Source organism: Mauremys mutica, chromosome 2, assembly GCF_020497125.1.
Source record: "Mauremys mutica isolate MM-2020 ecotype Southern chromosome 2, ASM2049712v1, whole genome shotgun sequence".
Lineage (NCBI taxonomy): Eukaryota > Metazoa > Chordata > Testudines > Geoemydidae > Mauremys > Mauremys mutica.
In genome coordinates this window covers 138,329,280-138,473,458 of record NC_059073.1, presented here as the reverse complement: position 1 = coordinate 138,473,458, position 144,179 = coordinate 138,329,280, and the positions used below count along the sequence as shown (strand labels likewise).

The 144,179-nt window shown below is 46.3% G+C and overlaps 1 long non-coding RNA gene across 1 annotated transcript; it reads left to right on the top strand.

Annotated features, from left to right (window-relative positions):
* Nucleotides 1-43,968: 43,968 nt before the first annotated feature.
* Nucleotides 43,969-135,695, top strand: LOC123365106. The gene is made up of 3 exons (XR_006577432.1): nucleotides 43,969-44,063; nucleotides 76,834-76,948; nucleotides 135,491-135,695. It is a non-coding gene; the product is annotated as an uncharacterized LOC123365106 (long non-coding RNA).
* Nucleotides 135,696-144,179: the final 8,484 nt, after the last annotated feature.

Sequence of the window (144,179 nt, the reverse complement as noted above, 5' to 3'; positions counted from 1 at the left end):
AGGAGTTTAGAATGTATCTTATTTCACTACAGACAGTTATGTTCAATGATTGCCACTGTGGATGGGATCAAGGAGTTAGGATGGGAGGTATGATTGAATTGGGAGTTGTGGTTTCAATACTGCTGTAATTTGAAGAGTGCCCCAACTCAAAATCCATCTAACTACACTCAGGAGCAAAGTTACCCTCATGCTTAAGCAGGATCAGGTCCTAAATGAGTAGAGTCTTTCTTTGTAGCAGTTTCATTGAAATCTTTTCTTACTTACCACATGTATTTTAATCTTTTTACCATGGTAAATCATCTGACCTGCCAGACTTTAGTATTCTTCCTCTGCTCATGTAAACTTTAATCTGGTAATAAGAATTAACTATTCTCTTTTATATGTACAATTTAATAATCCCATTCATTTTTTTAAGGATCACGTGTGCATGATTGCCAAGAGACATGCTACATTACTGTCGGGATGTTGTATGAATTGCCATGTTACAGAGTATAAGCCACATAAATGGTGAAGGCAATACAAATAGGCTGCAAGGTTGTGTCATCTTGAGTCTGGTGCAACTCCTTTTGAAATTAGAGGTAGACTTTCCACTGACTTGATTGGAAGTTGGATCATACCCACAGTACATGTGATGTACGTGGTATTAGCATACGGATACATTATGAGGGGCACTACCAGCCTCCAGGGTTTCCAATTGTTATCCTATTGAGAGTAAAGAGCTTATACTCAAAGAAACGGAATAAAGCAGTGTACAGAAAAGTGCAAATACACTTCCACTAACATGAATAATTTGATCCACACTTTAGAGTCAGTGTCCATCTCCCTGCTCTCCACCCAGTGGACAGAAAATTCACAAGACCTTTTAATTTGTGTCTGTATTTTGCAGGCTTCACAGCTGAGAGGAACATCTTGGTAGTCACATTTATATAGAAAATGGATTTGATGTTTTGTGATTATAAAGAGTTCAGAGTGAGCTTGTGCTAGGGCTCACAATAAAACAACCTTGATTCTCTGAGTATGAAGGCTGGGTCAGGGACACCCTGAACGGTGTAGAAAATAATTGTTTAGTCTGCATGTAAATTGCTTGTGCAATCTGATGGGAAAGGCTGCTGCTCCGTCTAAGTGGCTGTTCACCTTCCTGTGAGCAGTGGTAAGATCATGAGGTCAAACTGCAACTGTGCACCATGTTTTTCTTGTAAAGACAGAAGACATGCAAGACCGAGTTTGAGTCAGGCCTTTGACCTCCCTGCTATTGCAGGGAAAGGATGAATGGTGTGGGATCTTAGCACACGCAATGCAAGCTTCCCTCTTGTGCCCTGTGATGGGGTCTGCTTACCCTGCACTAGTCCAGACAGGGTTAAACCCATATTGTTGACAGAGGAAGTCCCGCCTCCCAGGCAGGACTGGGCATGCTCTAAATGCTCTAGCAGTATAAAAGGAGGAAGCCCAGCTCATTCTGGGCTGGAGGCTGTAGGGGAAGGACCTCTCTGGGAAATGCCCATGGAGGACCAGCCTCCTGACTATTCTGGGAACCAGAGCCTCACTGGGCGTGCTTGAACTCCTGCGACTGGAGGAGCCAAAGGGGGCAACTGGTACAACAGACCATGGAGAATTCAAAGCCTCATAGATTTCTAGATTCTAGGACTGGAAGGGACCTCGAGAGGTCATCAAGTCCAGTCCCCTGCCCTCATGGCAGGACCAACTACTATCTAGACCATCCCGGATAGACATTTATCTAACCTACTCTTAAATATCTCCAGAGATGGAGATTCCACAACCTCCCTAGGCATGGGAGACCCCAACACAGATACTGGTAGGAAGTGACCCAGGGAGGGTGACGGAGTGGTACCTCCCATCTGGGAAACTTCAGTGTGTTTTGGTAGGACCCCCCCTGCTGAGTCAGTGGCAAATTGTTCTGCCACTGTTAGGCCCTGGGTTGGGGCCTGGTAGAGCTGGGTGGGCCTGGGCCCCCCTACTGGGGTTGCCACACCCCTTGGTGGGAGCCCCCCCCACCAAGGCTGCTAGGCCATGCTGCCCTGCATCCCAAGGGTGGCTCTATTGAACTCTGGCAGCTAGGCCACACTGCCCCGATCCTAGGGGCCATTGCCTGTGTTTTGGACCCTAGACCCTGACCCGGTCATCTAGAAAGCCTCAGAGAAGACTCATAGGCGATGCTCTTCTGCCCTTGACACCCTGTTTGTGTGATTGGGACGGGGGAATAGACTGCCACATGCCCCTACACCATCCCAGCAGATGACAGTGAAGTTCATCTTCTATGCCAATCCAATAGCAATGCTTCATGAACTACAGTAGAAACCCTCTTTTACTAACTAATTGGGGGTTAAAGAGTTCATAAAATCATAAAATGGAACATCTCAAAATGACAGTAGGGATGGTGCTTAAGTTGCAGTACGGTGCACTGTGTCATTTTCTTCTTGTACTTCAAACCACTGCGAAGAGATTTCCAAGGCCCTGAACGCATCAGAATGTGAAGGGATGTCAACTTGTTCTTCATCAAGATCACTTTTATGTGATTTTTGTTGTTGTTCTTGCTGCTGTTGGGAATGATAGTTTGTTCATAAGATTAGTATTCCTAAAACCAAGGTGCTACTGTATACACATTCAGTGCCACTGGAATGCAGCCATCTCTGGGGTGGAGAGGCATACGCAGCCCAAACCATGCTGCACAAAAGCTGGAGGTGGGAAATGTTGGTCATGGCTGAATGGATGGAGGTCCGATATGGTGGAGATGGGACCTCATTTTTCAAAGGTCTAATCCACTAAACCCAACAGGCCTAAAGCTTTGAAGAGCTACCGTAGAATGTGTCTGTGTTGGAAGGACTGAGCTGACCTTGGTGGTGATTGAAGCTGGGGTCAGATCCTCAGCTGGTATAAATTGGCATAGCTCCATTGAAATCAATGGCCCTGTGTTTCCAGGATCTATCTGTTCTACAGAGCTGGGGGCTGATTCCCCACATTTCTCTGGCTCATTGCTGAGCAGGACTAGAGGGTGTTCAGCACCCTCAGACTGAGCAATGTTTGCTTAGATATATAAGCCCTCCTACCCTCCAGCAGCTCCTACTTATTAGTTAGGAAGGGAAATTGAGTTCAGTGGGAGCTGAGGACCCGTAGCACTTTGTAGGATCAAGTCCCATAACAGTGAATCCTTTTTAAAAGTGTGTACAGTAAAAAGGATTATTATTTCTGGTCTGACTAGGGGTTAAGTTCTGCACCAAGGAAGTCAGTGGAATCAGCTTCTCTCCCTAGGGACCACTGAATCCAATGAGATACCCAATGACGCAGACCTAGGTTTCCAAAACCTTTGCTGCATCATTATCCTGCATGGGGGTGGGGGGGATGTGTCTTAAAATGTAGCTGTCAAAACAAAAGTAAAAAGAGGTTACAGCCAAGGCTGTTACTAGTTCTCTGGTAATTACATGTCTTTTGACAGCTCTGCAAGAGCAAAAGTAAATGTTATATTTAATAAAAGTTCTAAAATCAATTGATCATCTTAGACACACTGAAAAGGTAGAGCATGGCCTGGCCTCTATTTCTGGTCCTTGTATTAACCTGCATTTTCAAACACAGATATATTTAAGTTAGGCACCTAAAGCCATATTTGGACACCTGCCAAAAATTGGTGTATGGTCATTACTGACTCAGAAGTAGAAGTTTAGGCCAGTAGTATAGCACAAGAAGATGGAAGATCTAGGGTCTAATTCACAACCCTGCCACTGAATTGCTGTGTGACCTTGGGCAAGTCTCTTTAACCCAGTGGTTCTCAAACTGGGGTTGCTGCTTGTGTAGGGAAAGCTGCTGGCAGGCCGGGCTGGTTTGTTTACCTGCCGGGTTCGCAGGTTTGGCTGATCGCGGCTCCCACTGGCAGCGATTCGCCTGGCCTGGAGCAGCGAACCACGGCCAGTGGGAGCTGCGATCGGATGAACCTGAGGACCTGGCAGGTAAACAAACCGGCCCGGCCCACCAGGGGCTTTCCCTACACAAGCGGCAGCCCCAGTTTGAGAACCACTGCTTTAACCTCAAAGTGCCTCAGTTTCCCTACCTCCAAAATGAAGATAGCAATGTTTAACTACATTTGTAAAGCACAGGAGGTGAACAACCAGTATCAACTATAAATGCTAAGTTTTATGATTTGATCCAGTGGTCAGGGGACAAAAGGCTGGGGTAAGGATTTGGTGAGAAGCTACACAATCAGTCCCCAACTGTGTTTTTGTTTTTTTTCTAGCACTGGTGGAATTCAACTTCAGAAACTGGCTTTGCAAATGAGGTGACCTTGGGTGGAATTAGAGTTTTAATCGACAGATTGATTTTTTTAAGCAAGCCATTTGTTTTGTTTTCTGTGCTGTTAGGCGAACCTCAGAAATTAGACATTTCTTCCTTGACATTTTAGTAGTTATAAGGTGGAGAGAAATATTAGCTTTTGAGAAGACTGGCCCTCTGAAGCCATTACACTGATGACTAATAGAGCATCGGCTTCGCTTTTCTACAGATGCTTGATGGGGCCATGCAGCAATTTATTGTCTTTGTGAAATTAAGGTGAAGGTAAAAATGTTACAGCTTTCCAGTAACAAGAATGTTTCAGCAGTTTTCCCCCTGGGGCTGATTCCCATTTGACATGTTGGCTTCAGAATAATGGAGACAAATAAAAACAGTTTAAAGTTTCCAGGTGCCTTGCAATAGGTTTTGGAGACTGAGTCATAAATAGAGCTCTCATGGGCAATACACTGAGGTCTCAATCCAGACCAGGAGAGGAAAGACCTCCTTAAAACTCTCCTCTGCTGAGAAGCTTACAAAAAACTTGATAATGATAGGACGGCTGCTGTGCTGAGACTGCTGCCTGTAATGCTGACCAGTACGGCCTCATTATTTCTTTTTACTTTCCCTGTCAGTGTATAACGCCCCCCCCACCCCCTTGTCTCTTGTCTTGTACTAGATAATAAGCTCTTTTGGGCAGGGTGGACTAGACCCAGAGGCCCCCTGCTGGAGGCCTTAGGGTCCTGCCACACTTGTCCCAGGTAAGGAGTAGTGGAGAGGTCCTCCAAGCAGGCTAGAGTGGCATCAGGGATGCAGCCAATCAGGGCCCAGGAGGACCCTATAAAAAGGAGGTGCAGGTCCTGAAATAAGCATTGCCTTGTTGGAGCTAGAGTGTAGAGGGGCTCCTGGTTGGCAGAGGAAACTGCAGAACAACAGACAGCTCAGTGCTAGTAGGGGCTGGGCGAGCAATGGGAAGAGTTCTTGACTGGCTACTGGGCCTGAGCTTAGAAAAGCCCTGACCTAAAGGTAAGGAATTGGTGAGGGCTGGGGGGAAGTGGCCTATGGAACTGAAAACAGTTTCACTAAAGGGACATGGTGGTGTGTGGCTGCTATTCTTAGGGTTCCTGGGCTGGGAGCTGGAGTAGTGGGTGGACCTGGGTTGGGCCCCCCCCCCCCCCAATAGGCCACTGGGAAAGGGCCTACAATTGGACATAAGTAAACCCCCAGAAAGGGACTGAACTGTCAGGAGGCCCAACTGAAAACTGGGGCAAAACCATTGCTTCCAGGGAGGAAGCCCTGGGGGTATAGGCTGAAGGCAGAGCTGAGACTGCTTTAAAGACTGGACATCCATAACCATGGAGGGTGCTCATGAGAGGTGGGTGCTGACCCTGTTACAGGCAGGACCTATAATTTTGTTCTGTTTGTATAGAGCCTAGCATAATGGGGTCCTGTGTCCATGACTGGGGCTGATAGGCACTATGGTAATACAAATAAATACTAATAATAATCTCAGCTGACTTTGGTGTCAGGCAAGCTGATTTCAGGTGGCTTGGGAAGTAAGGTCTCTTTCTGACCTGCATCAGGCCTGGGAAGTATTGGAGTGTATATGAGAGCAGAGGTACCCTTTATCCAGTAAGATTTTTTTTCCAAGGCATAAAGGGCAGTGAGGCACCCAATTTGCCTTGACTTCCCATGGGAATTGGATGCCTCAATGCTCTTTATGCCTTTTGAAAGTCCCCCTAAAAGCTTCAGCTTTTGCAAAAGGGGAGAGATGTAGGGTGTAATCCTAACAGGTGCTGAAACTGCTTCCACCGGTGTATTGGCTCTGCGGTGCTTAGAGGAGTAAAACACTTGCATTTGTTCGTGTAGTGAGTAGATACGGCTCAAAGGAAATTAGGGCCCATGATGATGACAAACAGTGCTGATAACCCACAGCGCATGAAGAAATCAATGGGAGTCAAAAGGCTGTTCAGCAATGTGTTGGAGGTACTCAGCACCTGGAAGGATTAAGCCTATGGTACAATAACTTTGTCAAGTTCTTAGTCACATGATCTAGACCAGAGTCACAAATGTCTCATGTAATGATAGGTGTCAGTAGCCACTGGAGTCAGTGGATACTTGTTTAAGAGTGAAATTCATCCCTGTCCAGCATACTGCTTACGCACCATGTAATTCCCAAATTGTTTAGTCTGCAGGCGTTTGAGTAGCATACGTGGGCCTTGATTCTCATCTGACTCTCACCTGCTTTATGTGGATTTGACGCCATTGTGTTCAGTGGAGTTTACAGTGGCCGGAGAGGAAAATTGGGGCCCTGTGGGATGTACATTCTCCTCCCACTTTCCTTTCATTTCATGTTTGCCTTGTGGGTTTCCCTGTAGTAGGCTGGGCCAGCCTGACAATTTTCAGCACCCCTTATTGCGGTGAAGTGGGGAGATGAAAGCTTAATAGAGGAGGAGACTTTTTTTTCAAACCACAAAGGGCAGTTATACACTCAACTCCCATTGACTTGGGCATCTTCCTGCTCTTTGTGCCTCTGAAAAATCTAACCATGGTTGTGCCTCATGGACAGACCTGTGCAAGGGGCAGGCTCACAGCTGTCCTGTCCACAGCCAACCCCTCAGAAAGAGTCTAAAGAGAGCTGTCACAATTCTTTCCTTCCTTCCCCCACTGGAATGTTCTGCTATTAGCCTCCAGTGTCTGGCACACAGGGGCCCATTCCCTGTCCTTCTCTGCCTACTCTGTCCAGCTGCTGCTCCTCCACACCTACTGCTGAGAAGTGGGGAGGTGTTGGAGAGCAGTGTGCCCCTGTGGAGCTACTGGTTCTTAGCCTGTTTGTGGCCCACTGCTGGAGGATCAGTAATCTGCTCCTAGCCCATTTGGCAGCTTGTCTGAATCAGCCCTGGTGCTCAACGTCATTTTACTCCTGAAGTTCACTTTAGTTATATCCTACTGCTGTAAAACTTCCAAATCTTGGCAATTTTAATTTGGCATAGAATATATTCCAAGACCAGTTAGCTCTGTTACCTCTGCATTCAGCTGGAAAATCTAACTTAAAGCCGTTTGGTTTGGGTGTTATGAAAATGCAGATCTGTCCTCCCTCATCCACATTGTCCCCTTGTCCAACTGACAGTGGGCCAAAGCCTTTCATTTTAATGTTGGCCTGATCTTGAATGCCTGCCAAGATTCACTTCTGAGTGAACTTGTTTGTTTCAGCCAAGATATAAATCCATCAGAAAGAGGGATTATAATGGTAGAACTGACAAACTCAAACTATATAGCCCTGATAGTGAGTGCTGATATGAACAGAAAGTTGCATGCTTTGGATTTTAGTTTTTCTAATGTAGTCTGGGTTAAATACAACTCAAAATAGACAGCCACCTGATATGTTGTCAGCTTATAAATCAGTGTGAATTTCACATCCATGATGTATATTTTTCCTTTCCTGTTTGTTCTGCCTTTAAACACACTATCTCAGGGGTTGGCAACCTTTCAGAAGTGGTGTGCCGAATCTTCATTTATTCACTCTAATTTAAGGTTTCATGTGCCAGTCATACATTTTAACGTTTTTAGAAGGTCTCTTTCTATATAAGTCTATAATATATAATTAAGGTTTTTAAAATATTTAAGAAGCTTCATTTAAAATTAAATTAAAATAGAGAGCCTCCCAGACCCGGGCAGTGTGAGTGCCACTGAAAATCAGCTCATGTGCCGCCTTTGGCACGTGTGCCATAGGTTGCCTACCCCTGCACTATCTTAACAGGACAATCAACCCTGAAAGCAAGTTTGATTAGAGATGAGGCCTAGAACAATACTACATTTTGAGGATGTTTAGATTAATAAATGAAATTGTGTCCTGGAACCAAAATAATTTGAGCTATTTGAGAACTAGGATTTAAACTTCCACACCAAATAACCAATAATCAAGGATATATATATATATATATATATATATTTTTTTTTTCAAAGTAGTTTAAAGTCATGCTAACATACTGTCCTTGATATTCTTAGTGTCCATTTTCTTAATCTTTTTAGTATGAAAATATAAATCTTGCCTCTAACTGAGCCCCACCTACATACACCAGGTGGAGGATCTAGCCCTAACCTAGTAATTGGGGTCAAGGTTTTCCAGAGTGATTTGTGACTTTGTATCAATTTTCTGTGGTCAGCTTGTAAGGGGACTGAATTTCAGACAGTGCTGGGCATCCCACTCTGAAAATCAGGCCTTCCCTAGGCACCCAAACTTTGGAAAAATTCAGTTTGAAAAAACTTTGGCCTATAACTTTAAGAAATTAAAAGGAAGGCTAAATTTGAGTCCTAAAACTTGTAAACTTTTTTTAAAAAAAAACTTTTAGTCTTAAATTAAGTTGCATTGGCCTCAGTAAATACACTGACAATATTTCAGTTTGTTTACAAGAGTGACCTGGATGGTGGTGTTAGTGGACACCAATACCAATTTCAGATGTAGTAATCAATGTGATACCCCTTGCAGGAGAAAACAAACTCAACCAAGTATTAGGCCTGAGAGGTATTTCCAGGTCAGCAATTAAAACTTCTTCTAAGAATATAAGCACGGCCATACTGGGCCAGACCAATGGTCCATCTAGCCCATTGTCTCTGACAGTGGCCCTTGCCAAATGCATCTGAGGGAATGAACAGAACAGGGCAATTTTGAGTGAACCAGTCCCCGCTTCTTGCAGTTGGCAATTTTGGGACACTCAGGACATGGTATTGCATCCCTGACCATCTTGGCTAATAGCCACTAATGGACCTATCATCCATGAACTCATCTAATTTTTTAACCCAATTATACTTTTGGTCTTCCACATCCCTGGCGACAAGTTCCACAGTTTGACTATGTTGTGTGAAGAAGTACTTCCTTCTGTTTGTTTTTAAAGCTGCTGCCTTTAATTTCATTGGGTGACCTCTAGTTCTTGTTGTTTACCCTTTCACGTAACACAATTCTTTATTCAATTTCTCTCCACCGTTCATGATTTTATAGACCTCCATCATATCCCCTTATTCATCTCTTTTCCAAGATGAACAGTCCCAGTCTTTATCTCCTCATATGGAAGCTGTTCCATAACTTTAATTTTTTTGTTCCCCTTCTCTGCACATTTTCCAGTTCTAATATCTTTTTTGAGATTCGGTGGGGTGTGTGTGTGACCAGAACTGCATGCATTATTCAAGGTGTGGGCATACGATGGATTTATATAGTGACATTATATTTTGTTTTATCTAACCCTTTCCTAATGGTTCTAAAATTTCTGTTGGCTTTTCTAACTGCCACTGCACATCGAGTGGATATTTTCTAACAATGATCAAAAATGACTCAGATCTTTCTTGAGCAGTAACAGCTATTTTAGATCCCATTTTGTATGTATGGTTAGGATTATTTTTCAGTGTGCATTACTTTGCCTTTATCAACATTGTGCAACAAAATGGCAGATGAAATTCGATCACCTAGTTCTGTCACAGGTCAGTAAGAAACATTTACCCTGGTAGTGAAGACAAGCCCTAAGTCAACCTAAACTATGTAGCTGGAGCAGTGTAACTTAGGTCAACTTACCCCGGGGTCTTCATTGCATTGAGTCAACAGGAACTGCTCTACGGTCGACTTGCAGGGGTGGTGTACTGGGGTCAACTGGAGAGTGTTTTGTCATCGATTTAGTGGCTCTTCACTAGACCTGGTAAATTGACACCTGCTGCATCTATTGCAGCAACATTGATCTCCCCTGTAGTGAAAACAGATCCATGCTAAGGGCTTGTCGTAACCCAGTCTTCTGTCTTTATTAAAACATTGGTCGAGCACTAAGCTATTAAGAGATGTTCTTGCCAAAGTATGGTAGTCAATCAAATCTATTCAGGTTCCTAAATTAATGGCTTTACAGGACACATTGAGAAAACAGACCTGATTTCAACTCCAGATGCCTTTAATCTAAATTTTGCATAAATACTAAAAGCCTCTTGCCATTCATTTGTAGAACAAATGAAGCTTTTCTTTTTTTCCTAAGTCTCTTCAGTCCCTATCACCTTCACAAGATCAGAATTCCTGCCCTCTTCTAGTCTCCCTATTTCAAACAGAGATCCACAACAAGCACTACTACCCCTAATCTCACCCCAGACTGAGAAGCAGGAGGCTCCCATTGAAATCAATGGGAGTTGGTACTTAAAGATCTTTGAGGATCTGATCCTTAGACTTATTGACAATAAGCTTACGAGGCAGCTACAGCAGTGCAAAACCCTAAGGTAGATTTGGTGCAAATCTGGATACGCTGGAATGCAGTTCATGGCTTATACCAGTGCAGGGCAACTCCACTAGGGTTTGGGATTGGTACAGTTACATTGATATAGATACAGTGGGAGCTAAAATCCCCAATGTAGACAGGGCTTAGCTTTAAGCAGTAATGAGTGAATATCAGAAGATATAAATAAGCATCCAAAGAGAAGCCTGACCCTACAAAGTTTGGATTTGAAACTAGGTCCAATTGTTCTTTATCTAATATGTAAGTGGGAAAGAGTCTATTTCAAATTGGTTTTTTTTCTTTGGTTCCTTACAAACCAAAAAGGGGGACCAGCTCTGAAATTCAGATCTAAAGCTTTGGAAGACCTCAGAACTAGGGGGCTTTGGATCTGGGGTTTTGTTTCAGGCCAGTTTGTATATCCAAAAGTCTAAGGGCCTGAGTCTTTTCCCACTTGCACCAGTGTAATTGCATAACACTGCAATGGGAGCTCCACATTGCAGGGAAGGCTTCTGGGATTGGGCCCCTAAACTTGGAAGATGTTCAGATCCAAAGCAAAACCTTTTAGACCTGCCTATTTTTATGTGAGATGATCTTCTTGTTTTACCTTACAAGAGAGCTTAACCCCAATCCGATTAGAAAACATGAGCTGTCATCACTGACAGCTGATACAGCACCCAAATAAGTCTCATGCAAACATAATTTTGTCTTCTACTGAACAGAAACAGACCCTTGTTTCCTAGATACTGGAAGATATTTTATACTCTTGGCTCCTGGTGCTCATGTTAGCTGAGACACTTTGAAGGTCAGATCAAATTCCTTTAATTTATCAGAAAACATTTTTTTACCTGTTCTGATCGCTTTAGAATAATGTATTGCTAAAGTGAGTGCCAAAGCTTTCTGTTTAATGTCCTGGTGAGATATTAACAGTAACCAGGGGAGATAAAGGAAGGTTATCAAAGACAGACTAAGATGTATCCTACACAAGATTGGCACAGTTATTTAAAAATAAATGATTCCTAAACTGATAGGTAGCACACACAAGCAATAGGTCCACAGATTCATTTCATAGGAGCACAGTTGAAGATGCAAAGCTGTGAAGGGGTGTGAAGGGAGTGGTTTTTTAACTCCTAATCATGAGACAGTTTTAGCTGAATTGCTTTCAACCTCTTCTCATCCAAATAGGAAGTCAGGAGCCCAAGAAAAATGGCATTGGTCAGTCCTTTCATTGCCCATAGAAGTTGCACTGTTTTTTTTTCTGGACTTCAACTTTGTGGGACAGATCCTCAGCAGGTGTAAAATCAATGGCAATGCACTGATTTACAACATCTAAGATGCTGATAGTTAATGTAATTCTTCTACTTGTGGCCCTGATTTCTCCTCCTATTTACACATTTTACTTTGATAACTCTGACTCCAGTTATTCCTGATTTACAAGTATCAGTGAGGTGAAAAGGCCTAAGTATTTTGGGGGCTGTTCTGTCAAAGGCACTTATATGGCTCCCATCCCTGTTGTATTTGAGGCTATATCTACACTGCAGCTGGGAGAGAGCAGCCCAGCCCAATAGACTTGCACTAACAGGGCTCAAGTTAGCTTGCTAAAAATAGCAGCATGGCTCAGGACCTCAGGTCAAGGGAGTCAGGTGGTCTTGCAAACCAAACTGCAATGTCAACACTGTCTTTTAGCATGCTAGCTTGTACCCTTATTAGTGCATGTCTGTCTACCTGGGTTGGGAGGCTTGCTCCCAGCTGCATTGTAGATATACCCTGAGTGCCTCACAGTATTTAATGCATTTATCCTTAAAATAACCTTTGAGATCAGCAAAATTCTATTCTCTACCCAGTACAGATGGGGAACTAAGGCACAGGGAGGCTAAGTTCACATGGGAGGCCTATAGAGGAGCAGGGAATTTAACATAAGTCTCCTAACGTAGTGCCCAAACCACAGGACCATCCTTCCCCTCTAACGCTCCACTGTGAATATTTTAATTTTTCTTTACATTTCCTCCTTTAATTACAAGATCCATGAAAATGGAGTCCTCAGCCATTACTCTAGGTGCAACTTGATAATTCCTTAAATTTACAATGATAAAGGTGGGGATTTTCAAAGCAGTCTGAGGGTTAGGTGCCATACTCACTGGAACTGTGGAAGTTTGGCACCTAATTCCCTTTCACAACTTTGAAAATCTCAGACAAAATACACCTGAAGAACAATTATCAAACAGCAAAAACATGTTCCTCCCACCCACCAAAACTTTCCATTGAAATCAGTAGAATTACCTTCTAAAGTACCATAGTGGGCACCCCAAGAATAGTATTGGTCCTAAATACATATTGTCCTTTAGGCTCAGATCATCAAGAGTAATTAGCCACTTAACTCATGAAAATCACTTTGAGGTGGGTGCCTAAATACCTTTGAGAATCTGGGCTTCTGTCTTCAAGTTGTTAGTAGTGGGGGATCTCAAAGCACTCATGTGCATTCCCAACACAAAGGAAGAATAGGGATCAAGGCCAAAATTTTCAAACATAAGTGGCTAAAGTTACACTCCTAAATCCATAGTTGGGTCCCAGCCCAATTTTCAGAGCTTCTGAGGACCCAAAAACTTCATACCAATACCCTTTGACTATCCTACACAAGTGTTTTCAATGGGAACCACTGCTTGGTGCCTTTGAAAATCAGGTAGGTGCCCCAATATGGATTTAGGAGCCTTCCTTTAAGGTCCCCTGTGTGGAAAATCAAAACAGCAATCTAACTCAAAGCTCACTGACTCATGTGCACTCATATAAGTGCTGGTTGGAGCATTATTTGCAACAGTTATTGGCTTTGGTCTGTTTCCAGGCCCTCTTGGCCTGTTATGACCAGAATAACCCAATGATTCCAGAGTTTAGCCCATGTGCAAACATAATTAACCCTTCAGTTACTATGACAACAGTGAAAGAACACACCGCTAACACACCAATGAATTCCTGTGCAAGGCAAGTTAGTGAGCTTTTTAAAATTGGGGCTTCCTGATATCTGCACCCAGATTGAATTTCATACCAGTGTGCCTGGAAAGGTCAGCCCTCTTAGGGCTAGTCTACACTTACCTGCCGGGTCGACGCGGTGAGTTCGACTTCTCGGAGTTCGAACGATTGCGTCTAATCTGGATGCGATAGTTCGAACTCCCCGCGCGCTCCGGTCGACTCCGGTACTCCTCCACTGCAAACGGCAGTGGCGGAGTCGACCTTGGAGCCGCGGACTTCGATTCCGCGGCGTCTGGACGGGTGAGTAGTTCGAACTAGGGTACTTCGAATTCAGCTACGCTATTCACGTAGCTGAATTTGTGTACCCTAGTTCGCCCCCCCCTTCTTAGTGTCAACCTACCCTTAGAATTTCAACAACTCTCTTGCAGTTCCTGTAGATCCTGTTGTCTAAGCAATTTGATGAAAAGCTTCTGTCAAGTAGGATTGGTTGCTAGAGAAGAGGCTGAAAAGCTTGGGCTCAAGCAGGGGCAAGCAGATAGTGATATTTTTGTTTCATTCCTGAATCATCTGTCACTTGGTTCTCCTGATTGCATGGATGCTGTAGATGGATGAGTTTGCATCTACGCAGTTTAAATTGTATCAGATATCACAAAATGAATTTTGTTTTCAGGTGTTTGTAGCTCAGGAATTAAACAGGGCCCCTATCTGTCCAGGCAGAAAAGGGGATCTTACAGTTCAAAGTAAATTATCACCCATTTCAAATAGCAACTCCATCTGGCCAAATATTTCAGGGTGCTTTTTTCCTATGCTTTGCTAACTCACAAAGACCTATGTGCTTGTTATATAACTACCCACAGATATTAGCATTAACGTAAGAGGGGCCCTACTGGGTCAGACCAAAGGTCCATCTAGCCCAGTAGCCTGTCTTTCAACAGTGGCCAATCCCAGGTGCCCCAGAGGGTATGAACAGAACAGGTCATCATCAAGTGATCCATCCCCCTGTTGCCCATTCCCAGCTTCTGGCAAACAGAGGCTAGGGTCACCATCCCTGCCCATCCTGTCTAATAGCCATTGAGGTTTAATAGCCATTACACAAAGACAGTAGTGCAAGGGACTAGAGCCTTAGTTAAGCAAGATGCTTAAGCATTGGTTTCAGCTGGACTGCTCATATGCTTAATGAGACAATGTGGGTGAGGTAATATCCTTTAATGGTCCAATGCTTCTTAAGCTTTCAAGCTACAGAGTTGAAGAGCTCTGTAGCTCAAAAGCTTGTATCTTCCACCAACATAAGCTGGACCATTAAACGATATTAGCTCACCCTCCTTGACTCTGTCAGATCCTGGGACCAACATCGCTAAGTACATGCTGTTTGCAGTGTTGTGGTAAAGTTAGGCACTTGCTTAAATATCCTGTTGAATAGGGCATATGAGTTGCAGCTCTATTCCTAACTTTCTCATTGGATGTGTGAAGATGGCAGTCATTTAGGACCTCTTTTGTTCAAGATCAGGTTAATATTCAAAGAACTTGGTTAAATTCTGGTTTGCCAGCTGGGGAGCCATCCTCTGAGTACACTAGAAAGGGAGAGCACATTTTTAAATACCTATCCTTCTTTTGGTGCTTCTCTTGTGTATGTACTTTGTGTAAAAGCTTTTTCATTTTAAGGATCAGATCCTCAGCTGGTGTAAATTGGTTGAGCAGCTTTTACTTCAATGCCAATGTACCCCATTTGAGGATCTGACCCTAAACTTGGGTACATAAAATGCCCTGATCAATAGTTAGACACCTAAATAACAGACCTAAATTGCCAGAGGTGTTTGATGGGACTCAGTTGATGTTACAGGTGCTCTGCACCTCTGAATATCAAGCTGCTTTTATTTAAGTTCCTAAGTATGGGTATAGCAGCCTGACTTTAGGCACCCTGATTTGAAAATCACTGACTTCAATGGGAGTTTCACACACTGAGGGCTTGTGGGATCAGTCCTCTGTTTAGTTTATTAACCTGTAATTGATTTCCTTACACAAAATAAACCTCCCCAGCAAATCCTCCAAACCCAATAACTGAATGGTGCAATCTCACTGGTGGTTTCCTGTGGAAACAAGTGCAGGGGTTAGCTACTGTAGCATATACTCACTTTGAACAATGACAGTAATGCTCTCTGCCCTGCATATGTTTAATTCAGAACCTGTGGCAGCTGACTCTCAGTTGATGTCTTTATTTGACATGACCTGAAGGAAGGATTTCTTTAATTCACTCAGACCTTGACGTGTAAGATTGATCTTCTCAGGCTGCTTTTATTATTTCTCTGCAACCAAAAATAAATCCGTCACTTGCTCCAAAGGAGGTTTTTATATGGAGTTTTTTAAGGTTAATGTTACCTAAAATAATGAAAGCCTTTCAATCAGACATTTTAAAGCCTAGGACTTGGATCTCAAGTCTGCTCTGTGATTTGTTATTAAATCAGGAACCTGTATCTACTAAATTACCCTCAGGCAACCATGATCTTCATCTCTTGAGTAAAGTCGTTTATCAGAACACTGTTAGGTCATCTGGATAGCCATGCTTCTGTCTTCTTGGGCAAACCAAGAGGTTGTATACAGTTTATGGGGACAAAAATGATGCAATTAATTCTTTTGGTGCACTGACATAAGAGACCCAGCCCCAAAGGATACTTAACACCTCTTGAACCTTCTCAGAATCAGGCTCTTGCTGCCCAGTTGGACCCAAATCATGTGGGGCCTAATCCAACTCTGACTAATCAGCAGGAGTCTTTCCACTGATGTCCATGGGAATGGAATCTAGCTCTTGTAGTCCCAGCCGCAAAGCTTTGTGTGCCATTGCCTTGCCCTGGCATTTTGAAATCTGAAACCGCTACATAGTGGGATATGTTTCATAATACAGGTACATCAATTAGTGTGGTGTACTGCATTTACACTGTCATTATAACACTGTTCTAATTCTGAAGTGCATCTAAAGAATATAATCCTCAAATCATCGCAAGATACAAATGAAGAGCTCAGTCCCAGAATTTAATAACCATTTCCTGCTCCCATTACCTTTGCAGGCATGGTTTGAATCTGCAGTGCAATGTACAGTCCTGTTCATCAAACTTCAGATCTGATCTGCCTGTCCTATAGGACTTAGGAAAAGCTTGCAGTAGGGTCTCAGGTGGGTTTGAATGTTGAATCTAGATCATTTCACAGAACAAATCCACTGTCAGAAAGCATCCTCTCCCCTTGCTAAGGACTGCGTGTGAGTGGCATATATCAGCAAAGTAGAATTCTATTGGGGGGCGGGGAAAGGAGTCAAGGGTAGGCTGACCTTTTTTAATGTATTTTAATAGCAATTCCAAAAGGTGCTTCACAGCAGTAAGGTGGGAAAAGGGGTGAGTAATGACATCACAGCTAGTTTCCTTCTGTTTATAATTTCACCCTTACTGATTAACAGAAATTGGTCTAGAAAATATCAAAATAGACATCTGCATGGGCATTTATGCTGCAGTCATCCAGAAAGGTTTCACCAAGGAAAACAAAATAGAATCAGAAACAGGCACTGTAGATGAGAGAATTCAGTTCAGTCCTATTGTATGAGGTAGTTTTGTATGTTTATCATAGCACTTGGAGCTCTGAGTCTAAAAACTAGAGAGAGGCCCAAGCTGCAGTGTTTGGATACAGGTTCAAATCTGGTTCTGAGCTTCCACTTGCTTTCAGTTGTAGCCATTGACAGAACTAAGGGCTAGCTATAAAAAGCTAGATTGTGATTTTTTTTTTTAGACTGCACAAAAGAATAACCCACTTATGCTCTTCTATAAGCTACCTGGACATTGGGTCTGGAGTCCTGGACACTTCTAAAAGTAAACAAGGCTACTTGCCTGTTTACTCTCTCCATGGGAGTAGGTGGAACCTTGGCTCTCCATTCCCCCTCAGCCCATTGGCTGGATACCTGAGCTAGTGTTGATTGTACCAGTGGTAAATTTCTGCCTCCCCCTGAAAGTGATAAGTGGGGAGAAACCACTCAGAAGGATGTCTCTGCAACACAGTGTATCCTTGAGGTACAGCACCTGGGTGGTACAGCTTATACCTAGCTCCTTGCCCTAAAGTCATAAACAAGTCCAGGGTTTGGATGTGCATCAGGATCAAAACTTCCCTAATGTCCACAGATGGAGGCAAGCCAAACTCCAGACCCCAACATCTCTGGAATGAACCTGAGCTAATGTAAGATTGTTCAATTAAGTGGGGAAGTTGGCACCCAAAATTCATTAAAGCCTCTTTATGAGCAAAAACTTAGAATATCTTCATGAAAGAAAAATGCACAAGCAATATTGGCCTCTGAAATTACTCAAGTGGAAAATAAGGCAGAATGTCACTGCCTTTGGAAATGTTGTGTATAATTGTGCAAAGTTGCTCTTGAAAATTCTTTACAATGTCTGAAATTCAGTATGGTACTTAAAGTCCTTCAGAATATCTGCTTTCAATACTGGATTGAAGCCTGTCATGTGTCTATTCCAAGGGGCCAAATATTCAAAAGAGCTCCTCATCTGACATGGTGGGAACTCTGAATCTAGACCCACTTAGTGTGTGAGTGGTGAATATTGAACATTTTTCAACAATACCTATCTGATAAATATTTGCCACCCCACCCTGTAATGTAAAAAGTCCATAGGGGTTAAATGACTTGACAAGGCTGCACACCAAGTCAATAACCTCATGAAAAATGAGGAAGTGGTGATTCCCAGTCCCCTTTATTTATTGTCGCACTTAAGAGCCCCCCTCATGGACCAGAACCTCACTGCTAGATGTTAACATTCCTGTGTTTGTACAACAGGACTCACTTGGACTGTCTCAAATACACCCTTTCACCCCCAGCCCTTCTCTCCAGGTACTTGCCTAGCCTCCATCATAGCAGTGTCTGGGCCTCCCCTCTCCTGCCAACTGTTTCCACTGTGGCCTGGCCTCTCTGGACCCAGAAGATGAGCCATAGCCAGGCATAGAGCCAGGCTCACTCTGGTCCTTCAGAACAGTTCTTTCCCTCATTACCTTCCCCTCCACCCTCACTGAGGGGCTTGTTCCAGACAGGCCGCTTGGCTGGGCTTCCAGCAAGTGGTTCCTCTGGTTACATCGTCCTCAGACCTTTTTCTCAACCCCACTGTTTCTCTGCCAGAGGCCTCCTATGCAGCCCCTGTGGTGCCTGCACTATGCATTCTAGGAGAAACATTGGTTGGTTGGGCCTATTAGTCGTGTCTAAGGACCAGCCAAGCATTGGGGGGGGGGACATTGTGCTCAGTGTGGTACAAAACACAGATCAGATGGTCCCTGCCCCAAAAAGCCTGCAATCTAACACCTGGGTTACTTTCCATCACTCATAGTCTTAAGTTGCAGAAGTTTACCCCATTACCTGTTGGTAGGTGGTTTGGGGAGGCATCCTCCAACAGTATTTCCACAGCCATTTGTTCACCCTTTGGGTTTCAGCTTTCATTGAGGAGAATCACTTATATGAAGTGATTCCTGACAGTATCTCTTAAGAATGCAGAATTAGTATTGACTCTTTTCCCCTTGGCCATCTCAGATGGTTGGGGCAGGGCAATTCCAATTGCACTTAAATTCCAGCATATGCCCTCTGTCATGATGTATTTACTTAGCCAGTTGTAGCATTTGAATAGGCTATCTCAGATGTCTGTCAAGCATATAACACATACAGTTCTGTATCTGCTTAGCTATTGGCAAGATGTTGACCTTTGACAAACCAGTTGAAATTTTTTAAAAAATGTCTGAAGTGGATCTTGAACTGGTCTTACTTGGATTAACAGCAGAGATGTGCTGCCTAGTCAGAGGATGATCTGTTTTTAAGCAGAACTCCTTGGAAAATCATAATGAAGAATTTTGCTTCAGAATGAATGGGCTGATGTGGACCAATGAATTTACAGCTATAAAAGTATACAGTCAGATTCTCACTGAAGGAAAATCAGTGGTGCACTAGTGAAGTCCACAGAACTATGTAGATTTACACCATCTGAGGAGCTGGGATAAAATTTTAAGGATGCCCATGACTTAGGAGCCTAACTCACATTTTCAAAAAATGGCTTTTTTTAAAAGATCTTTAGGTGACTAAAGATCCACACCTCATGGACAAATGTGCAACTCCCATTGCAATCATTGTGAATAAGCATAAACAAATATGGTTGTACCCATTTTATTTTTTTTGAACAAATAAAATGTAGCCTAGATTTTTTTTTTTTTTCCAAAGTGACTAGTGATTTTTGGGTGGGGACCATGGGAGACTAATTTTCAGAGGGCAGGTGTTCAGCACTTTCTGAAAAACCATGCCTATTAAGGCATCTCAAGTTGAGGAACCAGACTCTCTAGTGACTTAAGAATCTTGGCCAACATGTGCATGTAAATTAGACATGGTCCTTGGGTCTCTGGGAAGTTGCTAATACAGTTCATAACTTCAACAGGTGCCCAAGTTTTATAGCAATGAGTCTGCTCAGTTGAGTAAAGATAAGTATGTGCACAACTGTGTGGGATTTGGTTAATTTACAACAAATCCTAACTGAGCGCACAAGGGAAGCACAAACACAATTCTGATTGTAGATCATGAACTCCAGCTCATGGAAATGTAGAGCAGGGAAGGACCTTGAGAGGTCATCTAGTCTAGCCCCCTGCGCTGAGGCTTGTGTAAATTGGGAAACTTCAAGAGACAAATGTAATTGTAGATTGCAGCAAAAAACCCTGCTCTACCAATAAGGCAGAGAAAGGGACACTACTAAAAATAGCATATGCTTTGCCTTCTATAACCACTGTAGAAATGTTCAGACTGTGGAACCATAAAACAAAATTCATTTCATGTACCCTGCAAAGAAATATGATTAGATGTCAAGCTTATGATCGACAGATTGAGGGGATAATGAAGAAATTGGCATAGTCTGTGGGGTGTATTTTGTTAAATCTCAATCAAAGAAGCAACAGTGAGTATAAATGATAAATCTAGTCAGACCAAAATGTCCATTCCTTTTTAAAAGGAGGCATTTCTGAAAGTCAAAAGACTGAGCTCTGGAGATTAGTAGAACAAGCTTCAAGGAGATGGAAAGCATATATAGCAAAATCCTGTTTAGGGGAGGGTAACCTGTAGTTAAGATTAGCCTGCCCTTGGGTCCAATGCTTTGAGGGGCTGATGCTGAATACCCTCAACTTCCAGCACCACCTTGCAGATTTGAGACCTTTGGGCCAGATTGAAGGCTTGTGTGCACACAAGTTGTACTGCTGTAGTTAGCAATACAGCTCCCCACCAGGGCTGGCTTTAGGCCAATTTAACCATGTGGGCGTCCGGTGTGGGGGCTCGGCCGTCTCAGGTGCGGCCGGGAGCCAGGCCGCGTCACTACACGGCCTAAATCCGCAAGTCAGTCTCCGAAGGTCCACGAGCTCAGACCCTCAGGCAGGGGCTGCGCAAAACAAACAGTCAATGAAGCCCAACCCCTCAGTCAGGGCGGGCACCAAACAGCAGTTCTAGGCTCAGACCCTCAGGCAGGAGCTGAGCGACAGCAATAGTTCAGGGCTCAGACCCTCAGGCAGGAGCTGAGTGACCAGCTGGTAAGTCCAGACTTCTCTGTCTGAGCGCTGGGGTGAGAGGGAGACTGCCACCCGTGAGTGGGGTGGCAGGGGGGACACAGGCCCACCCATAGGCGGCAGGTTCGTATAATTTTTGGTGGGGCCCTGTAGTGAGTCGGTGTGGCTCCCCTCCTGCCAGCCGAGGGAGCTGCCCTGCCAACACCTCAGTGGGCAGAACTTCCGCCCCCAGTCCCCGCCCCCCGGAAGTCAAGGGGCGGGGCAGGAAGTAGAAAAGGCGCATGCCCAAGCTCAGTCAACACCCAGCCGTCGCCGGGAGCAGACGTGCCTGCGGGAGCTCCCGGCTGGGAGCCCTCCTCGGCCCAAGGTAACTGCCCTGCCTGGCCGGAGCTTCCCCTCGCCCACTACCCAGAGGAGCCCGCGGAGCCTACCCGGAGCCCGTACTGGGAGGAGCCCCCAGGATTGCCGAGCGCCCGCTATGAGGAGGAGCCCCCTAGGCCCTGCTGTTACCCAGAGGAGCCGCCCGAGCCATCCTGGCCCAACTTCCCAGAAGAGCTACCGGACCTGCCGCCAAGCCCTCCACCAGAGCCGATGCAGACCGACTGGCCTGAACCGGGTGCGACGGACGAGGTAGGCCTTGAGGGGGAGATGGACTGTAGCCCGGGGGTAGCCGACCCTTGTCCGGCTGAGGGCACTGATGTGCCCATGTCAGTGTGTTGCGGCCAGGATCCCCACTGACTGCAGCGGGTCCACGCCGCTGCTAGGGCCCCGGGCTGGGACACAGTGGAGTGGGTGGGCCTGTGTCCCCCCTGCCACCCCACTCACGGGTGGCAGTCTCCCCCTCAACCCAGCGCTCTGGCATAGCAGCTTGCACTTGGCTGTTGCTGCTCAGCCCTGCCTGAGGGTCTAAGCTAGAGCTGCTGTTTTGCTGCCCCGCCCTGACTGAGGGCTTGGGCTTTGTAGACTTGAACTGCTGCTCAGCCCCTGCCTGGGGGTCTGAGCTCTGCTTCTTGTTACTGCCCGCCCTGAGCTAGGGCTTGGGCTTACAGACTGAACTGCTGCTCAGCCCTGCCTGAGGGCCTGAGCTCTGCCTCTTGCTGTTGCCCCGCCCTGCTCCAAAGGGCCAGGGCCTATTGAACTGCTGTCGCTCTGCCCTGCTCCAGAGGGCCAGGGCTTATTGAACTGCTGTCGCTCTGCCCTGCTCCAGAGGGCCAGGGCTTATTGAACTGCTGTTGCCCTGCCCTGCTCCAGAGGGCCAGGGCTTATTGAACTGCTGTTGCCCTGCCCTGCTCCAGAGGGTCAGGGCTTATTGAACTGCTGTTGCCCTGCCCCGCTCCAGAGGGCCAGGGCTTTTTGAACTGTTGCCCGCCCTGCTCCAGAGGGCCAGGGCTTATTGAACCGCTGTTGCCCTGCCCTGCTCCAGAGGGCCAGGGCCTACCTGAACTATTGTTGCCCTACCCTGCTCCAAAGGGCCAGGGCTTATTGAACTGCTGTTGCCCTGCCCTGCACCAGAGGGCCCGGCGATCTAACGTTGTTCCCCGTGACTCGTAATAGCTAGCAGGCGAACAGAAGTGAGTCGGTGTGGCTCCCCTCCTGCCCGCTGGAGGGTCGAGCCCCGACCGACCGATTACATTGGCACCTGACCAGGGACCGTGAACCTAAGCCCTGTGAGAAAGGGCTAGAAGAGGGGCCAACGACTGCCAAGTCGGCCCCAATACCCAAATGGAGATGGAGCGCATAGTCCAGCTGATCGTGGAAAGTCAGGAGCGGCAGCTGGCCGCCCAGCTGCAGCATCAGCAGCAGCAGCAGGCGACCCAGCGGGAGGACCAGCAACAGAGGGACGCAGCCCACCTCCAGCTGCAACAAGGCCTGCACACAGCCCAGCTGGAACAGCAGCAGCAGTTGCTGCAACAGCTGGGGGCCCAGCTGCAACAGCTGCTAGTCGCTCACCCTCGTCCCGCGGAGGGACCCGCCGGCGAGGGGTCAGGACCACCCCGGATGGCGGCCCCCCTCCGCTTAACCAAGATGGGCCCAGACGATGACCCCGAGGCCTTTCTAGTAACCTTCGAGCGGGTGGCCCTGGTCGCCGGCTGGGCCCGGGACCAGTGGGCCACGCTACTCGCCCCCTATTTAACCGGGGCGGTGCAGACGGCGTACCGAGGACTCCCTACGGAGGACGCCCGACATTATGATCGAGTAAAGGCCGCCATGCTAGACGTCAGCCCGGAGACGTACCGGCAGAGGTTCCGAAGCCAGGTGTACCCCACCGGAGCTCGGCCCCGCGTGGTCGCCCAGACGCTAAAAGAGAACTGCTGGCGGTGGCTCCAACCGGGCGAGCGGACGGCGGAGGAAGTTACGGAACAGGTCGTCCTCGAACAATTCGTTCACACCCTGCCGTCCCGGGGCAGGGCATGGGTCCTTCGTCACTGGCCCACGACTCTGGCCGAGGCCGTAAGCAGGATGGAGGATTTCCTAGCTGCTGAAACGGCGGTAGGACCCCCCTGCCACCCTCCTGGGGTCAGGACAGACACCCCACGGGGGGAAAGGAAGGGGGAATCCCCCAGTGAAACCCGGCGGGTAGGACACGGACCGGACGGCCACCCGGAACCCCGGGCCCGAGGCCGGGAGACAACCCCTCGGACCGGGCCCACGCCCATCCGCCCCGGAACCCCGGGGCCCCGTCGGAGCCCGCCTCGCGGGCCGACCCAAATGGCCCCTCGGACCCGGCGACCTGAGCTCGGCCCCTGTTTTGGCTGTGGGAAGCGGGGGCACCTGCAGCGGGATTGTCCAGGGATGGACTGTAGCTTCGGCCAGGTCTGGGCAGGACACAACCGAGCGCGACTGCCCCAGAACCCCAAGCTAACCGTCCCGGTGGTTGTCGGCCACCAGTCCGCTCGGGCCCTAATTGACTCCGGCTGTGGCCAGACCCTAGTGCGCCAGGACTTGGGACCCCCGGCCGACTCCCGCCTAGGAACAATCCAGCTACAATGCATACATGGGGATGTCAAGCCCTATCCTAGTGCCAGAGTCTCGTTGACGGTTGAAGGGGTCACTCGGGATCTGGTAGTCGGCCTGGCGCAGGGCCTGGCCTACCCTGTCATCCTGGGGCGGGACTGGCCCGCCTTCGAGGAACTCTTGCGGGTCAAGCCGGTCTTCGAAGCAGACACCCCGGAACACTTGTCTGAAGACCCGGCGGACACCATAGGGGAAGGGCCGGGACCCACCCGAGAGGAGGAACCACACCGGGAACCCCCGGAGGGGCCCCGGTTTGACAGTGACTTCTGCCAGGACCAGAGGACGGACCCTACCCTCCGCGCCTATTACGAGCAACTTGCGGCCATAGACGGGTCCGTGATTGAACCCCAGCGAGCTACTCAGTGGCCCCACTTTGAGTTGCGTCGGGACCGCCTGTACCGGATGGACCGGGACCCGCGGACCCGGGAGCCCCGGACTCAGCTACTGGTTCCCCAGTGCCATCGACGGGCCGTGCTGAAGCTGGCTCACGACGTCCCGGCCGCCGGACACCTGGGGCAAGAGAAGACCCTAGCCCGGGTTCTGGGGCGGTTTTTCTGGCCGGGGATCCACCAGGATATAAAGCAGTACTGCCGGTCCTGCCCAGAATGCCAGCTAGCGGCACCTCCAGGAGTACCCCGGGCACCCTTGGTTCCCATGCCCCTCATGGAGATACCCTTTGAGAGGGTCGCCATGGATCTCGTGGGTCCGCTCCCCAAAACAACAACCGGGTTTCAGCATGTTCTCGTCCTTGTGGACTACGCCACCCGGTTTCCAGAAGCCATCCCCTTGAGGAGTATTACGGCCCGGACCATAGCCGGGGAATTGATGAAGATTTTCGCCCGGGTGGGACTTCCCCGGGAGATACTGGCGGACCAAGGGACCAGCTTCACCTCTCGGCTGCTCCAACAGGTGTGTGGCATCTTAGGGGTCAAGCAACTCCGCACGACCGTCTATCACCCTCAAATGGACGGACTAGTGGAGCGCTTCAATAGAACCCTTAAAAGCATGTTGCGCAAGTTCCCTCCCGAGGAGCTCCGGCATTGGGATCAGTTCCTGCCTGCCCTGCTGTTAGCGATCCAGGAGGTTCCCCAGGCATCGACACAGTTCTCACCCTTTGAGCTTCTCTACGGTCGCCGCCCCCGGGGACTCCTAGACCTGCTGCGGGAAGCCTGGGAACAGACGACCTCCCCGACCCAAGGTCTTTTAGACTATGTCATCCAGTTACAGGGATACCTTACCCAGGCAGGAACCCTAGCCAGAGAAAATCTGAGGGCGGCCCAGCACCGACAGGAGCGGACCTACAACCAAGGAGCCCAGGTCCGCGAATTTTCGCCGGGGGACCGCGTCTTGCTGCTCCTGCCGTCCAGTGAGTCTAAACTACTGGCCCGCTGGCAGGGGCCGTATGAGGTGGTTAAGAAGACCGGACCCGTAACCTATGAGGTTCGTCAGCCGGGCAAGCGCAAGGCGACCCAACGATATCATGTCAACCTGTTAAAGCCCTGGCGGGAACAGGAGGGCCTCCTAATTAACCCGTGTCCCCCCGAACCGGAGCTAGGGCCTAGCGTACCCCGGCCCGAGGAACACCTCACACCAGCGCTGGGCGAATCATTGACGGACGAGCAGCGGAAGCAGGCTAATTGTCTCCTGAGAGCATTTCAGAAGACCTTCACCGCTGTCCCAGGGCAGACCAATCTGGTGTGCCATTCGATCCAGACGGAGCCCGGGAAGGTGATCCGTGAAACGAACCGGCCCCTACCCTATCGAATGCGAAACGACGTCGAAGAAGAGGTCCAGGCGATGCTAGCTTTGGGGGTCGTGGAACCATCCCAGAGCGAGTGGCGCAGCCCCGTGGTGCTCGTACCCAAGCCAGATGGCTCCAGACGGTTTTGTATTGACTTTCGGAGAGTTAACGCCATCTCACGCTTCGACGCGTACCCGATGCCCCGGGTAGACGAGTTACTAAATCGGCTCGGCGAAGCTCGATACATTACAACCCTCGACCTCAGTAAGGGGTATTGGCAGATCCCCCTCGACCAGGCCTCGAAGGAAAAGACCGCCTTTGCCACCCCCTCGGGGCTCTATCAATTTACCCGGATGCCCTTCGGTCTTCATGGGGCACCGGCGACCTTCCAGAGGCTGATGGACCGCCTGTTACAGACCCATCACGAATACGCCGCCGCCTACCTGGACGACGTGGTCGTCTATAGTCGTCGGTGGGAGGAGCACTTGCCCCGGGTCGCGGCAGTCCTAAGGTCACTCAGGCAAGCGGGGTTGACCGCTAACCCCAAGAAGTGTCGCATCGCTTGGCAGGAGACGAATTATCTGGGCTACACGGTCGGAGGGGGCCAAGTGCGGCCTCTCGTGGGGAAGGTACAGGCCCTACTGGACTGCCCAACACCAACGACGAAGCGCCACGTTCGTCAGTTTCTGGGCATCGTCGGATATTATCGACGCTTCATTCCCCAGTTTGCTTCCATAGCCGCGCCCTTAACGGGGCTCTTGACCAAGGATAGCCCCAGACAGGTGCGCTGGGACGCGAACTGCGAGGCAGCGTTCCGACGGCTGAAGCACTGCCTCTGCCAAGAACCCATTCTATACAGCCCGGACTTCAACCGAGGCTTCATTCTACAGACGGACGCCTCCCAGGTGGGGTTGGGCGCAGTTCTGTCTCAAGATGTGGAGGGTCAAGATCACCCCGTACTCTACCTTAGTAGGAAATTGTTCCCACGCGAAAGGAACTACTCCGTGGTGGAAAAGGAGGCGCTGGCCGTTAAATGGGCCTGCGAGGCCCTCCGTTTCTATCTGCTGGGGGCCCCCTTCACACTGGTGACAGATCACGCCCCCCTTCGATGGCTACTCCACATGAAGGACAATAACGCCCGCATCATGCGGTGGTACTTGGCCTTGCAGCCTTACGCATTCACTGTTCTACACAGGGCTGGCAAGGACCATGCCAACGCGGACTTCCTGTCGCGTATTGGAGAGATGGAGGAGCCTGGCCCCGATGAACGGGAGCCAGACTTAAGGGGGGGTGTGTGTAGTGAGTCGGTGTGGCTCCCCTCCTGCCCGGCAGAGGGAGCTGCCCTGCCAACACCTCAGTGGGCGGAACTTCCGCCCCCAGTCCCCGCCCCCCGGAAGTCAAGGGGCGGGGCAGGAAGTAGAAAAGGCGCATGCCCAAGCTCAGTCAACACCCAGCCGTCGCCGGGAGCAGACGTGCCTGCGGGAGCTCCCGGCTGGGAGCCCTCCTCGGCCCAAGGTAACTGCCCTGCCTGGCCGGAGCTTCCCCTCGCCCACTACCCAGAGGAGCCCGCGGAGCCTACCCGGAGCCCGTACTGGGAGGAGCCCCCAGGATTGCCGAGCGCCCGCTATGAGGAGGAGCCCCCTAGGCCCTGCTGTTACCCAGAGGAGCCGCCCGAGCCGTCCTGGCCCAACTTCCCAGAAGAGCTACCGGACCTGCCGCCAAGCCCTCCACCAGAGCCGATGCAGACCGACTGGCCTGAACCGGGTGCGACGGACGAGGTAGGCCTTGAGGGGGAGATGGACTGTAGCCCGGGGGTAGCCGACCCTTGTCCGGCTGAGGGCACTGATGTGCCCATGTCAGTGTGTTGCGGCCAGGATCCCCACTGACTGCAGCGGGTCCACGCCGCTGCTAGGGCCCCGGGCTGGGACACAGTGGAGTGGGTGGGCCTGTGTCCCCCCTGCCACCCCACTCACGGGTGGCAGTCTCCCCCTCAACCCAGCGCTCTGGCATAGCAGCTTGCACTTGGCTGTTGCTGCTCAGCCCTGCCTGAGGGTTTGAGCTAGAGCTGCTGTTTTGCTGCCCCGCCCTGACTGAGGGCTTGGGCTTTATGGACTTGAACTGCTGCTCAGCCCTGCCTGGGGGTCTGAGCTCTGCTTCTTGTTACTGCCCGCCCTGAGCTAGGGCTTGGGCTTACAGACTGAACTGCTGCTCAGCCCTGCCTGAGGGCCTGAGCTCTGCCTCTTGCTGTTGCCCCGCCCTGCTCCAGAGGGCCAGGGCTTATTGAACTGCTGTTGCCCCGCCCTGCTCCAGAGGGCCAGGGCTTATTGAACTGCTGTCGCTCTGCCCTGCTCCAGAGGGACAGGGCCTATTAAACTGCTATTGCCCGCCCTGCTCCAGAGGGCCAGGGCTTATTGAACTGCTATTGCCCGCCCTGCTCCAGAGGGCCAGGGCTTATTGAACTGCTGTTGCCCTGCCCTGCTCCAGAGGGCCAGGGCTTATTGAACTGCTGTTGCCCTGCCCTGCTCCAGAGGGCCAGGGCTTATTGAACTGCTGTTGCCCTGCCCCGCTCCAGAGGGCCAGGGCTTATTGAACTGCTATTGCCCGCCCTGCTCCAGAGGGCCAGGGCTTATTGAACCGCTGTTGCCCTGCCCTGCTCCAGAGGGCCAGGGCCTACCTGAACTATTGTTGCCCTACCCTGCTCCAAAGGGCCAGGGCTTATTGAACTGCTGTTGCCCTGCCCTGCACCAGAGGGCCCGGCGATCTAACGTTGTTCCCCGTGACTCCTAATAGCTAGCAGGCGAACAGAAGTGAGTCGGTGTGGCTCCCCTCCTGCCCGCTGGAGGGTCGAGCCCCGACCGACCGATTACAGGCCCAAAATGGTGGTGGTCCCCCGCCCCCGCTCTCACCCTGTAAGCTGATATAAAATGAAGCTACAATGCGTCAGCACTACAAGATTACAAGGGTCAATTAAAAGTGGAAAGTCAGAAGCAGCACTTGCCTGCTTTAATATACAGTATTAAATTTTGTTGCACCTGTTGTGACAAAGTGGGAATGTTCTTAATGTTTTCTCTGAATACTGTGTGGGTGCCTCAGTTTCCCCTGCAAAGTGCCAACTGACGGTGTTGGGGACAAAGATCAGGTGGCCTCCTTGTCCGGAAGAGACACAAAGGCCAGATGAGGGAGTGTCAGTTTGGAGCTGGCTGGGGAAATCGGGAGAGGCCCAGAACTTGGGTCTGGGCTCCCCACCCCCCAAGATGGACCTGACTGAGGGGTCCTGTTTTCTGTACCTACAAGCTCTGTTTTAGACTGTGTTCCTGTCATCTAATAAACCTTCTGTTTTACTGTCTGGCTGAGAGTTACGTCTGACTGCGGAGTTGGGGTGCAGGGACCTCTGGTTGCCCCAGGACCTGCCTGGGCACACTCGCTGCGGAAAGTGCATGGTGTGGAAGGGCATGCTGAATGCTCCGAGGTCAGACCCAGGAAGGTGTAAGCTTCTTGCCCTGGAGACAGTATGCTCAGAGGAGGCTCCCCCAGAGTCCTGACTGGCTTTGTATGGAGTTGTTCCAAAGCATCCCAGCATCCCCTTCCACACCATGCGCTTCCCGGAAGTCCGCACAGGCACTGACACTCCCTCCTCTGGCCTTTGTCTCTTTTCCAGGCATTAGGAGGCCACCTGATCTTTGTTCTCCAACACCTTCAATTGGCACCTTGCAGGGGGGTGGCCCAGGCCATCAGTTGCCTGGAGACAGGGTGTCGGCCATTCTCTGTGCAGACGGCATCACACTGGCCCTCTAGGGCTTTACAACAATCACACCCCCTTATCCCACCATCTAGAGCCTTAAGAAATGCATTGGGGAAACTGAGGCACACAGACAGTACTCAGAGAAAACACCTGTATATGACCAGTTACATACTTTGAAGGGTGTAAAATAATCAAATATTGTGCTAAATACAATGATACTCCAAACTGACCACCAAATTTAAGTTGCACGTTTTTCCCCTCAGGTGAGGGTTCTGGGGTGGGGCTGGGGATGAGGGGTTCACAGTGCAGGAGCGTGCTCGGTGCTGGGGGTGCAGGCTTTGGGGTGAGCCAGGGCTGAGGATGAGGAACTTGGGGTGCAGACAGGCTGCCCCAGGGCTAGGGCCAGAGAGGACTCCCCATCACCACCACTGGCAGCAGCAAGCTCCAGGGGAGGGACCCCTCCTCTGCCCCTCTACCCCCCACAGCACACTCACTCTGCACCACAGTCACTGCACATGCTCCTAGGCCCCCTCTCAGGTCCAGAAAGCTCACTCACCTCCTCTATGATGGGTACTAGGGGGTGGGGGTTGCCATCACAGGTGGCCTTCCATGTTACTGCCCCTCACCATAACTTCACTGTGGATGGGGCTGCCCCTTGCCCAGCATGGGGCAGAAGTGGGGTCTGCACGGTGATGGCTATGGGGTAGGGGAGCAGGGTGTCATAAAATTCACCCAAGCCCCAGCTGCTCAGGTAGGTCTATGAATCCCCTCCCCCATCTGCCCTGTGGTGGGTGGGTGCTGGAGGGGAGGGGCACTGCCTTCACATATGGCTTCCTGCCTCCCTGACCCCTGCTGCAGGCTGCAGCCTGCTGCCCCTCACCGTAGCTTCACTGGGGGACGGTGGGAGGGGATGGCATGGGGCTGCCCCTTCCCCAGCGTTGGGCAGGAGTGGGGGCTGGGGCTAGGGGGCGGAATCATAGGGTCAAACACTAACGGAAGCCCCAGCAGCTGCTCAGGTGAGTGAGGTCAGTCTCCGAGTCCTGGCCGGAAGTCCCCTTTGCCTCTCCTCCAGGTAGGGGGAGGGGAGGGCTGCCAAACATGGCACAGCCCCCTCCACTCCGCTCCCCTCCCCCGGCCAGTGCTCCAGCAAGCAACAGCAGCTTGCATTGCCTTAGGCAGCAGCCGGCAGCAGCAGAGGCAAGGGAGAGAGACACGCTATCTGGTCTGTGTTCAGGCAGGGAAGCTCTGGGGCCGGGCGGCAGGGCCGGCTCTAGGTTTTTTGCCGCCCCAAGCAAAACATTTTTTGGCTGCCCTCCCCCGCCCCCAGACATGAGCCCCCCCCGCACACCCCCTGTTGCCCCAGCACTGGGCTCCACCCCAAATGTGGGATCCGCTACCAGCACACTGCAGCCAAACCCTGGCCCAGCTGTGACTCTGTCCCCATGCGGGTGGAGCTGCTGGGCAGCGCGGAGCGGGAGTACTTCCAGGTGGCGGCGCGGCTACGGGGTGGCGCAAAGAACACGGCCCCCTCCCTGGGCTTCGCAGCACTGCTGGTGGCCAAGGTGGATCAGTTCGCGCTCACCGCCCTCACCCCCGACATGCTGGCAGCCGAGGACCTGGAGAGCCCCCTGGACCTGCTGCTCTTCAGCCTCACGGTGCCCTGGCCCAGCCCCGGCAGGAGGGAAGGCGAGGATCTCCGGCTGCGGGGCTACCTGCTCAGCACCGATGAACCCAGCTGGCCGCTCACCTCCTCACACACTCCAGGAGCCCCTCACCGCCATCGCAGCCCGGGCTCGGCTCCGGGGGACCTCGTTTCCGTCCCTCCCCAGCTCCTCACACACACTGGGTAGGGCCGCCCAGAGGATTCAGGGGGCCTGGGGCAAAGCAATTTTGGGGGCCCCTTCCATAAAAAAAAAGTTGCAATACTATAGTAACGTATTTGGAAATGTAAAAAATAACTAGTGAAAATTAATTTGTAATAATTTGAAAATACACCAAATACATTATTTAAAAACATTAAATGCTTTACTGGTCTGTCTACATTTGCAATTACATAATGGGCTGTTGCTGGGTGATGGTTGGTGCCAATGGGCTGTCACTGCCTGGAGGTGGTGCTGCTGTTGCCCAGGGCTGGGTGGGGAGCTGGGCTCTGGGGGGTGCCTGGCTCACAGGGGCTGGGCTCAGGACTGTGGGGAGATGGGGTCGGAGGTTGTCTGGCTCAGAGGGGCTTGCCTCAGAGCTGGGGGTCTGGGGTGGGGGGGATGGGGTCGGGGGTGCCCGGCTCAACGGGGGCTGGGCTCAGAGCTGGGGGTCTGGGGTGAGGGAGATGGTGTCGGGGAGTGCCCACCTCAGAGCAGCTGGGCTCAGAGCTGGGGGTCAGGGCTGTGGGGGATGGGGTCGGGGGTGCCCACCTCAGAGCAGCTGGGCTCAGAGCTGGGGGTCAGGGCTGTGGGGGATGGGGTCGGGGGTGCCCATCTCAGAGCAGCTGGGCTCAGAGCTGGGGGTCAGGGCTGTGGGGGGAATGGGGTCAGGGGGGTGTCCGGATCAGAGGGGCTGGGCTCGGAGCTGGGGGTCAGGGCTGTGGGAGGAATGGGTACAGGGGGATGTCCGGATCAGAGGGGCTGCGCTCGGAGCTGGGGTCAGGGCTGTGGGGGGAATGGGTACAGGGGGATGTCCGGATCAGATGGGCTGGGCTCAGAGCTGGGGTCACGGCAGTGATGGGGAGGGGGCCGGGGGTTTTCACAGCTCCGAGGGGCTGGGCTTGGAGCTGGGGGTCAGGGCTGGGTGGGGAGGATGGGTTTGGGGGGTGCCCACCTCAGAGTGGCTGGGCTTGGAGCTGGGGGACAGGGCTGGGTGGGGAGGATGGGTTTGGGGGGGTGCCCATCTCAGAGGGGCTGGGCTTGGAGCTGGGGGTCAGGGCTGGGAGGGGAGGATTGGTTTGGGGGGGGTGCCCATCTCAGAGGGGCTGGGCTTGGAGCTGGGGGACAGGGCTGGGTGGGGAGGATGGGTTTGGGGGGGTGCCCATCTCAGTGGGGCTGGGCTTGGAGCTGGGGGTCAGGGCTGGGAGGGGAGGATGGGTTTGGGGGGGTGCCCATCTCAGTGGGGCTGGGCTTGGAGCTGGGGGTCAGGGCTGGGCCTGGGGGGTAATGGGGTCGGGGGGTGCCTGACAACCACCTCCCTGAGACCCCCCAATCCAACCCCCCTTCCCTGGCCCCTGACCGCCCCTCCCCCCACAGAACCTGTGCCCCCTCCCTGCCCCCTGAGTGTCCCCGGGACTCCCTGCCCCTTAGCCAACCCCCCGGCCCCGGCTGCTTACCCCCCGCTCACTGCGCGCCTCGAGAAGCGGCCCTGCACAGCGCTGCAGCCGCATGGCTCCCGGAGGGGGCTGAGCTCTTCCCCGCTCAGAGCCGCGTGGTCAGGGGAGGAGCCGCTCGGCCCGGAGCTCCCAGCCCCGCCCCCTGACCACGCGGCTCTGAGCGGGGCGGAGCTTAGCCCCGCCCCCCCCAGCCAAGCTGCTGCTGCTGCGCTGTGTAGGACCCGGGCGCGAACAAGCGGAGGAGGAGCGGCCCGTCCTCTGCAGCCAGGCGGGGCTGCGCTACCGGTAAGGGGCCATCCCTCTCCCCCAAGCGGAGCCGGTAGCGCGGCCCTGCCCCGGCTGCAGGGGACGGGCCGCTCCTCGGCTCGCAGCGGCAGGATGAGCTGGGGCCCCAGCTCTAGGCACCAGCTTGTTTTGCTGGTGTCTAGAGCCGCCCCTGCCGGGCGGGGAGGGGGGAAGCTCCAGCCGTGGCGACGGTGGCGGCGGCGGCGGGTGCGCTCCAAGCAGGGGAGAAAACATTGGTGGGGCAGAGCCCCTGCTTGGGAATATTCCTGGGGCTAAAGCCCCAGAGCCCCATATAAGTCGGCGCCTATGGGCCCACCCACTCCACTGTGTCCCAGCCCGGGGCCCTAACAGCAGCAGTTAGTCTGCTGCTGGGTTGGTGGGGTCCTGACCGCAACACACCGACATCGGCTCAACGTCTGCTGTAGCCAGACTGGGGTCAGCTACCCCCGGGCTACTTTCCATTTCCCCCTCCATGGGTACCTGCTCAGTACTGGGGTCCGGCGCTGGGTCCCACACCATGGGCTCCTCGTCGTGCTGAGTGTCGGTTAGCTCGGGCTGCTCCTCAGGACGCGGGTCGGGGTTACGCTCGGGTCGCTCCTCGGGATACCGGGCCCGGGGAAGGCTCAGCCAGTCGTCCTTGGGGTACCGTGCTCGGGGAAGGCTCAGCCAGTCCTCCTCGGGGTACCATGCTCGGGGAAGGCTCGGCCAGCCTTCTTCAGGGTACCTGGCTCGGGGCAGGCTCGGTCCAGCAGGAGCTCGGTCAGGAGCATCTGTCCTCTCCGGCTGCCGGGCTGCAACTAAGCGCTGGGCCGGGGCTTTTATACTTCCTGTCCCGCCCCTTGACTTCCGGGGGGTGGGGACAGGCGGCAATGGCTCCGCCCACTGTGGCGGCTGTTCTGGCTCCTCCCTCTCAGGAGTGGCCGGGAGCCAGGCCGCCTCACTACACGGCCCCCCCCTCAAGGCTGGCTCCCGTGCAGCGGGGCCAGCCCCTTCCATACTCCCCAGCCGGGAGAGGAAGTCCGCATTAGCGTGGTCCTTCCCGGCCCTATGACGCACAGTGAAGGCATAGGGCTGCAGGGCCAAGTACCACCGCTGCAGCCGCATATTATGGTCCTTCATGCAGGCCAACCACTGGAGGGCGGAGTGGTTGGTGACCAAGGTGAAGGGGGTTCCCAGGATGTAATACCTCAGGGCTTCACAGGCCCACTTCACAGCGAGGGCTTCTTTTTCGACCACCGCATAGTTTCTCTCGGGGAAACAGCTTCCGGCTGATGTAAAGAACCGGATGCTCTTCCCCCTCTACTTCTTGGGAAAGGACGGCCCCAAGTCCCACTTCCGAGGCATCTGTCTGTAAAACAAATGTCCGGTGGAAGTCAGGACTGTACAAGACCGGCTCGCTGCAGAGGCTCGTCTTGAGTGTCTGAAAGGCCTCGTCGCACTCGTGGGTCCATTCCACCTGCCGCGGGCTGTCCTTTGTCAGGAGCCCCGTTAAGGGGGCGGCAATCGCCGCGAATTGAGGAATAAACCATCTGTAATACCCTGCCAGCCCCAGAAACTGGCGCACCTGGCGCTTCGTGGCTGGCGGGGGGCAGGTTGCGATGGCCTGGACCTTGCCGACAAGAGGTTTTACCTGTCCATGCCCGATAGTATATCCCAGGTACGTGGTCTCTTGCCAGCCGATGCGACATTTCTTAGGGTTGGCTGTTAACCCGGCCTTCCGCAGGGACCTCAGGACAGCTGCGACCCTTTCTAGGTGGTTCTCCCACCGAGGACTGTAAATGACCACGTCATCCAGGTAGGCGGCCGTGTAGTCCTGATGTGGCTGGAGGAGGCGGTCCATTAGGTGCTGAAAGGTGGCCGGGGCCCCATGGAGGCCGAAGGGCATCCGGGTAAATTGGTGTAGGCCCGTGGGGGTGGCGAATGCAGTCTTCTCTCTGGAGGCTGGTTCCAGGGGGATCTGCCAGTACCCTTTGCTTAAATCAAGGGTGGTGATATAACGGGCCTCCCCTAAGCAGGCCAACAGCTCATCTATCCGAGGCACGGGATAGGCATCAAACTTGGAGATAGCGTTAACGCGCCTGAAGTCGATACAGAACCGCTGTGAGCCGTCGGGCTTCGGTACCAGCACTACAGGGCTGCGCCACTCACTTTGTGATGGTTCAATCACTCCCAGATCCAGCATCACTCATACCTCCTCCTCAACGACCTGCTTCCTGTGATACGGCAAGGGCCTAGTCGTGCCCTGGATCACCACCCCAGGCTCCATCTGGATCCTATGGTATACCAGGGTGGTGTATCCCGGTTGGCCCGTAAAGGTGCGGGAAAAGGCTTGCAGGAGGCACCGGGTCTGCTTGAGTTGGTCGTCTGTGAGGGTCTCCCCGAGCTGGGGTTCCCCAGGGTCCTCGGTATGGACTACCTGGGGTCCTAGCTCAGGTTCCGGCGGGTAGGGGTTGATCAGGAGACCTTCGCGGTCCCGCCAGGGCTTGAGGAGGTTGACATGATACCGTTGGGTCTTCTTTTTCCGGTCCGGCTGATTGATTTCATAGTTAACCAGGCCCACCTTCCAGACCACTTCATATGGCCCTTGCCACCGGGCCAGGATCTTCGATTCACTGGAGGGAAGGAGGAGTAATACCCGGTCTCCGGGTTGAAAGTCTCGAATCTGGGCGTCCCGGTTATAAGTCTGGGCCTGCGTGTCCTGGGCGGCTTTCAAGTTCTCCTGCGCCAGGGCCCCCGCCTGCTTAAGGCGCTCCTGGAGCTGGAGTATGTACTTTAAGAGGCCCTGGGCCAGCGATGGGGCTTGCTCCCAGGTTTCCCGCATGAGATCCAGCAGGCCCCGCGGTCGCCGACCGTACAGCAACTCAAAGGGTGAGAACTTGGTTGAAGACTGGGGAACTTCTCGCACCACCAGGAGCAGGGGTGGAAGGAGCTGGTCCCATCGGCGAAGGTCCTCCTGGGGGAACCTACGCAACATCTCCTTCAGCGTCCGATTGAATCTTTCAACCAGCCCATCTGTCTGGGGATGGTAAACGGACGTCCGGAGTTGTTTTATCCCCAGGAGTTCGCACACCTGCTGGAGCAGCCGGGACGTAAAGTTGGTCCCCTGATCCGTGAGGATCTCCCGGGGCAGGCCGACACGGGCGAAGACCTTCACCAGCTCAGCTGCGATGGTGCGGGCTGTGATGGTCCGGAGAGGGATTGCTTCGGGGAACCTGGTAGCATAGTCCATTATCACCAAGATGTATTGGAACCCTGCGCTGCTCTTAGGGAGAGGCCCCACCAGGTCCATGGCCACCCGCTCAAAGGGGGTCTCAATCAGAGGCATCAGGACCAGTGGTGCCTTGGGAGTTCGTGCTGGGGCAGCCAACTGGCATTCTGGGCAAGAGTTGCAATAATTCTTTACCTCCTGGTGTACCCCAGGCCAGAAGAAGCGCCCCAGGATCCGAGCCAGGGTCTTCTCGTGACCAAGGTGCCTGGCCGCAGGGATGTCATGGGCCAGTTTCATGACCGCCCGGCGGTGACACCGAGGCACGAGGAGTTGTGTCCAGGTATCCCCCGTGCGGGGGTCCCCCTCGACACGATACAGGCGCTCCTGCCGCAGCTCAAAGTGCGGCCACTGCACCGCTCGATGGGGGTCGAGGACCGTCCCATCCACGGAGGCCAGCTGGTCGTATGCCCGCGTGAGTGTAGGATCGGCCCGTTGATCCCGGCAAAAGTCCGTGGGTGCCGAGGGATCCTCCCCCACTCCGGGGGGAGGATCCCTCGGCACCCACGGACTTTTGCCGGGATCAACGGGCCGATCCTACATCTTCATGTCCTTCCGTCGGGTTGGTGTGGTCAGGGGCTTCTACCTCATCTTCCTCAGTCTCTGGGGCCTCCCCTTCCAAGGCTGGCATGACCTGCGGGCTGCCCTCGGCGTGGCGGCTTAGTACGGCGGGGAACTCGGGCCAGTCCCGACCCAGGATCACCGGGTACGCCAGCCGTGGAGCGAGTCCCACTGTCATCAGCCGGGTGACCCCATCAATAGTCAGTTGGGCCCTGGTACTTGGGTAGGGCCGTACATCCCCGTGGATACACTGCAGCTGAATCTTCCCCAGGCGGTTGTCAGCCTGCGGGCCCATGGTTTGGCAGACCAGTGTCTGGCCGCAGCCTGAATCGAGGAGGGCCACCGTCGGGCGCCCCTCAACGACCATGGGCACGGTGATCTTGGCCGCTTGCCAACGCCGGGCTCGGCCTTCCCCTGAGTAAACCTGGCCAAATGTACACTCCAGTCCTGGGCAGTCCCGCTGTAAATGGCCATACTCTCCACAGGAGAAACAGGGCCCCAGGTCTGCTCGTCCGGTCTGTGACCGGGTCCTGGGGTTACCCCCAGGCGGGTTCAGAGTAGGGTCCCCTACTCTGCCCACACCAGCCCCACACCCCCTACCCTGCCTGCACCAGCTCCTGTCTGCAGCCAGCCCCACACCCCCTGCCCTGCCTCTAGCCCTGCACCAGCCCCAGACCCCCCTGCCCTGTCTCCAGCCAGCCCTGCACCCCCTGCCCTCAGCCAGCCTTGTCTCCAGCGAACCCCTGCCGCACCCCCTGCCTGAAGCCAGCCAGTCTCGCACTCCTCTGTCTCTAGCCCTGCCAACCCATGCCACAGCCCCCTGTGGCCCTGCCTGAAGCCAGCCAGCCCACCTCACACCCCCTGTCTCCAGCCAGCCCCGCACCCCTTTCCCTGCCTGCAGCCACACCCTACCTCTAGTCAGCCCCTGCCCTGCCTCCAGCCAGCCCCATGTCCATTGGTGCCCTACAGTTCACAGGGCAGTAACCCTGTAAACCTGCTTCAATGAGGGGGGCAGGGAGCAGCTGGGACCCACACATGTGAACTTCACCCTAGGGTTACCAGACAGCAAGTGTGAAAAATCGGGACAGGGGTGGGGGGTAATAGGATCCTATGAGTCCCAAAAATCAGGACTGTCCCTATAAAATCAGGACATCTGATCACCCTAGCACACCCCCATGGAGTGGCGGGGACCCACACATGTAAAACAGAGCTCATTTCTAGTTCAAGCCCATCTTTTTTTAAAAAAGAACTTTAGGTAGGGTTAACATACAGCCATATTTTCCTGGACATGTCAGGCTTTTTGGTTCTTAAATCGCCATCTGGGAAGAAAATATAGACACATGGTAACCCTATTGGTACAAAAAATACACACTGTGGCACATCCCTTAAATCAGAACTTTTTATAGGGAACCGGCTGCTAAGAAAAAAAAGTTAACAAAAAAAAAAGCCTTTCATTTAAGTCATCCCTGCTGGGGCCCCACCCAAAATGTTCAAACTGGGCCCTGCACTTCCTAAAGCTGGCCCTGCTCTTCCCCCCCCCCCCCCCGGCGAGTGTGGATGCAGTGATAGCTATAAAATCGCGTAGCTATTCAGTACAGGAAAAGGAATAAGCTCTACTGGTATAAGGGAGTTGTACTGGTTTAACTGCATCCTCAGTCACTGGGGCCATTGGTGGGAAGAAGGGTAACAGAATATGGCCCTGTGGAGTTACTGTGTGAAGTGGGGTGCAGCATGTTGGCTGAGAAGTACCAGGGGAGGAGAGAGGAAGGTAGGCACTTTTTGAAAGGTCCCCTCAAATTTCTGAAATATGAAAACTTCTCCTGACTTAAACGGTGGAAACTAGAGACCAGTGCAGGCCTCCTTCATACCAGATTTATATGGTGTCCAATTCAGGGAAAACTAAAGCACTCGGAAGGAAAAATTAGGCGAGCAATAAATCATGAGATAAAAGGCAACAGAGGAGAAAATAAGCCCTGTCAGCTAAATCTAAGAAGGACACTTCTAAATAGGTGGGTTCCCTTTCACCTCTAGAACTGCAAAAGATTAATAACTAAAGCTGTTAAGAGATTAAGGGATGAAAAACACAATGCTACTGAAAAGGTTACATTAACAAAGGGCCCAATCTTGCTCCCATTGAAGTCTAAGGGAGTTTTGCCACTGATTTCAATGGGAGCTGGATCAGGCTGTAATACTCTGCTTCCTGAAAAGATAATCTATCACCAAAGCCATGATACTAGTTGGAAAGCTGTTATCCAGGGGTGTCTTTGGCACAAGTGATAAGTGTGTTAGGGTGACTCTCACCCAACAAATCTCAGGACCCAGGATGACATTTACAGGAAGGACAAATACATCTTTTGAACCAGCAGCCAAAAGAAAACCCTTGGAAATGTTGATAAATATAATTGTGGTTGAGAGCTAGAAAATTTGATACAGTATAAATCTGCTGAGCAAGGAATCTACTAGATTGCACATAGCTTAATACTGTAGGGTGAAAATAACCAAATGTATAGAGTGATGGGGTGGTGGAAAAAGATGGAAGAGCCTAAGTTTTTCAGAGAAATCCATCAGGGGAAATTTTTGCAAGCTGTGAACAAGTGGAGTGAGATTGCTTAGGGCTCTGCCTGAAGACACAGGGCAGTATGTGTTCTTCACCAACATGGTGGTAGCCACCGGAGGCTGTGTTACACTCAGACTCCACTCTGAGGCCCACTGCCTCTGCTGCTTCCACCTTGTTCTGGGGTATAATAATCTACTCTTGGCTTGCGCTGGTAGTGCAATGCCAAAAACTTGAGTGCATTTACGCTCTGTTTAGACAGCTGAATTAGGAGTAGCTTAAAAACTATGGGAACAAGATGCAACTTAGTGCAGCTCCATTGAAGTCACTGACATCTTAGTTTACACCAGCTAAGATGTATGATGACTGAAAGGCCATTCTTTACAAAACCCACTCCAGGGTCCTGTAGTACAGTGCTGGTCCTACTCAGATTGTAAGTGCTCTGGGCAGGGACTGTCTTGTTCCTTGTGCACAGCATCTAGCACAAGGGTGTTCCGGTCCATGAGCAGGGCTCCTGGGCACTAAAATAATAAATTATGATTCTTCTTAATACTAATTTATAAACATTGCAGTTCACCATGGTATTTTAGGCCCTTATAATAACAAACTAAAAATACTTGGCCCTTACAGGATGCCTTTCATCCAAGCATCTTAAGAATGTGGATAGGTGCCATTTCCCCTATTTTACAGACAGCTCAGACAGCTCAGTCAGCTGAAGAGACCGTGTCAGTGGCAGAGTTTGGAGTATAACCTAGTTCTTTATTTGCAACAAAACAAAGTATTGTTACTAAGTAGATATCAAAAAGGGAGACAGAAAAGGAGATGGGTGGGAATGGGAAAGGTTCCCATATAGGCTGAAAATAATGCCTGAGCCCTGTTTAAAACATTCAATTAAAGGGGTCTGTAGCAGAGTGCTGAGAACCAGCAGCTGAACCAGCACTCTGGTCACTATAAGTCCAATTAGTTTCCCTGGAGAGGGGCATGACTGAGGGAAGCTGGAGCTAATTAGATCAGTCTGAGTTGGGGAGCACTAAGGAGCTACTTACCTCATTAAGTGGAAGAGCAGACAGGCATACAGGAAGTAAGTGCAAGTAGGGAATGAGAGAGGCTATCAAGGCCAGGGTAAAAGGAGGTCTCTGCATGGAGGGATCTTCAGCCCCCTTTGCCAAAGACAAGTGAGGGGAAGTTGATAGTTGGTGTAAACAGAGTGACTGCACAGGGCTGTAAAGGGTGGTGGTTGAGATAAATAAGTAAACCACATGGGTGTTCACAAACTGGAGGCAAGAGCCATTTGAATGAAGACAGAAGCAGAAGGCCATGACCTGTCGGTTTCCAATTAGATTAAATATTTGTGATCCTGAATCCAGAGCAAGGATTAAGTCTGAGTCTATGCTGCCCTGGGGTTGAATGCTTTTTAAATTATTGGCGTCTATCTTGGTGCTTTTGGACTCTTATGAATCTTGGCAATTTACTATGGGTAATCCCATTTCTTTTTCCTCAGTGACTACATATTAAGAGTTTAGTGGTAGTGCCCCACTAATATGCCAAATTTGAAAGGTCAATAATAGATATGGAGATAAAATCTTTGCTTGGATAAAATTGATTGAAAGCAACTTTGTTTTCAAAGTCCACCTGAAGCTGAAATGCATATTCTTCTTTAGAAAGAGTGCATGTTCATCAGAATCAGATAAAACACATTCCCATTAGTCACCATGTAAGAGTGCAGCATTTTTACTGCCATTAAATTGTTCTTGCTGAGGTGGTATTAGCATTTAACTTCATATATTTTCCTTCAAACTGCAAAAACTTGAGACTTTAGTTGTTTGTTTTTTTTAATTCTTAGTGATCAGATGACCTCCATTTGCAGTCACAGATTAAAGCAGCTGTTCCAGAATCTTGACAAATCCAATATTTGGGACAGATCCCTGGATGATGTAAGTGGGTGTAGCGCCACTGAGTTCAAAGGAGCAATACCAGTTTACACCACTTGACGATTTAGCCCTAAGCAAAAGAGATGGCTTATGGAAGTGGTTGTGGCCAAAACTGTTTTTTGGGTCATCTCTATCAGGTTGCTAGTGGACAAGGGTCCCTATCACAAAACTGTTAACTGAATTTAGCATTAATTTGCCTTTTTCCTTTATGGCAAATGGGCCCCCAGCAGTTCTAGCTATCTGAAATTAGCCATATACAGCAATCAGAAGAAAAATCAGTTCTAGATCCCTCTTTGCACACCTGAAGTTGGAGATCTGAGTCCACCAATAATGGGTGAGTATCTATGCCCAGATCCTAGCATAATGGGCCTCTGATTTGGTTGGAGCCTATAGGCTCTAAAGTAACAAACTGTTTATGGAGGGCAAAAGCATGGAGAAATTTGCCTTTGAAAGTTCCCTGAGACAAAGCATATTCAAAGCATACAAATCAAAGTGGATAATGTAACCAAAAGGCACCTAAGTTGCCAGTATGAAAACTGTATAAACTGGCAGTTTGGAGGCACATGCGTTGTAAGGCTATTTCCTTGTAAAACTGGAAAGATTTGTATATCCATTCCTATGTTCCTCATAAAATGCTAATGTAAATCTCCCACATGCTGCAGTGCCAGAAAACTAGATTATCTAATTAGACCTATTGCACTTTACCCAACTGAAATGTGTCAACTCCACAGCATTTTTTGCTTTGCTCCATGCTTCTGTAATTGCTTACTATAAAAAATTTGGTTGATCTCTACCCCAAAGCGGGCCCTTGTCTATTTTTCTTGTTCATATACTCCTTATATTTGCAATAATTTTCAGCTGGAATTCAGATTCCTTACAGATGAATTTGAGGAGTGGTTGAGATCATAATATTACTATGGGGGGAGGGGTAATCCCCCTTTACTCTTACACAGATTGAGAGGTACAGAATATGAACTTGATTCTCTATAATTTCAGAGTGAATAAGGCATGAAGCTTTTGGAGACTAAATGTTGTAATTAGCAAGAAATGTATGTTAAACATGAGCAAGAAGGAAATACCTTGAATGCAAGGGATGAAGACTAACCACATGTTCACAGCTGGAGTCTGTAAAAATCCTCTTCAGTATGAGCTGCATCCAACTCCCACTGAAGTTAATGGAATATGTAACACTGATTTAGATGGGAGTTGCATCAAGCCCAAAGAGACAGACTGATTTTTTTTTTTGAAGTGCTCTCCATTGCACCAGATTTTTCAAAAGATCTTCACTCCTAGTTAGGCACCTACCTAAAGACTAGATTTTTTTTTCAAAGAGTTCAACAACAAAAGTGTGCATAATGAGTTATTTTGACAGGGGACACCAGGAATAGGTTGAATGGAAATTCACTGTTCTTGCAAAATGCTGATAAACTTGTGGTTAGGCCTTGTGTGTGAGGCCCAAGATGGGGAAGGTTTTTTGTTATCCTCTCCCACTCTGCACATTGATGCAAGGGCTCTTTGCCACCTGGATGCTTAACCCCCTGTGCCTCAGTTTACCTCATATGGCTGTTGGGAGGCTGAATTGAAATTGTGAAGTTTTGGAGGCTCCTTTGATATAAAGCATTCTCTACATAGTAGGATCTCTCTCTATTCTGGGTTCCTAGATAGTTATGCTTTAGGACTCCTCACACTGGAGGGAGGAGGGGCAGATGGTGTCAGTTATCCATATGCTGGAAATGAATAAAAGCAACTCTGCATGAGCCATCTCTCACAGAGCAGCAGCTGACAGGAGGCTGGCCTGAGGGTATCCGGATGATGATTCAGGAACAGCAGGTTTACTTGCCTCTCCTGTGGTGTAATTAGGTACTGGAAGGAAAAGCAAAGGCCATTTGTTATGCTCTGGAGCTGAGCTAAGGCACCATCAGCTTATGTTGCTGACTCACTACTCTCCAAGGTCCAAAGAATACTGCCTTCCAAACTTCAGAATAGGACCAGAGAGACTGCTCCAAAATCAGAGCTCTGTAAGCAGGTGCACTTCCCAAGGCACACCTGCTGAGTCTCTCATCTGGAGAGATCATCTGATGTCTCACTGTCAGTCACTGCAACTCTTCCTCTCCATACCGTGGGCTGCTGACCAGGAAGCCAAGATTGCCCCCTCACTCTCCCTTTCTCATTGCTCCCTCTGTGGGATTCCTTGCTCCACACTGTGTGCAGCAGGTGGTGATGAAGAGACAGCCAACCAGTGCTGCTTCCTCCCTCTTGGCCATGAGCTGCAGGAGCTATAGGTGTGGTGATATGCATGCACAGGCAGTAGAAATAAAATCTGGTGGGACAGTGTTGTGGGAGAGAGACAGGATCTGGGATGGACAAACTGGACAGAAAGAAATGCAGATGGACTGAACCAGTAGGTACAACTGAGAAGCAGGTAGAGAGCCCTTTAATTCTGTGCCCTAGTTCTGGTCAGCTGAGGACACTAATGAAGTATTGAAAACACATTCAACTCCCTCCTTGAGTCAGGCCACCAGGCTGCTCAGGTATCGGAAACTTGGCTGACAGCAAAGCAACGGCAGTATATTCAGTCCACTGGAAGGTGAGGAGGTGAAGCAGAACAGCTGTTCCCTGTAAGTGCATGGCAGCTGTGACTTCCTCTTGAACTGGCTTAGCAGGAAATCATTTAAACTGGGATGTAGCCTGCAGGCTGCTGTTCTACTTCCTTGGGGAGGAAAGAGATCTGCAACCAGATAAGGGGTTGTGCTGGGCACTTTGTACATTCAATGTAGCTCTGTTGCCTCCAAGGACCAGATTCTCAGTTGGTGGCATCCATTCATTGAAGTTTCTAGAGAAACATCACTTTACCCCAGCTGAGGACTTTTTTCCTTCCCCCATGAAGAATTCTTTACTTTTTTCTTGAGATTTACACACACAATTCAGCATGGAATCTCATTGCATTAAGCATACTGGCTTCTGCTATCTCTGCTGTTCCTATTGAAGGATTGCTATAATACAGTTCGTCACTAGATAAAGAGGTGCTTTTCTATCACTCAAAGGCGCCCTGAAATATCTGAGCTGCTAACCCCCCCCCCCCAAATAGTAGGGGAATTTCTAAACCATCACAAACACCCAAAGTAAGGTAGGAGAAGATGGAACAGTGAGGTCAGCATAGTGCTGAAACAGTTTTCTACTGGAGTGTTTCCTATAGAGTTTTACCTATTATGCCTATTTGTAAGTTGTGAATATAGATCAGAGAACAGGTCAGATTCAGTAAGAGAAATTCATGTATCTAATCCTTTGTTAATCTGAGGATCTGATTTTTCTCACCTACCTGGCAAATCAGGAGCAACTGTACTGAATTACACCAGTATAAGTATGAACAGAATCAGGCCCCATGTATATTTTGCTCAGCACAATGGTATCTGACTACCTAACTGAATACTAAAAGTCTGATCTAAAATATGAATACTCCATGTTAAAGGCAAAATGACATCCATCATTCACTCCATTTGGGCCAGCTATTATAATGCCTACAGATAGGGGATCTCACATACCATATATGCTGCAGTAGCAAACAGTTATATTGAAATCTGACTATCTCTTTGCTAAGGATCTGAGTTCTCTTTACAAATACCTGACTATGACTCCTGTGAGGTAGGTGAGAATTATTGTACCCCTTTTACAGATGGTTACAGAGGTTTATATAATGTGTCAAATGGGTAGAACTCTCTCTCAGATTGTCAAACCCCTGCTGTACCGACTAAACCACTTTTCTTCCCCAAGTTTAGACTAGAACCCAGGAATCCTGGCTAATATCCTAACTTTAACCATGGCCTTAGTGCTGAATCTCTGCTCTTGTGGACTTCAGTTAACTAACAGTCATTTGGCATCTCTTAACACAGTTTTTGTACCAAATTAGTGTAATCTAAGAATCATTCATTAAAGGCCTGTTTCTCGACTTGTTTGTTCCTTATTTATACTGTTGAACTTCTATTAAACATCGGTATAGTGGCACTGGTGTAAATAGTGAGTGAGAAGAGAATCAAGCCCCTTATATGGGTATTGTAACTACTGTTCTTGGATGCTAATGTGAACAGGAAGATGCATTTCAGATGGCTTGTAGCCACACTATCATATTACAATGTCTGAGCTTCTGTTGTCTTTTTGGCTATTCCAGTTTTGGCATTAGTCAAGGTGGCTAAGCAACTCCCTCTAGAGTCATTTTGTTGTCAGTATTGAAGAGTATTTTCAGTCTGGGGGAAAAAAAATTGCCTTGAACTTAGAAGCAGATTTCTTAAGTTGATTTAGCTGTGCTTGGGTCTGTAAAATGGGGATATTAATACTTGCCTAACAAGCAAATCCAGTAAAACAGATGTCAAGGTCTTGGTGACTAGGAAGACAACACCCTCCCTGCAACATCTTAAATCCCACAAGCCTTTCTGGGGACAGTTGTTTTAGCCTCATGCAATCAGGCTAAACAAGGAGGTTTGGAAAGCAGATTGGGCTAAACAAGACTTTAAAAATAAGCATCTTGTGCCAGATTCCAGGCAGAAGGTTCCTGGGTTTAACCTTCCACGGTCATCTTGGTCAACTCTGAACTGAATTCAAACCAACCATGGTAGATGCGGATATCTAATGCACAAATGGAACATCAAGGACTCCCCGGTGTGCATGTGGTTCCCCAGACAGACCATCAAACATATCATTACCTACTGCCCAACTTATGCCTCCTTCATATTTATTACTGCAATAAATTCTGTTAGTTCTGATGTAGCCAAATGGCTACATCAACTTCAGATCAAATTGTAGCTGCTGCTCTCTGCATTAGCCATATGAAAGAAGAACCTAACAAGCCCTTGGGGTACCTTGAAGCGCAATCACTTACAGTATTTACAGTAAAGCACTTTAAGGATGGAAAACACCATGTAGTTAAGAGTGCAGACAATCAGGTATCTACATACTTAAAAGGAGAGTTAAGGTATATCGCCAGCATGGGAAATACATTGCCTTGGGAGATTAGAGTTAAGTACAGAGGCTGGAATTAGGAAAAAGGGATCTAGGTAATTTTATGAGCATTAATAAAATGTAATTAAGTTAAAATAAGGATAATCAAATCTCGTGCTTCAGAATGTCATCTGATCATCCAATGGGACACATCCTCATTCCCTCCCAATGGGTAGAAGGCAGGGCTGGCTTCCGGCACCAGCAAAGGAAGCTGGTGCTTGGGGTGGCCAATGGAAAGGGGCGGCACATCCGGGTCTTCGGCGGCAGGTCCCTTAGTTCCTCTCTTCCTTTAGAGCTGCCACCAAAGAAGAGAGGGAGCGGCACGATTGAACTCCCGCTGAAGTGCTGCCAATCGGCTTTATTTTTTTTCCCCTCCTTGCTTCACCGCTTGGTGTGGCAAAAAAGCTGGAGCCGGCCCTGGCAGAAGGGCTCTGCTGGCATTATCAGTTCTTAACCTGCAGTCCGTGGAGCACCAGTGAGCGGCCAAACTTTTCCCTATGGACTCGAACACTTGGAGAACAAAGCAGGGTGGGGACTGAGAGCAGTGGGATGAGGGTCCATGAGAGGATCCTCCTCTCACAAAGTGATGTTGGAGTCCTGGGCTAGGTATCTTTGAGAGGAGCCCCCTTCCTCTGATATCAGCTCCCAGCAACAGCCAGTAGCAGGATACAAATACCCTGTCCAGTCCTCCATGCTGAGACCCCAGGTCCAGGTAGATAAAGTAGGGGTCATTCTTACTTCTCCTCAGCATAGTCATCGAGTCACAAACAAGCCCTCAGAGGAGACTTTGGCCCAAGATCCGTCCTTAGGGGTGACACAGGGAATGAGTTCTGCTCTTTTGTGGGAGGACAAAGGCATTTAGGCAGCCAAGAGAATAAATACAGAATTCTAAACGTGTTTGACCAGCTAGCATGGCACTGAAACTAGCATAGCTGCTCCTGGCATCACTTTCTTGCTACTAATTCCTGGCCTGCAGCCCACTGACAGTGGTGTACAGAACTCTATATACTGCAGTAGGCACCAGCTCAACCTAGTAGATGCTTTTTCTGCAAGGAGCTTTCAAGGTGGAACTCCTGCTGCCCACCCTCCTTCAGACAGGCAGTCTCTCCAAAAAGTTGGGATGGTTCATGGAGCATATGTTTGGACTTGGCTAGTTTGCAGAACTGCTGAAAGGCTCAGTCAAATGGCAGATATAAGCCTAGAGTGAGAGAGACAAAAAGAAGATTTTAATAATCTTCACACCATCCTATTTGATCTAGGACTTCATTGTGTCAATTTCCAGCAGTGCTTTATGATACATGACCACTGACAAATTTCATCTTGCATGGCTTGTCCATTGTATCCCATAGAGTGCTTAGAGAACTAGAAAATCATTTAACAATGTAAAGAAAAGCACCATGCTGTTTATCATTCTCTTTTCATTATTGCTATGTCTTGTATACAGACCCTAATCCTGCTGCCATTGAAGTTAGTGGCTAAACTCCCATTGGCTTCCGTAGGAGTAGGATCAAGCTCATGTTTAATTCCTTGTGTAATCTCATCAAAGTCAGTGGGGTTTAATCAAACATGAATTTGTCTCAGTGCCTTACTATTAGTCAGGGCTGAGTCCTTAACTCAAAGTTGCAATTGACTTCAATGTGAGTTTTGCCCCTGCGATGAGTCTGTATTTGCCAACGATATGGTCCCCTAGTATTAATCATTATGTTCCCATTATGTCTCTGGTGTTTAGGGCAGCAACTAAGCTTCTCCACTCCTCTCTTTCTGGCAAGTCTTTCAATGGTTCCCCAGGTTTTTCAGCTCAGCTTCCACAGCTCTTTGCCATGTTGGTTTTAGGCAGCCTCACTTTTGCTTGCCTTCAAGTGTCTGTCTTATTGCCATTCTGGTGATGGAATCTGTTTCCATCCAAAGCACATGGCCAATCCATCTCCAACACCACGTGGCAATGATGGTGCTCATATCCTCTTGGCTGCACTGTCAATAGATTTTTGGTTTGAGGTTGTTCTGAGCCAAAAGATGCAGAGGACTTTTCTGAGGCAGGTTGTATAGAATAAAGACAGTTTGGACATGTCCTTTCTCATTCCACACTGTAAAGTGATGTTGAAAGTACACAGCTCTGATAAATCTTGAGTTTGGTTTCGGCATTGGACTTTGATTTCCAGACTGTATTTAAGCTCCAGTGCTTGGTGGTATTACTGAGCATTTATAATCCTACATTCTTGGATCTCCAAGATCCACAAAGGTGACTGGGATTCAGAGTTGCAAAGACTAATATTTAGGGCTCTGGTGGAATCAACAGCCCTGAGTTAGGTGCCCAGGCTCTCTACAATGCATGGGGAGAGTTCGTCACTTCTTATTGGGATTCACAAAATCTTGCTGAGCAGAGAGCAGCCTAAGATAGCCAGTAGGAAATAATGAGAAGAAGGCCTGATTCTCATTTACACTACGGTCCCTTTACACCACTCTGGCAGTGTAAAGAGGCCTTAGGGTGTGATTGAAGCTTTTGTAAACATACCCACACTAGCGTTAATCTCACTAGCTCAGGTGCTGGAGCAGTGAAGCTTCGGCAGTATGGGCATCAGCATGGAACCTTGTGTAATTACCCAGGGTGCTAGTCCATGCTCTCAGCACACGCCTTAGCTGCATGGAAGCTAGCTTGGGTATGTCTACACAAGCTGCAGTGACAGCCTTTGTGTAAATGAGAATCTGGTCTTCTATTATTGTACAGCACCCAGCACAATGGGGCTTTGATCTCAGTTGGGGCCTCTAATATAAAAATAGCATCAAAAGCAGCTGATGTCTGGGACATCAAAAATATTCATATACAAAAGGCTGTGGATGATTGGTGCAATTAGTGGGTAAATGATTATATTGCAGCTGCAGAATGATACAATTCTGTTACAGCTCTTTGCTAGTGGTGTTTTATAATATCGATGACAGGATTAGGAGACAGGATTTTATTGATTGATATTATGGCAGGCTGGTGTGCAGCCAGATAAAAATGTCTTCAATGTAGACTCATTTCGCTGATGTGTTTTGCTGCCTTATAGATTAGTTTGCTGTGCTCAGGCTGAGCTCTTACCTGCAGCAGATCTTCATTTCCCAGTCTGCTGAGAGTTCATATAAGTAACTCTGAAAGTCTTCCAAGTGGCAGAAGACAAAGCATTCTGGCTTGAGCTATTGCATAAGGTATTGGCAGAGGCAGACATCCAGGTTGACTTTGCAGCTTTTTAATTTCCAAAGTGAACTTGAGTTAGAGTAATATATACAAAGAGAAGCAAAACTGTGGTGTGCTACAGTTTTGCTAGCATGGGAAAGGATCAGGGATCATATCCTCGAGTCTTCACTAAGTCAAAATTCCCCCTGGGGCAATGAGAGATTTGCCTAAGTAAGGACCAAGAGCCCAGTCTAGTAACTAGAACTCTGACATTTGGATTAAGCCCAATTGAACCAAGTTAGTGAATATTTTTTCTTGATGGGAGGAAACGTGTGCTGCAGAAGCTAAGCTTTCCTTTTTTTTTTTTTTTTTTTACATCTCTAGCCTTTGTGCTTAAGGGAAAAAATTTTATAAATGTGAACTGAATGTACATTTACCTGACATTTAGACTGAAACAATAGTTTTTAGACAGTGCAGTTCTTGTTTCTGTCTTTGAGAGCTGGTCGAAAAAGGAAGTGTTTCTTGAAAAATGTAGGGAAACTTTTTTTATTCCAATTTTTGGACATAAAATGTAAAAAAAATGAATTTTTGAATCAAAAGCTCTTTTTTTTTAAAAAACCAAACCATTTGGTTTCAGTGGGGAGAAGTCCCCTTTTCTCTCCTTTTTAAGAGAAACTGGAGAAAATACACTCTCTTTTCCCTTCTTCCTCCCCTCCCACCCCCATTTGCAATGGAAATAAGAGAGAGAGAGAGGGTTTTTAAGTGATATTTTTTTTATCCTCATTCCTCTCACTACTTCCCTCCTTTCTTTTTCTCTGAGCAGGAAAAAAAGACACATACAAACGTGTTTTTTCCCCTTAAAAAAATTCATTCTTGGAAATAAAACATTTTAACCAAAATAAATTGTTCAGGCCTGGAGTTTTGATTTGGCCCATTATAGTGATATGGTTGGCTACAAAAATGTTTATACCCGGATTTGGATTCAGAGTTTCCTACAGCAGTACAGGGACAAAATGAGAGAGGGGAATGTTCATAGTGGAAAATTAAAACAGAAGTTTTCAGCTGGAAACTGCCAAAATTCAGTGTGTATGTATATTTTTAGTTTTTGGGTTTTTTTGGGGGAAGGGGGTCAGATTTCTGATGAAACAACATTTTCAAGTAAGTCAGACTTTTTTGCAAAGAAATTGTCAATCCCAGTTTTCCTTCTAAAACATTTAGAGGGAAAACATTCTACCAGCTCCTGAATCTTGCCCCCTCTATTCAGGGATTTTCAAACCCCGGTGTTTGTTTGAGGCCAATTGCTCCTTTCAGGGCAAGTTCAGTTTAGATGCTTTGGGTTCTGCAGAATTAGTCTGGAAATCATACAAAGGCCTTTTAAAAGGGAGATTTCCAGGGACAAGTCCCTCCTTTTGTTGGGGCCAGTCAGATACTTGAAAGGCAGAGGTATGTAAAAGCTGACCCCGTGCTAATAAATCCTTAAATAGTGTAGAAGGTCTAGGTTGGTGCTGTGGCTTGTAAAGGCTTCAGTGGGCCCCTTACTTCACTCCAAGTGGTTCGTTCATCCCAGCTGCAGTGGAGTATTGGTGACATCCTTTCCAGTGCCAATGTATTCAGTTTAGCTGTGCTAGGACAGCAGGGAAGATGCATTTTTGCCCTCAAACAAGACAGCACTAGAGAAGCTACAGCAATCTATACTACTCTTCACTATGGGCTTCTTGTTAATTCAGCTGGGGGGCGGCAGCGTGGTGTAGTAGACATTGGTTCTTTTCCCAGCTCTGACATTGACTCGCTGTGGTCCTGATCCTGCACTGTTGCAGGATGTGGAATTTTTGCCACTGAGTTGAATAGCGGCAGGATCAGGCTCTGATCTTGGGAGATACCCCAATGTGTCACTTTAATTCTCTTGCCTCTGTCCCCATCTAAGCAATCGGGATAACACTAACTTTGCTAAGCACTTTAAGATCTACAGGCAAAAATTACTCTAACTATTGCAGGTATATTGACTAACAAGAAAGGATACCCTCTTTGCAAAGGATTAAATCCCTCCTAGAGGGCTAAAAGATGGCTTTAATGCAAAAAGGCAGCTTTAGAATGTCCAAATAATGTTAGCTCTTAAAATCAGCCACAATGAAAGTGGGTGGGTATGTGTGCTTCCTAAGGCCAGTCTGTCTACATTAATGCTGATCAGTTGGGGTAAGGAGCAACATGAATATAAGTGTTTGTTTCCAATCTGGTGATAGAATTCTAGCTCTCCAGCCTGATGGGATCACTATCAAAACAACAAAGCTGATCTGCATTTTATCTGCAGTGTGTCAATAGTTTAAGTGCAGCCCTTGTTAGGCAACATTCTGCACGCCTGTGCACATGGGCAACTCAGAATAAATGCTGCATTCATCTATAACTATTGGATTGTACTTACTAGACAGTTAACATTTTCCTGCACTGCAATCCCTGGTTTCCAGAAGAACCCAAGGAGAGATCTTTACCTGAAAGAACTTTGTAATTCATCCTAAAGTTCATTTGAAGACTAGCATAGGTGTAAGAGTGCTGTATTTCTAGCTAAATAAGCATTCTTATTAATAAAATATAGCAGGAAGAAAATCTCAGTGCTTCAATCTTTAATGTACAGTATTTATCCTTTCCTACCTCACAATTGTGGTGTTAGAACTCCAGAGCATTATAAAATTCTCAGGTTACTCCATAAGGCTGGCTGGCTGTATTGGGAGATTTGGGAGGGTGGGGGTGGAGGCAGCAGGCTTCCTTTTGCTGCTTTGATCACCAGTTCAAATATAACCCAAGTCTGCGGCCCCCAGAATTCATTCATAGAATATCAGGGTTGGAAGGGACCTCAGGAGATCATCTCGTCCAACCTCCTGCTCAAAGCAGGACCAACCCCAACTAAATCATCCCAGCCAGGGCTTTGTCAAGCCTGACCTTAAACCTCTAAGGAAGGAGTTTGCACCACCTCCTTAGGTAACCCATTCTAATGCTAGTAGTAGCTTCTTGGCCTTATGGCTGAGGGGTGAAAACATTATCTAAAGTTACCTTGTACATCTTTCATCTGAAGAACAAGCCAATTGAGATTTTTACTTGAAAAGGTTAAATTCTTAAATGATCTAAGTCATTACCAAGAGATAAACATAATAGTAGAAGATGAGCTCGGAAGAATCATGGAATTCCTAGGAGGTACACATGGAGGTACAAAGTGGTTAATAAGCCTCTAAGCACAGGTGTACACAAGGTAAATTATACCTGAGCATTTTAGCAATCAAGTTAATTTGCTGCATGGATAAAAGGTTAAAAATGCAAGAACATGGCAATGAAAATTACTTAAGGGATGTAGAAAATGAGAGCTTTGATCATACTAGTATTTATTATGAGGCTTTGACATGAGGAATGGTAATGAATTCAGAGCATTATAGAAATTACTATATGGAAGAAGCCTTTTAAATATGAGGAGGACTCCAGCTCAATCTGTTTTTTTTCCCCCTCATTGATCCACTTAGTTCTTTTTCGTTCTTCTGTAGCTGTTACAAATAGGGAAAATGAGTTGTCAGAATTCGCAAGGTTTTGACCCTTGTGTCCTGCTTTGGAATGAAACTGAGAACTCTATGAATTTTTTCACACAAAGGGTGCGATAGCAGATGAAGTCACATTGTGGGCAAATACCCCTAAGGCAACAAACAGCCCTAAGGGTGTCAGGTGCTCTGCACTTCTGATAAGTCAGAGGTAGGCAACCTATGGCACGGGTGCCAAAGCTGGAACGCAAGCTGATTTTCAGTGGCACTCACACTGCCTGGGTCCTGGCCACTGGTCCAGGGGGCTCTGCATTTTAATTTAATTTTAAATGAAGCTTCTTAAACATTTTAAAAACCTTATTGACTTTATATACAACTATAGTTTAGTTATATATTATAGATTTCTAGAAAGAGACCATCTAAAAACATTAATGTATTACTGGCATGTGAAACCTTAAATCAGAGTGAATAAATGAGGACTCGGCACACCAGTTCTGAAAGGTTGCCAACCCCTGTGATAAGTGACCCTCAGGCAATGGGCAGCCCAGCTCTGAGGTATGATTGCTATGGTGCAGGGTCTCCAAGAGGTGTGCTTGGCATAGGCGCCGACTTATATGGGGCTCTGGGGCTTTAGCCCCAGGAATAAATCCCAAGCAGGGGCTCTGCCCCACCAATGTTTTTTCTCCCCTGCTTGGAGCGCCCCCCCGCCGCCGCTGCCGCCAGGGCTGGAGAGCTTCCCCCCCTCCCCTCCCCTCCCCTCCCCCGCCCGGCCCCAGAGAGCTTAACTGCCTGAACGCAGGCAGCTGCGTCTGCGTGTCTCAGTCTCTTCCTTGCCGCTCAGCTGCCTAGCATAACAGCAACAGCAGTCAGCAGTGAGTGCAAGCTGCTGCTGACTGTTGTTGACTGTACCATCTCTGAGTGGAGGGGCAGGGGGGCCCGCCGTGCTGGTGGCAGCCCTCTCCTCTGCCCCACCCCGGAGGCTGGAGGCTTAAACGCAGGCATGTCTCTCTCCCTTGCCTTGCCTGTTGCCTCTGCTGCTGCCGGCTGCTGTTGCTTGCTGGAGCACCGGCCGGGGGAGGGGAGGGGGCTGTGCCATGTTTGGCATCCCTCCCCTCCCCCTACCTGGAGGAGATGCAAAGGGCACTTCCGGCCAGGACTCGGAGACTGACCTCACTCACCTGAGCAGGTCCTGGGCTTCCGTGAGTGTTTGACCCTATGATTCCCCCCCAGCCCCCACTCCTGCCCAACGCTGGGGAAGGGGCAGCCCCATGCCATCCCCTCCCACCGTCCCCCGTCCCCCCCACTGAAGCTACGGTGAGGGGCTGCAGGCTGCAGCAGGGGTCAGGGAGGCAGGAAGCCATATGTGAAGCAGTGCCCCTCCCCTCCAGCACCCACCCACCACAGGGCAGATGGGGGAGGGGGATTCATAGACCTACCTGAGCAGCTGGGGCTTGGGTGAATTTTATGACACCCTGCTCCCCTGCCCCATAGCCATCACCATGCAGACCCCACTTCTGCCCCATGCTGGGCAAGGGGCAGCCCCATCCACAGTGAAGTTATGGTGAGGGGCAGCAACATGGAAGGCCACCTGTGATGGCAACCCCCACCCCCTAGTACCCATCACAGGGGAGGTGAGTGAGCTTTCTGGACCTGAGGGGCCCTAGGAAGGAACATATGCAGTGACTGTGGTGCATAGTGAGTGTGCTGTGGGGGGCAGGGGGGAGAGGAGGGGTCCCTCCCCTGGAGCTTGCTGCTGCCAGTGGTGGTGATGGGGAGTCCTCTCTGGCCCTAGCCCTGGGGCAGCCTGTCTGCACCCCAAGTTCCTCATCCTCAGCCCCTGCCTCACCCCCAAAAGCCTGCACCCCCAGCACCGAGCACGCTCCTGCACTGTGAACCCCTCATCCCCAGCCCCACCCCCAGAAACCCTCACCTGAGGGGAAAAACATGCAACTTAAATTTGGTGGTCAGTTTGGAGTATCATTGTATTTAGCACAATATTTGATTATTTTACACCCTTCAAAGTATGTAAACTGGTCGTATACAGGTGTTTTCTCTGAATACTGTCTGTGTGCCTCAGGTTTCCCCAATGCATTTCTTAAGGCTCTAGATGGTGGGATAAGGGGGTGTGATTGTTGTAAAGCCCTAGAGGGCCAGTGTTGATGCTGTCTGCACAGAGAATGGCTGACACCCTGTCTCCAGGCAACTGATGGCCTGGGCCACTCTCCTGCAAGGTGCCAACTGAAGGTGTTGGAGAACAAAAAGATCAGGTGGCCTCCTAATGCTTGGAAAAGAGACAAAGGCCAGAGGAGGGAGTGTCAGTGCCTGTGCAGACTTCTGGGAAGCGCATGGTGTGGAAGGGGATGCTGGGATGCTTTGGAACAACTCCATACAAAGCCAGTCAGGACTCTAGGGGAGCCTCCTCTCTGAGCATACTGTCTCCAGGGCAAGAAGCTTACACCTTCCTGGGTCTGACCTCGGAGCATTCAGCATGCCCTTCCACACTGTGCACTTTCCGCAGCGAGTCTGCCCAGGCAGGTCCTGGGGCAAACCAGAGGTCCCTGCACCCCAACTCCGCAGTCAAATGTGACTCTCAGCCAGACAGTAAAACAGAAGGTTTATTAGATGACGGGAACACAGTTTAAACAGAGCTTGTAGGTACAGAAAACAGAACCCCTCTGTCAGGTTCATCTTGGGGGGTGGGGAGCCCAGAACCAAGTTCTGGGTCTCTCCCCATTTCCCCAGCCAGCTCCAAAACTGACACTCCCTCCTCTGGCCTCTGTGTCTCTTCCGGACAAGGAGGCCACCTGATCTTTGTCCCCAACACCTTCAGTTGGCATCTTGCAGGGGAAACTGAGGCACCCATACAGTATTCAGAGAAAATATTAAGGACATTCCCACTTCATCACAACAGGTGCAACAAAATATAATACTGTATATTGAAGTAGGCAAGTGCTGCTTCTGACTTTCCACTTTTAATTGACCTTTGTAATCTTGTGGCACTGATGCATTGTAGCTTCATTTTATATCGGCTTACAGGGCGGGAGCCAGGGCCGGCTCCAGACCCCAGCGTGCCAAGCAGGCGCATGGGGCGGCATTGTCCTGGCAGGGCGGCATTTGGCTCCGGCGGACCTTCCGCAGTCATGCCTGCGGGAGGTCCACAGGAGCCCCGGGAGGAGCGGACCTGCCGCAGGGACGACTGCGACGGGTGCGCTGGTCCTGCGGCTCGGACGGAGCTCCCGCAGGCATGCCTGCGGATGCTCCACCGGAGCCGCGGGACCACGGGACCGTCCGCAGGCACTTCTGCCCCGGCCACGGGACTGGGGAAGGGCGGCGCAAGCGGCGCGGCGCGCTGCCCTGCTTGGGGCGGCGGAATTTCTAGAGCCGCCCCTGGCGGGAGCGGGGGGACACCACCATTTTGGGCCCCACCAAAAATTATACAAACCTGCCGCCTATGGTGCTTGGGAATTGCCTATATAAGTAGAAGTAAAGGGGAGATAATGGGGACCATAAAGAATCCCCTTCTAATACACAACACTACCCAAAGAAGAGGTTGCATCTCAGAACATGGAGGATGCAGAGTGCCATGTTAGCATCTCAGTAATGGATTCAGCTCCAGGTTAGGAGGTGACTCCTCCAGAATGCAAGAGGCAGATGTCATTCACTCTGAACATTACTCTGAAATACTGAAACAGAATTCACGAATATGGAGGATGTGAAAACCTGCTGAAATGGTCATTTGCCAGGGAAAGGGGTGCAGCTGGGCAGGAGAGCTCTCACATTAATTAGTATCTGTATTGACCTTTGACATGGAGTATGGATGAAGTTGCCATCCAGGGACGTGACCACACTCCAATCTTCTGTCAATTCAGGTGAACTGAGAGGAGACGGACTATAATTCTAGTTCCTCATAGGCTAATACTTTGCCCTTCTTCAGTGCATTACGGAAATCAAACACTGATTTAAGCCATCTACCACTAGTGAGTACAGGAAGGGAAATCAAGGCACTGAGGGTCAGATATTTAGACACCTAAAGATAGGTCCTTGAAGGAGTTTCAAAAGTGTCTAGATTCCTAACTCTGACTGGGAGCTATTTATTCATATACTGGGAGTTGAGTGCCTAGCTGTGGGTCTTTCAATACTGACAGCATCACTATCTACCAAAGTCTCCTTAATCAGCTGGGTGGGGAGGTGCTTGAAAAGAATTAATTGATACTGTTTTCCTTGTGCCAATGGCTGGACAAAATGCATTTGGAATTAAATTCATTCTATAGTAATTGCTGTAAATACAAAATGTTACATGCCATCTTCAATAGCTAATGTGACTTTGAAAGAATTACATGTAATCAGTCCATAAATTACTATGGGCCAGAACCTTGGTGTAAATCAGCACTGACTGCATTGGCATGACACTGGTTTACACCAGCTAAATTTTTCAGGTTTTCATCTTTGGTTTTAAGGCTGGGAGTTTATTTTCCTTTAAATAGGTTTTGCTGTTTAATTATCAAACAATGTATCTATGCAAACAAAAATGCATTCATCTATGATTTCCCTAGTCATGAAAATACCACCATGGCCTTTTCTGTAGCTGCCGGTCCTTGACTTTCAGAAATGCTGAGCACACAAATTGAACTGAAATCAAGTGGAACTATGGGTGCTCAGCACCTCTCAAAATCAGAGATGCTTAGGGCTCTGCAAATACAGTGAAGTTCTCCAATGCCATCCAGTTGCACTGTGCCGTCTGATGATGGATATGTTGCCTGAAAAATCTAAATTCCTTTTGGTAAAAGTCCATTGTTTTCTTCCAATGAAGAGGAGAGATGTGCTTTTCACCTAGTTACATTCCTCCTGGCTTGAAGATTTAATCCCTGGACTGAGGTTTGCTTGATCCATCTTTATGGGGATGGAGAAAACAAGATGAGCTACAAGGAGATAAATAAAATTAGAGATAAGAATAACCACTTCAAAATGCTATTGAGGCCTTTTTGAGGTCCCCAGCTTCAGTATGTTGTGGAGATAATTTTAATATCCCTGTAAGGCACAGGTCAATATACAGACTTCCCCAAGTTCTGGGAGAGGATGTCAAACAGAGCTGGGATTTTTATGGAACAAAGAAGCACGATTTTTGTTTCACCATCCCCAGAGGAATCTAGCCTTAATCCTAGTGACTTTATAGGGACCATCTTTTTGTTCTGTATTTGTACAGTACTTAGCACAGTGAGGTCCTTGACCATGACTGGGGCTCCTGGGCACAACCAGAATAATAAAAGAAAAGTGTGGATTTGGAGTTAATGATATTACCTAGCAGGTAATATGGGAGCCGTTACTTCATAGAAACAGGCCTCTTTCTTCTGGAACATTTAGCTCTTCCCTCTGATTTCCTGCTTGAAGCAGGGTGGGCTGGATTTCCGGTTAGGCACAGTAGCATGTGCTTGGGGGCACCTAAATTTTAATACATACAACTCCACTGCGGGCAGCCAGGCTCCTGGCAATGGTTGGTGGCCACCCAGCGTGTGGGGCTAGAGCAGGGTGAGCATCCAAGTCAGCTCACCTGGGCACACTGAGCCATGGCCAGGCATAGCAGCTGCTGAAGATGCTGGGAGCATCCTAGCCAACTTCCCTATCTCTGCCACCCCTATGACAGGGAGGGGAGAGGAAGGGGTGTGGCTGGCGCCCCATTCACTTGCATAGGCAGAGCCGGAGCATGGCTGCTGCGCTGGGCTGCAGGAGGGATGGAAGACACCCAGGGGCCGCACACCAAGGGGAGAGGTACAGTTCGCGCCCCCCGCCATTCCCCTTTGTGCCTCACATAGGGCACTCAGGCTGGGAGCTCTGCATGGCAGAGGGTCTTGTGCCTTCCCCAGGAGGCTGTGTTTATATTTCTTTTCATATTTTGAAGGTCTGCTGTAGGCAGGTGGGGGTGCTGAAGATGCTGTGTCTCTAGGGGTGCAAAAGGTGTAAATCTGTCTCTGTCTCGAAGTGATTTGTTTTGTAATCCTTTGTTAAGGCTAATTACAGAGCATACAATCTATGTACTTTGTGTGCCTCCCTGGAGTGAGCAGAAGAGCCATTCTGGTTTGATGAGATTGAAGGACGAGCTCAATGATCTACCTTGTGGCAAGGATTTTTGGATACTGCTCTTCACTTGGCAGGCAGGGAAGAAGCAGCCAAATGCAGGTTCATTAAAGAGAGACTAAAGGGTCTATCCTGTCAAAGGAAAGAGTCCCCTCCCTCCCCACTCAGTCTCTGTAGTTCCTCATGAGACAGCAAAGCCAATTACAGACTGAATCTCATTATGAAGTACTGCAAAAGACCTGGGAACAATATACAGTAGCCCACCTCCAGTGTGCCCAGATGCTGTGGTGATGGGCAACCTGAAAAAAGCTAGATCGGGGTAGTCAATTTATTTTTGTCAAGGTCCAAATTTCTTAGGCTAAGTATAGTTAAGGTCCAGGCTCCAGAGAAAATAATTTAAAAAAATTATAGTAAATAAAGATTTTTAGGTCTGTTCAAAAGCATCTGGCAGTCCAGATTTGGCCTCTGGTCACCCTATTGACTACTCTTCCGCTACACAGATCAACATGGGGAAAGTGATATCACTTCAGACATCCGCACTCTGCAATGGCTGCCAATCCAGTTTTTTGAATTAAGTGTAAACTCCTACTTATCTTGAAAGGCCTAAATTGGCAAGAGCCCAGCTATCTCACAGGCCTCCCCTACCCCCACCCCCCAGCTCTGCATATACCACCACAAAACCCATTCAGAAGGGCTGCTTCTGTGCTCATAACCTAGGTGTAAACAGCCTTTTTCCCCCTTCTTTCCAGATATCTTGGGGAAGTCATTCCTGCCTGATAACAAGCTCAACCCAGGTTTTTCTATCTGTGGGGCCAGAGCCCTAGGGGGGAATGTTATATCTTCATTGTAATGAAGTGACACTGATTTGCACTGCTGAAGATCTGGCCCTTACGGTGTGATACAATACGGCCATGGATACAAAGGAATTTCCCAACCAAACCGGCCAGACAAGGCTCCCTGGGATGCTGACTGCTGAGATCTAACCAGTTTAATTTCTGTCTAGCAGATGGGACGAGACTTCTTCCTCTTAGTGGGATAATGAAATGTATCAGAATTATGTAGGGTGTCCTGCTACTTTGGTGTTGGATGCATTAGAAAGGCAATAGGTAAGCTTTCAGAGCCTGTGCATCTTGGTGCACAAGTCATTCACAGGCTAATTCTGGCAACAGGTTGTCACTTAAGTTACTATCTTATTAAATGAACCATCTCTGAGCAAGACTCAGTGGTGCTTTTTTAATAAGAGCTGGAAGAGAATACCATGTCTCTTCACGCACGACTTCTAATCACTATCCTCATCTGAAAGTAGTTCATGTGGGGCCAAGGTATCCATTTTAGGAAACGTAGCTCATCAGCAAAAGTGCTTAACTGTTTCTGACTGAAACCTTCCTTTGGTTTCCTCCACCCATAGTGGGACTGAAGGAAGGGAGGCTAGGAACCAGACACTGAAAGGAAAACATGCATACACCACTTTATGTTCACAGCATACACAAATTAGATTTAAAAACAAATATTTTTGCTGGTAGAATGCAACACATTAATTTATTTCCTAGAATTCAGAATAACCCAAAAACAGAGAGAAAGCAGGCTGCTCCCTAAGGCAGCAACAACTCATGCCATCTTGCTTTAAGCTGGCTCTTTCCAGAATATATTTGATCACACACATTGCTACAGAGCTCTGTAGCCTGCAAGCAGGACCAGGACCCACCACACTCTTGAAGTAATAGTTTGCCGTTCCAATATAGTGCTTGATATACCACACAGATCACCACCACAGTGCCCATTTCCAATAGTTGGCAAGAAGGTGTGAGTAACAGTAGGGGAAAAATTAGCATGGGGAAATAGCTTTTACTTTGTGTAATGACCCATCCACTGCCAGTCTTTATTCAAGTGTAATTTAATGGTGTCCAGTTTGCAAATTAATTCCAATTCTGCAGTTTCTCATTGGAATCTGTTTGGTTTTTGAAAGGTTTTTTGTTGGAGAATTGCAACTTTTAGATCTATAACTGAGTGACCAGGAAGGTTGAAGTGTTCTTCGGGTTTTTGAATGTTATAATTCTTTGTCTGGTTTGTGTCCATTTATTCTTTTGTGTAGAGACTGTCTGGTATGGCCAATGTACATGGCAGAGCGGCATTGCTGGCACATGATGGCATATCACAGTGGTAGATATGCAGGTGAACGAGCCTCTGAGGGTGTGGCTTATGTGATTAGGTCCTATGATTGTTCAAAAACAGAAATGGGCCATCCTGATTTTCCTTACAAAAGTTTTTTTTTCTCCTATAATAGTCCACCTTAATTGATTAATCTTGTTGTTTGGTATGACAACACACATTTTTTTTTCATGTTCTCTGTGTGTGTCTTTGTCTTCCTACTGTATCGTTCACTGCATGCATCCAATGAAGTGGATTTTGGGCCACACAAGTTTATGCCCAAATAAATTTGTTAGTCTCTAAGGTGCCACAAGTACGCCTCCTTCTTTTTATAAACATAAAGATTGATTCAACTATAATTCTTTAATGCTTTTTAAGCACTTACTCAGCACTTTGTCAGTTTGGTCTCTAAGTTTTTATTACTCTTAATACTAGACTAAATTCTTCATTCCTCAAAAAAAGAGCCACTCAATGTATACAGAAACTGTAAGTGCTGCTATTTATTGCTCTTTCCCTTTCCTGTTTATCTTACTTTTCATGTGGAAACATACTTTTAAATCCATTTATTGGGTGGCCGTGTTGAGTATTTCATCTTTGGGATCACCTTCGTAATCATTTGTTTTACTTCCATGGCTGCCCAGTCCTTGCCATCCCCAGGAGTTTACAACTGTGCACTTTTATCAACAGCTGATTCAGATGTTCTTGCCTAAACTAGTCTAAATCAGGACATGCTGCAGTCCTGTGGGACAACCCAGCAACTTAAAGCAAACTATGTGGCAGCAGGGAAGGGAAAGGAGCTAACAAACATGGAGTATTAATGATGCGTTACAGATACAAAGGGCCAGATTCTCAATTGGTGTGTGAATTGGCATAGCTTTATCAACTTCAATGGAGCCACGCCCATTTAGGCAAGCTGTGAATCCGCCCCAAAGCAAATATAAGTTCTTTAATGCACAGAGAAAAAGGTGGAAATGCCCAGCGTTAACTGATAATGCTAGGTATATCATACTAAAAGGGATTAGGGCAGCTGAGGACTTTTTTTGTTTTAATCTGACAACAGTATTGCAAGTTGGAAAGGCCCCAATGGAAGTAGACTTGTGTGAAAGGAGAAACAGGCCCATTGAACATAAGATCTGGTCAACACTACACAATTTGGTCAACATAAGGCAGCTTATGTCTGTCAATGTATTTACTACAGCCTTGCTCCCACCGATCTAAGTACCCTACTACACCGACATAACTCTGTCTCCACAAGAGGCGTAGTGCTGGTGTCAGTGTAGTGAGGGGTGACACAGTGTTTTGTGTGGACACCGTGTTGCTTACATGGCTGTCTTGTGAAACCTGACCCTTTTTTCCAGTTCCACTCGTCATACTCAACTAAGAGGGCTTTCCTTCTTTGACTATTATAGTGACTCCAGAACAAAGATAACGTACTACTTAAATTCTACTCAAGCCTTGACCCTAGATCTTAAATGTGACTTATCAGATGAACAGGCCTCATACTGACCCTCTGCAAAGGGTTGAATTCCATTCAGTATTTCAGCTGGACTCTGAACGTGACCCACTGTAAGGAAGACAAAATAGCAACTAGGGGATGCTCAAATGACCAGGTTTCTATATTAATAAAACCAAACTAATGATTCTTTATAAAAACCGAGTGGGACCTTTATTTGCACCAATGGCTGCTCTTCTACAATGAGAGATATTTTTTTTGGTAATAATCACTGTAGTCAATATTTATCTACCCTTTTTTAATGAATATTAGTGAATAATATGAAAAGTGGCCTGAACAAAGTTATGAATCATAAACTGTATATGAGGGAAAAAGAACAGAAGTACTTGTGGCACCTTAGAGACTAACAAATTTATATGAGGGATTATTGTTACTCTTCAAAAATAGAAGAGACACTTTTTGGGGGGTTCCAGTTTGCACAAAAGTCCCAGTACTGGAGGCCGTGTGGCCTGCTGGTTTCAAAGGACATGTATTAATTCTTGGAATACGGCCAGGCATCCGATTCAACTAACTTTCTTCATCTGTTGCTTTAATAGTCACATCCAATCAGTTCATCTCAACCTTGAGACAATCAATCAGTGGCTCAGACACCAATTTCTGTGCTTTTATTTGACTTATTTGTAATAAAGTAGGAAACTTTTGGTTAAAAATAGGAAGCAGGTAACTTGGCATCACCTCTGTCTCTCCACGGGTAAAGCTTAGGTAGGGCTTTATTTCATTTGCAGGACCCTTACACTGGCACAAAGATAGTTTTAAATATATTGGGCCTGGTTCTCATTTAGACTAGGGTTCCTTTACACTGGCCTGGCAGTGTAAAAGGGCCTTAACGTGGGCATAAATTAAATTTGGACATCAGTTACACATATTGCCAGGATGACATTGAGGTTTTTTTGCCACATTTTGGAACTGGCTTATTTTCACACTTTCAGGGGGTGTCAGGGAACAGTCCCTCCAGGAGAGTAGAAGGCTAAGGCAATTCTGGAAGATGATAATCCGCAGCTATCGGGATTGAGCCACAGAATTCAGTTAATGGGGACAGAATGACAGGCAATGACCTTCAAGTCAAAGACAGCATGAAGGTAAATGGACGAAACCATTTCATTAGCACTTCTCAAAACTTTTTTTTCCTAAGAGCCCCTTGAAGCTTCTGTAGCAATAGATTGCAGCCCGCAAGCTGATTTTCAGTGGCACTCACACTGCCTGGGTCCTGGCCACCAGTCCGGGGAGCTCTGCATTTTAACTTAATTTTAAATGAAGCTTCTTTAAGGTTTTTAAAAACCTTATTTACTTTACATACAACAATAGTTTTTCGATAAGTCTATGGTGTATAACTAGAGACCTGCTAAAAACATTAATGTATTACTGGCACCCGAAACCTTAAATTCGAGTGAATAAATGAAGACTCAACACCACTTCTGAAAGATTGCCTACCCCTGCAATAGATAGTTGATTGTACGGAAACATTTCACCCACAGGCTGTTTTTAGTGGGAGCTGGAGTGTCAGATTTCCATAGACTTGAAAGTGGGCCTATGAGGTGAATTTCAAAGGTAACATCAGGAATGTGGTGAAACATCAAAGGGAAGGTCATGTGTAAAAGGTCAGCATGCACAATGGTTAACTGATATTACCATGTAGCCAGCAGCTCTGATGCCACATCCAGAAACTTCTAAATTCATATTACAATTCAGAGGTGAGTCTAAGTGAATCTAAAGGTATTGAAGATGCTCCAACATGCTCACTGAGGAAGTCAGAAAAGATTGTTTCACTAAACTCCATTCTAGTCTATATAAGTTCTCATGCCATTCTGTACAGGTTCTCATCACTATAGTAAGTTTGACTTACACTCACATCCAATTACTGAAGTGGTTAAAGGGAGGCCTGCTCAAAACTGATACCCACCAGCTAGTTGCTTTCCCTGCTGCACTCCTGCCTCATGACCCCTCTGAATGCAAGTTGCAACAGCTTAGGCTCCCTTCAGCTCCATTAGCCTTGGTGGTTGAAATGAGGAAGTGACGCATCAGAGTGTGAGCTATCAGTGACATTGGTAAATGGGTGAGAGTCCAAAGGAGTCTGAGTCTAAAATGGCATCTTGTATTCAGTGGTGGGCTGTGAGAAGATGCATATTACACCAGTTTAGACTCTCATTTGAATTTGGCCCTTAGCATCAAGCTGTGTGGTGGTGTTTTAGAGACAGATTTTTGTCTCGCAAGAAAACTTGAGTAAGGTAAGGTGATGGGCATTATAACTGAAGGTCAACACATTTGGGCTCCCCTACCCTAGCCAACAGGGGCAGTGAAGTCCATAACCTAGGCCCCTTCACTGAGAATGCCCTTGCTTTAGTTTCCTGTGATGTTCAGATCTAAGTACTGTCTGCAAGTGGGCACTAAGGGGTAAAGGAAACTCTGTCTCTGATCTACAGCTAGATCTGAACACTCATACAAAATCATCACCCCCACACTAGATAGCTACAGATACATGTGTGTCTGCTAGTCATAAAGCCTGTAGGCATGACAGACACACTGAAATTCATAAAGAGAACAAAAGGGAAGGTGTGGGTCAAAGAAGAAATGCTATTATAAAGTCTCCAGTGTTAATGAAAATGGGTAGCTAATAGCTCTCTGGAGAAATAGGTCTAATGATGCCTCTGTGGACCATGGAGAGTCTCTCTGTGTCTCAAATAACTGTCACGCCACATATAAGTTTAATTCTGTTGTAGAAAATGATAGCAGTCCATAATGCAGTAATAAGATTACTTGGACAGTTCCCAGATATAGACAGCTGAACTAAACCAATATAAAGCCTTTCTACTGCCAGCCCCAAGAGAACAGGGCCCGACACAATGGCTAAATATGCTTTTAGATGTTTAGAATGCTGAGTCTGAACCCCACAATTATCAATGTGAGACTTCCTTTTTTTCCAATTATATATATGTGTATGACCAATTTCACTGGACATCGACATGGGCAGTTACTGAGGAAAGGGGAAAAATGTTATAAAGATTGATTTATCTAATCTACCAACAGATACAGTATAAGCCTTGCCACACTTTACTCGCCTGATGCCAGTAGTGAATAATGTTTGGCAAATGAAATGTCAGTTTTATCAACATTGTTTTCTTTATCATCCATCCATGGTAAAGAGTTGGGGAGTAGATGTAAAAATGTTCATGTATTGTAATAGGGCAAAGCTATATTTGTATATGAGGCCAGATCCAAAGCCTGTTAAATTCAACCAGAGTTTTTCCAATACATTTAGTGGGCTTTGAATCAGGACCTTACAGTTTGAGCCTGATCCTGCAAATCCTTACTGACATGAATAATCATTATTCACTCAAGTAGTCCTATTGAAATTCATTAAATCAATGCGAGAATTTGTGTGCATAAGATCAGGCCCTGCATCTATGTCAGCAGGGTATGTGGGGATATTGTTGGTATAAAGTTATTAAAGAGAGATTTATACCAACTTTCATGATCAAATATATACATCTGCCATCCATTCACAAAGACAAAAATATGCCTCACAGTCAGTTTAACACAGATTTTTGGTATCTGTAACATATTATTCCTGCTAGAGATATAGATCATTTATTGATAGCAAATGGTGGTTTATTCCCTGAAATGTTGGGAAGTTGTATGGGAAATCCTTTTAATAAAATTATTAGATAGGTGAGCTAGAATACATCTCCTTCCCCATTCAAGGTATCTAAGGGTGCTTTGTGGACTCATGAGCCCCAGTGCCTGTATAAAGAGTGCTTCATCTGGTTCAATATCCTGTTGCCAATTGTAGTCAGCACCAGCTGGTTCAGAGGAAGCAGCAGGAAATGCAGTGTTAAGTAACATGCCCATGGGAAAAGTTTCTTGCTAACCACCATTAGCAAGATGATGGCTGCTCCCTGAAGCAGGAGGGTTTACATCTGCTCTAAAGATCTTTTAACTTAACTCTGGATGTTCTCATTATCCATGTAAATCTCCAGTCCTTTTTGGACCCCTGTTAAGTTCTTGGTCTCCATGATATCCTATGACGGAGTTCCAGGGACTAATTGCATGTTGTGTAAAAACTTATTTCCTCTTCTCAGTTCTACCTTTGATGCCTTTGGGTTGCATGAAGGCTCCTCCAGCCCTAAGACTGGGGTTTCAGCTCTGTGACAGCTGCACTACGGCCCCATGAGCTGTAGGGAAGATTCTTTGCATTCAGCCCTCCATGGAGCTACTTAACACACACCTCAGCTGGCCAGGCAGTGCACTGGAGCCATGTTCCCCAAAGCCAAGCAGCAAAAGATAAATGATTAGGCCAAGTGCATTGCAATCAAATAATTGATTGTAGGGGTGCAGACTGCAGCAATTCTGCTTCATTGGCAGAATATTTGCCCAGTGTGCAAATCCTTCATTCAGTTCAGACTTTTTAAAAAACTAATATAATGTATAGAGATATTTTTATCCCTTTGACAAACACAATCATTATTCATCCTTTAAGGAGCAGCCACAGAAGATGTTTGACTTTGCTGGAGGAAGTAAATAGCACATTCCCCTCTATGATGAAGGTTAAACTACTTGCTTAATGATAAATGTTCAATGCAGATCTTCTAAAGTTTTACAGGTTACTTGGTTGCCCCATTAGAGGAGAATTTCAATTAATACAGAGCGAAGAACCGACATGCATGTGTAACTCTCTTGGACTGCTATGGAAGATATTCTTCTGGGGTAATATTTACCCCCTATGTAGTCCCACAGATCTTGTGATAGGGTGTGGGCCTCATATTGGCCCTGCAAGAGCTGAATTAGGCCAGGTGGGTCCAATCAGTTAATTAGGCTGCAAAGGGGTGGAGATTTAGGCTGGAGGCAGCTGATTGGAGAGCAGCTCACCTGTGATGGACAGGTGGGCTTCTACCAAAGACAGGAAATAAGAAGTAGAGAGGGCTGTAGGGAAGGAGTCTGGAGTCACTTCCTGGGAGAAGGGAGGTGTGTTTGGGGGGGTTGTGGCGAGGAGCTGCCTAAAGTTACTCCCTGGGAGGAGGGAGTTGTCATAACTATAAAGGGCAGGGAACAGCCCTCCTGTGTACAATACTATAAAATCCTTCCTGGCCAGAGACACCAAAATTCTTTTACCTGTAAAGGGTTAAGAAGCTCAGGAAACCTGGCTGACACCTGACCCAAAGGACCAATAAGGGGACAAGATACTTTCAAATCTTGGTGGGGGTGGGGGGGAGAAGGCTTTTATTTGTGCTCTTTGTTTTTGGGGGTGGTTTGCTCTTGGGACTAAGAGGGACAGGACATCAGTCCATGCTCTCCAAATCTTTCTGAACAAGTCTCTCATATTTCAAACTTGTAAGTAACAGCCAGGCAAGGTGTGTTAGGTTTAACTTTGTTTTCTCAACTTTATGCTAAGAGGATTTACCTCTGTTTGCTGTAACTTTGAACCTAAGGCTAGAGGGAGTTCCTCTATGAATCAGATTACCCTGTAAAGTTATTTTTCATCCTGATTTTACAATGATGATTTTTACCTTTCTTTCTTTTAGTTAAAAGCCTTCTTTTTAAGAACCTGATTTTTTTTCCTTGGTTTAAGATCCAAGGGGATTGGATCTGGACTCACCAGGAATTGGTGGGGGAAAGAAAGGGGGATGGTTAAATTCTCCTTGTGTTAAGATCCAAGGGGTTGAATCGGTGTTCACCAGGAACTTGATGAAGAAGTCTCTCAAGACTATCCAGAGAAGTGAGTTAATATTTGGGAGTGGTGGCAGCAAGACCAGATTTAAGGTGGTAGTTTAAGCTTAGAGGTGTTCATGCAGGTCCCCACAGCTGTACCCTAAAGTTCAGAGTGGGAAAGGAACCTTGATAGGAGTAGAGAGCCTGGTAAAGCTAGAAGGTTGGGGAAGGCCAGGTGATATGGAAGTGGCTCAAGGAAAGGCAGTAAGGTGCAGGGAATGGCCCCCCATTTAGAGGGCCCGTGAGTCTGGTTTCCCCTGCTAGCCACTGTGGGAGTGGTACTGCAAGGCAGTGAAGCAGAAGACTGCTGGAGAGCAGGAATCTTGACACACTCCCCTGGAATGGGGAAACCACAATAGTGACCTGGCTGAGTTACGAAGAGGGTGCTGAGACTCCTGAGAGCAAGAGATGGGCTGTGGAGAAGAAATTGATGGGGGTGTAATGGCTGGAAGGGGGTTTGAACTAGCAGAGCTAATCTCCAGGACTGCCAGTAGGTGGTGCCATCCAGTGGTGAGTAAAGTCACATAGACTGACCCTACAAATAGTCATGTCCTGTCTGCAAATTAATGTAATATTGGTAAAGGCTAGATGGCTTTTCTAAAAAACCTGTTCTAAGGGCAGTTATTCTGGAATAAGGTAAAGTGTGAATTTAATGTGCAAAAGCTATTGTGGAATGATCCCTGTTTGAATACTCTTATTTCAGAGTTTGAATGCTTTTTTCCAGGTTTGCTTAATCTACTTCCAAAGGAGTTTAAGCTAAATAAGAGAATTTGTTGAAACCCTTTGCTGTATTGAATGCACAAGTTCAGTGCTGCATGTAATTAATATATATTATATAAAAACTCTAAATGGGCAGAATCAGGCAAAGAAAATAAGTTTACCCTCCAGATACTCCAGTTTGTTACACCAGTTTTACTCAGCGTAACTCCATTGAAAAAAACATAGTGGCGTTAATTTGCAGTAAGAGTGGAGAATCTGGCCCTAGACTTTTCATTTGAAATAAAAAGAAATGAATGCAACCTACTAGTACCAGCAGCTTATTCACCAAGGTACTGAATAAATAGCTTTGCCTGTATGCATCAATCCATGGCAGTTAGCCAAACCAGCTCAGTCTCTCCCCCCACACATTCTGAAACTGACAAAACAGTGCCTATTAATTATAACAAATGGTTTTATTTTCTTAAACAAAATAGGCTGTTTTAAAAATAAGGTGAACTGCTGTGTGTTGGCTTGGAGTTAATTAGTGCAAGTAACTTCCCCCTATGCTCAGAAAAGAGCAATCAAAACCAGCCCATGGTGAGTTTCTTTTGCCTTGCTGAATCAGGGCTTTTGTTAGCAGTAATGTACTTAAGTACAAGCCTCTCTAAATACATGATTAGTCCCTCTGACTTCACCTTAAACCTTATTTTGTGGTCTTTAATGAGGTTCTAGTAGTGTGTAAGGCTATGTAGGACCTCTGGCCAGAGGTGACTTTCATGCTAGCTGAATTAAGCAAACGTCGTCTTTCTTCTGCATTTGCCTGTCAGGTCCAATCCTACTCCCCTTGGATCAGGCCCCTATATCTGATTGTGAGTGTAAAGCATCTATGTCACTTAAGAGTCTAGAGGTAGATTTTTTTTTCAAAGGCCCAAGTGCCTTAGGTACCTAGGGCCAGACTTTTAAAGCAGTTTAGATGCTTTAAGATCCAGAAGTGTTTCTGTGAAGACTTTCAAAAGCATCCAGGTGCCTAAGGGAGTTATGTGCCTCAGAACTTTTGAAAGTCCTACTAGGTACCTATTTGCATCTTTAAGCACTAATACCTTTAAAAAATTGTCTACTCCCCTTGACTTCCAATGGGACTTAAGAGCCTAAGTGACTTTTGAAAATGGTACCCCATGTGTGTCAGAGCATGGAATTAAGTTCTCATGGTTTCTGTGTGTCAGATTAGTATGTGTAGGCTTAGAGATTTGTGCACTTTATTATAGATAACCTTTTATTTGTCTCTAAATAGTTTTGCATCTGAAATTTAGGGTGTCTCAGATCTATGGATGGCTTGTTTGGAAAGAAGTGCTTTCATCCTGCTGCAATTCATTCAGTTCTTCTAGGGAAGAATTTGTTATGCCTTTTCAATGGGTTTGTTTGTTGCCTTTTGCCTAACTATCTCATTTCCCTGTGATATTGAGAAAGCTCTCAGGTATATTCCATGCTTGAGGAATGACATGTATTGAGAACATAATATATAAAAGCCTCATGTCTATAGCTTGTGTGTGTTTTAAAAATTCATATCCTGTATAGATTCACTGCTGTGGGGTGGGGAGGAGGTGAACATTGTCAGCTTTTAGTGACTTACAAGGTCAGGTGGTAAGCAGTCATCTGCTGAACTAGCTGAAATCAAAGCAACACAGAGTTCTCCTTCACGAATGGGGTGCAAAGTGACACCTTGGAGAATGTAACATAGTGTTTGTGTAATCAAGGCTTATATTTTTCCAAATATAGGATAGATTGTTTAACTTTTTTTAAACACTAGTGGCAACTTAAAAGATTGCTGTCAAAATAGAAATTATGAGCTTGATTCCTCTCATTTACACTGGAGTAAATCCAATGAAATATTAGATTCTTTTATGAAAAAAGCCTACTGTAGTGTGTAGAAATTGGGTTGTATCCTTTTAAATAGCTTATGTCTTCTAGAACATAGATGGTGAGGCCCACTGTAAGATGCCAAACCCTGCTAAAACAGCAGTGTAGGTGTAGCCTTGCATGTGTGTATTGTTAAACAGTTATTTAAAACCAACTGTAGCCTTGTGATTTCCTCATTCTTAAAGTTGTACAGAGAACAAAGACATGACACTTTTTGTTTTACTTATTTAATAGCACAGCATATTAAAATAGATGTATTGACAGTTGACCATGTATTACATTTTTCTCCTTGTTTAGGTTTTACATTTCACTCAGTCATTGGCAATAGAATTAACTTAGCAAGAATCTCATTTCTTTCTAGCTAGTTTCATTTTTGTAGATCTTGAACAACGGTAGCACAATACTACTGCCTTGGTGTAAATGGCACAGCCAGGGAATGTATTCCACTGACCCATTCAAAGGTCTCAAAAATAGCTTCATTGATAGTGGGCTGCATGCTGGTTTGCAAGAGTGAAACTCACCCCTGTGCAGAGGGGTCACACAACTTATGAAGGACTGAAAACAAGACTTTCAGACTCAGAATGGAATTGAACTGGTGTACAGGACTTTTTCTATCTTCCGCATATGGATGAATTGCATCTGAAGGGAGTACAATGTAGCTCATTAGATTTTTTTTTTTACACTCTGTCAGATTTCTTTAGTTTTTAAGAACCATTAAACAGTGTCTGCATTTTGATTGTACTATAAAGTTTTCCATGTAGCTTTCTTCCTCTTGCCTTTCTTCCTACTCTCACAAGCAGATAGGATGATCTCTAAAGGTTTCTCCTACAAAATGCAGTTAATCATTTTTATATGCAATCAAGCTGTCATAGCAAAATAGCTACACAATACCATGGAAAACTTATTTCTTTCCTGGTGGTTAAATGTCTGGTATATTGCAAGTCCTAAAATCTGTGCCTACTGTATATCTTGGTTTGCAGTTTGTTTTAACTAGAGCTGAGATCCAAGGTATGATTTGTTAGAGCTGAAATTGAACTTCCTCTAAAGCAGGGTGCTGGAGCATGGAGCAGCTCCGGAGCAGTGGAGCTGCAGGTTTTTGCCTGGAGCTGTAACAGAGCTGGAGCACAGCTCCAAAGTTCAGGGTGTGACTGTGGCTAAGACTCCCTATGTTGGCTGAGAAGTTTAGATCTAAATCTGGGCTCTTTGAAAGTTTGTGTGGTTTGAGATCTGGGGCTTTGGTTTAGTTGCCCTTTTCTGAACTTTTTCTAATGACCTAGACAGACAGGGCTGGACTCTGAAGAGGCACAGCACTGAAGGTTCAGTGCAGTAACGTTGTGGTTTGGGGAGGGGGAACTATATGCACACTAGTGTCACCCTCTTTCTGGGCCTAGGCCTCCCAAGTATGTCAGAGTGGTCTTAGGGGATGGGCTATCCCAGGTTCTCAAACTTGAGTTGGGACCCCAAAGTGGGTTGCAACCCCATTTGCATTGGGGTCACCAGGGATAGAATTGCTGAGTCCCAGGGCCAAAGCTAAAGCCCAAGGGCTAAAGCCCTGGGTGGTAGGGCTCTGGTTTTGGCTTTTGCCCTTCTGCCTGGGGTGGTAGGGCTCAGGCTTCGGTGTGTCAACTGCCCCCCCTCCCCCGGGGTCATGTAGTAACTTTAGTTGTCAGAAGGAGGTTGTGGGGCAATGAAGTTTGAGAACGGTTGGCTCTTATGCCAGACTTGCACAGCTGCTTATCAGCTGCTCTGCAGTCCGGAATAACCAGAGCCTTTTGCCCTCTGTTCACTCCCACTTCTGGGCCCAGCATATGCCCTCTCATCTCCTGCAATACTATGGTGCTGAGGGGTCTGCAAGAAGGTAGTGCAGGGCTGCCTACCTTGATCCTACCCTGCCTCTGTACTGGGGAATTTCTAGGGGGCTGCACATCCCTCTTGATGCTTTTCAGTGGGGAAAATCAAGCCATAAAGGAGATGCTGCAGGAGCCAGAATCTGGCCCAGTAGGTTCTTCATCCCATTATGACCCCTTTTTGCTGTCCAGTAGCTCTGTTTGACTACCTTCCTCCATCTAATCAGGGAGTGTTGGCTGAAGTTCTGTTCCTTCCCACCTACTCAGAATTTCTGGGCAAACCTGATGTTCTTTCGCACTCGGTCTCATCCTCTCTCATGTCTTGCATTAGATCAAGGGTTCTCAGAACAAAATTTTTGGTGGTCTCAGGGTGCGGCTACCAACTCTTGCTAGTGGCTGCTCTCTCTTTTTCCTAAAATATTTAATTAGCATTAGGAAAACCAAATATTTATGCACAGATGCATGTCCAAATCATTGTAATTTATAGTTTGCTAGAAAGTCTATTGTAAAATGTGATATTTGTATGTTAATATTACATTTCACAGACTTGCTCAGCACTGGCAAACCTGGGGATAAATTAAGTCCTGGATGGAGGGTGAGGGGAGGCAGCAGAGGGCTGGAGCTTAAAGTCCCATGGCCAGAGCCTGAAGCCCTACAGCTGGGGCCCAGTAGGGTGACCATGTGTCCAGTTTTCAACCAGAACACCCAGTAAAAAAGGGACCCTGGTGGCTCTAGTTGGCACCACTGCAGAGCTAAGGCAGGCTAGTCCCTACCTGTCCTTGCGCTGCACTGCACTACACCCTGGAAGTGGTCAGCAGGTCCAGTTCCTAGGCACGGGGGCCCCAGGGCTCCACACATGGTCCCCACCCTGAGCACTGGCTCTGAACACCCATTGGCCAGGAACCACGGACAATGTGAGCTGTGGGGGCAGTGCCTGCAGGCAAGAGCAGCTTGCAGAGCTGCCTGCCGTGTCTCCGCCTAGGAGCCAGACCTGCTGCTGGCCACTTCCAGGGTGCAGTGTAGTCCACAGTGCCAGGACAGGCAGGAAACCTGCCTTAGCCCCCGCTGCTGACCGGGAGCCACCGGAGGTAAGCCCATGGCCTGAGCTCCAACCCCCTTCTCTGGCTCTGAGCCCCCTGAACTCTTCACCCCCTGTATCCCAACCCCAGAGCCCCCTTCCACACCCTGAAGCCCTCTGCCCCACCCCCACCTAGAGCCCCTCCCTGCATTCCAAACCTCTGCTCCCCAGAGCCCACACCCCCAGCCGGAGCCCTAGCCTAGTGAAAGTGAGTGAGGGTTGGGGAGAGCCCTGAGCCACTGAGGGAGGGGGAAATGTAGTGAGTGGTGGGCATGGCCTTGGGGAAGGGGCAGGGCAGGGGAATGGCCTCGGGGAAGGGGTGGGGCTAGGGTGTTCAGTTCTGTGGGATTAGAGAGTTGGCAACCCTAGGGATGGAGCGTTGGTTGCTAGGGCCTGCCACTGCACAGCCGGAGCCCCGAACCCCAAGGCCAGAGCCTGCTGCCCTGCCACCCCAGGGCTGAAGCCCAAAGCCTGAGCCCCACTGCCCCTGGCAAGGTGGGGAACTCGCCAGCTCCTCCAGCATTGTGCTGGAGGCGGGCAGGGCCCAACCCCTGCTGGCGGCCTCAGCAACCAACACTGAGGCAGTGCATCCAGGAGCAACCAGGAGGGGGCTGCTACTTTGCTCCCCCCCATCACAGCCCAAGTGGCCACATTTGAGAGACTGCACTATATTCTCTGCTTTAGGGGAAAAGGGAGTATCAGTCCCTCTTCTCTCCCTCCACCCCCCCCCTAGTTTCCTTCAGCAGTAGCTATTAGTGAACAGCTGCAGTAGCAGCTTCCCAGCAGTGATAGCTCAAAACATAAAGGTGAATCCTAGTCATTAGAAGCCAGTGGCTGCTGCTTGACTGAGAATCGGTGCAAAGCTATAACAGAAGTGATTTTACACAAGATTGTTCCTCTGGGATCTCTTACATAAAAACACCCACTCACGTAAAATACAGGAATGAAATAAACCCTGTAACTTTTAATGAACCACAGTTTCACTGTCTGGAGGAAAGTCTCCTGGGAGAGGCAGGGGCCTGGCCATTAATCTTCTAAAGGCTGGGATAATAAAATCAAACTTGAAACTTGTGTAACTTGGGAAAGATGAGAGCACTTCAGGCCACACCATAGCTAGTGTAGATTTGAGTTGACTTCACTGCAGCTCAGCTAACTTACACCAGATGAGGAGCTGGCCCTGTTTTTTCTGCAGGTTAGCTTTGATAACACTGGATTTTCAGCCTGGATTGCAGTTTGATTTCCCTGTATTTAAAAAGCTGGCTATATCAATATGTCAGGTCTCTTCGGAAGTGACAGCTGCTGCAAAGTGTTGTCTTTATCAACATCCCAGTCTGTTCCAAAGAGGCCGTCTTTAGCAGCTATCCCTGTAAATGATCCACAGAACTCTTATGCTGTCTACTAACTGCTTTGACTCATGCTTTTAATTTTATTTCTTGCGGTAAGCACTGGAGAAATGATTGCAAAAATAGAGATGCTGTGGCCCAGGGCAATGGCCTGGGTGTCAGGTGGCCCAAGTTCTAGTCCTGGCTTGGCCTTTGACCAGCTGTGTGCCCTAGGGCAAGTCACTATGCCTCTGTTCCCCTCCCGCCTTTTGTATGCTGTTTCTAGTTAAATTACACACACTTCAGAGCAGTGACTGTCTCCTGCTATGCTATGCACAGAACGTAGCACAGCAGGGCCCCTAGGCACTACCATAATAAAAATCCACACAGATCAGCTGTATAGAATTTTTTCCATGTTGGCATCATTATTAAAGCTCTGGGCCTGCAGGTGGATTCATATGACTGACTCAATGAGTCAGTTGGGTTCTGTATGAGTTCCAGGGGCTATCTGCATGGATCCAACTGCAAAATTGGAGCCAAACTTTATATTTTTCAAGGATACATTTGTTTGTTAGGCAACTGGGTGCATCAGCTAGCTGGTTCAGATGCAGCCCATGTTGGTAGTGGTAGAAGCTGGAGATCTCATCAACACTGATATTAGTGCTTTTTGTATGCTGATATTAGTGCACTGATATTAGTGCTTTTGGTAGATCTAGTGCAGGGGCCTCAGCCACTGGTGGCACCTTGATCTCTCCTGTTCTTTGTCACACAAGTTTAGTTTGAGGACTAAAATGCTTTAGTTCAACTGAAGACATGGGCACCAACAGAGGTATTTGGGTGATGTTTAATGGTCTGTGCTAGACTGAATGGTCCCTTTTGGCCTTCAACTCTGAATCTATTTGGGATTTTACCCACAATTATATACCATGTTTTTGAAGATCTAAGTATTGTTTCTTTAAATCTGTAGCAAGAAGCTATTGACTGTAGTGATATGACTTCAGTGGGACTACACGTGCCTAAAGATAGTACATGTTTTGCTGTATTGTGGCTAGACAACTTTTTAGGCTGTCTCTACTAGATGTCAACATGTGAGTACCCTGCCAGTAGAGGGTGGGGTGCATATACACACCAGCCAGTGCATTACAAGAAGGCTGGTGTTAATTTGCAATTATAAAGGTTTCTGAAATACAGAAGCCCCAAAGCCAGCCTGCGGCCTTAGGAAATCAATCAAGGGGGATATCCTCTGCTGACACGCAGAAATGGTCTCTGCTCAGTGATCTGGGGCAAGGCAAAAATCAAGTCTCCACCAACATGCCTGGAATTTTCAGAAACACTCAGCCCCCACTATTGGGCCAGATTTTCAAAAGTGCTTATCTCAAACTGTCAGAAGTGGAGATGTTTGTGAAAATGAGCTTTCCTTTGCAGGTCACAGCTCCCGCATCTCCAACATGATTCACAGCCACAGATGGGAGGATAAAAGGAAATGAGCCAGCTTTGGGAGCTGCTCTGGCCCCAACTTAAGGAAATGACGATAAAGAAGGTAGGCCCGGACTGAAAAAAGCACTTGCTTAAGTGGGCTAGAGTCTCATTACTCTAAGGCCCCTTGAACCTGCTCCAGCAGAGTGAAAAGCTGCCTTAAAGTGGGGAGAAATTACCCTTTCGCCCACTTATGGCGGCTTTTCACTGCCAGTGGTGTAAAAGGACCTTTGTGTAAATGAGAATGGGTCCAAACACATGCATCAGAGCTTTTGCTAAATCTGGACCTTAGACTGAAAGGTTGGAGTTGCCTGCAAATCTTTAATTCTGTGGTGCCTGCAGGCCACCTTCCCCACTTAAGGGATTGGCTTTGTCCAACTGAAAGGTTCATGTCAGAACACCTGGTAATTATCCTCAAAGGAAATAATAAAATGTCCAAGGATGTGGCTGGAAGCTTGTTCCTGTCAGAGTCAGGATAACCGAAGAAGTGCATTTGAACATCTCTCATCTTTATCATTTTCCATTGCTGGAGCCAGTACCATAAACTAGATAAAGAAATTCAAGATCTTTGTGCTTAGGAGTGATCTCAAGCAAGATAAAATAGTCTAAGCATGGGCTGATGTGGTTTAGAATAAATAGGGTTTTGACTGGGACAGTAGTCAATATATTTTAACTCCTCCATCTTACCTTAAAATGCTGGACCTGTTTTTCCATTGCCCTGAACTTAATGCAGTGTATATTGGATGCAAATTGCTAACATTCTGCTTTGGAAACATTTTAAACCCTCATTGCACTGGGGTAGAAGCCATGGTGCATAGCAATGGAGAATGAGGTCCAATGTTTCTAGGCATGTGGGATCTAGGTACCACTGGGGTACCTTGATCCCACATGCCTAGAAACATTGGGCCTCATTCTCCATTGCTATGCACCATGGCTTTTACCCCAATGTATATTGCATATCTTCCCCGTCTTGTTACACTGGATTATCTTTAAATCAACAGCCCTACGTTCTAAGAGCATGGCTTTGGCATTCTCTGCAGCTGAATAAGCAGAAGCTAAAAATAAGGACACATACAATTCTGCATGTGAATCCAGGGTTTGCCGGTGATTCATTGTGTGTAGTGGCAAGTCACTGCACCCGCTTTACAGATGAGGACCCTGAAGCAGAAGGAAGTAATCATAATTAGCTGCCTCAGAGTGTTTGTGAGGATTGACTAGTAGCATTGGATATGTTCTGTACAGAATTATTAGTGCTAATGCATTACTATTACTCTCTCAAAGCACACTTTATCCTGAAGAAACCCTAAGCTTTATAAACTAAGGGCTAGACTGCTCCCTTGCCTTATATGGTCAGCCACAGAGTGGAGTAGGAAGGAGTAAACTCTCTATTTTGTGTAGAGCCTGTTTAATGTTTCCCCAGAACCATAGCTAGACCTGGCTGGAAAAGGTTCTCTTCTTCCCCTTGCACCCCCACATTCCCCTCTCCTGGTGAAAAATTTGAGTTTTGGGTAGAAATATTGATATACCTCCTGGGAGTGGCAGTTCAGGGGCCCTCTGCTCTATATCAGCATGCTGTATAGGATTCCAGCTGGGGTGTGACCCCATTAAACAGCCAAAGCTGGGATTCAGACCATATTGAAAGCTTAGCCTTGTTTTTCTTTAAACACCTTGGGTCACAACTTCCAACCTCAGGATGGCTCCACTGATGTTAACAGAGTTGCACCAATTTACATGAACTGAGAATCTGTCCCCTTCCTAGAGCTGAGCTAAAAAATTTGTTTTTAAACTAGCAGCAGTGACTCCATACATAACTGTCAGATGCAGCCATTGTCAAAGAAGCCACTAGCTTCTTACTAGTGGCTTCTGTATATAACACACAGCCCACTGTAAGCCTGAATCTTCTTGGCTTATGTTTACCAGAAGTCCACATGGAGGGTCCCAATGGAAATTTATCATTTGGGACACAGTGGGAATTCCCTGGTTTATCTGAGTAAATGTGATGAAGTGAAGTAAGAATAAAAAAATGCACTCTGTTAATTGCATTTGGAACATAATTTAAGAATGCTCTGACCCAGTATGGCCAATGATCCTTCTGTCCCAGTATCCTGTCTTCCGACAGTGCCCAGTGCCAGATGCTTCAAGGGGGAATGAACAAAACAGGGCAATTATTGAGTAATCTATCCCGTCATCTAGTCTCAGCATCTGGCAGTCACAGGTCTAGGGACACCCATAGCATGGGGGTTGCCTCTCTGACTAGCTTGGCTAATAGCCATTGATGAACCTATCCTCCATGAACTTGCCTAATTCTTTTTTGAACCCAGTTAGCTTTTGGCCTTCACAACATCCCCTGGCAACCAGTTCCACAGGTTGATAGAGTGTGAAGGAGTACTGCCTTGTAATTGTTAAACTTTCTGCCCGTTAATTTCACTGGGTGACCTCTGTCTTGTTACTTACTCCTTCCCATAATACTGCCTTATTCATTGTCTCCACACCATTCATGATTTTTATAGCCCTATCTCATATCCCGCCCCCATATAGTCATCTCTTATAGACATCTATCCTATTCTCCCCCCCCTCTTAGTCCCTTCTTTCAGAGACAAAGAGCACCAAAGGGGAACCATGGAGTATCTAAAATTTGAGGAGCTGAGGTTGCAGAGGTAAAAACAGCTGACTAGGGGGGAAAAATAAAGTATCACATGTCTGTGTCCTTAAGAAGTGACTTGTTATATGTGAATTGCTTCTCCTGGTAATGTCACTGGTGAGGGGCAGGGAACAAGTATGTAAATCATGCATTGCCTTTTGTTAAACTCCTTTTTATATGAAAATTTCACGTACCCATTAGTCTTGCAGTATGACATGGTAAATTTTCTGTGCAGTGCCCCTTAAATTAGGCGAGTGGCTTCTGCTTTATTAATGGAAGAATGTGCATGTGATATTTTTCTCTCCCCCCTCCTCTGAATATCTATTCCATGTGGGCTAAGCACAGCTCCCATTTAGGCACCTCAGTAAGGGCCTTGATTTAGATATTCCAAAAATCTGGCCCTTGTTGTGGGCACAGAGCCCTTCTGAAAATTCTAGTCATAGAATACAAGAATGGCCATACTGCGTCAGACCAGGGGTTCACCTACCCCAGTGTCTTGTCTTCTGACACTGGCCAGTGCCAAATGCTTCATAGGGAGTGAACAGAACAGGGCTATTTGAGTGATCCACTCCCTGTTGTCCCAGCTTCTAACAGTCAACGGTTTAGGGACTCCCAGAGCATGCGGTTGTGTAGATATCTGTGCTTTTAATGATCTACATGAATCTTAACTGGCCCCTAGTATCTAAGCATCTATCTCTAATGTATTTATTCTTCATGAGGTAGGGGAAGACAACTAGCTCCATTTTACAGAGGGGGAACTGATGCACAGAGATTAAATGATCTTGTTTAAGGTTATGCAGGAAGAAATTGAACCCTGGATTTCCCCAGTGCTAGACTCGCACTTTAACCATGGGATCTACCTTTCTCTTCAAAGATTGATTTTTTCAAAGTCACTTAAATGACTTGGGGACTTGTTCTCCTAATTTGTCTAGGTGTCTTTGAAAATCCTCTCCCTTATTTCCTACACTATAACCATTTTCCTTCCTGAGACCCTTTTCTTGTATATGCCTCAAGCCTTGTATTTCACACTGCAGGTGGCCTGGCCTTAATGTAAATGATTGAATTTTCTTTCATACCACAAAGCACTTTGAGTCTGATCATTAAGATGGATGAATGTATCCTCTCCTCAGAAATGGGGCACCCCCAGGAGGATGTAAAAGATAATCTATAACCTATTAAAAAAACCCTGCCAAGACAGTGTCAGACAGTGGAGTAAATGTCAGCACTTTCCTGAATATCTGCTTTTTTATTATAAATCCAATATGCAAATACACTAGATCTGAGGGCAGTGGGTTTGGGCCCATATGGACTTCTATTGAAGCATCCATCATTTCTATTGCTGTGCTAGTCAATTGGCTTGATTACCTTCTACTTTATGCCTGTTTTGTGTTAGTGTAATTCCATTCTGCTGGAGTCTGGTGGTAGGAAAGGGTTGTACTATGGGCAGAACCAGTTCCTGGAAAACATTACTGGATTGGGATTGTTTTGCAAGGACTGTGACATGGAGGGGGTGGGTGCAGCTAGAATGTAATCACTCTGACTATTCCCAGATGTCCAGGACCCTGTGGAACCTGAATGGTGCTTATACTGGGAGCTGGGCTGGCTCTCAGCTGCCCCAAGAAGAGAAGCACACAGATGTTTCCCTTTGTAGCCTGTATGTATGCCAAGTGCAGGAACAGAGACTTGGAATCAAGGGACAGAGCCAGGTCTTCCAACTCTCCCTCTAATGCCTGACCTAGTAGACCACGTTCTATGTGGCCTGGGTTGTGCATTATAAAATAAGGAAGGGCAAAGCAGATGCACGAGAACCTTCCCCCATCCAACTTGTACTTTGGCCTGTTCCTACAAATGAAACACCCAGCACGCTATGCTCTGTCTCCATTGACGCATGAAGTGGTGCATGCCATGCCGTGACCTGACCTAGCTCCACTCTTAGGGCCACCTCAGATTTGTTGATTCTCAGGAATGATCCAGACCTGGGAACTTCACAACACAATGCCTAGTGTGACATCAACCATGGCCACTCTGGCTGGCGTAAGGGTCCTTAGTTGATGATGGTGGTTTGATAAAAAGGAAACTGGCCCTTTTTTTGAAGGTTCTAAAACACCCATTTACCTTTTTGTTCATTTTTTTTTTGCTGTTTCTGCATTCTGCTTTTCACTCTGCTTTTGTTATGCTCCTGCCCTCGACCCTTTGTCCTGTCTCATTTGATTGTAAGCTATTTGCAGCAAGGATGCTCTTCTGCTCTTTCTGCACAGCGCCTAACACAATGAGACCCCACTCTTGGTGGTTCTCAACCATGTTTATTACAGTAGAGCTAAGCACATTTTGTTGCCTTCCTCATGGAAACATACACGGTAGCCTTGTATGGAAAAGAGTATATTTGAATTTGAATGACTAGCAGCAGCTAGTTTTTTCTCCCCCGCCAAGCCTACCCCCATAGAAACACTGTAAACGACATATTGTAGTCATACTAGGAGGTAAAATGTTAATTAATTAATGATTCCATTGTCTAAAGGAAGTGGATGTAATACCTGGAGGATCCATATAAAGTGTTAACTTCAATAATATGCATATATTCATAATACAACACAGAATGCATAAGAACAGTAGGAGAGGTCCCAAAAATGTTTGGGACACGAATTACTGTAGAAATTAAATGAGAATTAAATCTCATTTTGTAAAATAGCTTCAGAAGCCAGAACATAAATTAGGATCTGAATCTATAGGGCTAAATCCACAACTGATGTACATCAGAGGTGGCAAGTGAGAGGGACTGAAAGGGAGGCTGAGACACTCCTGCTTGTATCTTGTGTCCAAGGAACTGATGCTCCAATTCCTGTGATAGCTCAAGCTGCAGAGGATCTTCCTCATGGCACAAAACTGTCAATGATTCCACCCAGTAAAAGGCGGCTGCCATCACTGATGCTACATTGATTTGCTTCAGCTGTGGATTTGCCCTTGGACATTGTTTTAGATTGTAAAGCAAAAACGATTAAGCATTTCATAAGGATGGGGCTAGTGTGTGTGCCACAGCCTCCTACTAGAATCAATACTGGATGTCACAAGTAAGGCTGTGACATAGTCACAGGTCACAGAAATCACTGATTCCATAACTTCCAAAGACCTCCATAACTTCAGACAGCCCTGGCTGGGAGCTACAGGGTCCCCTGCCAGCAGGCGGTGGCACCCCCGGCGGCTCCTCATTTTATCATGGATATTGTTAGTAAAAGTCACAATCTTAGCCTTAGTTCCTTGTACACGAGATCAGAGGATGTGCATTTGTATCCAGTGCACTCAATCCCAGTTACTATTTCCTTTCCAACTCCTCTTGTGTGTGAGATTTGGCCCTTCCTTGCGTGTCCTACTGAATATCATTTCCTTTAGTGTTAGGTAGGGACTTTATAGAGTGGCTAATATTAGAACTGGTCAGAAAAGATGGGGGTTTTTCATGACAAATATTTTGAAAAGACAGATTTTTTGTAGCTAGTCAAATTGGTATAAAAACCTGAAAATGACAAAAAATAGACATTTTATAACTGGCTAGCAAAGCCGTTTTCACTAGCTTATACCTAATATGGTTTAGCTTGATCAGCCATTGTTAATACTCCAGGAGAGAATTGATTCAATCCATTTTTATCCTGCAACTGGTAATTTTCTGCTGGCTGAATTTTGAATGTTCAAATTTCAACACATTTTGTAAACATTTGAACATAAACGTAAAAGAGAAATTAACATTTTTCATAATTTGCTAGTTTTTCTTGAACCAGTAAAACTTTCAAACATTTTAGTGAAGAATCTTGAATATTTTTGTTCTTGCTATATTGCAGGTTCCTCGGTTTAGGGCTGGGTTTCACCCTAAACAAAATAATGAAGCAAATACTGAGAGTTTCATGTATTTGCTATCCTAGGCCTCAATCCTGCCAACACTTATGTTTGGTAGTCCCATTGATTTCTATGAGCTTCAATTTGACTATTCATTACAGTGAAGTTAAACATGCATAGAAGCATTTGTGGGATCATGCTCCCACTTGGGATCAATGGAAGAAAAGACATTATGTAATTATCAAACACTTGCCATTCTTTACTTTACTTATTGCTGCATCTCATTTGACAAATAAACATGTCTCTAGCAATAATAACTAGAACCTACAAATTCTTAATGGGGGATCGTGAGTCTGATTTGCCATCTTCTGGATGCAAACATTCACATGGTAGAGGTAATTCCTATTTAGAATGAGATGTTGTCACAGGCGTCAAGAGGTAATGATATTCTTTAACCTCAGAATATGACGTGGAACCTGGTGGATATAGCACCGTTCAGGTTTATGCTCCAATTTAACCTCTGTGTGCATGACTGAAAAGCAGTGACATGGTGTTTTTTCTCTCTGCTGAACCTTTTTGCGTACCTGGTGGAATAAATTGCTTTCCAAAAGAGATCTGTCAGCATTAATAAATTGGGGGAGCATAATTTTGCTGCTGTGAAGAAACGAGTAGATTTAGAATTGCAAATATAGTCACTGTAATTGTGCTGTATATTTGTTTACTGTTGAAATGGAAGTAGTACTCTTACAGGGTCTTTGTCCTCCTTTAAGGCCCTGTTTCATCAAAGTACTTGAGAACATGTTTAATTTTAAGCATGGTAAGTGCCACTGAAGTCAAAGGAACTTAAGCATTGCCTTAAATGATTTCCTAAATCAGGATGAATATAAGCATGTGCTCAAGTGCTTTCCTGGATCGATGCCTAAATCAGTCCTGCCACCACTGTATCACGTGAACTACTTAAAGAACTTTCAATAAACTCTAGAATGGTCATTGCTGTCAATTGCATGTATTGTATAGCTCAATCTCTTTCCAGAATAACAACTTAATACCTTATTCCGAGAGGAAGAGAACTACACTTCCTTCATGTAGCCTTGCATGAGGAACATAAGCTCTCACAGCCCTAATCGTTATTTACAAGAGAGTCAAACTTTGTCTAAGTGAACCTAGCAATGATTGCTTATCAAACTCAGGAAATCACAATGTTTGCCTGAGAGGCTTAGAATGTAAAGTGAATCTACAGCTGGCCAATACTTTATTCTGAGGGCTACCTCCTGTGATTGGGGAGTGAGACCAGGACCAAAAAAATCGCATGTAATTCTGGTCTTGGAGGCTTCTCCTTTGGTTTCAATTCAAGTGGCCTATGATCAAGAGCTTTTAAAGAGGAGAAGATTGTTTATTGGATTGATGTGAGCTTAGGAAAATTTCTCCTGAAATACATAAAATGTGTCCTAGGAGATTCAATTTTACTAGCTTGAAAAAATTCTAATTAAAAAAAAAAATTAACTAAAAACAGTTTCATGGAATTTCCTGGGACAGCAGGATCAGCTGCACAGTCTGAGTCAGGCTGCCATAAACCAATTAGTGTTTTAAAAGATGCTTCTGTAGTCACTTTTAATGCCAAATGATGTCCTTTCAATCTGATTGTAAATAGCATTTGCTGTGTTCCCTTGAACAATGCTTATTGTGGCACTAAAGCCAGTTTTATATTATAAATTTTTTTGACATTGCAGGTCTGCCAAATTGTACGCTACTGTTAATTTGCGTTAATGCTGTCGATTACATTTTCTCCCAGCACAAATATACCTGTTGATCCTGTAATTGTATTTAACTCTGTAAAGCATCCCGGGATACCATTTATACGAAAGTCACAACTGGGCTTGATCCTGAAGTCCTTGGGCCAGGGGCTCAGCTGAGGTCAAGGCATACACTGATCTGCACTGTATATGTGAAGCTCATATTTACACTGCCATGACCCCAGTTCTGGTACATGAAGAACTAGTCCCACTGTGCCAGGTTACCATAGCCTCATATAATTAGTTGGCTGTAGCTCTGAGCAGACCAGCTAGGAGCAGGTTCTCATTGTGCTATGTGATGGAGCTATACATAGTGAAACGCAATCTTTGCCCTGAGCTAATATGACCGCTCTCCTCTTATCTGACAAACCAGGGATCTCCAGAGTTAAATGTATGAGACTCTTTACAGCTTGAGCTGAAGAGCTAAGCCTCTAGCCAGTGGCTGTAACAACTCCTATCTTCTGTGGACTGGCACAGCTGGGAACCCATAGCACACACTCACCAGTGAATTACACTTACCATCTAAATAGACAAGACAGACAACTTATCCTTACTTCACAGATTGGGGGACAGGGGGGACTGGGACACAAGGATTAAATAACTTGCCCTAAGTCTGTGGCAGAGCTGGGAACTAAATGCACATCATCTGAGTCCCAGTCTAGTGCTTTAACTACAAGACCATCCTTCCTCTTAACACTTTAGAAAAGCCTGTATGTGTAATAAAAAAAGACTCTCCAAAGAAAGTAGCAGGGTACCAAGGCAGTACAAAGAGAGAGCATCAGTTGCTGACTGCAGCTGATTCTCACTTGCATTAAGGCCTCTTCACATTGCTGTAGTAATGTGAGGGCTTTAAATTTACACTTCTATCCACTTTAAGGTCCCTGTATGGTCCAAAGGGACCATAAGCATAAATGAGAATTGGCCCTCTTCCATTTAGTGTGCCCATCATCAAAATATCCAGAGGCAAGATAAAAGGTCACATTTATCTGAGAAGGGACCTAGTTCCCCTCCCACTGAAATGAGTTCTCAATTTGGAGCTGCGGTGGTGGCTGTTCCCAAAGAATCATAGCCTTTAATTTCAGGCTGGAGGATTACAAGAGTAACACCTGCTTATTGAATATATTATTGTGCTTGTCTGGATTATGCTAGACAAGGGATAACCCCTGCATTAGCCTGAGGATAAGCCTATCTTGGTCCCTAAACCTTACTGCTGTGTCATGTGCACAGGATGCAATTATACCCATATGGGGGTTTCTTATTTAGGGCCAGATGTAAGAAGGGATGCATGGCTGAGCCACTCCAGGAGTCAGTTCTTCCCTTGATCTTGCTCTCCCCTCCCCAGCTCACCTGGACAGGTGTTGGGAAGCTGCAGCCCTAGTGAGCTTGCTCTCCTCTCCTGCTCCGAGCAGGATCTCAGGGTCATATGCATGGTGGTGCATGCAGAAGGGTCTTGATTCCTCTTTACTCCCTGGCTCAGCAGTGGACAGTAAGTTATACTCTTGCTCTTATTTTTCTTTAGACAGTGCAACTATGATGTTCAGTAGGGAGTACTGGATAGTCTGGTGAAAAATTATGGCAATATGGTCCCTTGTTCTAATGGCTTCCTTGCTCACTTTGTTCTGTAGTGCAGTATTTGGCCTGCGTCCCTGATGTTGTCCTCTGAACGCTGAATATTACTGCACTAGGTCATCCTGAGCACTATTCACAGTGGAGATTGAAACCAAGAACCTAATAAGCATGAAGGGAGGAGGGGAAACAGCCATATTTCTGCTTGCTGCCTTGATGCGTAATTGTCATTCTAAATGTATCATCTGTACAATGCAAATACTTTCCTACTTCACAGGGGTGCTGGAAGGCCAATAATGCAATAGTGATCGTGAGGTGCCTCGATAGAGCAGTGATGAGGGCTGTATACGTTGCTGATAGATCAGGAGTTGTCTTAATGTTGTCAAAGCGAGTGAGCTCAGAATATTGAAGTCAGTGGAAATTGCAGATGCTCAGCACCTCTGAAATACAATCCTCTGAGATGGGCAAAAGAGGTGCCAGGGAAGTGGGAAGAAAATCAATGATCCTCTTGTCTATTTTTTCCCCCATCGACTAAGAAAAGAGTTGGCCTATGACAAGCGTAACACACTCATCCCTCCAAATGTCTCACTTTAATAACCAGTGAAGTGCACTGGGACTACCTGGATTAATGACAAGTTTCAGAGTAGCAGCCGTGCTGTAGCCCATGAAAACTTATGCTCAACTTTATTAGTCTCTAAGGTGCCACAAGTACTCCTGTTCTTTTTACCTGGATTAAGTGGTTCTCTGGTATGTTGCGTGACTGCTTCTTTCTGCAGCTCTGAAGATGACTCATTCTTGCAGTAAAAAATTCATGTTTTACAGCTGCAGAGCATGTTTATATAGGTGAAGTAAAATCACTCGGCTAGAAAAGTCATCTAAGGACAGAGCCCAGAGAAGCCGCTGACTGTGTTGAAACACTCAGACACAGGGATGTGAGAATGAAAGTCATTCTGTATCTACCCAGATTTGTCTGTGTATAATTGATGATTAGTTGCATTCTATTAGCACTTTCTGCATGAGGATCTCCTTGTAAGGTATGTTGATTATTTGCATTACTGTAACACCTATAAACTCTAGTCATGGGCCACGTCTAAACATAGGAGAAAAGGACAGCCCCTGCCCTGAGTTAAATCTCACCAGGCTTCTGAGACTTGGGTAGTGTCCCCATTGTACACAGGAGGAAAATTAGGATCAGTGAATTGTCCGCTGCAGTGACTCTGTGGCAAAGCAGGAATTAGATCTCCTGCTCAGTTTGCTGCTTTAACCACTAGAGTATATTTCCATCAGGGGCGGCTCCAGGCCCCAGCACGCCAAGCGCGTGCTTGGGGTGGCATGCCGCGGTGGGCGCTCTGCCGGTCGCCGGGAGGGCAGCAGGCAGGCAGCCTTCGGCAGCATGCCTGCGGCCGGTCCACTGGTCCCGCAGCTTCGGTGGAACGGGAGACCCACCGGAGCCGCGGGACCGGCGACCAGCAGAGCGCCCCCCGCGGCATGCCGCCGTGCTTGGGGCGGTGAAATGTCTAGAGCCGCCTCTGATTTCCATCCTGTCTCTTCTATGTATCAGTGCAGGTGTCATAGGTTTATTCCCCACTTTGAACTTTAGCGTCCACAAGATGGGGACCTGCATGGACTCCTCTAAACTTAAATCCTAGTTTAGATCTGGTAAAGCTGCCACCAACTAGAAATTTCAGTGTCTAGTACACTCCCTGTTCCCCCAAACTTTCCCTGGGGAACACAGATCCCAACTTCCTTGGATCTTAACACAAAGGGAAATAATCCATTCCCCCCCCACACCACCTTCCCCCTCCCCTTGTCCTTGGGGGAGAGACCTTGATTCAGACTCCTTGAATCAAACAAAGAGGGATTCACTTCCCCTGAAAATCCAAACAAGGGAAGAAATCAATCAAGTTCTAAAAAGAAAAGATTTTATTAAAGAAAGTGTACTTTTTTTCTATCTCTGTATTACCAGGATGCAAAAATACAGGGCCTCACTTATAAACCTGGAGAGGCTTCCCCCCTTTCTCAGAATAATCAAGTAACAGCAAACAGAAATAAAGATATTTCTTTAGCAAACACACAATTGCAAATGTAGAAATCAATTATAAGACTAAACCGCCTTCTAATACTCACTATACTGAATAGAAGAAAATACTTCAGGAAACCTTGGAGAACTTGAAGAATATGTCTGGCTTCTCTTAGATCCAAAGAGAGAACGGCAAATCAAACAAAGGACACAGACAAAGCCTTCCCTCCCCAGAGATTTGAAATTATCTTGTCCCTTGATTGGTCCTCTGGTCAGGTGTTCATCAGGTTACTGCTTGTTAATCCTTTACAGGTAAAAGAGACCTTAACCCTTAACTAACTGTCCTATGACATGCCCCCCAAATCACAGACAGCGGGGGAACCACACTGGCGGTGATTTCCTCCTAGAACTTTAAAATAAACATTAATAAAACACATGCATTATTACATATACTACTAACCATGTAAACAACGAGATTTTTCACATTTCAAGAACACTTTTTAACCATTTGATTCTGGGAAACTTTCACGAGAGAGTGCATCAGCTACTTTGTTGGAAGCTCCTGAAATGTGTTGAATTTCAAAATCAAAATCTTGGAGAGCTAAACTCCATCGGAGAAGTTTTTTGTTGTTTCCCTTGGCAGTATGAAGCCACTTTAGCGCAGCATGGTCAGTTTGTAGCTGGAACCGCCGTCCCCAAACGTATGGGCGTAGCTTTTCCAGGGCATACACAATGGCGTAGCATTCTTTTTCACTGATGGACCAGTGGCTTTCCCTTTCAGACAGCTTCTTGCTGAGAAACACGACAGGATGGAAGTTGTGATCCGGTCCTTCCTGCATTAGAACTGCTCCTACCCCACGTTCAGATGCATCGGTGGTTACTAGGAAGGGTTTGTCAAAGTCCGGGGCCCTTAACACAGGGTCAGATATGAGCGTTGCCTTAAGCTGGGTAAAGGCTTTTTGACACTCATCAGTCCACTTAACTGCATTTGGCTGTGTTTTTCTGGTTAGATCAGTTAGTGGGGCAGCGATTTGGCTGTAGTGTGGTACAAATCGCCTGGAATATCCGGCCAAGCCTAAGAAGGATTGGACCTGTTTCTTTGACTTTGGGACAGGCCACTTTTGGATAGCCTCCACCTTGGCCTGTATGGGGTTTATGGTTCCTCGACCCACCTGGTGCCCTAAGTAAGTCACTCTGTTTTGGCCTATTTGACACTTTTTGGCCTTAACAGTTAGTCCTGCCTGCCTGATGCGCTCAAAGACCGTTTCCAGGTGTTCTAGGTGTTCGGGCCATGAATCAGAAAAAATGGCCACATCATCGAGGTAGGCAACTGCACATTCTCCCAATCCTGCTAGTAGACCATCTACCAGCCTTTGGAAGGTGGCGGGTGCATTTTGCAGTCCGAACGGAAGCACATTAAATTCATACACCCCTGCATGGGTGATGAAAGCTGACTTTTCTTTAGCGGGTTCATCTAGTGGTACTTGCCAGTAGCCCTTGGTTAAATCTATTGTGGAGATGAACTGGGCACGTCCCAATTTCTCCAATAGCTCATCGGTGCGTGGCATTGGGTAGTTGTCAGGGCGAGTTACAGCATTCAGCTTACGGTAGTCCATGCAAAAGCGTATTTCTCCATCTGGTTTGGGAACTAGAACCACTGGAGATGCCCATGCACTGGTAGAGGAGCGGATGATACCCATCTCTAGCATGTTGTGGATCTCCCGTGTAATAGCAACTTGGGCATGAGGTGACACCCAGTAGGATGGGGTTCTAATTGGGTGAGCATTACCTGTGTCAATGGTGTGGTATGTTCAGTCTGTCCTGGGGTGGCTGAGAACAAGGGGGTGAAGCGAGTGCACAGCTCCTTGATCTGTTGCCGTTGCAGACGTTCCAGGGTTGTGGAGAGGTTCACCCCTTCCACGCCACCATCACTTTTCCCTTCGTAGTAGACACCTTCAGGCCATTCAGCGTCATCTCCTCCCTGGGCTGTAAACTGACAAACCTGTAATTCTCTGGAATAAAAGGGCTTTAGAGAGTTAACATGGTACACTTTAGGCTTTAAGGAGGAATTAGGAAATGCTATGAGGTAGTTAACAGCTCCCAGGCGCTCCTGGACCGTGAATGGTCCTTCTCATGACACTTCCATCTTATGGGCCTGTTGTGCCTTCAAGACCATAACCTGGTCTCCTACCTTGAAGGAACGTTCTCTGGTATGTCTATCATACCAGGCCTTTTGCTCTGCTTCAGCATCCTTTAGGTTTCCTTTAGCCAGGGCTAAAGAATGTCGGAGGGTGCTTTGTAGGTTGCTTACAAAGTCCAGAATGTTAGTTCCTGGAGAAGGCGTAAACCCCTCCCATTGCTGCTTCACCAGCTGTAATGGCCCCTTAACCTTGTGGCCATACACAAGCTCAAATGGTGAGAACCCTAAACTGGGATGTGGTACAGCCCTGTAGGCAAACAGCAACTGCTGCAACACTAGATCCCAATTATTGGAGTGTTCATTTACGAATTTATGTATCATGGCCCCCAGAGTTCCATTAAACCTCTCCACCAGGCCATTGGTTTGGTGGTGGTACGGGGTGGCAACCAAGTGATTCACCCCATGCGTTTCCCACAGGTCTTTCATGGCCCCTGACGGGAAATTTGTTCCCGAATCTGTAAGAATGTCGGAGGGCCAACCTACCCTTGCAAAAATGTCAGTTAAGGCCTGGCACACAGTTTTAGCCCTGGTGTTGCTTAGAGCTACTGCTTCCGGCCATCTGGTAGCAAAGTCCACAAAAGTCAGTATGTATTGTTTTCCTCTGGGGGTCTTCTTTGGGAAAGGACCCATAATATCCACAGCTACTCCCTGAAATGGGACCTCAATTATGGGGAGTGGCTGGAGAGGGGCCTTGACCTGGTCTTGGGGCTTTCTTACCTTTTGGCATACCTCACAAGACTGGACATAATTGGCAACGTCCTTGCCCATCCCCTCCCAGTGGAAGGACTTCCCCAACCTGTCATTGGTCCTGTTCACCCCAGAATGACCACTGCGATGATCATGGGCCAAGCTTAAGAGCTTTTCCCGGTACTTAGTTGGAACTACCAACTGTTTTTGAGGATGCCAGCCTTCCTGGTGTCCACCAGAAAGAATCTCCTTATATAAAAGTCCTTGTTCTACAACGAACCGGGATCAGTTAGAAGAGCTGAGAGGCGGTGGGTTGCTCCGTGCCACCGCCCAAGCTTTCTTAAGACTGTCATCGGCTTCCTGCTCAGTCTGGAACTGTTCCCTTGAGGCTGGAGATACCAGTTCCTCCGTAGACTGTGGACTTGGACTTGGTCCCTCTGGAAGCAATGTAGGAGATGAGGTTGTTTCCGTTGACTGTGAACCGCTTTCCGCTGGTGCACTAGGTGATATTTAAGGCTCTGGCTGAGCCTCTTGGGTAGGGTTGTCTGCTGCTTCTGCCAGTTCAGGCCCGCTGGCGCCCTCTGGCGATGGGGTTGGAGACGGGTTTGTAAGCGCTGGTGTCAGTGCTGGCAATGGTTCTGCCGCTGGTTGTTCTTCCAGTTCCGGTTCTGGGACTGGATGTACTATGGCTGCTGTAGTTGTTGGCATGGGATCCGGTTCCACCACCTCTGTCTGGGTCTCTGGTAACACAGACGGGGTCCTGGTGGACGGCTCAGGAACAGGGATGGGAGTGGAAGTTTGTTTGGCCTGGCTGCGGGTGACCACTCCCACCCTCTTGGCCAGTTCCACGTGGTTGGCCAGGTCTTCCCCCAGTAGCATGGGGATGGAAGAATTGTCATAGACAGCAAAAGTCCACTTTCCTGACCAGCCCTTGTACTGGACAGGCAATTCAGCTGTCACTTCTGCTAAGGGTCCACTGAGCCATGGCCTCAGCTCTATCATGTACTGGTCTTCAGGGATGCTGTACCCATGGCAGGTTCTTTCAAAATTTTCCAAGAAGGCCTCAGTGTCATCACCTGCCCTGTAGGTGGGAAATGTCTTGGGGTGGGGAACAGTGCCTGGAGAAGGATTGTTAGGGTTGGCTGGAACATTTGGGTTAGCCCTTGCTAATTTCAGGGCCTGCTGGTGGGCCTCCCTCTGGAGCTCCAACGCCCTCCTGTGGTCAGCCTCTTGCTTCTCCATCTCTCTTTTGTGGTCAGCCTCTCTGGCTTTTCTTTTATTTCCATCTCTTGAAGTTTTAATTGCAATTCCTTTTTTTTAAATTGCAGTTCTTTGTCTTGTTTCCAGTTTAGATGCTTCCTTGGCACTCATGTTGCCTGCTTTCTGGTGCTGGCCACACCTCTCTGCAGTCAAGGAATTACCTGTGTTGCTTGGTTCAGTTGCTTGAGTTACAAGTTCCTACCCCTTTTTACTCCCGATTGAATAAAAAGAAAACAAAACTTTTCATTTGCAAATGGTGTTAGCTGTTGTTGCTGTCTCACAAGAAACCAGAAAAACTGGTTTTGTAACTTGTTTCTGGCAAACTGCTAGTGATTTCTCAGTAGGGGTCCTTTCTAACAAGCCTTGTTAGAAAACCTATTACCGCCAACTTAGCCCAGCTGGAAAAAACTCCTAACAATACCTTGTTAGAAACTGAATACCTCTACACCCCCCCCCCACTCCTTTCTCAGGCTTTGGCTACACTTACACTTCAAAGCGCTGCTGCGGCAGCGCTGCCGCGGCAGCGCTTTGAAGCACTAAGTGTAGTCAAAGCGCCAGCGCTGGGAGAAAGCTCTCCCAGCGCTGTCCGTACTCCACCTCCCTGTGGGGAATAACGGAGAGCGCTGGGAGCCGCGCTCCCAGCGCTGGGGCTTTGACCACACTGGCGCTTTGCAGCGCCGCAATTTGCAGTGCTGGAGAGGGTGTGTTTTCACACCCTGCTGCAGCGCTGCAAATTTGTAAGTGTAGCCAAGCCCTCAGGCTGCTTCCCTGCTCTAGAGGGAGAGAATAGCTCTCAATGGCTCCTGGTTCTTAATACCTCCCAACCGCTGCCTATCATGTCATAGGTTTATTCCCCACTTTGAACTTTAGCGTCCACAAGATGGGGACCTGCATGGACTCCTCTAAACTTAAATCCTAGTTTAGATCTGGTAAAGCTGCCACCAACTAGAAATGTCAGTGTCTAGTACACTCCCTGTTCCCCCAAACTTTCCCTGGGGAACACAGATCCCAGCTTTCTTGGATCTTAACACAAAGGGAAATAATCCATTCCCCCCACCTTCTTCCCCCTCCCCTTGTCCTTGGGAGAGAGACCTAGATTCAGACTCCTTGAATCAAACACAGAGGGATTCACTTCCCCCCCTCCCCTTCCCCTGAAAATCCAAACAAGGGAAGAAATCAATCAAGTTCTAAAAAGAAAAGATTTTATTAAAGAAAGTGTACTTTTTTTCTATCTCTGTATTACCAGGATGCAAAAATACAGGGTCTAACTTATAAACCTGGAGAGGCTTCCCCCAACCCCTTTCTCAGAGTAATCAAGTAACAGCAAACAGAAATCATGATATTTCTTTAGCAAACACACAATTGCAAATGTAGAAATCAATTATAAGACTAAACCGCCTTCTAATACTCACTATACTGAATAGAAGAAAATACTTCAGGAAACCTTGGAGAACTTGAAGAATATGTCTGGCCTCTCTTAGATCCAAAGAGAGAACGGCAAATCAAACAAAGGACACAGACAAAGCCTTCCCTCCCCAGAGATTTGAAATTATCTTGTCCCTTGATTGATCCTCTGGCCAGGTGTTCATCAGGTTACTGCTTGTTAACCCTTTACAGGTAAAAGAGACCTTAACCCTTAACTAACTGTCCTATGACAGCAGGGAAAAGGGTAAGGCACTCCCTCCTATAGGGATGCTACTCCCCTCCTGTACCAGTGGGCAAGGGCAGTACTTGAGAATGAGCAAAGCTTTAAATTCACTCTCCTCCCTTTCAATGCAGCCATAGCAGATGAAATCTGCTACTGTTATAGACCAGTAGTAGGCTACTATTCCTGAAGCAATGCAGGGAATCAAGAAATGAATTGGGATTCAGATCAAAGTCATTTCTTGGCCTACTACTGGTGCAAAGCTAGATGTTCTAGTGTGACGCTAAATAAGTAGCTAATCATTCTAGGCCTGTTTCTACCACCTGTACCTTGCTGAGTAAGACTGAGTATCCCACTGGGTTTCTATGCTGAGATTAAAATCCACAGCACAGAATCTCAGAGCCCGGGTCAGATGACCCTTCCATCTTGCAGGGTCTCAGTCTGTGCTCCAGCCTGAGCCCAAATGTCTACCCTGCATTTTTATAGCCTCATGAGCCCAAGTCAGCTGACCTGGGCCAGCCACATCCATGCTGTAGGTCTTTTACTGCAGGGGAGATATAGTCCCCTAGAATTTTTTTAAGAGATCCTATTAATAGTGGCAGGAGAATAAGGGCATCTAGAGAAGTGAGCTTTTCAGTGATCTAAGTAGGGCTGGTTGAAAATATGCCACAAATCTTTGACAGAAAATAAGGTTTTTTGAACAGAGCAAGCTCCAGGCACCAGCATTCCAAGCAGGTGCTTGGGGCATCAATCTGCAAGGGGTGGCAGTCTGTGTGTGTGTGTTGCCCCCAAGCAGCACGCCGAATTGCCGCTGTGGATAGCAGGGGCAGTTAAGGCGGCATGCGTATTTCCGCGGTGGCAGCAATTTGGCGGCAGCTTCTGTCTTCAGACAGAAGACAGAAGCTGTGCCGCCACGGACAGCTGAACATTGAAGCTGCTGCCAAATTGCCGCTGCTGTGGAAACACGTGAGCCGCCCTCATGGCACACGGACTGCCCCTGCTGTCCGCAGCGGCAATTCGGCATGCTGCTTGGGGCGGCAAAAACCATAGAGCCAGCCCTGTTTTTGACACCCTGAAATGGAAAATTTTCAGTTTGTTTTTGTGTTCTGCTGAAATGCTTCACTTTTAGTTGCTGAAAACTGAAAATATGAAACATTTTTAATTACCTTTTTTGTAATTTGGGCAAAAACAACTTAATTTTCATAGACGTTTTCTGTGTAAAACAAGCCCGTTTTCCAACCAGCTCTAGATACAGGCACATGCAAGACAGAGCCATGGAACATGTTATACTGATGTCCAAAACTCCATAAAGCTGGCTTAGTGTTGAATGTCATTACAAACTGGCCACTTAGCCTCTGTTTGCTTAGTTCATCATGGGTCTACTGGAGAATTCCACAATCCCTTTGAAAAGCTACATCAGGGTTAGTACAGCAAAGCAATCAGAAGTCAGTCAATAGAGTACATTATTTCTTAGTTGGCTCAGCAGCAGGTGACCATTATCAGGGTGTGTGTGTGTGTGATATGTTGCATTCTATATAATTTTATAAAAATGCTAATGAGTTTAAATATAATGCAACTGAAATAAGTCTCTTGTAAGATATTACAAAGCTTATAATTTACTGAGTGTGGTTATTCTATTTGTATAAATGTACCACTCTTGTATCTGAAACTAGAAATATAAAATATAACTTGGCGGGCCTATTGTAATTATGCAAATTGTGGGCCATTAATGGTGGTTTGAAGTTTTAATAACTTCCATTAACCAGGACAATTGTTTGCAGATGGCTCTGTATTACTTGTAAGTTTCCCTGTATATGTGTGTGCTGGCAAGTGGGCAATGAAGTCTTACAGTGATGTGATCGTGTCACCTGAACTGAAATTCATTTTTTTTAACCTGGTCTTTCCCTATTGAGAAGGAGGGGGTGGAAACCCAGAGAGGGACAAAGGATTCCCACCTTATGCAAAAAAAAATATAAATGGGTGAAACAAAACAAAGGGGGCAGCCATCATGAGGAATCCCCTAGCTACCACCTAAGCTGGAACAAGGGCTGTACCAGGGGAAATGACTGTGCCCAGACTAGGAAGGTGTCCAGTCTGTGAAAGAAACTTATTGAAACATTTTTTTTCAGGGTAAAATTTTACCTCTGCTCGGTTGTATTTCTGTATTGGGCTTAGATTTGAATGTTTTGTTTTATTTCACTTGGTAATTCACTTTGTTCTGTTTGTTACTACTTGGAACCACTTAAATTCTACTTTTTTTACTTAATAAAATCACTTTTTACTTAATTAACACAGAGTATGTATTAATACCTGGGGGAGGGGTGCAAACAGCTGTGCATCTCTGTCAGTGTTAGAGGGCAAACAAGCTTATACAGGGTAAAATGAATTTATTTGGGTTTTGGACCCCATTGAGAGTTGGACACCTGAGTGTTTAAAAACAGGAACACTTCTGTAAGCAGCTTTCAGTTAAGTCTGTAGCTTTGGGGCACGTGGTTCAGACCCTGGGTCAGTGTTGGAGCGGACGGGTGTGTCTGGCTCAACAGGACAGGGTGCCGGAGTCCTAAGCTGCCAGGGCAGGAAAGCAGGGGGCAGAAGTAGTCTTGGCACATCATGTGGCAGTTCCCAAGGGGGTTTCTGTAACCCAACCCATCACGGGGAGAATTAAATGGACCTCCTGGATTAGGGTGCAGTGATACTTTATCTTCTAGCTTCTGTCCCATATGGATTCAATGTTCCTATTTTAGATTTGTGACCATAAAGACCTGGACCATAATAATTTACCATGTTCATAGCCATTTCTGTTTGACAGATGTCAAGTGACTTTCTTGGGCATTATCTCAAGATTGTCATTTTAAAAATCTAGCTGTATTGATTAGATTAGCATTTTAAAAGGAAAAGTTGCATACACCAACATAAATTAATGGACTTGGGTGTTTGTGTGATTTTTTTAATTATTATTATTCTTGCTGTTGCCTCCCATCAAAGCCTCTGGTGTGATTGTGTATTTGTTAATGCTTTCATTTAGGGGGGGGAAAAACATGCATTCATTTGCCAACCTTGAAGGTAAATTTACATTGATAAAGGTGTTTAAAGTCCAGGGGCTGATGTATATTTAAAGTGAGAGAATGACACACATGAATATACACTCCTTTGCATATGCACACACATAGTGAACCTCATTGAAAAGGTAATATTTGACAACCGTTACTACATAATGGGATCTGAGATAGCAGGGTTTTTTTCCCATTTGCAATAGGAAATAACCCTGATCTCTCTAACATTGAGGTCAGATACTATGGTTTACAACTGATGTAAATGTTAAGTTTACACAGAGTTCTCTTCTATATCTTTATATCGATGAAGTGTGTAGATGTGTCTGTATTTTGTGTATATCTCTATATATGTATTAAAAACACCCTTATGTATCATGCAACTTCTTGATAAAATCTGAGACCCATTTAAAACCGGGCAAATTTAATTGAATTTGCTATTACAATATGACAGGCAATTACATTAGGGGATTAAAATGATAGATTCTTGAGGATGCTGTGAAATGAGGTAATGCAAAAAGCTCCATTTTTTTGGTACATCATAATGGCTTTTAATCTGATGGCTAATGTATTAGAAATTCATAGTGTGCTGGTGGTCTCAGAGGTCAAATAATCTGAGTGAAGAGTTCAAAGATTTGCTCTGATTTTTGCCTTTCATTTTCAGTCTGTAAACATTGATTTTTTTTTCACCCTTTGTCTCTTTTGGAATACATTGCTTGTATTCAATTCTGATGCACATTGCCATACATTAGAGACACACAATGTATGTGAAGTTGCATGCCTCATTTGTATGTCAAATTGCCACAATTATGCACACGCATTTGCACATGAAGTGGCTAACTAGATGCAGTTGCACATGTATAATGCCAGGAATTGTACATGTGCATGTCTAAATTGTACATAAATGAGGCCCATACTGTACAAAGCAGTGAAATAGACATCTGTACAAATACTGAGCCTAATGCGCTACTGCCTTGAGAGATAAACTCTGGAGGAAGAATAGTGGACAAATCGTACTTTTCCTTCCTATTCCCACAAATTTGTCACTCTAGTCTGAGTGACTTATAAATATTATTTATAAATCTTCCCTATCTCACAGGAAAAATGTTATCCCAACTTTCTGACTTGGTTTCCCCCAGTTCTAAAGCAAGAGATTAGGGGCCAGATCCTCAAAGAACCCATGGCAAGACTTTCAAGTGTTCAATACTCACCACCAATGCCAGTAGTTCCCCCTTGTGACACTTATGCACAGATTTTTTCAGAAGAACTCTACTACCCAATGTGCTGCACTCATCTGAAAATCTGGCCCTAAGTGATTTGCAAGAAGTCACACAGGACGTAATTCTGGCTCTGCCTACATTAAACCCAAATCCCTCTCCGGTACCTTAGCCACCTTTCTTGCCCTCCCCAATTCATCACAACTTCCAAGAGCCTTCGCTGCTGTAAACTGTTCTTAATGGCTGGTGGAATAAAAATGAAATGTAGGGTTCACGTCATTGTTGCTGGTTCAAGCTTAAACTAGGAAATGCAGTGAGGCCTTTCTGAAAATGTTTGCACGGTAGCTTGAGCAGACCTCATAAAACATTTGCTGAAGTTCTTTGATGCATGGCAGAGTGTGCTACAGATGTGAAGTTCTGATTTTTTCATTTTTGATTTTTGACAAAGCTCCAACTGAGATGTTAATGCAACTGGCTAAGGTATAATCATGGGACAGCTGGAAGCTTTATTGCTCCAAAATGGAAGAAACCGAAAAGAATGGAAAGAATAATAGTGTAAAACAAGTAGGGCACTCAGTTACAGACTACAATTGTAGATAAGCTAAAAATCACGAAAGAATAGGACAGTGTATTTTTTGATTCTGATAACTTGAGTAAAAAAAAAATACAGTGGCTTGCATGACTCATGGGACTAGGTGTAATATTACATGGAACCTTTCATCTCTGTTTCAATGCATATAAATCCACCCTAGGCCCAAATTCATTATCATGGAAGGAAGGATGGTTTGTAATTAGGGCACTAGGCTGGGATTTAGAGAATCTAGATTTTTATTCCAAGCTTTGCCAAAGCATCTGTGCACTGTGACAAAGTTCAGGATCCATCAAACCTGCCTCTTAGCTGTACAGGTCAGAAACCTGGCACCCTCTTACAAGCAGACTTGGAGTTGCTAGAGGCATTCCTTGCCCCCTCTGTGCTTCACAAAAAAGGGGGGTCTGGTGCTTTGTTTCCTTTGCTATAGAGGCCACTGGTATCACAGCCCAGAATGTCTGTCTGTTTCACCCTTGAGCTAATTCTGCTGCTAGCAGTTCATCACCAAATCTCTTTTCTCACTCATGCAGAGATTAATGGCATGGATAGAGGTCTGAGAACTATGGAAACTGTGATGATATTTAGTAAGTGGACTAGGCCCTGCTATAGTGTCAGGGAGCTGGGGGTGAGAGAAGAATCTTAAACTAATTTAAGGTTTGTAATGGGACTACATCATAATTGCACTTGAAGCAGGAGTTCCCTTGAGCTTGGATCACATGCCACTTCATTAAGGAGTTTAGAGACATCTCTAAAGGATGTTTAGTGGGCTCTCGGGATGTGGGCACTAACAGGGAGTCAGAGGCATGGATTATTGTCATTAAAAACTATGACACTTTCTGGATAGTTGGACACATCTTTCAGCTCCATTACTGATTGCCCCTGCATCTTGTGCACTGGCTCAGTCTATGGGGCCGGATTCTAAACTGGTGTAGCTCCTTTGACTTCAGAGGGGTGACATTGATTCACACCGGTTGAGGATTTACCAGGTAGTGTGAAAATGACCTAAAATTATGCAGGCGTATTGACGGTGCCTGCTTAGCTCACCTGAGAATCGGGGACACCCAGAGGCAGAGCCTAGATTTGCTCCGCTCCCATTGCTTTAAGATGGGGTTCTGGGTGCTCAGCACCTCTGATGATCAAGCCGCAGTTCCTTTCTTGGTGGGGGTTGGGCAGCTGCAGCAGATTACTGTAACTGCAGACAATAAGATGGCAGGGAGTAGGTGTTTCTAAATGATGAGGCTGAGACACCTATTATTCTCCACATATCTGTCCTTTATGTAGCTAGAGAACAATGTGGATGCTCTAGCCCAGTGTGTCAGATCCTTTCTGGTGCAATATTCAATGCCAAACTAAAGAATAAATATAGAAGTTTAGTGCCACAATCTGTCCATTTCCCGAAGGGAGGAAGTATAGTCTAATGGATCTGATCAGAGGGTCTTGGTAGAATTGGATACTGCTACTGGTGGTTAATATGCCAGCCTGGACTCAGAACTCTGGGTTGAGGTCCCTGTCTACTACAGATGTCCTGTGCAATCTTCAGCATTTTAAGGCCAGCTTTTGAGGTCGTTAGGTGCCTAAAGCTGAAGATCAGCACCTAGTGGGATTTTTCAATCTTCATCTTTCGGCACCTAAGTCCTTTAAAACTTTGTGCCTCAGTTTCCCATCTATAAAATGGGGATAATAGCACTGACAAGAGTGAGGTAGGATGTGAGGATAAATGCATTAAAGATTGTGAGGGACTCATAATATGGTAATGGGGGGGCACAAGTGCCATAGATAGACCTTCAGTGTGACCTTGAACAAGTCACTCTGCCTTCTGTTTCAGTTTTTTTTTCCATCTGTAAAAATAACCTTCCATCTGAGGCTCCAAAAGGTGGGCCTCTATGTGCAAAGATTATAGGCTTGTAAGCATGCACTAGGACAAGCACTTTGCTGCCTGATACTTTTTCTCCTATTGCTGATGAAGGTGCTATTTGGACAGGCTTAGCCTGCACAGGTGGTGGTAATGAGAGCTTTCTCCACACCCTGACCTGGAGGGACCATCTCTAGAAATCAGTGTGGAGTTCAGCTATCATGGCTCATTTAATTTCTCATGAAACTCCTACAGATGACCCTCTGTTTAGGCTGGCTTGTGCTGAGGTATGTTATGCTCATTGGGAGAGAAGGTTGTCTATTGCCTTTCTCTATAATGGACCAAGTCCCATGTAGACTTTTTTCCCCACAAAAGTCTATGCAGGCCGAAGTAGTCCCTTCCCCAAGTCTATCCCTCACTCCAATAGCCCCTGTAACAAAAATGTCCTGGCTCTCATTTCAGTGACTCAGGAATACAGGACTCCACACAGTCTCCCTTCTGTCTGTCTGGTTTCTGGAGCAGTTCCTCTCTGCAGTAGCTCCAAGAGCAGTCCATTGGGAACACTGCCCCCGGCCCCTCAGCTTTCTGGAGGATATTGCAGCCCTCTATTAGGCTCAGCTAATGAAGTTTGAGCTTTTAGAGGTGCAGAGGCTGGGGCTAATCAGCCAGCTGCAGCCCTCTCGTACCAGAGAGATGGTATCTTATACCTTCACAATCTCTTGCAACTTGGCCCCAGGGGTTTTGACACTATTTGTACAGCACCTAATGCAGTCTGATCCTAGCCCATGACTGGGGCTCCTCGGTGCTTCTGCAGTACAAACAATAATAAATCATCATTCAGCCTTTCTGGATAAGATGCTCCTGCACCATGATTTATTGAAAGCACCTTTTAAATCTATCCATTACCAGGCAAAGCTACCTGCAGCAGTTAGTCAATAAAGAAAATCAAGTATTAACTTTCTGATTGTACTGCATATGATGTTATTGAATAACAGCTTGTACCAAGCTAATCACCCATTCATAACGATGATACTCTAACAGCCTGTCGGATTGCTGGCTGACATACTGGGCATCTTTTAGATTCCTGCTATTTTAATCTGTTTTGTTGACCGTAACTAATGAAATGTAACCCAAAGCTCCTTGTTAGAAATGATGGAAGGAAATTTTCCTTCATGTAGCTATTGATTATCTTGTTCAAATTTTGGTCCCAGATTTAGGTCTGGCGCAAATTACTTAGCAAAGAAAGCAGGCTTGGGGACTCAAATTCCTGTAGGTGGTCTCTAATATAGGAGCAAAAGAATTACCATTCAGGAACAGAGAATCTAGTGTCCTATGCTGCCTGCGAAATGGGTCTGCAGCTAGTGCTTGAGAGAAGCAATTTGCTTGACAATTCACTGGCCCATAGCCTTGAAGGTATTTAGGTACCTAACTCCTGTTGAAAGCCTATTGAGTTAGGTGCCAAAATAACTGAAGACCTGGGTCCTAGTTGTTTGTGCAATGTTGTACCACATTGAGAGTTTCCCTCCTGACCCCCAGCTGGTGATGATTTAATTCCCTGAAGCATGAGTATTGGTAGCCCAGTTGTTAGCTCTAATGTCTGCAGGTGAGAGCCACCCACAATGTTGGGCAGTAGAACATGGAAAGAACCCCTGGCTACAGGTTCACCATAAACTTGAAATTGAAATCAGGCTGCTCAGAAAGTTTTCTGGGTTCCCAATGGTGTTGAGAGAGCTGGGTTCCTAGTCTATGGGCTGGTGGGGAGAAGTCCTGGTGACCTAGAAGGGTTGGGATTTCTGTTGACCAAAAACTCTGACTTGGGGCCCCAAATGTGGAAACTCTGTCAGGGGAATGGAAAGGGGTTATAAGTTGTCTTCTATCAGAAAGTCAGGGTGGCCCAAAACAGGCAGTGTTGAGTGGGAATGAGGTGTCCCCTCTGCAGCTAGGAGAGACCTCTGTCCGTCCTTGGGGTGAATTTACACATGCCCACAAGCCTCTTATGCAAAAGGCCTGGCTGAAGCAGAAAGGTGAATCCAATCTTGGAGAATAGGTCAGGTAGGAAGGAGTTTGCCTTGTAGCTAAGGCACTGGACTGGGAGTCGGGAGATCTGAATTCAATTCCTGGTGATTCCTGAATAACCTCTTGGACTCAGTTCACTTTTGCCTCATTTTGGTTCTCTGTAAAGACGATGATGATGATCTTCTACTTCCCCTGGGGCACAGTGGGTGTATCAATGCTGATGAGGTGTTTGGGCACACCGGATGTGGGGCTGCAGGAGTATCTAATTGACAGCAGTGAACATTGGGTGCAAGTCACTACCAACTCAGAATAGTAGCTTTTCACACTGGTGTAAATGATACCCCATGCTCCCATGTTATAATCCTATAGAGTGGAGGAGCAAGGCATGAGCCTTACAAATATATACAAAATGTCTCCAGGGAAGGCATGATGTGAGAGTTCAGCATGAAAATTAAGCTGACCATAACTAAGTGCCAGTTTCCCTTGGAGACCTGAGCCTGGTTCATTACTGTGTGACATCAGTCCGCGAGAGCAGGGAATAGGGGATCATGTCGTTTTGTGAGCACACAATGTTCCATTTTATGCTTTAACTTATTTTTTGAGTTCTCTGTGACTATTTTACTATTGCAGTCTGGCCTTGGGCAGCAGCACTACACAAAAATGACCACCTCTGTCAATGCTTGTCCTGGAATTCTGTTTCCTATGCTAAGCAGGGAGTCCTTATTTTCATGCTGCTTCGTTCACAACTGGGTGCCGGAAAGTTACAGAATACCTGATTATCACCAAGAATTAATTACATTTTCCCCCAAAGTAGCTGAGATGTTAGATGCCTCAGCAGGTATTAGTGGCAGAAGCAAGTGGTGGGGAAACAGGACTAAAATGCAGGAAATTTAGAGAGCATGGGCCAGGGTTAGGGTGCTAGCCTGGTACCTGGTTTCAACTCCTTGTTCTGCCACAGACTCCCTGTGTGACCTAGAGCAAATCACTTGGTCTCTCTTGCCCAGGTCCTGAAAGATATTCCTCATCTGTAAAGTGGGGGTAATGGCACTTCCCTACCTCCCAGGGTGTTGAGGATAAATGCATGAAAGATTGAGATGCCCGGTAACAAGGGCACATAAGTACCAGAGATAAAAATCTGGCTTCTTTTCCTGGCTACAGATGGATCTTTTCTACAGTTGACCTGCTGGGTGACCTTGGGCAAGTCACTTCCTCTCTGTGCCTCTGTTTCCTATTTCAGCCTTTGTCTATATATACTTTGAGGCAGGGATTGTGTATGCAATATAAATATCTCTCTCATCCCAACTGGGGCCTCCAGTTAGTGTAATAAATTTCTAGAGTTTTTTTCCAGCCTGGAAAAAATATAATTAATCTCAGTCCTTATCTCTTACTATGCATACGTGCTGGGCCTCTGATTGCATTATGAATTGTATTACAAATAATGAGAGGGGTTTCCAGCTTAGTGTCTGGTGATGCAAGGTGCTAAGTGCCTCCTGAAATAGATGCAGCTACCTGTATTCTTGTTACTTGCAAACTTTGGATTTGATGGTCCAGAGTGCTGAGTGATTCTGAAAGGTCCCTCAAGTCCCCCTGACTTTAATGGGAGCTGAATATGCTCCACACCACCTTGCAGAATTGGGGCCTTTATAATAATGTCTCCATGTTACCTCACTTAGTTACTGCCTGTATTTCCTGGACAAATTGCACAAGGATTTTATTTCACTTCCTCGTATGTGGTTGATGTGAGCTCACATTGTACAAGCCCCAAGATAAATAGGAAGTAAAAGGACCCTCTGGGATTTATTAAAATTAGTGGTGGTCACCATGACCTGATAGCCCACTTAGCTTGTAACAATTTGTCAACTAAGCAGAGGAGCTATCCACCTGCTGGGAGTTCCCCAATTAGAATCTGTAGTTCATCTGTCAGATTGCTCTGATATTCCAGAGGAGCAATGAACCATGCCCTAGCAGTTAGTCTCTAAAGACAGAAGATTGAGACCAATCACCAGCAGTTGGGTAAAAGCCCTGGGACCAATTCAGTTTCCATGTTGTCCTCTCCAGAGGGTCACTGTGTGGGCCTGTTTTAGACAGCTCAGACCTGGAATATACTGGCTGAGCTAGGAGGAAATGTTCTTCCTTTTATACGTTAGTTAGTGGCAAATCCTGCTGTTCTGCAGGCACCAACAATACTGGTACACTGCTGCTGCACTAGTGAGGTTAAATTGGCTTGTTTTTTGACCCCTCTGCAGAGAAGGCACAAGCTGTATGCTGCGGAACCCATATGAGCTGTTGGGGAAGACGGGGGGGGGAGACACAGTACTGTCTGCCATGCACCTTCATTGGCCTTTCTTACTATGCAACAGGAGTCCTAGCAGACTCATGTTAAGAGTTGCATATAAAATGCTGCCATTTGCCAGAGAGATTATTGTACCTAGAAATCCTATGAACATGGCTGGCCAATTTTTTTTCCCCATCGCAACTGTTTCAAAAGAAAATTGCAGTTTAACCACTAAAAATCGTTTTCCTGAAATGTCCAATTCCCACAATTTTTTTTGTCCAAAAACCCAAACACCTGCAAACCAAAATATTTCAGTTTGAAACTGCTGCTGCAGAGCCTCCTGGAAGTGGTATTGTGATTGCCTCCTATCCCCATTCTCTATGGGTTGGGCTCTCCAACTAAACTACCTCTCCCATGATGTACCATGGCCAAGGACTCCCATAGTGCACTGCCTCCTCTCACCAGGTGGGCAGGCCATGGTGCACTATGTGAGATGTAGTCTGACCATGATTTTCAGCCAAAATCTTTTGCTATTGAAATTTCTTGCAAAATATTTTGTGTGGAAACAGAGCTGATTTTTTTTTCTTTCACTCTGAGAAATGCTGCCTGTTCCTGAGCACTATTTACATTGCTACAGACACAGAACTCTCCTAACTTTGGACTGTGGGAGTACCTCCACTGCCACAGTGTGCTCTTGAGGTAGGGGAGGGTGTCTCATTCTCTGCCCCCTTCCACTCTTTTCAGGCTGTGCACTGGGGGCAAGATCTGCCCTGATTGTTTTCAGGGTAGCTATTAAGGTTTCAGACATGTCTGGAGCTAGCCTCCTGAATGAATACAATTGTACGCTCCATTTAGCATCACTGTCTTCATCCCTTCTTTGTTCCCTCTGCTCTTGCTTGGCCTACTTCCCTTTCTCCTCCGGCTAATCAGATGAGCTCTCTACACCAATGACCGGCTGCATGTCCCCAGTGTGAAGCTCTAAGAGTGGCTGGTGTTCACATCTGTTTTTTTCCTTGGTCTGAAAGGGCTCTCCAATCAGCCACCCAGCACGCCAAGCTGAAAAGGGCCAGAACATGCTCCCTCCTCATCTGTCTCCTTAAATGGAGCTCGGCAGAGCAAGGTCTTGGCTTCAGTTCATTGGCAATGTCTGTCAGAAACAGCCTTTGGCTCATCCACCCTCTCATGAGGTGGACATCGCTCTACGGTTCAGGCAGGGCTCAAAGTGTTACAACAGCTGCTGCCTGCTGGATCCTGCCCAGATTTTAACATAGTACAATGCAGTCCTGAAGTACCTTCTGCCTGGGAGTCTTGAGCTGATTTACATTCACTGATCGTACTTCACGGCACCTCACGGAGCAAGTGTGCATAACAGCACTAGAGAGAGGTAAACTGTTTAAGGAAACCTGCACCAGGGTACCAACCTTTATATATTTACATCCATACACACTTCTAACGTCATCACCCTTCCTCAATGCAGAACAAGACTGGTATGGAGCTTGGCTCCCCATATATCCCTTACAGAATCAGCTTCATGAATGCAAACCCCATTTTGCACTGGTGCATTGTATCTACATTAGAAGTGGGCACCCACCCATGTAACTATACTGTTAATACTATGCTGATGTAAAGTTCCCAAATCACACAGCAAATCAATGACAGAGCTATCACTAAAACTCAGACTCCCAGCATTGGGCTATGCCCATGGCTAGGATTGTTCCTATTTGCATACAAAAATCTTGCTGTCTTTGCTAATTCAACAAGGAAGAGTTATGCATCTATTCTATGAAGGGAAAAGAAACACTGATACCTGTTGATACCACAAGAGAGCCCTGATCTCTGATGGGTGGGACCTCTAAACATTCATGTAATGCAGATAATCCTAAAGATCTTATGAAAACTTCCTTGCTTCCCTTTATGAAAGAGATCCTTACTGAAATCATTTTCTTCCGCGTTATGGCCTAGGCTAGACACTGCAGTCTACACTGGTTTGGGGCACTGATGGCGCTCCCCCTCTTCCTCTCCCTGCCCTCCTTCCTGAAGGTAAAGCAAAATCTACACAGTGCCAGGTGTAACCAACTCCTTTTCATATGGCTTGTCTGCATCAGCCTCTGCCTATTTTAAGTGTGAGCTTTGTTTCGTAATGTTACCAGGGAGGAATGTTCTTAAGCATCATAAAGTGTTCTGGGTCTATTAAGGTGAAATTCTAACTGCCCGGAGTGCTTTTCTTGCTGATCAGTTTGTCTAGGCTGGTGCTGTTTCTCATGCTATTTTTAAATCTTTGCAGCAGAGAGGGGAAAAAACGCCTTAATTACTGCAGAGGAAATAAATCAGGAAACTCTCATTGCAAATGCAGGGAGGCGAAGCAGCCCTCTCTACAGCTCCCTGAGTCATCCTGCCTATAAGGGCTATTCATTTTAGTCTTAGAAGGAGCAAGTTGCATAATCAGAGGCACTAGTGACAGTTTAAAGGGATTATAGGCTTTCAAATATACAAAATGCTTGCTCCCATGCTGATGTGGTGGATGGGTTTAGAGAGCTCAGATGATGTAATGGATGTGTGATTGTCAACCAAAGGCATCCCAGGGAGAGTTTCACAGGGTGGAAACTCCTGAACCAGTGATTTCTGTAATAGGATTGATAGACATGAGTCAGCCTTATGCATGTAATCAGAATGTCTATTTATAAGCTGCACTTGTCTTCAAGAAATTTAACTGTATCAGTCCATGCCTCAGATCTAGGGTCAAATGGGACTCCTGCTGCTCAGAGTAGGAGGGCAGTCAACCAAGTTAGAGGCAGCTCTGTCCAGTGGGTAGGGCTCTGGCTTTGAAACCAGGAGACCTGGGTATTCCTGGCTCTTCCATTTGGGTAAATCGCTTCTTCTGCTGTGCCTCATTTTTTGGCCCTCTCTGTGAAATCTGTATAGACACTCTGTGCAACCAGAGTCTAATCTAAATGTCTGCATGAATCTGGCATTCCACCCATCAGGTAGGTGGAGAGACCCAGGCCTGATTTTTGCCTTTCATAATTTAAATTTCTCCAAGACTAATTCCAGGTGACTCCATCTGCCAGCCATGTTCTCTTGGTGTAAAAGCTGCACAACATTAGTCAATGCAGGAGGCTGCAAATCTGTCGGGATGAGCCCTAATTTTTTACACATCTGCAGATTAAAGCAGAACAAGCAAATTTGTGTGGGGAAAACAAAGAGCAGGCAGACAGTTATACTTGCAAAGAACTATGTTCATAGAATCATAGAATCTCAGGGTTGGAAGGGACCTCAGGAGGTCATCTAGTCCAACCCCCTGCTCAAAGCAGGACCAAACCCAACTAAATCATCCCAGCCAGGGCTTTGTCAAGCCTGACCTTAAAAACCTCTAAGGAAGGAGATTCCACTACCTCCCTAGGTAACCCATTCCAGTTCTTCACCACCCTACTAGTGAAGAAGTTTTTCCTAATATCCAACCTAAACCTCCCCCTCTGCAACTTGAAACCATTACTCCTTGTTCTGTCATCTTCTACCACTGAGAACAGTCTAGATCCATCCTCTTTGGAACCCCCTTTCAGGTAGTTGAAAGCAGCTATCAAATCCCCCCTCATTCTTCTCTTCTGCAGACTAAACAATCCCAGTTCCCTCAGCCCGCTGGACTCTCTCCAATTTATCCACATCCTTCTTGTAGTGTGGGGCCCAAAACTGGACACAGTACTCCAAATGAGGCCTCACCAGTGCTGAGTAGAGGGGGATGATCACATCCCTTGATCTGCTGGAAATGCCCCTACTTATACAACCCAAAATGCCATTAGCCTTCTTGGCAACAAGGGCACACTGTTGACTCATATTCAGCTTTTCGTCCACCGTAACCCCTAGGTCCTTTTCTGCAGAACTGCTACCCAGCCATTCGGTCCCTAGTCTGTAGCAGTGCATGGGATTCTTCCGTCCTAAGTGCAGGACTCCGCACTTGTCCTTGTTGAACCTCATCATATTTCTTTTGGCCCAATCCTCTAATTTGTCTAGGTCCCTCTGTATCCTATCCCTACCCTCCAGCGTATCAACCACTCCTCCCAGTTTAGTGTCATCTGCAAACTTGCTAAGGGTGCAGTCCACACCATCCTCCAGATCGTTAATGAAGATATTGAACAAAACCGGCCCCAGCACCGACCCTTGGGGCACTCCACTTGATACCGGCTGCCATCTAGACATGGAACCATTGATCACTACCCGTTGAGCCCGACCATCTAGCCAGTTTTCTATCCACCTTACCGTCCATTCATCCAGCCCAGACTTCTTTAACTTGCTGGCAAGAATACTGTGGGAGACTGTATCAAAAGCTTTGCTAAAATCCAGAAATAGTACATCCACTGCTGTCCCCTCATCCACAGAGCCGGTTATCTCGTCATAGAAGGCAATTAGGTTAGTCAGGCATGACTTGCCCTTGGTGAATCCATGCTGACTGTTCCTGATCACTTTCCCCTCCTTTAAGTGGTTCAGGATTGATTCCTTGAGGACCTGTTCCATGATTTTTCCAGGGACTGAGGTGAGACTGACTGGCCTGTAGTTCCCTGGATCTTCCTTCTTCCCTTTTTTAAAGATGGGCACTACATTAGCTTTTTTCCAGTCAACCAACTATGTTGGTTGCTCTAGCGAGATTTAATCCTGCAAGGTACTCGGTGCTCTAAGCTTCCAGTAAAGGCTGCAAAAGTTGACGGTGCTGAGCACCAGGCAGGAGACACTCAGCATCTTGCACAATCAGGCCTTAAATTGCCTTTGGCTGTATTACTTTACACTATTGATAGGCTGCCTTGTTCCATGGACAGCAGTTTTCAGTGCATTCCTCTCTCTAGTTATCGATTTCCATCTTGCTTGCAGCTATCAATTTTTTTTTAACTGAGCCTTAAGTGTGAAATCTCCCTAGATTTTTAATTCCTCCCACCCTCACTCGCTCTTACAATTAACGGGAAGTTTCCCTACTTCTGTTCCTACCATGTTTTTGTAGGCAATTTGCTCACTGCACTTAGAGCTGTATCCACACAGGAATTATTTGAGCATTGCTATTTTTTGCCAAAGTGAGTTTTAGCTCCACATTAAAATGGTGCAAACTTCTCTCTCTCCCCCTCCCCCTAGTCTTTCATTTTCTTTTTCACAAACACTCCCCTCCCAAAGCTATGAGCAGCAGTGTCAGACAAAAGTGAAGGCAGGTTTTGATTATTTATTTGGATTTAAAATAAATTGGCTACATCAGCGTCCTGATAACATAATAAAGCCCCCCTAGGATTAAGTAATCAGTTTAACAGGATTAATATCACCCATCATTCTGGTAGCTAGCTCCCCTCCTCCTAAATGGCAATTCCTAGCCCTTTCCGGTCACTATGCAGGCTGCAGAAGCAGTCGCTGGCTCATTCAGGCTAATTCTGTACCTCCTGCAGTTTCCCCTTTCTGCACTGGATCACAATGGAATTTAAGTGGCTCCAAATGATGTCAGTGCTGCATCATTGGAAATTGTAAGGCTGTACTGCTGCTTTCAACTAGCTTTATGGCGGGTGGGGAAGAGGGAATATACTTTTTCTATGAGGGATATAATAGTGGCTGCTCCTTTAATTAGATCAACTGTTTACAAATGAAATACAATTCAATACACATAGAAACAAAAAATGATGATAGGGCTGAATTGGAAATCAAAGGCCGCATTACGTTAATCCGTCGGTGGTGGTGGTGGTGGTTAATAATTGATAACATTTTAGCAATTCTGCCAAGAAAGAATTCAATGGGCTTTGGATCAGGCCCTGGCTCAGTAATTGGTATTGTCTCCTTAAGTTAGATTGAAAATCAAACTCAAATTTGATTCTGTTGCCCTGCAATTTGTGTTGTCCTTTTCACCTGTGCAGGTTGGGTGTAACACATGACTGTTACATCCACTTTGATTAGACATAAATGATGGCCCGAGATTCAAGGCAATGGAAAACCAGCCTGTCAAAGCACATAGCATACTGTGGACCTGATCAGACACCAATTGAAGTCAACAGGATTTGACAGCGGTGAGAGCTGGATCACACCCTATCAAAATATATTTGATTGACTCCTGATATCAGTGGTAGGAGTTGCTTAGCAGTTTGCAGTATGGAGCCCATAATGACACCTGCAACTTCATTTTAAATTCTTTGAAACCCCCAGGCTTGATAGTTGGTTCCTGAAAGGAGTCTAAGAGAACTAGGCACCCAACTTCCATTGAATTTCAGTGGTATCTAGGCACCTAACTCCCTTAGGGTCCTCTGAAAATCTCAATCTTTTTAAGCTTATGCCAAGTGGGCAAATTAGAATTCTGTTGCATACATTAGCCTTCCGCTATAAGTGGATGAAAGTGTATGTTTGTATACCCCGTCCGTATGCTCTGCTGGATATCCTGTTTGCTAAATGCCACCATTTCAGTTCAAACCCTATAAAACACCTGTAAGGGAGTTGAAATGCTTTCTCTATAATTGTTTTTTTTTTTACTTCATCTGCATAACATAGCACTACTTCAATTTACTTTCAACACACAAAGGCCCATTAGTTTTCTGGCTGGTCAACAGTGTGGTTACATCTTTAAATCTCTGTCCTACAGTGTAGAAAGGATTTTTTTTTTATTTTGAAAACCCCACCCATATCTCTGCAGTATCTGCAGCATGAATTAGAAAGTCCACTGGGACGTGTAGGTCAGCATGAGCAGATCTGACATCAGTCTGCAGAATATGCCTGCAATCAGCAGTGCTGTAGGATTTCCTCCCCCTCCCCCCCCACACGTAAAGAGAATTCTTTTCACATGGCAATGAAAAATTAAAGTGCCTCTGCAGAATGTCACATCCAAAGGCCACTCTCAGCATCAGAAAATCCTTCTGTCTCTGCACAGAGAATATATATATAATCCAATAACGTACATTTGCTAATTCAATATTGAAATGCCATAATGCACTTTGAAACACAACAGGGATTTAAAAGTAAAGCAGATTAAATCAGAAGCATCTATTTTGTAAATATGAAAACAAAACTAAATCAGCTGATGATAAAGCTCTCAGCAGCAGAACCTAGGGCCAGATTCTGATCTCAGTGAAAGTGCTGCCTAACTGTAGTAAACCAATTTAACTTCAAAAGAATGACTCTGGATATGCATTAGTGTAAATAGCAGCAAGGTCTGGCCCTAATTTAACACAACTGCACCAAGATATCATTACTTGGTTCTGTCTCCTTAACTTCAGATGCTGCCTGCTTGTGTTGCTTACAACATTTTTAAACCATTTTAAAGAGTGGGGCTTTGTTCTGGTTTCCTTTGCTTTCACACACTGGGACTGACTCTCTCCTGTACACTTGCACTAGTTTTACACCACTGTAACCACACTGACCGCAGTGGAATTACTCCTGAGTTACATTAGGGTGAGATCAGGATCTCAGTTACCCTGGTTTTGTGCTGGCGTAGATTTCAGAGGAGTTACACCTGCCTGACAACATCATATCCAAGAACAGAATTTGACCCAAAGGTTGTGAATAAATCAACAGGGAAGGGGGCATGCCTCCCTCAGCATCTATTCTTTAAAGCAAGATGGAACCTTGTAACATTCCTTGTGCTAGTGAAATCCCTGCTTCACCACCAGAGAATGGGCATGTAAAAATTTAGTCTTGCTTAGTTCACCAAAGGTATTTTAGCCAGCATTATGTATCTATCACCCTGTAACTGTGTCAGTGTGACCATTTCCAGCTAAGAAAATGGGCAACCATGGGTAGGGTCTGCATAATCTCAAAGAAAAATGGCCCACAATCTCTCTTCAAATCTACTGCTGTTGGAGACCTAGCCAGGGGAAATATGCAGAGTCAAAGGGATTTCACCCCAGCTGCAACAGAGAACCACATGTTAAAGGGGCGTATAAAAGATTGAATATTTCCATGTTCCACTGCCAAGTATGAAAAATGTGATGGAAGTCAGTCTATCTAGGTGGAGGGTGGGAGGATCAACTCCAATGATTCTCAGGAAGGAGTGCTTTTAAAAGCATGGCCAGCTGTTTTAGTCCTAAAGTAGCCGCCTGCTTATTAAAGACTAGAAATTCCAGGGGGCTGAAATTCACTGTGCATCTTCTACCAAATTGAGTGGAAGGGGCTCAACGCCTCTGAAAATCCAGCCATATCTGTGATATTCATGGCTTACACACAGAAAAGTTAGAATATTGTGTGTTTTATTGTTTTGGAAGGTTGCAGTGCAACACTCCTTTATTTCTTAAAACCTGGAACTCTCGCGCGCCCGAACCAGAAACAGAGAGAAAACAGGCTGCTCCTTAAAGCAGAGAGGCTGGGTCTGTGCAGATTGACTGAAGAAAACCCACATCACCCACTGCTCTACAGAGCCCTCTAGGCTGCAATCAGAAGAACCAGGAAACCCCTTACGAACTTAAAGTGATAGCTTGTAATTTTAATACAGTTCTCAAGATGTCACTGGTATCTAAATCTGGGCACCAGAAAACCAAAGCACTCTAAATTAGAGGCCACTTCTGGGGCCTATTTACCTATCTGTGAAATAAGTATAACTCTGAGATCCAGAGACCCCTTAGAACATTTTCAGGGGACTTCTCAGTATTTTCTATTGAATTGTAGTTATTGGACTGGCTTACGAAACCTTGAAGATACAAGACAGGAACAAATGATGTGTGCTTCTAAAATAGTGGACGAGGCAACAGCTGGATTTATTGGAAGTTCTCACAGTAAAGTAGAACAAAAGAAACCAATCTGCAAACCCACTTGCCTCCATGAAAGAGCTTTTAAATATGAACATTTTGTATTGTATACAGAATAATCTCTAGAAAGGTGGCCAGCCCATCTCTGTCTAGTTGCCAATAAATGCTGGGTTAAGTATGCTACAGCCCAGATGATCAATTCTATCTTTTTCTAATCGCTGTCTTACTCTAAGAACACAAAATATTTACTGGTGGTTTATTTAAAAACACATCGTACCTGGCAGCTGGCTGGAAAGTAGTAGCAGAGTCAGAGTTAAGATTAGGAGAGTCAGGCAATTGCCCAAGGTATAAGAACTAGACAGAAATCCTTAGTGAATATTTATCCCTGCCAGCCAGGTTCTGAGATGCAAAGGCTATTCCTGGATGGTACGCTTCCATCACTTAAATTATGACAAGCTTAGATAGGGGTCTGGTAGTTGCATCCTCGTGCCACTATAGAGCTCCATTGACTTCAGTGGGATTCCCTGGTGGGAAAGGGTCTGCCTTTGTGTATCAAATTACAAAGTCAAGACTTTATTTCATATTAGTAGAGGCGACTGTAAGTATTTTCCTATATCCTACTCTAATGTGAACATCTGCCAACACTTGAAGGCAGTAAAAATGTCGCTTGGCAAGTAAAAAAAGGTGACACAACTTTAAATTCCATTGATATACAGTGGAATAAGAAAGCTTTAGAAGGACAAAGTGGAGAAAAAGTTAAATATTCTTCTACAAACAGGAACTACGCCTCATAAATGGAAACAAGTGGCGTGTGAGAACTTGTCAGTCTGAATGTGACTTGCTAACGTTTTCTTTGCTTGTTTCTTTTTGAAATTCTACCAAGATCAACTAGCAAATGATGCCAATTCTTTGTTCTAACCTCTTTATTCCCAATTATGGGGCTGGAAAAAAAATCCCTTAATATGGTAATTTATATAGAATGTCATTAGCATACTACTTTTGTAATATAATAGCCATGCAAATAATGATCCCAGTTGAGGAAAGCATCTCTTCAAGAAAATATTTACACACCTGCTTAAAACTAGGGAGGCACTTAAGTGCTGCCCTGAAAAAAAGGATGAACTTAAAATCCTGGTCATGGACCAAGATCCTAACATGTAAGGAAATGTACAAACACAGAACCAAAGGATAGTCCCTACCCCAAAGAGCAGGGGCCTAATTATCCACTGCCTTGTGCAGTCCTCTACCTCTGTGCAAAATGGATGTGAGATGTTACACCCGCTCTGCACAGCATCATGTCTTTGGTAAATGAAACCAGACCACAGGCTCTCTTCTGGCTTCCTGTCAAGTAAAGTAAGTGAAATTCCAGTCATCTGGATTTGCTCTGGTAAATTGACTTAAATTAATAATAGATTTAAAGATATGGGAGGCTGAAATGTGCTGTGCTTTTCTTTTCTTAGTTCCTTGTTGTCACCTGACTGGCCTCTGGTATGTAAGGGACTTGGTGGCCGTCAGTTTGCAGAGAAATTGCTTAATTTCAAGGTGAGATTAAAAGCTTTCCACCCACACAGAAGCCTTAAATTCAGTGCTCTGTTCTAGAAGAGATTTGCTTGCATGATATGTAGTCACGGTTTTAGGGATGTCATCAGTTGTCTGGATTCTTGCCCAATAGGTGTACAAAAATATATTAGCTACTATTTTTAAATGTATTTAGTTGTAATTTTTAACCTTCAATTTTATTACAAGTTTTATGGAGGGCAGTGGGATTAAGTGGATAGGGCACTGGACTGGGAGTCAGGAGACCTGGGTTTTATTCCTGGCTCTGCCACTGACCTGCTGTGTGACCAAGTTATTCCCTCTCTGCTTTGATTTTTCCCTCCCACATTTTTGACTATCTTGTATATTTGGACTATAAACTCTTTACAGCAGGGATTTTCTCTCCCTAAATGTCTGTATAGTGCCTACCACAATGGAGCGCTGATCTCTGATGGGTGGGACCTCTAAACATTAATGTAATACAGATAATCATAAAGATCTTCCTTGCTTCCTTTTATGAAAGAGATCAATCTTTAAAAAAAAATCTGATTTTTTTCTAGATGATTGAAAAATGAGCCAAATAATGCCTGTGTAATTCCAAGGAAGCTGTACTGGAGGTGAGTTTGATCTAGTAGGCTTGGGTTTTCCTGTTGGTAATACTGGGGTACAGTTACTACAGGAGGAGCTATTTTTGTCATTGGACTCAGAGTGGTGTAAGAATAAGGCTCAGTGTTTTAGACATTGCAATATAAGTACATTTGGGGTCCAGGAGATGTGTTCTGATCCTATTTCTATACTGCCCTGCATCTTCTAGCCATTTACACCTTTGGAGAGTAGTATTAAAATAATACCATTCTAATCTGCCAATGCATTACAACCACTTGAGGCTGGTGTGAATCATGACACAAGGCTGAAGACAGTGAAGAAGAAGGCTCACACCCAAAAGGTCTTATAAGCTTATGTCAGTTGGAACTGCATGTGTGGCTCAAGACCTGATATAAGAGTTTAATTCCTATATTGAAAACCTTCTAACAGAAAGGCAATATGAAATGTGAGGTGCTTATGGTCTCTGAACTTACTCACTATGTCTGGAAGGCCATCGGTTTTGTATAGTCCCGTAAAATTTTGTCTGCTGTCAAAGCCTGTCAAGTCTTTCTAAATTCAAAAACAAAATCTTCCACTCAAAGATCTGCTCTCAGCTTTAGTTGTAGAATGTCATCTTCCATGCACAGACCGCTCACTGAGCAGTTTTGCCCAAAGGAGGTCCCTTTTTTCAACCCGAGGGATCATAACTTCCTTTCTAACTAAAATCCCCAGTCTGTGAAGGTTCACACCTGCAAGGTGCTGACCTCTCTGGCCTTGATTCAGCAAAGGACGTGCTTTACTTTAAGCATGTGAAAAGCACCCCCATGGGAATCATAGGACTATTCACATGCTTAACTTGAAGTGTGTGCACAAGTGACTTGCTGGTTCAGTACCACAGGGAGCACTGTAGTATCCTCTTCTTTAAAAAAGAACTGCCATAGCACAGCCAGTGTCAGAATTCCTGCAATAGAAACATCTAATTTTAAGGTGAAATTCACACTTCTGCAAGGAGCTAGCACGCACTCAGGCCCCATTTTGAGGGTTTACATGGGACACAAAGTGAAATGTAAGGAGTCTATAGCTCTTGTGCTGGCATATGGGTGAATATTGCCTGTGGTGAATGAGAAATGGCTTTACAACATCCATTTAATCTACTTATTTATTATTTTATTGTGAGGCTCACTTAATCAAAGCTTGTAAACTGCTTTGAGCTTAAAGGAGAAATGATGAAGGGCAGATGGATTAAGGCTGTAGATGGATTAATAACAGTCCATTTTATGCTACAAATATGCTACAGGGTGAGATTCAGCCTCTAAGGGTCCCTATGTTCTAGGTCAGAGGGTCATTTGTATCAGCCAGTCTCCTCCTAGTCGGTCAGTGCTTCTCTGGCCATGTGAACTGTATTTGGCAAACAAAGGGCGTGGCAGGGAATTGAAAGATTAGAATTCCAAAATTATTTTAAAACAAATCTTGCTAGCCTGCAGACACAGAGCATGCACATGAAGAGACAATAATAAACATTTATAAAGAACTATTCATCCAAGGATCTGAAATCATTTCCGAAGTATTAATTAAGCCTCCCTACTAAGTAGGTATGTGCATTTATATTTTGCAATTGGATAAACTGGCCCAGTGAAGTGACTTGTCTACTGATTCACTATTGAACCCTGGACAAGTCAGGAATAGAATCTAGGAGTCCTGACATTTAATTCCTTGCTGTAATTACTAAATGAAGTTAGTTCCTAATGCTAGGGAGAGAATCCAGGAGTCTTCACTCCAGTGACCTACTCAAACCACTAAACAATTCTGGGAATAGAAGCTGGGAGTCCTGGCTCCCAGCTCCCTGTTCTAACTGCTCTGCCTCAGCTGGATATGAATTGGAACAGTTAAATAAAGATGGACTATATTTTCAGTCTTTTTGCAGCCCAGAAGTCATTGCAAGTGGCAGATGAAAGATTTGCTGAAAAATAAAACCTCCTATTAAAAAGATAGAAAGGCTGAAATGCCCTCTAATTACAGTTTGAAGGGTGATAAGATGCCTCAGACAATGAGCCTTGGCAAAGGAATTTGATCGGTGCCCAGAATAGCAACCCATAATGGAATGTGGTAATGTGACTGCCCCTCCCAAGTGATAGCCAGTCTGACTTTGCCTCTAACCTGCTACAGTTATGCGCTGCAGTGGCAAGAGGGAATTGAGACTCCCCTAAGCAATAATTTCCAGCTGCTGCTGCAGTCATTTGAAAGGAGAGTCTTTTGTTGCAACTCTCACTAATCTAGGCAGGAGGACTCTGAGTACAAGTTTTTCACAGATGAAAATGAGTCAAATTACAATAAAAAGCCTGTAAGGGCTAGATCAGGAGTAGGCAACGTATGGCACGCGTGCCGAAGGCGGCACGTGAGCTGATTTTCAGTGGCACTCACACTGCCTGGGTTCTGGCCACCGGTCCGGGGGGCTCTGCATTTTAATTTAATTCTAAGTGAAGCTTCTTAAACATTTTAAAAAACCTTATTTACTTTACTTATAACAATAGTTTAGTTATATATTATAGATTTATAGACAGAGACCTTCTAAAAACGTTAAAATGTATTACTGGCACGCAAAACCTTAAATTAGAGTGAATAAATGAAGACTCGGCACACCACGACTGAAAGGTTGCTGACCTCTGGGCTAGATCATCCGATGGTGCAAATCAGAATAACTCCGTTTAACTTTAGTAAAGCTATGACCATTTATACTGGCCGAAGATCAGACCCTCTATACTTTACAGGCAGAAAATATGATGCAAAGTTGAATGTTTGCAGATGTAAGTGGAATTCTTTGTAAGGTAAAATGAATCTGCAAACTCTTCATTATACCAATATTATGGTGAAACCTAAAGGCCCCAAATGAGGTAAGGGTCCCTTTGGGCTAAGAAAAAATACAAGTACAAAAATACTGTACAGAAATACAGTAGGAGACAGTGCTTGCCCTGAAGAGCTTGAAGGATAACTAGCTGAAGTGTGAAAGGAAATAGAAATCTAGAGACATGAAGGTCATACAGCAATTTAGCAGCAGAGCCAGGAACAGAACCCACATCTCCTGGCTCCCAGGTCAGTGAGGTACTCTCTGAATCACACTGCCTCTTTGATTTTGCTTTAAAAAAATAATTAAGATTTATAGTTGTGTGTTTTCAGCACTGTGAGTGTTATAAGCATGTTCCACTCTGATTTGCTGATCTATAAAGACTTGGCCGCAGCACTCTAGACATCAAGGACACTTTAACATCCTTTTAAAATGGCACTGGAACTTGTTACTTTAGCATGTTGAAGGCAAGCTTCTGTGAGCCTCCTTCAACACTGTACTATTGCATGTCTTTACAGGTCTGCTCCAAAGCTTATTGAAGTGAATGGGAATCTGTCTGTTAATGCCAGTGGAGTTTAGATCAGGCTCGAACAGAGTAACTAGCATCCAGAGTTCACTGATATTAACCTTTAAAATCAATGAAACAGTTAGGTGGTGCCTTTCAAACACAAGCCCTCTGAGTGGGTTACAGTAACCAAATGCATGCTTAGCATTTCCAGAAGTCCGCATTCTGGGAAGAGAGATTGTTAATTGATGGGCAGTTCCCCAGGAAGATCTGGAGACTCAAGATCAGAGCTATGCTAGAATCCATATATTTTTCATATGAATGAGATGGGCAATGCAATGATTCTGGTCTCTCAGCAGTAGCTGGGTAATCAGCAGTAAGGACAATGCCTGTGTAAAGCTGCATCAGTAAGATCAGAATCAGGCTCACTGTTTAAACAGCTCCTTTGAATGAGTGATGCATGCATTCAGTAATGAAGTCTCAGAACACCCTTCTGAGGTGGGTAGGTATTGTATCCATTTTACAGAGGCACAAAAATAAGGCACAAATAGCTGCCATTCAATGCATCTGCTACAGCCGATCCTCTTAGCAAATTCCAAAGAGCAGTGGTGGAAGCCCCGTTGCTTAGAATATGTCCATTAGATTGGATAAAACACTAATATCAGTGTGATGGGGTACTGGGCAGAGAAATGGATTATATGGGGTACTGGGTCTCTTTCGTTTCCTGGGGCTCTTTAGTTTCGAGAAAGGGGCAGAGTAAAACACCTAAATCTTTGTGAATCCAGGCCTTAGGCACTTGGTGTGTCTATGCTGCACACTAAGTCCGGGCTCAGATTCAGGTTTCAGCCCAAGTCCCCTTTCCATCCTCTCACAAATCCATCAGGCACTCTGGACCCAAGTCCTAGGACCCTGCTTGAGGAATGGCCACAAGCCCTGTTGTTTTTCAACCTGGCTGCAGAGCTGCCTCAGGTCTGCACAGTGCAGTATGGATGCATTAGCACGGCTGTCAGACTCAGATTCAGCAATGGTAACCCCAGGTTTACAAAGCACTGTGGAAGCTCAAGTACGTGCTTGGAAAGCCCAACACACAGCCTGGAGGTCTGCAGACCTGGCCTTGCAATGCAGAGTAGATAGACTCTAAGGAGCCTTTGTCTCTTTTGAAAATGAAACTTTAGTTTCTAAGTTATTTTGGCGCTTTGGAACATTTTACCCAAAGTGACTTGGCAAAATTCACACAGCTCGACAGTGGTAGGGTTGAGACATCTTACTTTTTACTGGGAAGACAAGGGAAAAACCAATGCTTTGTACCCATATCAAGAACTATTGATATTTTTGGGGGGCTCTTTGACATAGTAATTGCAGTTAACAATGTCACTCGGTGACTAAGCTTGCGTGTTATTACATCAATCTAAGATGACAAGAGATCAGCTGGGTATTTCTCCTTTCCTTTCATCCCTCACACTGTCCCAGAGCCTCAGCCGTACTTCAGGCAAAAGTATTTGTAAATGGATGGCATTTGTAGCCTGGAAGGTGAGCAGTCTTGGGGTGTCATCTTTGCTTCATCGAAGTAAATGGCAAAACTCCCATTGACTTTAATGGAGCCACGATTTCACCTATTGAGTAGAACATGCAATGGGAAAGGAGGCTGAAGGAATCAGTCAGTGGGTGAAGTTCAGTTTCCCCCTTAAGTGTCACTTAAGCCTTCCACCAGACCTGAAGAGGTAGAGTGGCCTATCCACACAAGGCCAATCTGCACAAGGATGAAATTAATCCAAGAGATTGAAATGAGCCTTGCCATGAAAGGCTTTGGAGGGGAGCCAAAGTACTTCAAAATCCATCTACATCTTTAGGGGAAGCTGGCCTCACAGAATAGGGACCACGGGTGACTGAGCAGCCCGTTTGACTCAGTAGGTGGATGCAAAATATGGTGATGAGCAAGTGCAGCAGCACCATGCAGGGCCAAGTCTTTTCAGAGTCCTTCCTTCCACCACCTGCCCCCCCCCAACCCCAAGGGGAGGGGTGAGAAGCAGTTCTGTTTCAGAGGTGTAGTTTAATATCCATTTCCCATGATATACTTTACATCTTTCCATTTTGGCAATGGAAATACTTGTGTACATAAATGAATAAATAAGGTAACCACAAAGGGGTGGGGTGGGGGAGAAACCTTTCCCTGGCAGGATGAAATCGATTCTCTATTATTGGGGCCTGCTCCTGCTCCGAGTGAAGTTGATAGCAGAACTTCTTGGCAGTCGCATCAGACTCTGTAATTCTCCATGGCTGTTGACTGCATAGCTGAATTTATGGTCTTTACAAGTTTTGGTGATGCATACAGATGATTTAATATAGACATGGCCTGATTTACAACAGTGAAATGGGGCTTAGAATCAGAGCCAGATCCCAGCTGGTGTGTAAATCAGCACAGCTCCACTGGCCCTACACTGCAGAGTCACACTTAAGCAAGACCCGCCTTAACCCCATTTCATTTGTTGCCTTTTTGGGGACACCGAGGAATGAGCCTGACATTTAGTCCCTAGTTAAAAGGGCTTTGATCAGTAGAAAACTATGCACATAAAAATTCTAGTTGCATGGCACCTTATGCTCTTTGCAGACAAGAATTGCCTCATTAAGGAAACAGACAGTGATAAGTTTTGGTTTTTTTTGTTTTTTTAAAACATCAAGCTGTTTTGTGTTCCAAATAAGTTTTAGTCCAGATTTCTTTTTGTCTTGCAGGCTAAAACAGTCATAAATATTTAACTGGCTTCCTAGGCATCTGCTGAATTTCTTTGCTTATTGGGCAGGTTTGTCCATGGAGCTTTGTATTAATGCGACAAACGAACTTCCCTTTGGGTGATGGGGTTGTCTGATCAAGTGTGGCCCAGTGCTAGGTACAGTTCCATTTTATGTTTCCGGTGGGTTCTCCATTAGAACTTGGATCTCGGATAAAGCATAAGAACAGCCATACTGGGTCAGACCAAGGGTCCATCCAGCCCAGTATCCTGTCTACTGACAGTGGCCAATGCCAGGTGTCCCAGAGGGAGTGAACCTAACAGGTAATGATCAAGTGATCTCTCTTCTGCCATCCATCTCCAGCCTCTGACAAACAGAGGCTAGGGACACCATTCTTACCCATCCTGCTAATAGCCATTAATGGACTTAACCTCCATGAATTTATCTAGTTCTCTTTTAAACTCTATTATAGTCCTAGCCTTCACAACCTCCTCAGGCAAGGAGTTCCACAGGTTGACTGTGCGCTGTGTGAAGAACTTCCTTTTATTTGTTTTAAACTTGCTGTCCATTAACTTCATTTGGTGGCCCCTAGTTCTTATGAGAACAAGTAAATAACTTTTCCTTCTTCACTTTCTCTACCCCACGCATGATTTTATATACCTCTATCATATCCCCTCTTAGTCTTCTCTTTTCCAAGCTGAAAAATCCTAGTCTCTTTAATCTCTCCTCATATGGGACCCATTCCAAACCCCTAATCATTTTAGTTGCCCTTCTCTGAACCTTTTCTAATGCCAGTATATCTTTTTTGAGATGAGTCCACATCTGTACACAGTATTCAAGATGTGGGCGTACCATGGATTTATATAAGGGCAATAAGATATTCTCCATCTTATTCTCTATCCCTTTTTGAATGATTCCTAACGTCGCGTTTGCTTTTTTGACTGCTGCTGCACACTGTGTGGACATCTTCAGAGAACTATCCACGATGACTCCAAGATCTCTTTTCTGATTAGTTGTAGCTAAACTAGCCCCCATCATATTATATATATAGTTGGGGTTATTTTTTCCAATGTGCATTACTTTACATTTATCCACACTAAATTTCATTTGTTAATTTCAAAGCCGATCAAAAGAACTGTCACAGGGAGGAGGTTTAAGGTAATCGTAAAGCAAGGCTTCTAATAGATATTCTGTGAGGCCACTGGATTGCTGCAGTTAACAAAGCTGCAGGTTGTGTTGCAGTTCAGGTAACAAGAGAAGGAGATGTTACTGCACATCTGCACAGGATTTTCAAATTAACTCTGGCATTTGCATTAAATATTGTGTCGGATCCTCAGCTGCAGCAGAGATACTCATTGCAGCTGAGATTTGGCTCAGTCACCTTGGCCGTCTCTGACATTCCTTCATTCCTGGAGTTGATCCAGTCCCTTGCCATAACTCCGAGCAGCCTCGGAGGCTATCCCAGCACTTGGCATAGATGCAGCACATGCCAACAGAAGGAGGAGTTCTGCCAGTGTAGGAACATGACCTCCCTGAATGACATTAGCTATGCTGACAGAAGCATATTGCTGGCATACTTGCATTTTCACTGGGTTTTTTGCTGATGCAGTTTAAGTGTAGACCTGGCCGTAGATTGCTGAAACAGTTCCTTGGAAATATTGGCAGCAGTCCTGAATTGCCAGGGCTTTAGCCACAACCTCTTTCTCCTGGTACCATTCCTTGGGCTGGAGGCCGGAAGGGATGGTAGTGTTGAGCCAGTAGGCTGGCTCTGTTACCCAAGGAGTAAGAGCTGGTTAAGCCAGCATTCTTGGTGCTTTGCACCAAAGGAGAGGATGTGAAAGTCAGGCCATCAGCTCCTCTTGCTGTTTGGGCCCCATCATTTTTAGGTTTGAACCTGTTAGGTATTGAGCCCCCTTAGTCTCTGACTGCAATGGGGGCTTAGTGTCCTCAGTGCATCACAGGGGTCATTAAGCCTTCAATTCTGCAAGTTTAGTGTCAAGCCTACAAAGCAATGCTTTAATTGACGTTAAGAGGGGAGAAGACAACCCCACCCCATAAAAGTGACTTTTTTCCTCTTTCTCTTCTAATTCATAGCTCTCTCGGAGGACTTTCTTTTCCTCCAAAAAATAAATTCTTGCCCCCAGGCTGAGATCCTTCATGCAAAGCCTCCTCCCTGAGTCCATTTTAACTAGAGTGCCATAACCCCACAGTGGTATTGGTTTAGAATGAAAGCACTTGGAAATAGGTGCCAGTATTTGATTATTGCGCAAGGAGTTGTGAATAAGGGTACCTGGCAAGCAATAGGACAGTAATTACCTCCTTACCTGAGGAGGTTGTGAAGGCTAGGACTATAACAATGTTTAAAAGGGGACTGGATAAATTCATGGTGGCTAAGTCCATAAATGGCTATTAGCCAGGATGGGTAAGAATGGTGTCCCTAGCCTCTGTTCATCAGAGGATGGAGATGGATGGCAGGAGAGAGATCACTTGATCATTGCCTGTTAGGTTCACTCCCTCAGGGGCACCTGGCATTGGCCACTGTCGGTAGACAGATACTGGGCTAGATGGGCTAGATACTTTGGCTAGATACTGGGCTAGATACTTTGGTCTGACCCGGTACGGCCTTTCTTATGTTCTTATGTTCTAATTGAAGTGAATACATTCTAGACCTTGTCACAGTTAATTATTCCCTGTTGCAGAGGATATGGGCCCTCCGAGCTGAGCTCCTATTCGACCGGCAGGCTTCAAGAGGCTTGTACGCTCTGCCTCATTGTTGATTAATGCTCTCCTCCTTTTAACAGCATTGGCTTGGAGGTCTAAATGGCAATATTTAAGCCCGAGATGTTTTGGAATAAAATATTTAAGTGCTGAGCTGCTTTCACTCCTCCGCTCACCCATGAGCACAGAAAATAGTTTAAAGGCTGGAGAATCTAATAGACTGGATACCAAAGCGGGCCTGATTGTGAGATTTTGTGTGCTCCACGCTCACTGATTTTAATGGCAAGCTGTCAGCATATTGCAGGATTGGGCCCCATAAGCAGTGGGGAAGGTAGCTAGATAGTATTCCTTTCTCTGGCACAGTACTCTGCTATTCTGCTACAACCTTTCCTTTGTCAGTTTATCCAAGGCAACTCCAAGGTCAGGCTTTTGTGCAAGTGAAAGGTCCTGGCCCAGATCCTCAAAGGTTTCTGTGGGATCCCATTGGTTTCAGTGGGAGTCAGGTGCCCAAATACCTTTTGAAAAATCTGGAGCCCAGCTCTTCATCTGGTATAAATCAGCAAAGCTCTGCTTCTGCCAATTTAACCACAGATGAGGATCTGGCACCAAGAAAGCTATTGTATCCCCATGGCTTGGAGACTCCAATTCATGCAAATGCAGAAGTGAGCTTTCTATGGCATATAGGTGTTGTCCTGGCCCTCTTCACAGGGATGAATCTCATCCTAGAGGCTTAGAAGATAAAAGAATATAACACAGGGGAGCTCAGTGCTTAATGTAGACTGTCATCTTACTGATGTGCTCAATATAATTATTAGTGTGATTAAGTGTTTGATGTTCTTCAGACAACTTATCAACATGTTCAGCATCAGTTTTGCTTGTACTGCTTTATGCACCAATCATTCCCCATAATATGCATGTTAAGTACTATGGATGCTTAATACTTTTGGTTCCGCTAGGATATGAGCAGCAGAACCCCCTGGGCTGGGGAAAATGGAAAAATGGGTAAGAATGAGATTTCTTTGACAATATGTGAATGGAGTAGTAAGGCCTGGTCTACACTAGGACTTTAATTCGAATTTAGCAGCGTTAATTCGAACTAACCGCTCAACCGTCCACACCAGGAAGCCATTTAATTCGAACTAGAGGGCTCTTTAGTTCGAATTTGGTACTCCACCCCGGCAGGTGGAGTAACGCTAAATTCGACATGGCTAGTTCGAATTAGGCTAGGTGTGGATGGAAATCGAACTTAGTAGCTCCGGGAGCTATCCCACAGTGCACCACTCTGTTGACGCTCTGGACAGCAGCCCGAGCTTGGATTCTCTGCCCAGCCACAGAGGAAATGACCCGTGAAAATTTGAATTCATTTTCCTGTCTGGGCGGTTTGAATCTGATGTTCTGGTTGCACATCGGGGCGAGCTCCGCAGCACCGGCAGCAATGCAGAGCTCTCCAGCAGAGGAGTTCATGTAATCTCTGAATAGAAAGAGGGACCCGGCATAGACTGACCGGGAACTCTTCGATCTGATCGGTGTGTGGGGCGAGGAGTCTGTGCTTTCGGAGCTGCGCTCCAACGAACGGAATGCAAAGACCTACGAGAAGGTCTCCAAAGCCATGATCCAGACAGAGGATACAGCCGGGATGCAACGCAGCGCCGCGTGAAAATCAAGGACCCCAGACAAGCCTACCAAAAAATCAAAGCGGCCAACGGACGCTACGGAGCCTGCCACCACTGCCCCACCAGTGACCATGGACTCTGATGATGGGACAGTGTCGACGGACAGTTCCTCGACGATGTTCACGGACGGGGAAGATGAGGAAGGGTTTGTGGAGGACGAGGCAGGCGATAGCGCTTACAACGCTGGTTTCCCCGACAGCCAGGATCTATTCATCACCGTCACGGAGATCCCCTACCAACCCTCCCGGCCAGGAACCCGGATCCTGAATCAGGGGTAGGATCTGTCGGTAAGTGCTTTAACCATGTTAACTTTTATTCTTAATATAACAGGAATCTGAAGTGTGTGAAAAGGAGGTCTCTGTATATATGGTGATAGAACAGAAATCCTCCTGGGAGAATGCCACGAAGCTCTCCTGCCGTTAATCGATAAGCATCAGCAGGAGGTTCCTGGGGAGAGCTGCCTTATTGGGTGCTCCGTGGTAGCACACTTTTCCGCGCGAGGCTTTCACGCGGTATTCAGGGAGCACTGCCTCCCAGAGCACGGCTGCATAGGTCCGTGGTTCGTGCTAGATTTCACGCAGCATGCGCTCTCTATCTCCTTCAGTGCCCGTCCTCACGGTGATCTCGCTCGGAGACTCCTGCATCTAAGTAGGGGAAGAAATGTTACGTTACGCCTGGTCCAAAGTATTTTTAATAAATAAACGGACAGACACGCAGCTGCGTGACGAGCGTAACGGAAAGCCAAAGAATCAAATGGACGCTCATGGAGGGAGGGGGGAACGAGGACGCAAGGTATCCCACAGTTCCTGCTGTCTCCGAAAAGCATTTGCATTCTTGGCTGATCTCCAAATGCTTCTAGGGTCAAACACAGTGTCCGCGGTGGGTCGGGGCATAGCTCGGCAATTTACGCAGCCCCCCGACCCCCAGAAGTTAAAGGGAAAACAATCCTCTGTTGACTCTTTTACATGTCACCGTATCTGTACTGAATGCTGCAGATAGACGCGATGGTGCAGCACTCAACACCAACATCCTTGCTCCCCCCACGCTATGGATGGCTGATGATGAGGATGCATTTCCATCTTTTTGTACCATCAGCCTATTGGCACATGGGGCAGTGCAAAAGGGCTGGTAACCATGACAACCGTACCAACTTGCTTGGGACCGGTCGGTCAAGGCCGCCTGTTGCTAATTTTTCATGGTAGATGGTGCAGTATGGCTGGTAACCGTCCTCATCATTGCAACAGGGGGCTGAGCTCCATCAGCCCCCACCCTTCATTGTAAAGAAAAGATTCAATTGCCCCTGGACTAGCAGAGGGATGAGTGGCTCCCTCCTCCACACCCCTTAATGTCATCTCTGGACTATCATTGCAGCTGGAGGCTTCCTTCCACTCATTTCTCACAAACGACTACCTGTGTCTTGTTCATGCATTCTATATTACTTCATCACACAAGTGGGGGGACAATGGTATTGGAACCCAGGAAGGCTGGGGGAAGAACGGAATGAACAGCTGGGGTTGTTTCAGGAGCACACCCTGTGAATAGCGTTCAGCTCAAAATTTATGCAGGATTGGACAGAGAGCAGCTGTGGTCTCTGGTTGTATGATACAGTGGTTCTCTAGTACACTTGCCCATAATCTAGGCAGGACTGATTCTATTTTTAGATACCCAAAAAGGAGGGATTGACTCGGGGAGTCATTCCCAAATTTTGCTTTTGCGCCCCTGGCTGATCGACCAGGGGCACTTATGACAGCACCAAATGGCGCAGTGCAAAAGGACAGGTAACCATGACCATCTTATTACCGTCTTCTTACCAGTTCATGGTATGGTAGACGGTGCAGTATGCCTGGTAACCATCGCTGCTGTCATGCAAAAGCATAAGCATGCTGCTGTGTAGCGCTGCTGGTCCGCCTCTGTCAGCGGCATCCAGTACACATACGGTGACATATACAAAAGGCAAAATAGGGTCCATTGTTGCCACGCTATGGCGTGTGCCAGGGCATTTCATGGAAAACGTGCTCGAAATGATTGTCTGCCATTGCTTTCCCGGAGGAAGGAATGACTGGCGACATGTACCCAGAATCCACCGCGCAAATGATTTGTGCAACAGCAGGCACAGGGGTCTCAACAAAAAATTCACAGAGACAGCCTAGACTCAGTTAATTGTTCGCAAAAAAGTATCATTGCAAGGAATTAACTAACTGTTTCCCATCTCACAGCTTCCACTGTCTCCAGACCTGCCACAGCATCCACCTCGCAGAGGCTGGCGAAGATTAGGCGGCGAAAGAAAAAGACAAGGGACACGATTTTCGATGAATGTGTGGGCTGCTACGTAGCCGAGGCGGACCAGCAGAGGCAGTGGAGGGAGAAAGTCTCTCTGTACCAGCGCTCACACAGCGAATGGGAGGAGAGGTGGCGTGAGGAACACAAGCAGGCGACTCAAGCAATGCTTGTACTACTGAGGGAGCAAACGGACACGCTCCAGCGACTTGTGTATGTTCTGCAGGACCGCTGCAGGACAGAGCCCCCGGCAGTATCTCTGCAACTGCCCTCCCCCGCCACAAAGTCACATTCCCCCCTCACCTCAAATAACCAGGAGGATGCCCGCCCTGGGCCGTGAATACTGTCACTGCACCCCAGCAGAGTGCTCAAGTAACCAAAAGCTCTCCTACCCTACATTTGCATAAGTCCTTCCCTTCCGGACTCAAACAAGTCCCAATCCCAGTCCCATCCCATAACTGTGTACTTAAGTAATAAAAATACTTTGCTGTTAAGTACTGTTTCCGTCATGTTTCTTCACTGAAGACTGTGTTTGAATGGGGTGCGTGGGGAAGTGCGTTGCTAATTGCATAGGACAGGCACCTTTCGCAGGGTACAGACACGGGGGCCGGATCAGCAGCGGGTAACACACACAGTGCAGTCAGCAGGCACCGTGGTCGGTATGGGAGGTGGTTTCCAGGTTCTGTGTGGGCGGTGGGGATGTGACTTTTTAGCGGGGGAGGGCAGGTACAGATCTTATACAGCGGTCCTTGTCGTGGACCGCTGAGTCACGCAGCAGAGGAATCTGTATCCGTCCTCCTCCGCCACAAGGCCACATAGCCCCCCGCACACAGAATCCCAAAAAGGAGGGATGGCAGGCTCCGTTGAAACAAGCAGTCCGGCAATGCGGACCACTGTATGAGCAGGAGCCTGTCATTCCTTGAGTTTAGAGGCGGTCTTTACATCAGCGCACACCCTACCCACCGCAGTCTGCATTCCAGTTTCGACCCTTTAACGAAAAGTCATGAATAAAGAAACCTCTCCTCAGTAACAGTGTGACATGTATTTTATTTTTACACGCGTCTTGGAAGTGGAGGAAACGGGGAGAACGGGGTATTTAACCGAAGAGGAGAGTCAACAGTAACTGGGTAAAGAAACAGGGGCAGGTTCAGCTTCTCTGTAAAGAAACTGAACAGTCACAGGTCACGCTGCTCGCTGGTATTTAAAGAGTTCCTTGTCGCTGTCCCAGGCGCCTGTATAGGGCTTCATGAGCAAGTGCATTAGCGGGCAGGCTGGGTCACCGAGGATCACTATAGGCAAATGCACATCCACAACAGTTATTTCGTGGTACGGGAAGAAACTACCTTCCAGCAGGCGTCTGAGCAGCCCACAGTTCCTGAGAACACACGCATCAGGAACCTTGCCCGGCCATACGACGTTCATGTTGGTAAAACGTCCCCTATGGTCCCCCAGTGCTTGCAGAACCATTGAAAAGTAGCCCAATTTCTCAGCAGCTGAATGTGGAAGAGGTGGACGATAAAGTGCGAGGAGGAGAAAACGGCGAGGATCGCAGCGGGCTCCATGCTTGCAGTGCTGTGGCGTCCACGCTGTCACTGACCAGAAAAGTGCACGAACAGATTGCCCGCAGGCGCTTTCAGGGAGGGAGGGAGTGAGGGCGTGATTGACGGTTCAATGACGACAGTTACCCAAAACCACCCTCGACACATTTTTTCCCCCAGCAGGCATTGGGGGCTCTACCCAGCATTCCAATGGGCAGCGGGGACTGCGGGAACTGTGGGATAGCTTCCCACAGTGCACCGCTTCGAAAGTCGACGCCGGCCCCGTTAATGTGGACTCAGAAGTTCGAATTAGTGTATTTAGTATGGATACACAAATTCGACTTCATAAGGTCGAATCCACAAATTCGAATTAAGTAGATTCGAAATAGTCCTGTAGTGTAGACAAGGCCTAAGAGTCATTCATTGTGAAGAAAAGATAGTGAGGGCTGGACGGGGGAGTGAGAAAAATGGAAGTACAGGGGATTGGGGGGGAGATCTTTTCTCTGTCAGTGGGCTGGATTTGAACCAACAACCTAGAGGAAAAAGAACGGGGGGGTTCTGCTCTCAATGAAGTCAATGGGAGTTCAAAAATTTGGGTTTTGAGGGAGAAGGGGTTGGAGATTTTGTGGTGGTGTGTGTGTGTGGGCGGGAGGGGTTTAAAGAGAAGCATACAGGGTGTTTACATTGTGTGTTAAAACCTGTGGCAGTGAGTCTTGGAGCCTGAGTCTACAGACGCGGGTGCGTGCTATGACACTAAAACAGGAGTATAAAAGTTGTGGCTTGGGCTCAGAAACCTACCCTCTTCAGAGCCCAGCCCAAGCCCAAACATCAACGCTGCTGTTTTTAGTGCCGTAATGTGAGACCTGCAAGCCCCAGTCTGTAGATACAGGCTCTGAGACTCTCTGCTGCAGGTTTTTTAAATCCAGTGTCCCCTTTAAAGGCTTCAAAAGAGACCATGTCCCTCTTTTTAGGCACTGTATAGACTCAGCAATAGACAGTTTCTTCCCAAAAGAGCTTGCAGGCTGAAGAGACTAGGCAGCCAATGGGTCGGAGGGGAAACCAGGGCACAGAGAGGGCAAGTGACTGGCCCAGCCAAGCTGAAGGAGGGAACCCGTGTGCGCCATCCCCCATCCCCCAGGCTAGTACCCTATCCACTAGACCACACTATGTCCCCATAATAGGGGTAAGGATCCACCTCGGATATTAGTCTGCTCCGAAGAGGGTCAAAAATCCCACCAGCCCAGTTTCCGCTGTACTATATGCCATGGGCTGACTATTCAGAGGTGCTGAGGGCCCAGAACTCCCAATAAAGGAAGCAGGAGGTGTGGAAACTCAAGGCCTCTGAAAATCAAGCCCCTTCAATCCTTACCAAACACACAGAGGGAACTTGAGTATCTTATTTTTCCTGCTGTCAGTTTCTCCCCTGACTAAACTGTCTGACCAGCTTTGAAAACAGCAATGGAATATATGAGTAAGCCGCTGCTGTATTCCTAAAAGTACACAGTCACTCTCATTCTTGGTTTAAGATGATCATCCAGTCAATTTATTTGGCAGTACAAAGGGTATGCAAGAAAGAACAGGGGCAGATCCAGATTAATTTCATTAACAAAGTGGAGTTACGGTGGTGTAAAACCAATGTAAATTCATAGATTTCAAGGCTAGGAGGGGCCATTGTGATCTAATCTGACCTCCTGTATAACACAGGCCAGAGGACTTCACCAAAATAATTCCTAGAGCTTTTAGAAAAAACATCCGATCTTGATTAAAAAATTGTCAGTGATGGAGAATCAACCATAGCAATTTTTGTGCTATCCTGTCAATGTGTTGCAGTGTTTTGATTAGGTTAGCTGCCAGTCTAAATCTTGGACAGATCTCTAAACATCTCTATGCAGTCACAGTAATAAGATGTCACTGCCTAGCTTCATGTAATAGTGCTTACAGGAAGCCTTCAGTTTTAAACCCAGTGATTTGTGTATATTAGCAGGCTGGATTAAAAACTGACTTCAAGATAAGAGTTGGTGGGTGACCTTGCTGGAATGTCAGCTATAGACTGAGAAGTTTAATTATTTCAATTAGCTTTATATCAACAAATGAAGCTAATTACTTTGGCTTCTGTTGATTTGGTAATTGCTGGTGTGGGGGGAAACGCCTGTCATTTTCTAACAATTTTTGATATGCCCCATATAGTAGATTTTATGCAGTTGCCTTTCAAATGATACAGCCTCACTTTATATATGTGTATATCTAACATGTGGCTTTACATATGAGTGCATTCATGGACTTGAAAATCATTAAGGTGAATTTGTACAAAGAAAAGCTAAAGAAATGGTTCATCATTCAACTCTCATAGCCTATAATAATCCAAACCAGCTGCTTCATTTATAGATCCACATTCCCCCCATTAGGTGGTAACTGGCATAAAGATAACCTGTACTTTCTGGTCATCATCCAGTCCCATCCACTCGAAAGGAAATGACATTAACTATCAGGTTGTATTTCCTTACCAAGCTCCCTACCCAGACAAGCTCCTCTTGTTGTTGTACTACAGTTTGCAGAAGTTTCTCCATATGTCTGTGATAACTTCCGACATCAGCGTCCTTCAGTGAGTCACAATGGGTATTTCTGCACTTCAAAGTGACAGACCATGTTCGCTAGAGGTAATTATAACTCATTCCTTCCCCCCACCAGTTGTAACAATTGTGCCTGTCTCACAAAAAGCTGTACTAGATAGTATCAGACCTGCCTGATACTAATATACTCTGCATTTCAAGGCCCCAGTTCTGCAACACACCTTAGCTTAAGTGTTTAACTTTAATGGGACAATGGGAAGTGAGTGGCATTTACGCATGTGCTTATGGTTAAGCAAGAGCGTCAGTGCTTTGCTGAACTGGTGCCTAAATGCAGACTTAAAAAAGGGACCAAAGAAGCAAAATGAGGTCCTGAATTTCTTCTCGTTTACACTGGTGTAAATCGGGAGCTCCTCCGCAAAAGTCAATGAGGTCTCAGAAATGTAAAACTAGTGTAAGAGGAGAATGGGCCCCTGATTGTGTAATCTAACATTCTACATTTTTGACCGGCATTCGCTCCACAGTTCATGGCAAGGTCCCATTGACTGTCAGCATTTCAGGGGCCATAGCCCCTATCCTCTGTGTACCCTAACCTCTGATTTCAGTGAGATGACTCCATGTAGGCATGGAGAGCCACCCATCTGGTGCTCATTGCAGGATCAGGCCCTAACAATGCATCTTGCCATGGCAGGAAGGGCTACATTTCAAGCCACCCATGTAGCCATTGTGAGGTGGGTCTGAATCCAAACCTCTGATCCTAGTGTCCTCAAATTCTTAGAGATTCAGAAACTGACACTGATCTGCACCTACACTGTGGGCCTTGTATAATGCCCGTTCAAATAAATAAACTTTCTATTGACTTCGGTGGAATCTGGACCATGGAAACGGCTTTAGCTGTGCTGTTTGAATCAAAACCTCCGGGTCTGATTGCCATAAACACAAGAGGAGGTTTTGAAACCTAGATTTGAGTTTTGCAGCTTGAGTCAGTCTCTGTAATGATCAGTCTGTTTCCATTTGTACCCATCCTCTCCCCAGATCTTTGCTTCACTGGGTACCATCTGCAACAGTGCAATGTGTCAGACACCAAGAAAAAAATAGTAAAAGCCATCCCCAGTGCCAATGCAATGTTGATTTAGCGTGAGCGTTCTGCTGCCCTCACATGTTCCTCCCAATTGACGGGGAGGGAATTTCCAAATGGGCTCATAGGAAGGCCCTGCAGCATGCTGACCCCAGCGCAAGCCCTTAGCTTGTTTGACAGCAAGCACATACATTTTTTTAAAAAAATACAGCATCAGGGAGTAGGCACGGACTCGGATGCCACTACAGAAGACAGACAATTGAAGGCCTCAGATGTCAGGATCTTAGATGCCAACGTGTGCGTCAGCTGCCAAAACAGTTGCTTTAGCTGATCGAGCAGGGGGTCCAATGGGACCTATGTATCACTAACAGGGGCGTGCGCTGACAAGCCAGCTTTACAAGTCTCTGCTAACGTCCCTTACAGCAGGGTACGTTCTTATCTTCAGTGCACATGTAATTCACTGCTGTGTGTTTATAGGTACTCTTTCCCCCCACCACCACCCCCCCGGGGACAATCCACAGAGGGTACGAGTTGTTTAAGCCAGCAGTTGCAGAGCCTTGGTGTTTTTATCTCCAGCTGTAGGGGTTTGTGCTTCTAGCTCTGGAGGTCCCCTGTTCAGTCCCCGGTGTGCAGGCCTACGATCACCACACACGCTTTAACTTCAGCTGCTGCAAAGAAATCTGTGTGTTTTACACCCCTAGCTGAGAGAAGCTGATTGGATTGTAAACTTTTTCAGATTTTAAATTGTTTGGGGGCAGGGACTGTCATTTTCTATGTATTTGTACAGTGCCATGCATAGTAGGCCCCAGCCTGGTTAGCCGCTAGGACAAGCACTTAAAAATGGATTCTGAGCACTTTAGAAAAGGATAAAGATCACTAGCCCCATTGGAGAAGCTGAGGTGCAGATAAAGGGAAGCAATTGCTCCAGTTATCAGAGCTGCTCAGAGCCAGAAATGGAACTGAGCTCCTTGACTAGATTTGGTTATTTCATGAAAATGTTTGGAGTTTTCTTTTTTTTAAAAAAAGATTTTTTTATTAAATGGAAATTGTTGCAAATTTCAATTTTTGTGAAAAACAAATTAAAACTGAAAAAAGAAAACAGTTAAAACTGATTTTTATAGTTTTCAGTTGCTGAAAAATTTCAGGTTTTTAACAAAACTTGCAGATGTTTGGGGGGGGGGCGGAGTTTGACAAAAACCCTAAGAGAGCCAATGTTTTGTTTTTGTTTGTGGGGCAGGGAGAGGGGAACATTTCCCAGCCAGCTTTACCAGTGACCTATCCACTGGATGACACGGCTTTTCATTGCTTTTGGAGCACCTCATGATAGAAATCAGTATATGTGAAAGAAGAATCAGACAGGACATTTGAATCCAAGAGGAAATATTGAGCTGTTGTAAATAGACAGCAAACGAAGAGATCCACTGAAGAACCATGCCTATTTACAACAGGTAAGGGTTTATCTGAAGAATATAATAGCTAATTTTTATGGAGAGCCTTTCATCTGCAGATCTCAAAGCACAGTGCAAAGGAGGTAAGTAGCATTATGCCCACGTTCGACTGAAAAATAGTGTGATGTAACCTGGGTTGTAAGCTGCATCTCCAGTAAATCACCCATTTTCTAGGTTAAAAGAATGGGGAACAATTTTAGAAGAATGCTGCTGCACGAAGAGCAAATTTCTGAGCATGTATATATGAGGTTATCAAGGTTTCAATGTCTATTCCTGTACATTCAGGAGTCTGTAGTAGAGACAGATTTATGAACTTTTTGTTTCTTAAGAACTGAGGTGTTTAGGGAAAAGATAATGGGGGTTCTAAGCATAACTGGCAAGACACATGTTGTTCTTGCTTGTCCTCGAATTAAAATGTATTGTTTATGAATTCCATTATGAACACTCATAATGAAATGAACAGCTGGAGTGGGCCGTGCTAGGTTACAGTCAGAAACGTAATGATAGGCTTGGAGTTATAACTAGGGTAGGACTGCAATGCAGAGAGAGAATATTCAGAAGAAAAAGTCTGAAGATTTATGATAAGCTCCTTATAACTCATTTGCATTGAACTGTATTTCCCTACACTCATCAGGTAGATTTTTAACTTTAATGAAGGGTTTTAGGGTTTGGGAGAGGGCCTTGAAGGGGAAGTTATGGTCACAATTTATTTTCTTAGGTCTGCTGCATTTTTCTGTCGTGAACAGCATCAGTCCTGTCAGGCTGGCTTCCAAAAGGTAATGTAATTCATACAGTCAGCATAAAGAAGCCCAGGCATTGTCAGCCAACAGTTCCTTGCACTCTGCCTGTTTTCAGTTTCACAGACAGAGGAGGTAAATTGCGTAATATGCAGATAATCTGAGGGTATGTAAGATAAGACAGTCAATGAACAAAATGAATCCATACCAAGATGTTTCATCAAGATTAGGGATGGGAAAGCTGTTTGGGACCCAAAAGTTCACCATAAAACTAAATGAACCTTTTCTGAGGTTGGGATGTGGCCAGAAGCATCAGCAAACCGTACAGAAGGACCTGGTCATATAGAATCCCAAACCAGGTTGAGACAGACATACAGAACAGGAAAGCCTGACTGAGGCTCCATTGTGATTGAACCAGCATGGAACAACATGAAGAAAGAACATCCTTTCCGTCTGTGGGTGTTGGTGTGTCAGTGTAGATGGAATAAATGAGCACATTGAGTAAGCGGAGTTAACATGACCCTGTAATTGTCCAACATTAAACTGATTTTAAACAATATTCAGGGTTTGCTATACCGAGACCTCCACCTGCTGACTACTGTGGCAAGCCCATCATTCCTTTTCCCTGTATCAAGGATTTTTAAACAGTTAAAGTATTTGACATGTAAAGTATTAAATAAAGAGACAAGGTGAGGGAGGCAATATCTTTTATTGGACCAGCTTCTGTGGTGAGAGAAAAGTTTTCGAGCTCACGCAGTGCTCTTCAGAAGCTGGTCCAACAAAAGATATTACCTCACCCACCTTGTGTCTCTACTATGCTCATAGTGACATGAAATATATCTTCCATTTTATCATCATCCCTTGCTCCTTTTCTTTTTAGCTGAAGGGAAATCTTTAGAAGGAAACCCCATGTGACAGTCTCTTAGTAGGTAGAGATGGTAATAACTGTCCTGTCTGGGGAAAAGAGAAGTTAGATGAATTGGGTTGAAGGAGTTGCTTCTGCTGTTGAAGTCCAATCCCATTTCCTAAAAGACACCACAAGAGAAACATGCACAAAAGGAGAGAGAAAAGAACAGCAAAGATAGAAAATGCAGCTCCTGTCTCTGGCTTTGACTCTTACTTGTAACCTCATTGCTGGAAAAAGACTGGCACAGCACATGGTCTTAGCTACTCTAAGACCTGGCAAATTTGTACCAGCATTGGGATGTTTAGTGCATTGCGTTCAGCTGCTTCTTTCTAGTCACAGGTTCACAGGAGTGTTGCAAAATAGCCAGTCCTCACATTATTTTGTCCATCAGCTAGGCCTAATTTCCAACACACCAATTTTGGTTCATTGGTTTCTGGTCCCACACTGTTCTTGTTTAGCAGACGTGATCTCGACACAGTTTTGAATTATATCAGTAGGTCTTTATCTTTGTCTTTCTGTCTCACTTTTCCAGCCTTTATGTTGTGTATTTGGTTGTCATGGGTTTTGTTACTATGGCAACTGAGTTAGACTATTAAGGGATAGCTCAGCCGGTTTCAACCGGCTGAGTGAGCTCTCTGTTCCTGTAAATAAAATGGAGGTTTTTGTTAGCTGTCTGCTCTCTGGCCTCAAGTGATTGCTTCCTACACCGGCTGCCCCAAGGATATAACACTGGCGACGAGGATGGGATCCTGGTGCTGCTCCAGTAACAGAAGGAAGTAGAAGTCAAGGTAAAGACCAAACAAAGAAAAAAAGCTGCTTGTTTGCACTGACTGTGAAAGTGAAACTAAAAATCATGGCTACTCTGACCAGGCCCCTGGAGCCTTTTGATGAGAATACAGAGCAGTGGCAGGTGTATACTGAGCGTTTTGAGCTTTTTGGTATTGCCAATGACATTACAGAAGCGAAGAAGGTGCCAATATTCTTAACTGTTGTAGGGGCTAAAACCTACTCTCTGCTACGCAGCTTACTACACCCTGTTAAGCCTGAGACTAAATCTTACAGTGACATTGTGGAAATCCTGGGGTCTCATTTCTCCCCAAAACCACTGGTAATTGTTGAAAGATATAGGTTCCACAAAAGAGAACAAAAGGAAGATGAAACAGTTGTACAATTTGTAGCCATTTTAAAAAAGCTAGCAGAACACTGTGAATTTAAAGAGATGTTAAATGATGCCCTGCGTGACAGGTTAGTGTGTGGCCTCTGCAGTGAAGCTATACGGAAGCGCCTACTGACAGAGGCTCAGCTTACATTACAGAAGGCTGTTGATATTGCTGTCTCCATGGAACTGGCTACAAGGGAGGCACAATACATCAGTGCACCCCCTAGGGTGCAAAAAGTGTGTCAAGAACTGACCCATAAAACGGTGCAGAGTCAAGAATGTTACCGCTGTGGTAAGCCAGGACACCAGGCATCAGAATGCTGGTGTAAGGACCTGGTGTGTCGACACTGTGGCAAAAAGGGACACATTGAGTGTGCCTGTAAACAAAAGAAAAAGAGGCCTGTGGTCTGGCCGACAAAAAGAGGAACCTTGCATACCCTAGAGCAGACCCAGGATGATCAAGGTGACACCGCCTCACAAGAGGAAGTGCCACTGCATGTTTTGTCTTTGGCAGCGGGCTCACATGAATACTGGGTAACCCCCTTATTGGAGGGCAAACCTATACGCATGGAACTAGACACCGGTGCAGCTGTCTCGCTGGTTCCTGAGACTGTGTATAAGGAAAAGCTACAGCATCTTCCGCTTAAGGCAACAAAAACTGTTCTGAAGACGTATACAGGTGAAGCTGTGCCCATGTTGGGCACTATTGATGTTAAGGTGGAGCTCAATGGACGGGCGGCTAAATTGCCACTGTTTGTGGTGAGAGGTAACTACTCAGCCTTAATGGGTAGGTCTTGGCTTGGGAAGGTTCAGCTGAACTGGGCAGAAGTGCACCGGATGACTAAAGAAGAAACCAGTCTAACCCCTATACTAAGGAAACATGCTGCTGTTTTTGGAGATGATTTGGGAAGTATGAAGGGAATCACTGTGACATTGAACATTAAACCTGGCAGTCCACCAAAATATCTGAAAGCCCGAACTGTGCCATATGCCATCAGGCCAAAAGTTGAAGCAGACCTGGAGCACCTGGTCACCAATGGAGTCCTAATACCAGTTACCCATAGCTCATGGGCCACTCCTATCGTTCCAATAGTGAAGAAAGATGGCTCTCTCCGGATTTGCGGTGATTTTAAAGTCACTGTCAACCCAGTGTTGTGTGCAGAGCAATACCCGCTTCCCCGCATCGATGACCTCTTCGCAGGCCTGGCTGGGGGACAAAAGTTCAGTAAGATTGATCTGAGTCAAGCATATTTACAGATGCACGTCGATGAAAAGTCCCAAGAGCTGTTGACTATTGTGACTCATAAGGGGCTTTATCGATACTGTCGCCTACCCTTCGGAATCACATCGGCTCCCGCCCTGTTCCAGAGGGCTATGGACCAGATCTTGTGTGGCTTGTCAGGAGTTCAGTGCTATCTGGATGATATCCTGGTCACTGGAAGAAATGAAGAGGATCACTTAAAGAATTTAGAGGCTACCCTACAAAGACTGGAAGAGTATGGCCTACGAGTTCGCAAAGACAAGTGTGAATTCTTCAAGCCCTCTGTTGAATATTTGGGACACATCATCGATTCTGCAGGTCTTCATAAGGCCCCTGCAAAAGTTAAAGCTATTGTGGAGGCTCCCCCACCTCGAAATGTAAGCCAGCTGCGCTCATTTCTAGGACTACTGAACTATTATGGAAAGTTCATCTCACAGTTAGCCACACTGCTAAAACCACTTCATGAGCTCCTTGGGCAGAACAAGGCCTGGAAGTGGACTGAAGCCTGTGATGTTGCATTTAACAAAGCTAAGGATGCATTGTTAAATTCTGAAGTTCTAACGCACTTTGATCCATCCTTACCCCTGCAATTGGCCTGCGATGCTTCCCCTTATGGAGTGGGAGCGGTCGTGTCACACATTATGCCTTCGGAGAAGAAAGACCTATTGCTTTTGCTTCACGCACTCTAAGCAAAGCAGAAACTAACTACGCCCAAATCGAACGTGAGGCATTAGGAATTGTTTTTGGAATTAGGAAGTTTCATCAGTACCTGTTTGGGCGAAAGTTTACTCTTCTTACAGACCATCGACCTCTGACATCAATTTTTGGACCCTACACAGGCATTCCCCCATTAGCTGCTAGTCGTATGCAACGTTGGGCATTGATACTTTCTGCACACACATATGAAATCAAATATCAGAAATCCACTCTGCACGGCAATGCAGATGGCCTCTCAAGGTTGCCTTTACCGGTCAAACATCAAGATAGTGCCCAAAAGGAAATCTTCTACTTTGAACAGGTAGAGAATACACCCATCACTGCTACTCAGATAAAGAAGGCAACCCGCGTTGACCCAGTATTATCCCAAGTTATGGACCTGGTGATGCATGGAAAATCTCGACAAACTTCTCCGGTCTCACCCGACCTTGTTCCCTACATGTCCAGGTGGACGGAGTTATCGGTCCAATCTGGTTGTTTGTTGTGGGGGAGGCGTGTCATTATTCCACCACCCCTGAGATCACAGATGTTAGAACAGCTACATTCCGGTCACTGTGGAATAGTGCGCATGAAGGAAATTGCACGAAGCTATTTTTGGTGGCCTAGATTGGACAGTGCTATTGAAGAGAAGGCAAAAGCTTGTATGTCATGTCAGGGTGTAAGAAATGCGCCCCAGTTGGCACCCCTACACCCATGGGACTGGCCTGAAAACCCGTGGCAACGTATTCACGTTGACTTTGCTGGCCCCCTTGAAGGAAGCATGTTCTTGGTGGCAGTAGATGCCCATTCTAAATGGCCAGAGGTCTCTCTAATGCAGTCCACTACTGCAGAGAGTACTATTCAAAAACTACGAGGACTCTTTAGTCGTTTTGGTCTGCCAGAACAACTTGTGAGCGACAACGGACCGCAGTTCGTCTCTCAGGAGTTTCAAAATTTTATGAAGGCAAATGGGATACACCACATCACGTCAGCACCATATCATCCGTCCACCAACGGATTAGCTGAAAGATTTGTGCAGACAATGAAAAACGCTTTGAAATCAGCAAAGGGACAACACTCCATTCAAAAGCGTCTGGATACCTTCTTACTTTCCTATAGAAACACACCTCATGCTACGACCCAGGCTTCCCCAGCCTTTCTAATGATGGGACGACAGCTGCGCACTTGCTTTGATCTGCTGAAACCTTCTGAACCCAGACAAACTGTGCAACATCAGCAGCAATATCAAGTCATCAGACGGGCACCCAGAGCAAAAGACCGAACCTTTAGCCCAGGACAGCCAGTTTTGGCTCGGAATTATACTTCCAGAGCTAAATGGGTCCCGGCCACAGTCATCACTCAAACAGGACCTGTTTCCTATACAGTCCGGACTGCAGAGAATCTTACCTGGCGGCGACATGTAGATCAGCTGTTGCCAGGTCATGGCAGTCTTCAGGACGCATCTGCAGTTGAGGGGTCTGACTTCACCCCTCCTGGTGAGACACCGAATCATGAGTCACCTGTTCCTGACTGTTCTCCTCCATTACCGCCGGCAGCTGAGATACCCCTTTGCCCAGCACGAGCTGATACCACCTCCTCACCTATTCGTGCTGCGGACCCTGAGCCCCTAGTACTTTCGGGTGCAACAACACCAGAAGTTCGCCGTAATCCACCTAGAGACAGAAGGCCTCCTCATCGGCTGGATCTTTAGTTAGGGTGAACCCACGGTTATGGGGCAAAATAATCCCCAGGGTTTAGCTGGGAATGGAGGCAGTCTACCCTCCTTCTCTAGTTTAGTGTGTGTTTTATTTTGGGGATGTTCTTATTGGGGGGGAGGAATATGTTGTGTATTTGGTTGTCATGGGTTTTGTTACTATGGCAACTGAGTTAGACTATTAAGGGATAGGTCAGCCTGTTTCAACCGGCTGAGTGAGCTCTCTGTTCCTGTAAATAAAATGGAGGTTTTTGTTAGCTGTCTGCTCTCTGGCCTCAAGTGATTGCTTCCTACACCGGCTGCCCCAAGGATATAACACTTTACCCTTCAACATTTGTTATAGATTATTGTGGCATTTTATGAACTTTCACTCACTTTTTCACAGTTGAGTTCACAATCCAGGTAAATTTGTAGGCCTGCTGAACTACCCTGCCCCTGGGTGCAGGTGTACAGGAATAAATGGGTACTCTATGCCAGCTCCTAATTCTCTCATGCAAGCTGAGGGAGGGGCAGGAATCTTGGTTCCATCTCTCTTTATCCACCAGCAAGTTAGAGCTGAGCTAGTACAAAGGGTGTTGTCTTAGGCTGACCAGATGTCCTGATATTATATGGACAGTCTCGATATTTGGGATATGTCCACTCCCTGTCCCTATTTTTTTCACACTTTCTAGCTGGTCCTCCTATGTTTGCTACCAGAGTAAGGGGGAAGCAGGAAGGGAATTGTGCTGGAGGCATTCTGCCTCCTAAGGCTATTCCTGGGGGTGGTGCAGTTTACCCACCCACTCTTGCTCAGGGCTGCACCGGAAAGTAGAGTCTAGCCCTTCATTAGCAGAGACATTTTTAATGCAGCTTAAGCTGTTACAGTAACACGTGGCACTTACCATGTACAGCCCAAACATTAAGACTCACCCTCTCCTTGTAAGTGAGGTAGGTGGTAAGTGATATTAGCCCCATTTCATAGACAAGGCAAATGTGATGCAGTGAAGTTAAGCAATTCATCTCCGAGGACACCCACAGTCTGCTGTGGAGCCTCAGAAATTCTTAATCTCCGCTTCATCTGCTATTCGCTACATCACGCTGCCAAGCTGAATAAATGTAGTCACTGTAGACAAGGCTGCCCAGGCTGCATTCTCCCCTCAGTGGCACTGCTAATGGGAGTTACATGTACACTTTGAGGGGAAGGCAAGATTCCAATGTCTTATGAGATGCCACAATGCTGTTACAAGTGCTGAAGTGCAATTTCAGGCAAGCGCTGCTGCACAGATTGCATTGACGATGCATGTGACCTTTTAACCTTGGCTAACTTGAGAGGAGTGTTGTATAAAATGGTTGCCAATTAATGACTACTTTATAAATAGAAAGATATGAAATCTGAATATTTGTCCTTCCTAATGTCGGTCATTTAATTAACTTGTTAAAAGCCTATTGTGGTAAACTCTACAATACCATTAAATATGGTAGTATTTGTCTGTTGGGCCAGGTAATTAAGGATTAAGAAATACTAATGGAAGAAGAAAAGAAAAGCTGGTGTAATTTCAAAAGAATGTCAGTAGCAAATTTAAAACTGGTAATAGGAAATACTTTTCCCCACAAGTAGTCTATGGAACTCATTGTTACAAGATATCACTGAAGCCAAAAGCTCAGCAGGGTTTAAAAAGTATTAAACGTGTATCTGTGTGACAGGAACATTCAATGTTCTTCTAGTAAGGATTAAAAACAAGCCCAGAGTTTTGGAAGGAATATGCACTCTCATTTTACAGGGCATAAGAAAAACTCTAATGGCGTTTAAGAGGAAAATGTCATTGTAAGCTGGCAGGTTTGTTGCACCTTCCTCTGAAGCAGATGCCATTAGCTGCTTTCAGAGACAAGATACTGGGAGAGATGGATCACAGGTCTGATTCAGTAACACTGTCCTGTCCGTCAGTTGGTCTATCTAAATCTATTTTATCTATCACTGTCAAATCTAGTACCTTCAGTTCCTTAAATTACATAATCCAAATGACC